Raw genomic sequence first — 133,226 nt, 5'->3', positions numbered from 1 at the left:
CTCATAATGTATCTGACAGTGCTTGATGGATCTATGGGTTTCGTGTTAGGGCAATGTGATGATTTTGGAAGGAAAGAACATGCTATATACTATTTTAGCAAGAATTTCACTGGTTGTGAGACCAGATATTCATTTTTAGAGCAAACTTATTATGCTTTAACACGGGCAAGTCATCGCTTAAGGCGGTATATGCTGAGTCACACAACTTGGTTGGTGTCTAAAATGGATCCAATCAAGTATAGTTTTTAAAAGCCTGCTCTTACAGGAATGATCGCTCATTGGCAAGTCCAGTTTTCAGAATATGACATTGTATATGTGACACAAAAAGCAATTAAAGGTAGTGCTCTGACAAATTATTTGGCACACCAACCTGTTGAAGATTATCAGTCAATGCAATGTGAATTCCCCGATGAAGGCATAATGGCATTGTTTAACAATAAATATTCGTCAAAAGAAAGAAGATGGATCATGTGGTTTGATGGTGCTTCCAACATCATGGGTCATGGGGTAGGAGTTGTATTACTCTCCCTAGAGAAGCAGTAAATCCCAATCACAGCTAGGCTATGCTTTAATAGTATCAACAATATTGCAGAGTATAAGGCATGCACCTTGGGGTTACAGGTGGTTATGGAATAAAAAATAAAAAAACTTGAGGTTTATGGTGACTCAGCACTGTTGATCCATTAGTTAAAGGTGAATGGGAAACTCGAGATGCAAAGCTAATTCCTTACCAAACCCACATCAAGGAATTGGTGAAACAATTTGATGAAGTCACGTTCGACCACATTCCTCATGAAGATAACCAATTGGCAGATGCACTAGCCACTTATAAGGATCCAACATCAAGATTTGCCAACATATTGTCACTTGGTAAAAGAGGAATTTGATGGGAAATCATGGTACTTTGACATCAAAGAGTATATCAAGAGTATCCTCCAAATGCCTTAGAGAATGACAAAAGAACATTGAGAACACTAGCAATGAGCTTTTTCCTAAACAATGATGTGTTGTATAAGAAAAATCATGAAATGGTGTTGCTCAGATGCATAGATGTCATTGAAGCACAAAAGATCATCAAAGAAGTTCATGAAGGGTCCTTTGACACTCATACCAATGGGCACACCATGGTAAGAAAGATCTTGAGGGCTGGATATTACTGGTTAACCATGGATACAGACTGTTATAATCATGTGAGGAAATATCACAAGTGTTAGACATATGTTGATAACATCAATGCACCACCAATGTCGTTGAATGTACTATCATCTCCTTGGCCTTTTTCTATGTGGGGAATGGATGTCATTGAGCCCATAGAACCCAAAACATCAAATGGACATTGCTTCATTCTAGTAGCAATTGATTATTTCACTAAATGGGTCAAAGCCGCTTCATATGCCAACGTAACTCAAAATATGATAGTGAAATTCATCAAGAGAGAATTGATTTGTCACTATGGCATACCAAGCAAACTCATCACCGACAATGCAACTAATTTGAACAATAAGATGATGATAGAGTTGTGTGCTGACTTAAAGATTCAACATCATAATTCTATCCCATATCATCCAAAGATGAATGGGGCAATTGAAGCGTCTAATAAGAACATCAAAAAGATCATTTAGAAGATGGTGGTGGCATACAAAGATTGGCACAACATGCTCCCATTTGCCTTACATGGATATCGTACATCTGTCTGTACCTCAACTAGTGCAACCACATTTTCCTTGGTGTATGATATGGAGGTAGTCCTTCCAATTGAGGTCGAAATCCTTTCCTTGAAAGTATTAATAGAGGCCGAGTTACAAGAAGCATAATGGGCTCAAATGCGATTCGATCAGTTGAATCTCCTTGAGGAGAAAAGGTTGATTGTGATATGCCACAGTCAATTGTATCAGAGGAGACTAAAGAAATCATTTGAAAAGAAAGTACGCCCCAGAGAATTTCAAGAAGGAGAATTGGTACTAAAAAAGATCTTGCCATCTTAAAAAAGTTGTATGGGAAAGTGGACCCCAAATTATGAAGGACCTTATGTGGTTAAGAAAGCATTCTTTGGAGGAGCTTTGATCCTCACAAACATGGATGGCAAGGACTTACCATACCCTGTGAACTCTGACGTAGTGAAGAAATACTATGCTTAAAAAAAAGCTCACTAGGTTGAAAACCTGAAAGGGCAATCTAGGCAAAAATTAGACCGACTCGCTAAGTTGAAAACTCGAAAGAGCGGCTTAGGCAAAAATTAGGGTCAAAATGGAGGCAGATGATGTCTTGAGGTTCTCAACTGGGGCAGCATGTGCGTTTAGTCTAAAGTGGGGCAAAAGGCATGACGGTTTACATGGAGCATGCTTCATCAAAGGGCAATCAAGATCACCGATGTGCGATGCTAGCATTGTTTATCTGAAAAGCGTCATTTTTTCTATCCTTTGGTTTCAAGTTCATTGTATATACCTTTCTCTTTGTTATGCAATGACAATCTCTGTAAATACATTCTCTCTTTCTTGAATAAAATTGCCTTTTTTCTTTCTTTGTTTGTTCAACGTGCTTTTAATAATGATATACTGAAAGGAAATAGTATTTTAAATTTCAAAGCACTACATTTACTTTAATAAGTTTTTGAAAGCTACAATGGGTTTGATGAATCCTGACAACGCGACTAGCAAAATAACCTCACTAACGGCTCACAAACTTTAGCAGTAGCTTGAGAACAACCTAAGGAAGTACTTCAATGTTGTTTGACCAAAGGCAAGACAACTCACAATTCCTCCATCATCCATGAGTCTTAGGGCATGTAATGTCTCATTTGCATTGCATTGCATTTCATGTGCTTCATTCCCATTTGAACTTTTTAGTCTGTGAAGCCTCTAATTTTTTCTTAGACCTTCAAGGGTTTAGCATAGGTTCCTTTAGTTATAGAGTTACCTAGCCACTTGCCCTTTCTCTTTAAGCCAATACTTACCTGGCACCTTTGAAGCATAGTACTTACCTGGCACAAGTTATAGTGTTTTTCTTGAAGCCCAGTATCGCCTAGCACAACTTATGATCATTTCAGTTTCAATGACCAAACAGTCTAACATCAACATTCCATCTTTAAACCCTGGAACCGACCCAGCACCAACAGCCAAGCCTAGAACCAACTTGGCACCAGTAGTCAAAATCGGAACCAACCCGACACTAGCAGCCAAGGCTTGGAATTGACCTGGCACCAATAATCAAGCCTAGAACCGACCCGACTCCAACAGTCAAGTCCGACACAAGCATTCAATCCCGAAAACAGCCCAACACCAACATTTAAGCCCATAATCGACGCGACACTTGCTACAAGCCCATAATTTACTTGGAAAATGTATTCAACACCTGAACTCAAGCTTGATGTCTGCTCAACAACTTCAAAAAGCCTTTACTTGCTTATCACAACATATTGGGTTCTCAGATAAAATTTATTCACTTATTGACTTGTATCTTACCATAATAATGTAAAAAAACATCATTATTTAGATTATTTGACAAGACACCAATAAAGAGGGGCAATTGTGAATAACCAATTTTATCTGGAAGAATATTTTAATATTTTTAAAATATTAAATAAATATAAGAATAAGAGGTGGTTACCAGAAAAGATCAGGTCATCAAAAAATATCTTCAGTTACAAAAGGAAGATTTTATAGAAGATAATGGTTAGTTAAATAAGAGAAGATTGAGTCAAAAGAGATAAGTTGGTTGCGTAACTGACAGATACTGGAGAGAAATAGGTGGATGAGGGGGATTAAGTGGTTACAACAAAAACCTAGAAGAGGTCTCTAAAAACCACACTTACATAATGGAAAGAAGAAGAAAAAAAGACTCGGACAATGGAGCAAAAGTTTCTTTTTGTGCAAACCTGTTGCACATTGGCATAATTTCGTACGCTATAGACAAGTGAAAAGTCATCTTTAGAGGTTTTACATCATTTGATTTATTTTATCCTTTTTCTTTTGTAATTCATAGAAATAGAAATGTGTATAACATTTGCTAATGAATGTAAGATACACAATTCTCTCACTCTCTCTTTGTGTTTTCCTTATTTTTATTAAGTCTGCTTTTCCACAATCAAAGTTTTGTGTCCAACATTCATTTTTTTCTTATATGTAACGTGATGTGGGTTACTGGGTGTAATGTGACACTATTTGTTTGTGTACATAGGAGTAGCAAATAGGATATTAGGAAGGCTAGTTTTGGTTTTAAGTTTTTTTTTCTCTTTTATTTTTTTTAATATTTGTTTCATTTTGTGCTTTAATATGTGCATGACGTGTTTCTTATCGAGTATCTCAATGTTTAGGAGTTCTGCTTTGGTTTCTAGCTTGTTTATTTATGAAATAATAATAAAAATATCAAAATTGTACATTGTTTTATTTGGATTTGTGTGTGTAATATTGTACATAAGGTTTGGATCAAGGATGTAGTCATTATGTTTCATTAGTTCAATGCAAAATAAAAAAATTCTGATTTTCTACCTTTTGATTAATTCATATTGTTTATAATATTTGCAATATCAAATAAAAAATAATCTCTTTTTACTTCATGCAATAGTTTGATAATATTAATTGATAGCAATTCTACCTTTAATGTTTTCAAATCATCTGAGTTTATAGAATAGTCATTTGATGTCACAAACTCTTCAGCTAGAGTAAATTTTAAAATAAAAATTTTCAAAAACAATTTTATTAAAATAAATAATTTATGACATTAATTGAATAGCAATTTTATCTTTAACGTTGTGAATTGTGAGGCTTTGATGACTAGTCATTTGCTAGCTTAAATCCTTGTGCTAAGTTTTAATAGAGTATAAGAAAAAAAATGGCTTTTTTATAATAAGATTCAAGAATATGCTTTTTGGGTTGAAGTAAATATTTATAAAAATAATGATGTTGCACAATTAATTAGAAGTACCGTTTTCTACTGGTAGAGTGTTAATACCTTCTCTAAATGTAATCGATTCTTGAACTCATTTCTAGTTCCAAAGATTTTTTTAAGGATTTTTTAATATTTTTTCTCAATTTAACATGTTAGTGACAACTTCATTTTAAATAAAATTTTATGTCATCCCCGATGATTCCGGTTGCGACATCAAATAACATTGATTTAAATGAACAAAGTACAACGAGAGTTAATTTAGGTAATAAAATTATACCTTAGTCCAGTGTTGTAAAAAATACCCGGTCATCAACTTAATTTTTACCTTAATCTCTGACTTTCAAATGAGAAATGTCATAAATTCACCAAAAAAAATAAGTATTTTGCAATTGCAAACTTCGATTGGTAATACTAATTGCCAGTCTTTTACAATGTAAAAGAAAGGTGCATTCAAGTGTAAACTCGAGAAAGTCTAAAATAGCATATTCTGGATATCAAAAAAACCGAAAGTGGCATATTGTGAATGATATTGGTAGTTTTGATTCCTTTGGCAAGTTGTTTTCAAATTGGAACAGTATCAATTATCATTATCATTTTCTTTAAACCAATGCCTCTAACCAGCGCGTATCAAGGAAAAAAAAGAAGGAAATGTAACATAAAAAATGGTGAACCTAACCTAACATACGCAGCTTTGTCAGAAGAACTGTGAAGTGAAGTGGTCCTTCTTTTATCACATCTTTCTCAGACTCAGACACACTCACTTAAAAATATAAAATAGAGCAATAGCAACATCTCGACTCTACTCTGAAGATGTTAACATTAATTAGTAAAAAACGACACATATTTGCTCAAATTAACATTATATAGTATGTTATTTTCTCAATAATACTCAAATTATCTTATCTTGTTCCATTATTAAATAATGGTGACGGTGGGAATGATATGAATGGAAGTAAAAATGTCGACAATGATAATGGTAATGATAATAAAATTGTGATGATAATAATGATAATAATAGAATGATGACGACTGTAAGAACTATAGTGTAATAAAACCGTAATGACGACGATAATAATAGTGATAATAACGACAACGACGATAGTGAAAATGGAATAATAGTGATGACTACTATGATGAAATAGTGATGAAGGCAGCATAACAGCAAGATGTGACGGTGGAATGGTAATAACGAGGTGACAGTGATGATGACGATGATGCTAGTGAGAATGTGTTTTTTAAAATTATAGATTAAATTTACAAAAGGAAAATCTTTATTTTCAAAATGAATATAAAATTGTTTTAAATTGAGTTTAAAATCTTTTATTAATATTTCTATCAAGTATTGTTTCTTCTTTTTTTACAAATGAAGCTATTAAAGAATTAATAAAAGATTTGAGTAAATATAAAAAATTATAATTTGAATCTTGTCAGGAAAAAAATATTTAAAATTCTATTTTTTTTCTCCTTTATAGATTAATTGTTGTCACCATAGATGACCAGGTTCATCATTTATTAATTGGCACAACAAAATCCAGCTATTTAGATCACACCTCTCTCCTCGAATAAATGTTTCTTGATTTTTACTTCTTCCATCCACTGGAATAATACGTGCTCGATAGTAGTACATATCAGTAATCACGTACCATGGTCAGACTTATATCCTACGAAAACAAAATATATCTGAGATAAAAACGAACTGGCTCATCATTTTAAGAGTGTATTTGGTTGATAAAATAATAGGTGAGAAAGGAAGGAGGAAAGAGAGGGAAAATGTGTTATTTATACAGTGGTTTGATTGAGTAAAAAGAGATAAGGGTTTTTAAAATTTTCCTCTGTGAAGTAAAGTGAGAGAATTTGGCACTATTGCTGGCTGCTGCTCTGATTCCTCTTTCGTTATTTCGTGTGCATGCCGATAGATTTATTTTTCTTAAATATATTTTAATTTAGTGGTCTATTTGAAGTTGTTTTTTTAGTCTTTTTAATCTTTTTCATAGTGTGAATCAAATACAGAATAAAAAAATTGTAATTTTTTATCCTTTACAGTCAAAATTTATTTTTATTTTATATTTTAAAAGACAACTTTTTGACAGCTTAAAGGGGTAAGAATTAAGTCAATCAAAAAATCAAGTAATCATAAAAATGATTAATGGATTTTTAAATTTTTTTACTTAAAATTACAATAAAAATTGATAATTTTACCATAATTTATATTATTAATGTTTTCATAAAAATAAATCATATTTATATATACTATAAACTATCAATATTAACATATATAAAAATAATTTTAAAATGAAAAATAAATATTGCAAAAGCAAATAAAAAATTACCCGTGCATCACACAGCAAATCTAGTACTTTTGAAAATGAAATATGGTATTTAAAGCAAACAAACACATCTTGGAAATGGTGTTTTTATTATCTGGATTGTGTAAATAAGAAATGCTAATAGGTATGAATTAGTGGACGAACCTTCATGAATCCCACTCCATAAACATGACTGTATCGAAGTTAATTGGGACGCGCCACGTGTACTTTCTAAGTCACTCGTGTATTTTTAAATTTTCCCCTTAAATCAAAGGATTAATTAACTCAGATATCTGTATTAATCTTACATCAACTCATCTATTATACTCATATAAATTCGAACAAGTTCATTTTATTCATTGAAACAATCGATCGATCAGAATGCCATGAATTTTTATTTTATTGGCTTGCCCACCATTAATCATGCTTGTTAAATGTTTGATGCCGTACGTCTAGCACAAAGAATGAATGAATGATATAGCCTCAGTTATGCAATCCAATTCTTCATTATTTCATTCATTCAGCGTTTTCCATTACCAATATAACTATTATAGAATATAGAATGTGTTGGAAAGGATCAAGATTCTTGGTGGTTATTGGAAAAGGATTAAGCAACCCTATTGCAGGAATTTGCACATGTTATTTATATACTACTAAATAAGACTTAACAATTAGTTAACAATCAACTATTATGACTAACCTTTTGAATTACACTACTTTTAACAGAATGTATATAATAATAACGTCAGAATTTTATATATTACTATTTAATTGTAAACTATACAAATTATTAATTCAGGTAATATTTGAATTTTGTCACTTTAAAGAGGTCCTATATTCAAATCTTATAATGAAAGAAGAATTTTTCTAGCAAAAATTAATTATCAGTAAAAATATGAATATTATGTACTAACATGGCAGTGACCTAAAAGAAACAATTATAAACTATTATATCTGATTTATCTTAATAATGATTTTATTCAAAGTACATTAATAATGATTTATAATTAATATTATGAAAACTTTTATACTAATACTACATATTTATTAAACTCGTAGATACCTATACTAAATTATAAGAATCTCATAGGGTTTGTTAAACAGATCTTATCTAATATAAGCTGGAAAAAATAGATTTGAAAGTAAAAAAAAATAAAAAAATCAAACAACTTAAATAAATAAAAATAAAATATTATTACATTCTACACACATGCATCAAAATAAAATTGAATCTAACTTTAAAAGTTAGTCTAATTTAATTTAAGACAAACCAATATACACATGCATAATTTTATTTATAAAATTGTTATATAACTCTTAGCTATATAATTATATATTTCTGAAATTACTATAATAGTTAATTTTCTTTACAGCCTCTTTATCTAAAGTACGCTTTAGTATTCCTTATTTTTTAAGAATAAGTTAGAATTGATTTAAAATTTATTTTTTTATTTCTCGTTATGTTTGATATATAATCTCAAAATATTAATTTTCAACATGCTAAAATAGTTAAATTTAATTTGCGCGTGATAATAAATTTATTCAAATTTGCAAATTTTCTTCAAAATTAAATAAATAATTCTTCTTTCAAACTTTTGTTTTATTAGAATTATAACTTCATCAATAATAGAATAGTATCGTAAATATCAGTAATTAATAAAATAATAGTTTTCTTTCTTTTTGTAATAAGAAAACTACAAAAGGAGAGGATATTACATGTAACTTATGGGTTTTAATTGAAAAATATTTTTTAGTAGAAAATGGCTAGAAGTAATAAAATAAGTAAAATATATTTAATAAGTCACAATATAATTTTAGACTTTTACAAAAAAAATTTAAGGAATTTTAGACTTTTACTTGAAATACTAGAATTTGTATTGTGCTTACGACATTAACAATATATCGATTATATTTTTAAAATTGTTGATGTATTAATATAATATTTTACATAACATTAGTAAAATAAAATTGAATAAAAAGAAAAAAAAATCAACCATTTAATCAAATCCAAATTGCTTTTAATTGGACTATAGTCGATCACGTATGTTATATTGTATTGAAGCAATTTTGAAACAAATCATAAATGCCCTAGTTAAGAATAAATTGCAAATATATGATTTTCTATTTAAAATTTAAACTAAATATCAAGTAATCCTAAATAGGAATAAAAATGAATAGGATCTCATAGTACACTACACCTTCTCATACCCTCGTTTAAAAATAAAAATAATATTCGTATCAAATCCTAGACCCACTTGGATAGTAATTTTAATCCATATTCCTATGTCCACTGGATACCTATATACTCATATATGCATATGTGACCCACACTTTATGTATGTATAAAGTTAATAATAATAAATCAATTAAAATAATTTAATTTAGACAAGCAAACATAATATTGATTCGTTCAAACTCAAATCATAAATAAATAAAATTATAAAGATAATCATCTAATTAGGTGATTGTTAAAATTAATATTCTAATCAGTTAACAAAAACTCTAATTAAAGGTTTAATGTTTTACATTTTTGGATAGAAATTAAAAACTTAGAATATTATCATAAAAAATATAATTATTTTTTACAACAAAATTATATATATATATATACCCAATCCCAATACACTTTGTCATCCTTAATTATAAATCTGTTATTATTTTTAAATCATTTTTTTAGAATTATATTTTAGAATGGGTAAAATTTTATTCTCGACCCTCAAGGTTTAATGAAGTTTTTACGTCTCTCTCTTTGTTTATATTACTTTGACCTCTCTCAATTTATATATCTGCATAAGAAATTAGGAGAGGTATGCGTTAACGAGAAAGACATATTGTTCTATAAGCTAAGTTGATATATAAATTAAGAGAAATTTGAGTAAGATAAAAAAAAGGGAAAATTATATATTTAATAAAAAAATTGTTAAACCTTAGAGGATTTAAGTGTAATTTTGAGCAAAACTAGGAACCGATTGATCTGTTGCTTTGTCCTTTCCCCTCTAACAATTCAAAAAATGTAGACACAATATGAAACAGGCTACTAATTAAGGATTCCAGCTTACATAGTCAAACACGTAAAATGCTGAGTTCAAACTAATGATTTATGCTATAGGCATAGTTTTCCCATTTGCCGGCGGCATGCTTCATGTGCAATCGGGTAAATCTTTAAAAGGAGCTTGAAAAGTGACTCCATCCATTATATCCTCCTCCACTTCACTTGGATGAAAATTGTACATGTAGGTCAGCACTGTAGTATAGTGGTAGTAGTAGTGGTCCAACCAATTAAAAGAACTACTACTATAAATTAAGTAAGATGCACTAAGGTTTAGGTCAAAGTAGGATATATCATACTATCATATATGATAATGGCTGAAAAATATACTTTGGGTGAGTGAACAATCATATAAACACACACATATGTGAGGCATGAGAAGAGATCTACAAATTCCTTAGGAAAGAAATTAATTTTTGGAGTTCAATAAATCACCATGTAATGTATACCCATGAAAAGGGCTTAGCTTTGAGAAAAGTTCCTATGTAATGTATACAAAGTTTTAATGTGATGAAGAGGGAGGCATTGAAAGTACAAAAGATGATGCATTTGTGTGAAAGGGAGTAGGGACATGCATGTGCGCGCATGTACACCACCAAAACGAACGGTCCTTTCAGACAGTACTTTCGAAGATTAATTAAATAAATGAAAGGGAAATACAATGATAGAGATAAAGACTTGCATTGCTCTATGCTTACTAGTTAAAAAGCTACGTGTAGAAAACCTTCAATGAAGCAAAACCAATATAATTCAATGTGCCTATTGATTAAGAAATGAATTGTTATGGAAACTTAGCTGAGAAGAATAGTAAAACCTTATAGGTAACCACTTTTACTTAATTTGTTTAAGAAAACAACTAGGCCAGATCAGATTCAGATGTAGAAGAAATATCAACAAGGGTTGCGAGAAGGATGTAGACAGTTAACCAAATGAATGTTACCTACATGCATGCATTACTGTGGACTGAGTGTTACATTTAAACTCATAATTCATAAATAATAAATGATTTCATATTCGGAAAGATGCAGAGTCCACAAGACTTGTATAGGATGGGATGCTGAATGTAGCTAGCTGGCCCATATGTCTGTGAATCCTTTTGACTACGACCAAACTCTTCAATCTCCACATTACCTGACTCTGACTTACAATAATGAATAAAATTAATTATGATTCTTCTCAGATAAATTTTTGAAGAAGAAAAAAAAACTAAATGAATGAAACTTTTTTTAATAAATTAATTTTAACTTACAAGAGAAATTTAATTCAGAATCTACATCAGATTCCTTTTTTCCTTGCCAGCATCTTACTCTAAAAGATGGAAACAAACAACGGACATGGGAATAATTGATGATCAACTCCCCAGCATGTTTTTAACATTACTTCATAAGGTGTGTATGTCTTGGTTAGTTGCAGCAGTAGCAAAAGCTATTTTCAACTAAATGCAACACACCATCCATCTGTTTACAGATTGACAAAACAGAAACTGCAACAAAGACAAGTCTATTGCCATATTTATCATATTGCAATTCTCAATTAAATACTTTCTGGATCGCCCATATCTCTTTTTGCTGCTCCTTCTCCGAGACTAGTTATTTTTCACTCACCACCCTTACTAGTCAGGCAAAAGTTACTTTCAAATTTCATTTCTGGCTTCATTATTTTAATCATAAGTAGGAAAAGACAGATTGGCGAGCACTTAAAATAGAAAAGACTAACCATATTAAAAATCTAAAGGATTAATCATTTCTTATGATAAAGAGTAATCTATATATCTTATAACAAGACATGTAATAATTAAAAAAAAATAAACTCCCAAATTGATTATCTAAATATATTGTTTACACGCAACAAAAGAACTAGATTGAATGATGTTTTGCAAAGTCGAGATCATACGATAATTTTTGGACTAATCTGAGATAAAACTTCATCCAAATTGGCACGCAGAGTCTGCTAAGAACAAAAAAATCTTGGGAATGTCAACATCAACTAAAAGTTATACCACAGCCGAATTGGACGTAAACTTTAACAGCATAACTTGGATTATAAATTTAACAATTGCGCCCAAGGCAGCAATTCACAAAATTGACAATATAATCAAGAACCGACAATGTAACAGCTACGTTATGCTGAGAAATGCGACACCATACTGTACAATGATATTTTAGACGTAAATCAATATCCACACTGTAATAAGTCCCGCAAGACCCTTATTTATCCTTAGTAACACACACCATCTATGGTATTTAGGTGTCTGAGCTCTACAAGAAACTCCACTGTCAACAGAAGACCGAAGACACGAACCTGAAACATCATCCATGGAATGTTGCTTCAAAGTAGTGAGCAAAGATTGTCCAAAAACTTTCCAGGATCATTTCAAGCGCCCAATTGTATTTGGCAGACAGCTAAATGATATAGGAACTAAGGAAAAAGGCACACAATACCTCGAATAGGGGATTGCATATACAGGAACTAAGGAAACGGATACAGAATACCCTGGATTTATATTGACACTAAAACCACTCACAAGATTAACTCTATAAACCCAGACTATGCTCATACTAGGTCAACTTGCCAAGGTATGCAAATCTATCCATAATTCTTCAAACAAGCAACAACTCGTAACTGGGACACCAGGCAATTGTGATACCACTGTTTTCGTTTCTCTTTTTACTAGGGAGCCATCTTCAATGAAGTTATGTCTCTGAATATTTTAGGCCAAATCAATTGCATCATGATACTTTCCTCTCTTGTATTGTAAAAGAATTTTTTTTAACCACACACTCATTTACTTGTAAGAATCTGTCAACCAAAAAGAGACAGAATCCAGCAGCTAGCAAATGGATGCTCCAAAACTGTAAGTCAGCAAGCTTACCACTGCAAGGGAAAATCATCAACCTTGACACAAGTAAATACAAGAAAAATTTCTTCAACTAACATCAGCACTTGAACATATTACATGTTGGGTTAGTAAACAACATATTCCGATCATTTCACTACAGTTTATGAAGCTACATCATGAAATCACATATTAAAGAAAGTCAAACCAAAAATACACCACCTAAATTTATATTAAAAGCACATAAAATCACTATTTACAGTTCAAACAAAATTTCACAAAAATGACAATAATGTAAAGAACTAAATATTATAGGGAAAATTGTTTCGGATAGTAAAAATCTCAGAAAATCAATGATGACTAGCTCTACAGTAATATGAACTCATTAATAGTATTCTATAATGCCAATGCCAGACCAAGAGAAATTTCAAAAACTCGTAAAAAATACCAATAAGGGGACTTTTAAGACTGGCTAATCAACAAGCATTTTTCTAAGCTATACAACTACAGCCTCGATAAAGGGAATGTGTCTCACCAATCAAAATACTCTAGCTACCAGAACTTGCTTTTTGAACCCAAACTTGTTTCTGCAATTTAAAGAAGAGATCTTAATCAATTATTGAACCAGAAAAGAATATGCCGTGTATTGCCAAGGAGAAATCAAATTTAGGGACCTCGTTGGAACCATAAGCAGATGTACTAGATCTTCTAGGATGCTTCCCTTCACTTGAAACTGAATAGCCATCAACATCCTTTACCCCATATGATGGTCCACGACGACCAAAATGCTTATTGAAACCTAAATAGACACAAGAAGTAAAATTTAAGTAGAAATCAACCTGAATGTAAGCATAAAAATGTTTTAAGATTCTGCTTTTCAGAGCCAGAAACTAACCATTTTCTGATGAATGACTGGTACGGACACTTCCAAAAGATTTTACCTCCACACTTCTTGCATTTGGCATGTCATGTTTCAAATCTGCTTGACTTCCTGTTTCGTATACATATGAAAAATTCAACTTGTGAAGATGTAAGCAATTTCCCAGACAGCAGTTATATTTTGTGCATCATATGTCAGCTGTATAGCTAGTCAAAATGTTTTTGTCAGTTTTCCCCCTTTTTACAACATAAAGGATAATCTGCAATGGCCAAAATCAAAATCATTGGTATAGAATAAAACATGTACCTTCCAAAGGATCTACTTGTGAGGAAGCAGGAGATGAGAAAGACACGTCAGCTCCATTGAAACGACTTGTCCAGACACCACGATCAGGTCTATCTTTATGTCTAACATGTCTCTCTTGCCTCTCACTAGAAACATGTGAATCATGCACACCAATCTTATTCTCTGGTGTCCCATTAGAGCCCTTCAAAATTAGTTGGACATGTAAGGGGCGAGGGGGCTGTTTTTCTTTCTCTAGATTGGATGTCAGGATTTTCTGCTCAGAGAGGGCCCTGGAAGACTGGCTTTGATGCAACTCCTTTTTTGAGAGTATGCTTCTGATAATCCTTCCACTACCTTCATGCCGCTGACTCTGTTTCAAAACTGTTGAACCAACAACTGTTTTAGCTGAAGATGTTACATTGTGATGCTGTGACATGCTATCTAAATCAGATACCTGCACAATAAAAACAACCAAAAGAAAATAGACTCTTAGCAGAACGGTAGTTATAACATGATCCTACAGATGAATCAACCAATGATACTGGCAATGAACTAAATACAATCCATATTCAAAATGATACTGTATTATTGACTCATCATATTCCACATACATGCAACAATAAGACAGCATATTACAGAAAAAAAAATCCTGGGAGTCAGCCACTTTGGCAAGTAGTATCACTATACCTATTAAAGCAATTGCATAATTAACATTCACTTCCTTCCTAGTAGTTTTCTAAAGCACATTGGCCTTCACATTTATTCTGAGGTTTGTAATGTCAAACTGATAGTCAATATCAAATTAACCTTTGATCTCTTTGGTCACTAACAGGACAATTTAAGTATAACATCACCAGACAATTCACACATTGATCAAAGAATGAATTAATCAAAATGCAGCTCAAGCTAATTTAAAGTGAAAATTTCACAAAATCAATTGATGCTAACAGGATGGGATCAACAGCAACTCATCAACATTGAAAACAAACAATATAAAGAAACAAGATGTTCAAGAAAAAATGACAAGAGAGGAGGGTGGACTGCTTCTAAGAAAGTGATAAATGATCAATCCAAGCAGATTAATGAGAACATTTTAACAACTATACATTCAGCTTAAGTCAGCGCTGTTCATCGGCACATGTTAACCATCAAAAGGAAACAAGGAGAAAATGCGAAATACAGTAATTTCTAGCACACCATTTATTTAGTCAACTAAACTAAGATTCCATATCAATCTTTTTCACAACATGTACAATAAACAAATTACAAATAAAATTGAATTATGATGATATAAATCATAAGCTTACAGTAATTATTTCTCTTTCCTTCCCTTTAAGAAGTAGTACTTTTTTCTTCCCAGCATCATGATTTCCAGAAACTCCTGATAAAATTGACAAAGTGGAAGTGGTAAGTAAACTCCTATAGAAAGCAATAGTAATTCAAGAATAAAGAAAACCAAATGTATATTTTAAAATGGCAGTCCAAATCATAAAATAAAAACCCAAAGAAAAAAAAATTATCACGTGAAGTTTTGAACAAAAACATCAACCTTACCATTCTCATCAAGAGTTTGATTTCCATCTGAAGAAGCCATGTTTGAAGCTTTATTTGGAAGATGCTGATCATCTTGCTTAGGAACCAAAGTATAAGATGATTTGTCTTTGATAGTAGAACTTTTCCCTGGGTCCCTTGCAACATACTGTCCATCACGAAAGCAAGAGTTACAAATGTTAAAAACACATAAGAGTAAGAATCAGGTGTTACAGCCAGATGAGTATCAAATACTATGCTATTTTCTGGTATTCCAAAAGTTGATGAAAAACCATTGTACTAATAATCAATGTTTTGAAAACCGGACCAGTCATTGGAGGAGTAAGGGTACTGGTTCAAGATTTAATGGTCTAACCGTCATTGAACCAATAATAATTAAATAATTTTTTTTAATTTAAGTATATCATTAACAATGTTATACCAAAATACTTTGTCCTGAAAACATGCTAATAATTAGCCATATTTAACTTTCCTCTCCAAAAAATGCATAATACCATTGTAGCAGAAACCCTCTTCTTTCCAGAACCACGTCTTGATGTGGCGGAACTAGGGCCCCCATTTGATGAAGTGCCAGCTCTTCTACTCACTTTTCCATTTGACAGTGGCCTCTGCACACACATGATGTGCATTGGGTAAGCAACATACCAGCAGTGCTAATAGATAAAACAGAATAAGGATATTTATGGGGAACTTGCTCAGAACAAATGCACTCAATCTCATCTTCACACATGCATGGATGGACACACATGCTCAGAAACACAGACATAATGGCAAAGGACAATCAAATAAGCTTATTTGAAATTTCTAAAGTTGATCATATGCAAATAATACCCTAGGTCCCTTGGCAGCTCTTTTCTGGCGCACAAAGTCCATCAGTGGTGTAATTATAGGAATATCTTTTGCAGCACCTGTTAAAGGAGGTAAACCCATTAAGTAAAGAATGGAAAAAAATAGTATTTTGTGCCCATTCTGCGAACGCGTGGTGTTAAGTCTCAAAATTTCCAAACTTAAAATTTACAGCATATTTTCTGTATTAGTTGACTAACCAGATCGTTCTGCTTCCCTCTTCTCCAATTGTATCTCGGCACTGGGAAGATTCTCAACAGGCTTGGCAAGTAGTTCAAGAAACTCCAGATACTCAGAATCTAGATGTTCACCATGTAAATGCTTATATTTATCAAGAGGGAAAGACTCTATACATACATATAACTCCCAATGAGATAAATATATCCATTGTATTTACTTAAACTTTTGTCCAAATGATACCTTTATATATGGTTCCATCACGAAGATCCTTTTTAGACCACTGTCTTGGAACACGTTGTGAAGGAGCATATTCAACAATGACTTTGAACTGAGATCCTAGTAAGCAACAATGGTGAAACAGAGAATGAGATTCAGTATTTAATATTCAGTTATCGTACAAAATATGTAACATGAATAAAAAAAATACTTGAGAAATACAGACTTTAAATTCCAAATAGAGTCAAAACATAGATTGCTTGCCACAGAAAAACCCTCGGACCCAAACGGAACCCATGGCACCGGCCAGATTCCAATAATGATGACAACAATGGCAATGCTAAGAGCTTTAGCAAGATCTTAAAGATGCAGTTCATTAATTACCCTTTACATTCACAAAGACGTGTCCGTTAAAGAACTCGGCAAACAATATAACGTCCTCTGGCCTCTTGAAGTCAATGTAGGCTCTAGAAAATGACATATGCTTCTGGCTGAAAACCCATAAAGTCAAAAGGAATGTCCTTAGCATATAATAAAAACAGACAATGCAAACTGTAATTCACAATACAGACATTCAGTTAAAAAAATTAAAATAATAAGCAGAAGCCAAGGAAGATTCGGTTGAAACAGAGAATGCAAAAGGAATGTCCTTAGCATATAATAAAAACAGAGAATGCAAACTGTAATTCACAATTCAGACATTCAGTTAAAAAATTTAAAATAATAAGCAGAAGCCAAGGAAGATTCGGTTGAAACATAATTTATGCCATGGTAATCTACCAATTACAATTACAAATACATAGGCAACAAACACCCTAGCCTAGCCTAGCCTACTTATGGTCACTTGACTAATAATAATAAAAAGAAGCATGCAATGAATGAAGTAATAATATTGCAATGGAAATGAAAAATGAAAACCTGATCTTGCCGGGACGGAAAGAGAGCCAGTTGTAGCGGCCAGCGAAGGCCGCATCAATTTGGGACAAAAGGGCGGCCTCAGAAATAGAAGGCGGCAAGTGGCGCAGCACCACCTTCGTCCGATCCAACGCACCCTTCATACCACAAACCCTTACACAAACACACACACACACACACACACACGCACACACACACACACACACACTTGCACTTGCACTTCCACTTACCACTTACCACTTATCAATCAATCAACCAATAATCTCGGTGGGATTACATCTTCCCCACTGTTTATGATTGCGAGGATCAATCAACCAAAATCATGTGCGTGTGCCCTAATTCCAAAGAAAAGCCCCAAATTGCCATGCACTCAAAAGAAAGAAAGAAAGAGGGGTTTTGTTTGTTTGTTTGGTTTGTTTCCAAAGGAAGTTGCGACTTTGTGCTGTGTTGTGTTGTCAGTGATATTAAAAAGAATATACGGTCGCGTTTTGCGCTTCCCCCTTACCTTTGTACTTTTGACTTTTTTTATTTTATTTTACTCTCATTCTTTATTGATATAAAATTCAATTAACTAATTCACACAAATAATTTTATAATTTAAGTAAATTCTTCTAGATGTTTCCTTGATAAAATAAATAATAAATAAGGAAGATAAAAATTATTCAATTTTTAAAGAAATCATAATTGTAAACTCAATTTATAATTTTAATTTTTATATTTATATTTAATAGAATTAAGAATTGTGATGCAAATTTTCAATAAATAATATTTTCTTAAATTATATATTTTTTGGATTCGTTGGGGTAAATAGCTTAGTTAAGGTTTTCTTGAATAAGAACGATTTTGGATAAACTTTTTGATAAATACTTATAATAAGAAAATATGAAAATAAACCAAGAAACTAAAAAAAAAGTTATAGATGGACTAATTCAATTAACTTCTTCAAAAGATATTTTTAACTTATGCGTGAGAGTTTTAACTTATACGAGAAGCTCAAGGACTCCTTTAGATAAACAATTTAATTGAGATCTTATTAGATAGGTGCCCATCTAAAAAAATAGATTAATCAAAATTATTTTTTAATATGTTCTTATTATAAAAGAATTTATGTTATATTCTCAACATGTTTTCTCTTATTGGATTCACTCCTTGATAGGTGTATTTCATATACTTTTTTCGCAACTAACCAGAAAATTTTTCTCTTCATTTTCCTAAACTATCTTCCATTTATCTTTATTTATATACTTAGGTGGCATCATGGTTTGCCCGTTATCTGCTTTCATTTTCCAACAAAAATACAAGAGTGAAAATATGTTTGTTTTTTAAAACTTCTTATTCATTTTAGTTTAAAATTTATCACAGTTTAAATTATTAATTTGTTATAAATCCAAATTATAATTTATATATGTAATTATTTATCTATCATTAATTATAATCATATGAAAATATATATTTATAGGCTAAAAGTTGACTTGTATATATTGAAAGTAAGCATACACTGATAGATGATGATTTGGGTGTGGGAAAAAACAAATGAAACAAAATAGTGCGGGACTTCACAAATTAATAAAAGAAAGCAATGACGTGAAAAGGTAGAAATTTATGCAAAGAGTAATGTGAAGAGACGCGATAAACATGTATGTAGAGTTAGCAAGAAAGAGAAAGAGCACACCATTTGTTTTCTTCCCTTGCAAGATTGCACTCCCGGATCCGCTTTTCATTGACTTACTCAATAACTGTAAAGCTTTTCTTTCCTTTATCCTAGGGTTTTTCTTCATCAATCTATGTATGACATGAGTTTTGAATACCACTCATTAACTAACAGGTCTTGGTTTGGTTGCAGAGAAAGAGAGACGTGAGAGAAAGGATATCTAACCTCGATCTAAGAGTTATTTTCCATTCTATCCTTCTCCTGTTTGTTGTCCATCCCCTCCCACTCCTATTTGTCACTCACCCCTTACTCCTTCACCTCTCGAAAGATTGATCATTACACTACGTAAGGTCATTCGTTACCCACCCATAATAAAATATACCAAAAACAATATAAAATTTCAAAGTTATAATAGTTTAAAAATACTAAAAATACCTCATGTGAAATAAAATAAATCAAATAAACGAATTTTTACAAAAACAAAATATTATCCTCAAAAAACATGAGTATCTAAACTAAATTAATGCTAAGAATATAACAAAAGTAGCGTATTCAATGTTTTATTATGAATTACTAATCAAGTTAAAATAAATGTAATCAAGAATTTTTCTCTATCAAGTGTGACGAAAGAATTTTCTTGTTTTCTTTCTCTGTCTCAATTCTTGAGCAGTCCACTAATAGCGAGAGACCGTGATTCTAAGAGAATGAATTGTTTATATCCTTATATAAAATAGTACGTAATCTAAAATTTGTTTAACTAATCTTTTTTATCTATTATTTTTATTATCTTTAATTATAATTAACTTTAACCAATCTAATATGTTATTATACTAACATCTTTTCAAAATAACAATCTAATATTTTAAAACAATGTAATCTATCTTTTCCTTGACAAAAAGATATATTTAGATATCTCTATCTAAATAATTATTGAATTATTTTTGGGATGTTACACATTACATTATTCAACTTTAAGCATTATTTCTCTTTTGCATTTCCAAATAATCATGATGCATGCCCTTTTTTTCTCTACTTCAAGTTACACCCACCTTCTTGATCACTCATTAGTATCATAAAGATTGAGTTTGATAATGTTTGTGAAGGTCTCGTATCACGATATAGGGTTAATTGTTCAATTTTTGTATACTTTTTTATGTCAATATTTGTTTCTTATTCAACATCCATTCATGCTATTTTTTTTTGTTTGCTCACTTTTAAGAAGTTGTCTACTACAATATCACCTTTTTTCACTCTAGACATGTTGATGCCTTCTTATATTTGTATCTCTCTCATGCCTAGCTTTCGTTGTTTTGAGCAAATATAGTATAGTGGCACTTGTTACTTTTTTTTTCATAGCTTTAACCTTTGAACTCTTATATGTTATACTTGATCAAGATGTTTGTGTGATACTACTATTTAAACATTACAATTTGTCAAGCATTTTTTAACTATAATTTACTTTTGCTTTGTGTTTCAAGCATTTCATAATGAATTTTGAATAATTTACTAGATATTTGGCTGAATTACTAGTTGAGAGACAAATGTTAGAACCATTTATGCAAATTCTACCATTGTGTACTAGACTCTTATATCAAGGTTTTGTAAATCATTTATTTTTTAATTTTAAAAATATTTTATTTGATATCTAATTTATTTAATATATTTATATTTTGACCTTTTAATGATTTTTTTAAATAATACAACTCCATTTTTTATATTCTTGACATTGTGAAAATCAACTTCATTCAATTTTAGTTTAAATTGTTACTTTGCTATTTGTAGGATACTTGTTTCATGTTTTTGTTCAATATATATACTCACTACTAGTCCCAAATGATAATAATTATAAAAAATGTCAACAATGTTTTGATAATTATATGAACATGCATGATTGAAACAATTTAAATATTGGTTTGTCATGCTTGTTAATCCTGATTCTCCATGTCTTTATGGTTTTTACTATCATGTAAATATTTATTCTTTAATCTATCTTTGTTGTGCATACCATTCATTATTTGAGACTTGATCACAAGTACCTTACAATAAATGCCTACACCATTTTTGTTGTTATATTATTTTGAGTTATGTCATTTTTCTCAACTTATATGGTGGCACAACATAAAACACACATAACAACTATTAATCAAATTATATTAGATCATCAAAGACTTGAGTGGGATAGACAACTTAGGTCCTTAGGTCAACATCCAATGAATTTGAAAAGATGTTGTGCTTTACCACTAAAGGTAACATGACTTTAAAGCAGACAATAATGTTAGTTTAATAATTTGAATTCTTAATTCTTTCATATTCATTGATTATTTGCATCTACTTTAGTGTCCGTTATCTTTTCTTAGTTTTTTAAACTTAACTTTTTAATGGTTAAAAAATTGCGTTTTAACAATTTTAACTATGTGCATGAACTTTAGAATTCATAGACTTTTCTATTTATTTACCAAATCCACCTAACATTTAGCAATTAGGGTAGTTTATATTTGTTTGGGTCATTACCTTGTTGATTTTGAAGTTGCGTAAACATATGTTTTTTATATCACATTGCATGATTTGTTCCTTTTGTTTTTCATTTCTCATGGGTAGAAATATCATAGGAAGGGAGATTGCATCTTTATCACTTTCAACTTAAATCCTTTCATGTAAAAATAAACCCATTGAAAACATATAATTATCAAATGAATGTTTATTGGATTGATTTATTCATAATTGAAAATTTGTCAATAATGGGAACTCAAACACTAATGTCTGCAATACTTCCTTTCTAAAACTTACTGCATATCATTGCAAGAGAGAAAATATTTCCATATTTCAATCCAATCAATAGCGAATAAGTGATACATATTATGATGCCAACAAGCACATATTTGTAGTTGCATGAGCCACAGTAGATATGAATAAGAAGAGTAACTATATATGGTTTCTGACCTTGTTGAATGAAAAGTTAGGGGATTACAAGCAAAATGTTTGGAACTTTATGTTTGATATACAAAAAGTATTATGCATTTAATACATGTAGGAACTATATTAGTTTACAATTAACTAAATTTAAGGTGAAGTTGCAGACCTTGAGAAGGTAGTATGAACTTCTACAAATGAGTGATCAAGAAAGCACTGGTGAGTTCTTTTCTCAAATCTAGGCAATTACAAATCAAATGAATGCTTATGGTGACAAGCAATCAGACTTGGGGATCATTGACAAGGTACTAAGAACCTTGACACCAACATTCGATCATATAGTGGTGGAAATTGAGCAAGGTCAGGATCTTGAAGAAATGAAGATTGAAGAACTGCATAGGAATACTGGAAGCTCAAGAGATGAGGCTCAATGAAAGAAACTCACAAAGATTAGCTGAGCAAGCTATGCAAGCCCAAACAACCAAAGGGAACAACTATGATGGTGTCAAGAATAAGAAGGGAAAGTGAAGAACAATAAGTGGAAGGGGTCAGGTGAGGGCTCCAGCAGTTCTGGAAATCATAACCAGAATGAAGAAACTGACAAGAAAAGTGGAGGGAATCACAAAGTAGGCAAGAAAAAATTCAACAACGGATTCAGTGTTATAATTGTCAGAAATGAAGACATTTTGCAGATGAGTGCATAAATAAAAGGGTTTCAAGAAATGCAGATGATGTTCAATTGGCACAAGATGAGGATTTTGACTCTGATAAAGTGTTATTAATGGCAACTACAAACTCAGAAGAAGACAATGTTAATTTGTGATTCCTTGACACAGGTTGTTCTAATCACATGACTGGACATAAAGAGTGGTTTGTAAACATTGATGATAAGGTGAAGAGCAAGATCAAGTTTGCAGATAATAGTTCTGTAACTGCAGAAGGAATTGGAAAGGTGATGATTTAGAGGAAGGATGGACAACACTCATTTATCAATGATGTGCTATATGTTCCCAATATGAAGAATAATTTGCTGAGTTTGGGACAGTTGCTAGAAAAGGGCTACTCAATGCAGATGAATGATAGTCAACTGAAGATATTTGATAGCAATATGAGGTTAATTCTAAAGGTCCCTTTGTCAAGAAACAGAACATTCAAGATTGGAATTCAGATTGTAGAATTTCAATGCTTGGTTGCTTCTATAAGTGATGAAAGTTGGATGTAGCATCACAGGTTTGGTCATCTAAATTTCAAGAGTTTAAGTGAATTGAAAAGTAAGAAAATGGTTCATGGTCTCTCTCAAATTGAGATACCAAAACAGTTGTGTGTCAAAGCAACCAAGGAATTTTTTCAAGTCAAAAATTCCAATCAAATCCAAAAGAAATCTTGAAGTGATCTATTATGATGTGTGTGGTCTTTTTGAAGTGAAATCCCTAGGAGGTAACAATTACTTTGTGTCATTCATTGATGAATTTACTAGAAAAATGTGGATCTATCTCATTAAGCAGAAAAGTGAAGTGTTTAACATCTTCAAGAAGTTTAAGTTGTTGAGTGAAAAGCAAAGTGATAAGGTAATCAAAGTTCTTAGAACAGATGGAGGGGGTGAGTATAACTCACATGAATTTCAAGTATTTTGTGATGAAGAGGGAATAATTCATGAAGTGACGTCTCCTTATACACCTCAGCATAATGGTGTTGCTGAGAGGAGAAACATAACCATTCTGAACATGGCTAGGAGCATGATGAAAGGGAAGGGAATGCCTCATTACTTTTGGGGAGAGGCAACTTCTACTGTTGTGTATATTTTGAACAGATGTCACTAAGAGATTGTAGGGATACACACTTGAAGAAGCATGGTCAGAAAAGAAGCCTAGTGTGAGTCATTTCAGAATATTTGGTTCACTGTGTTTTAAGCATGTGTTTGAGAAAATTAGAAAGAAACTTGATGACAAGGCTGAACCAATTATATTCATTGGATATCATCCAATCGATGCCTACAAGTTGTATGATCCTAGAATGAGGAAGGTTGTGATTAGCAAACATGTCTTGATAGATGAAACTAAGGGCTGGAATTGGGAAATAAATGTAGCTGACAATGGTGAAAGAAAGGTGATTGTGAACCTTGAAGACAAAAAGTGAAGATGATGTACCATCAGGTGGAGAACAACTAAGAAGGTCACAAAAAGGGAGACAAGTACCACAAACACTTAGAGAGTATGAATTGTATCTTGATACAACAATCACTACAAAAGGGGATTTTATGCACTTTACTCTACTTATTGAATCAGAACCAATGAGTCATGATGAAGCCTCACAAAGTTCACATTGGAGAGCAGCTATGGAAGAAGAATTGAGATTAATTGAGAAGAACCAGACTTGGGAGTTAGTCCACTTACTTAAGGAAAAAGACCAATTGATGTGAAGTGGGTCTATAAGACTAAAGTAAAGCCTGGAGATGTATCCAAGTATAAGGCAAGATTAGTAGCAAGTGGATTTCTACAGAAACATGGCTTGGACTACAATTAGTTGCAAGACTTGAAACCGTTAGGCTCATTGTGGTAGCTGCTAGCAACAGAAACTGGTCTCTATATCAAATTGATGTGACATCAACATTTTTGAATGAGCCACTTCAAGAAGAAGTCTACATAACTCAACCACCTGGTTATGTAGTGGCAAGTCAAGAGGATAAAATTTACAATTTGAATAAGACACTATATGGCTTTAAGCAGGCTTCTAGAGCCTAGAATATGAGAATTGATAGCTTCCTAGTCCAGTAGAATTTCACCAAGTGCACTACTGAGCATGAAGTTTATGTTAGAAACACAAATTCTGGTGAGTTTTTTTATAATATGTCTTTACGTAGATGATTTGCTAGTGACTAGCAGTAATAAAGAAGATATGAGAGTGTACAAAGGAAGAATAATGGAAGAATTTGAGATGTATGATCTTGGTGAACTATCCTACTTCCTGGGTATTGAATTTGTTTCTACTAGTAAAGGGATTTTCATGCATTAAATGAAGTATGCAGAAGACATTGTGAAGAGGTTCAATATGATGGAGTGTAATTCTATGATCACACCAACTGAAACTGGAATTAAGCTGCAAATAGATGAGAATGAGAAAGAAGTTGATCCTACCTTGTACAAGCAAATTGTAGGTTCATTGAGGTACCTATGTAACATCAGACCTGACATTGCCTATTGTGTTGGGTTGATAAGCAAGTTTATGGAGAAACCAAAGACACCTCACTTCCGAGGTATATGAAAAGAACATTGGATCTTGGCATTTTATATCCTTACGGTCAAAAGAATATAAAAGAAGTGTTTGGTTATAGCGATTCAGATTGGTATGGTGATAAGGATGATAGGAAAAGCACTGCTGGGTATGTTTTCAAATTTGGAACAACACTAATCTCTTGGTGCTCAAAGAAGCAGAGTGTAGTTTCTTTGTCAGTATGTGAAGCAGAATATATTATTGATGTTATGGCAGCTTGTCAAGCTCTATGGCTGGAAGCTTTAATGAAAGAACTGAACTTGAGGGATTACAGTCCTCTGAGGTTGTTGATCGATAACAAATCAGCGATTGATTTAGTCAAGTATCCCATGACACATGGGAGGAGTAAACTGTAGAAGCAAACTTCATGATGATGAATCAAGTATGATTCAAGTAGTTTTGATGATGACAAAAAGCCCAAAAGAATAATGTCAAGATTGAGTCAACAAGTTCAAGATCAAGATTAAAGAAAAGACATCAAGAAGAATCAAGATTCAAGTGAAGAAACCAAAAAGCAACAAGTCAAGACTTCACAAGGGAAGTATTGAAAAAGATTTTTCAAAAACCAAACATAGCACAATTTTGTTTTACAAGAAAAGTTTTTCCAAATTTTTTTAAGTTACCAGAGTATTTACTCTCTGGTAATTGATTACCAATTACCTATAATCGATTACCAGTGGTAAAGTTTGATTTCAAAAGCTTTTAACTGAATTTGCAATGTTCCAAATGTTTTTTAAATGGTGTAATCGATTACAATATATTGGTAATCGATTACCAGTGTATCTGAACGTTGAAATTCAAATTCAATTGTGAAGAATTACATTTTTTCATAAAATGCTTTGTGTAATCGATTACATGGTTATGGTAATTGATTACCAATGACAAGTTCTGAATAAAAAGTCAAGAGATGTAACTCTTCCAATGGTTTTCTCAAGTTATAACTCTTCTAATGGTTTTCTTGACCAGACATGAAGAGTCTATAATAGAAAGACCTTGACTTGCATTTCAATAACTCTTACAACTTTTAGAATTTCTTGAACAACTTTTGAGAAATCTTGAAACCTTTGCTTCTCACCTTTCTTCTTCTTCCTTTGCTAAAAAGCTTTCCAAGTTTTCTGTTTTCCAAACCTTGTTCTTTTGCAGAAAACAAAAGTGTGCTATATCTTTTCATTCTCTTCTCTCTTTGCCAAAAAGAATTCAACAAGAACTAATCGCTTGAATTCTTTTTGTGTCTCTCTTCTCCCTTTTCCAAAAGAACAAAGGACTAACCGCTTGAATTCTTTTATGTCTCCCTTCTCCCTTTTCAAAGAATTCAAAAGGACACAGTCTGAGAATTCTTTTGATTCTTCCCTTCCCCTTAAACAAAAGATTTCAAAGGACTAATCGCCTAAAATATCTGTTGTTCCCCCTTACAAAGATTCAAAGGACTAACCGCCTGAGAATTCTTTGTTTTAACACATTGGAGGGTACATCCTTTGTGGTACAAGTAGAGGGTACATCTACTTAGGTTGTTGTAACTGAGAACAAGAGAGGGTACATCTCTTGTGGATCAGTTCAAGTGGAGGGTACATCCACTTGGTTGTTCAAAGAGAACAAGGGAGGGTACATCCCTTGTGGATCTTTGCTTGTAAAGGATTTTACAAGGTTGAAAGAAATCTCAAGAACTGGTGGTTGCTTGGGGATTGGATGTATGCACGGGTTGTTGTTGAACCAGTATAAAATTCTTATGTTTGTCTTCTTTTCTACACTCTTTAATTTCCGTTGTGCACTTTAATTATCGTTTTTACTTTTGGTTAAGTTTCTATTTTTATTCTCTATTTTCTTAACATTATAGTAAAAGCCTAATTGAATCTAGTAACATTAAGAAGGATAGATTTTTAATTAGTAAAGGTTCATTTATAATTAATTCAACCCCCCTTCTTAATTATTTCGAGGCCACTTGATCCAACATAAACATATTGAAACCGAGTTTCATTTCTTGCGTGATCAAGTGAGTAAGGAGAAGCTTGAATTGGAGTTTTGTAGGTCTGAAGATCAAGTTGCAAACATACTAACTAAGCCATTGAAGTCTATCAAGTTCAAGGAATTGAGAAACAAGTTAGGAGTGACATCCTTGACAAATCTGAATTAAGGAGGGATGTTGATGTATATTGTAATTCAGTTAGTTAGTTAGTTAGGAATTAGTTAGTGATTCATTTTGAAGTTAGTTTGACAACTATGAAGTTTGTTATAACTACATGTGCAGTGTGTATAAATATAATAGTGATCATCAATGAGAAGAAGTGTGTGCAGAAGTGTGCATGATAGTGCAGAAGTTTTTTTTCCAGAAATCTAAGTCCTCTCTATTTTCTCTCAATCAATTCCTTCATCATCTTCTCTTATTCTCTAACCTAGAGTGACAGTGAGTGCATAGTGTGAGTGCGTGTGAAAACTTTATTGTTCCAACCATTGTAGTATGGTAGTCCCCAAAACATTTGTATGTCATATGAAATTTTATACTCAATGAACAAAAAAATTAGTCATCAACCTCGATTTTGCCACACTTGTGCTTTTATTTTACAAGTTAATTTCCTTCAAATTAATTAAGTGTTTTTCATTTTGGTTCCTCAAAGACTTTATTTTTCTATAAATGGGATTCTTTAATTATAGTATAACTTAGTTAGGAACCAAAATCAAAATCATTTGTTCATAGGAAGTGATATAGTCTCAAATTTAACATAACCACATAACTGGGCGCATCACATTAGGTTAAATGAAAGATGACATAATTAGTGCAGTAACTTATTGAAATTTCCAAAAATTGGCAGGGGTTGGTAGTTGAAACTGAAAACTTTGGTTACACCAATGGGAATAGTTTTTGGCAAAGTTGAGGCTTATGATTGTGATCTTGACCCGCCAATGCTATTTATAACTTTGTTTCACATACCAGTGAACACGAATGGGGCAATGTGATGTGAACACCTGATCATTGGAGCTGGTGGTTTGTCTGCGATAGTTGCAACACCGAAGTCTTATTAGAACTGAAAATTTGAAACAAAGAGTTTGAAACATAACTAATAAAAATAATGAAAAGAATTTAATCTAAACTAGAGAAATAGAGAAGCAAAAAAGTGAAGGTGGGAAGAATGAATTACTTGAGACAATTTAGAGAAGCAAAAAAGTGAAGGTGGGAATAATGAATTACTTGAGACAATTCGGTCCTAGTAGCCCTTGGCTGCATATGGGGCAAGGAACAATGGTACTATTATAGAATGCAGACAAGGAAACACAACATTTTGGAGCAGGTGATGCTACAAACTGGGAGTAAATACACGTCACTGCAATGAAGCCATGCACAATGTTAACATGTATTATATCAGAAATAATTAATGATATATATCTCCTTAATTAATTAATTAACTGACCCAAGACTTGTTAGCATTGGTGGTAAACTTGGAATGGTTTCCCACAGCTATAGCCAGGAATGATGAATGATGAATGGTGTCATGGATGTTTACAGTAATTTGCAGACTGCATGTTGTACGGGGTTCCAGGCATAACATCAATAATAAATGCCTCCTCTCACAACATTGAGGTCTCTAAATATTGTGCAATTTCCTTGCTCTTTGCCTCCATGTGTCAAAATAATTGCTAGTTGTATATTGATACCCTCACCTATGTGCGTGTCATCAAGTGAGCTATGACCGTGTTGAACACAACCGTAACAAATAAACAGGTATGTGTGCATCTCATCGTTTCCTTAAGAATATCGAAAATCCCCATGCATTCTCAAAACTTTCTAATAATATATAGGGTAAATAGTCATTATATGGTAAGTTCAATTCATTGGCATCAATGAAAAAGTCTACATAGTACAAAGGGACGAAAATATCAACAAAAAGATTGTCAACATAAATGTTGAATAAATTGAACCAAAATAGTTTTCATTGAACTAATTTGTCATATCCCAAATTTCGTTTCATTTAAAAGTAAAATATAATTTAATTTTCATATTTCTTTTTTTTTTATAGTTACAAGCATAGCATTACAATAAACACTAAAAAAATATGAAAGAATAATAAGTTAGAACAAATACAATAATAAGTATAATTTATCTATTGTTCTACCCAAAATATGAGACTCAAACAAAATACACAATCATTAAGTTAATCCTTAAAAAAATGAGAATCAACTTGATTTTGTCACACTACCTAATGTTGTTACAATAAAAATTTTAGAACAACAAATATATTATACTTGTTAATTAATATTATGTTTATTATTATGTTTGTTCTAATTTATGTTTTTTCCCTAATTTTTTAAGTGTTTATTGTGATGTTATACATGTTACAATGAAAAAAATGGAAAAAAAGATTAAATTATATTTTACCTTTAAATGATACGAAATATGAGGTAATATAGATTAGTCCAATGGAAACTTGACATTTTGGTCTAATGAAATCTTAGTGACATTTTGGTCCATTGAAAACTTACTCACATTTTGGTTCAATCTATTTCGTAGTCATGTTGATAATTATTTTTGTGACATTTTCATTCTTATGTGTCACATAAACTTTTTCATTAACTGTAATGGACAAAAGTTAAAATAGATGGATCTCTCACATTTTTTTTATATTTTCAGAAACTAAAATTTGAATTATCATCTTTCTAAAACGAATTTGTCAATACTCTACACATTCAAAGACAAAAATAATTATTTATCAAAATATTTATTTCATCTTATAATCATTACTAACAGAGTCACTTCCATACCTTTCCAGAAAAACGATAACTCGGAACAGAATTTGTTTTAAAAAAATCATAAATCAGAATTAGCTAGAAATGCCTTACATCAATTGTATCCCCGTTATCGGACAAAAAATCCCATGTGATGGTGATGTTGCCAAAAGGATCCAACGAATCGTATCCATCTGCATTCCCAGTTAGTCATATAAATAAAAGAAAGGAGAAGAGTATCACTATAAATTAAGGGAAAGCTTTGAAGACAAGGTGGTGATTTGGAGATGGTGACGAAGAAGAATATCAAAATCAAAAGCAAAAGGCCGTATTTGACAGATCCTCGTTCACAAACAAAATTTAAGATCGATCTATTAAAAATTGATTTGGCTTTGGAATTTGGATTAGAGAAACTGAAAAAATGGGGTGGCCACTTATAAGTCTTGCCTTGGAATGCAGCATATATGAAGTTTTGATGAATAATAGTTTTTAAAAAAAAAAGTTGAACTTTCAAATAAAATTAACACCACCACCTTTGTTCCTTTTTGGTGTTATTTAAGATTTTTTTACAACAAGTATAAAAAAAGTAATAAATTTTCTTCTTTCTCATAAAGTTTTCTATTTTATCCTCTCTTTTTTTCATTTATACTACTAGTGCTATACAATAAATTCATTTTAGTTGTTTTCACTTTCGTGATAAATGTATAAATTAATTAAAACTTAGATGAAAAGTAAGAGTCTAATTCAGAAAAAATAATTAACTTTATCTTGAACTTTGAAAATAATAAATTAATTAAAAACATTTTTTTCAAAATCTGACGCTTAAAAAAGGAAGGATAAGAATTTTAAATAATGCTACTAATTTCTTAATTAGTGTAAACTCATTTTTTCTACTTATATTAAAGACAAAAAGAATATAATTTTTTCTTATTTATGATATTGCGTAAAATATTTAAGAATTGATAATAACTATTAATATTAACTTTAACTTTAAGAAGACAAATATATAAATAAATAAAAACATATCTCATACTAAAAGTAGAAATAAAAATAAATAGCAAAAGTCAAATTAAAAAATCATTATTAAAAAGAATGCATTTATTACATAACAATAAAAATATCATATTTTAATACTATTTTTAAAATAAAAGTCCAACTACGAGTATTTTAAGGACATTAATGAAAGGGTATTATAAATACCATATTACTTTTATTTTAAAAATAATTGTTTATTAAATGGATTTAATATTTTTAATATAATATTATATTTTTTAATTAAGAGTTACTAAAATTTATGTTTCCTAAACCAATATTCTTGAGATATTTTAATATCTAGCAACTCTATATTACAAAAATATAGTATTATATAAAAAAAATTAAATTCATTCAATGGACACTTACTTTTTAAAATAATAATAATATGGTATTTATAATACTCTTTAATTAATGTCCATAAAATAGTCTGTAGTTGGACTCTTATTTTAAAAATATTAAAATATGATATTTTTATTATTAATATTTTTAATAATGATTTTCTAATTTTACTTTTTTATTTTTTTTTTATCTAGGGAACAATGATTAACATGTGGTAGTAAATTATATTTATTAACTAATTGGTTTAGGATTTAAATCCTGATTTATCAAATATTATTTTTAAGAAGGTATATTTAATGTTAATTAATACTCTATCCGTTCACATTATACTTGTTGGTTATTTTATATACATCTAGAAAAATTAATAAATGGATGAAAGATGATAATAATTTTACAAAATTAACTTGATGGTGATCAATTAATTTTTACTTTTTTAGTTCATATCATTATTATTAATATAAGGTATATAAGTGGAAAAAATAATTAATATTACATTAAAAAATTAAAATAATAATTATTGTAGGATAACTTTTTTTACAAAGATGATTAGTATGGGACGGAGGAAATATTTGTGAGCGAAATATGTAAAAAAAAAATACTGGTGAGCGAAAGAACTGTAAAAAATATAGTGACGAATATAAATTTTTTAAATTTGTCTTTAAATTATAATTTTCCAACGTATTTTCTGCAAAATATTAAACGGACTTAATATTTTTAATTATATATATAATTATATTAGAAATATTAAATTCATTTAGTTACAGCTTATCATTACTTATTCCCTGGATATTTTACACACTATAATATTTTCAGACATATTTTTCTGCAAAATATTTTAAAAAATGAAAATTTTAATAAATAAATTTGTAAGAAAATTCATAGAAGTATATATGAATTTTATTGTAATTTTTATTCTTAAAATATAAATAATTTTATAAGAAAATTTATAGAAAAACTATATATAAAAATATTCCTGCAAATTTTGAAAATAAAAAAAAATTGTGAGCAAATAAATCTAGAGACAAAATTTGCAGGACAATTAGCAACAAGCGTAAAAGTTTTCCTACATAATTATTTTCTAACGTTATTTAAATATGCAGGAAAAATATATAATAGATAACTGTGATAAATGTTGCAGAAGTTGTTGAAAAAGGTTTACATCTTGTTGATTATTTCTTTGTCATTTACCGTGCATTTTTTATTTATTAAGTATGATATAAGATGCGGAATATTTACTTCACTTTGTTAAATACCAATTAATGAGCGTTGATACGTGGGGGACATCTAACGATAATTTGTGTTTGGTTTTTTATGTGTACAAAATATTTTTAGAATCCCAGTTATACGGTGTAAACGAAATTAATATCTAAATAAGTGAATTAAAAAATATTTGTGATCTTTAACATAAGATAACAAAAAAATACCAATGACTAATTAATTTCTTTCAAAAAAATAATTAATTAATTTTAATAAATCTCTTATTTTAATCACTTTTTTTTATTTACAATATTACTTAGACTTATGTGGAGTTTATTTAAGCTAATAAAATAATTTATGACTTTTGTAAGCTTTTTCCATTTTATTTCAATAAACTTTTGGGCGTAATAGTTTATGAAATTACTTTTAATTTATTTATTTTATAGTCAATTTTAATACGCTTAAATTTGACTACCGCTTAATTCAAATTAGATAAATCAATTGTAATTTGTAATTGGGCGTAGTATAACATAACTTCTTATGATAATTAAAAACTTATATGTCCCAAAAACTTATTGAATAAGTATTTAATTCTTATATTCCAGCACATCTTTACTAATAGAGTTTATTATTGTAATCTAATTATAAATGATTGTTGATAGAATTTTTTAATAATTTTTATAAAAATCATTTAATTATCATGATGATTTATAACTAAATTATTGTGTAAAATTTGTTCCGTGCTTACTTTTTTCTCTTACTAGTATAAATATTTTTTTCCAAGGTAGAAATAAAAAATAATCAGATACGAGTACAATAGTTATGAACCTCAAATATGCGTGTGTAAAAAATGAGTTACAACGGCACACAAAGATACAATCAATTTGAAGAAAGAGTCATAAAGAGGCAATAAATGATCATATTTAATGTAATAAAAAAATTCATTAATATGTAAATTAAATGAATGACTATAAATTAAATATCATAACCGTCAATTCAACCTTCAATTTTGACTTTTCAATTCCATTAATTAGTTGGACATTATTATAGGAGATACGATAAGACAAAAAACACCATATAATTTAATGTTTTTTTTACATCAGGTAATCATTAATGATCACCTTAATAAAAAAAATTTGAAAATATTTTTTTATTATTATGTAAATAATAAATTATTATTATTATTATTATTATAATTTGTAAAAAAATCAATAATAATCAAACACGAGTAACAAGTCTTATAAAATATACAATAACTAATGCATTTAAAAAATATTATTATGAAGTTAAAAAATCTAAAACTAATAACATTTATAGAAGAAAAAGGAGAAAATCTTGGATTGAAATTCTCTCACTAACACAAATTGATAATTAAAAACTAATATTTATCAATAAAAAAAATATTACACATTATTCAACTAACTAGATTATACTCTTTTATATTATACTTTGTAATTTAAGTTTTATAAAATAAATAAATAAATAATATTAATCATTCAAAAAAATTGATAATTAATATTTTGATTAAGAAACATATAGCTAATTGCCAAATCGTTGTGCCAACAAGTTTTATTATTTAGTTTTTTTTCCAAAATAAATTGTTTACTTTAGAAAAACCAAATTCATTTAGTCTTAATCGTGCATATATAATTATTATATGATTGTGATTAATTCTTTTTATTCTTTATTTATAGTACACCTCCTAGGTATATATATTTCGGTGAATAAAATTCTACACCCTTAAATTCATTGTGAACCTCAGAATTTATTAAGATCTTGAGACTCAAGTACGACCTTTATCCTTATATATGTGACTATTTAAAAAAAAATATTTTGTTTTTTATAAGATTTTTTTCAAATTATTTCTTGCATTAATTTTTTTAATCAAAATATTATAATTATTTTATAATTTTTTTTATAAATCATAAATGGTATAAAATATTAAGAAAAATTCATTCTCTCACTTGCGAAGGTTAGAAAAGATAATTAACACACATTAATTAATTAATCAGGTAGAAATAGTGAAAAGATGAATCCTTCAATTCTTAAATATAATTTATAAAAATATAAATATAAATTATTAATAAATAAAATAATAATAAATATACTAATCAACTTTGTTAGTTCTTATGAATTAATTTTAAAAAATTATATAAAAAATATAGTATAAGAAATAAATTATAATACTAATTAAAAGAAATTAGTTAACATTGCTAACTTTACCAATCTCATATAAAAAATAAACTTTCTTTCTAGATTTATTTTTCCTCAAACTTGATATTAAAAATAAAACAAAAAGTCATTAAAAGTAAATTTTCAATTAAATGAAAAATATTTTTAAGATAATATCATTAAATAAAATAAAAGTAATTAATATTTATTTATTGAAGCACTATTTTTTTATTTCCTTGATTCATAAATAAGCACATGAAGAATCCATTATATAATAGTAATATGGTGTAACAAGACACGTTTTAGGATGGAGATGAGACCCGTCACAAGATGCATCAAAACCATATTAGAAGTGGACACGTACACTCATGCTCCTCCATCACCATTCTATTTAAGCCTCTCCCCCTCGATGCGAATGCACACACATCCTTCCATATCAATTAACCTGCTCCTTAATTTCACCATGTCTAATATAAACATCAATCATCCACTACCAATAGATGAGGTGGTGACCTACAAGGAGTGTTTGCATAACCATTCAGCAGCACTTGGTCATGTCACCTATGATGGTTGTGTCAAATATATCGCCGGTGAGGATGCTCTCTTGTGTGCTTGTTGTGGCTGCCACCGAAACTTTCACCACAAGAACACCATTTTTACCGCTGAGCCCCAAACTCAAACACCGGATCAAGTGCAAGAGATGAGGTCCAAGAGGAAAAAGAGGACTACCTTCTCGTCAGAGCATAAGAACAAGCTGATTAGGTTTGCTGAGAGTGTGGGGTGGAAACCTCGAAAGGAAAAGAAGGACGAAATTGAAAGCTTCTGCTCTGAGATGGGAATCACCCGTAGGATGTTCATTGTATGGCTCATCAACAACCGTCACCGGGCAATCAATAATGCTTAGAAGTTGTTCATTTCATCGTCATGGTTGAATTAGTCTTGGCACTTGGCATTAATAAGATCACTCTGATCAAGCTCAAACTAAGTTTGTTCAGGAAGTTGGGTTTCTTTGTCAGTTTTAACTTCTTTTTTTTTCACCATCTTTTAGCTCTGTTTTGTTCTCTTAATGTAACTGTACTGCCTTGGCTTTTAGTGATCATTCAGTCCATGTACCTTAATTTCTTATATGCGTTGTTTTGGAATGCGTTTTTCATTTCCTTCTCTCTTTCTTTAAACTACCTTCAAAATATACAATTTTTATGTTTGGCTTGATTGTTTATTTACTAAGCCATAATGGGGTTTATAAGAATTATTGCTATTTTTTTATTAATTGAGCTAATGAAGATCTAAAAAGAAACCAGAAGACAAACTGCAAACGAAATTCACTTGTTTCTAATCTTGCCTCTCATCCCTTTTCCTCACAATTAGAAAGCATCATGCCAATTAATAAAAATTTCATTGATCAATTTTATATTAGGTTTGGACAAGATTAACAAATTTTGTATCTCATCTCTATTTCATTTTAAATCCAACCAATCTAACACTTTTTCCAACCTCTTTGTCGCTTCTTGTTTTCCTTGGTGATGGTGTTTGTGTTTCATGTTGTTTCCCATTGATGAGTGTGTACTATTGCTAAAGGTAAAAAGAAAATGAGTAGACTACAATTGAAAGGATGCATGCCCACACTTGTATTCATATCAATAGGTAAATATAGAAACCAATTCAAAAGTCAGACCAAATAATAGAATTCATACAATAAAAAATAGTAAAATGAAAGTTTAAAATTTAATTTATTTTGAAAAAAGGCAAAAATCTAAGGCCTAGAGGGTAAGAAAGGGTTGTGATCTAGTTAGCGGTGGGCACGAATTAAGGGGAATGGTTACGCTTCTAAGAATTAAGAATTGTTAAGATTCTAAGATTAGAGACACATTGATTTGAGTAAATCGAAGTGAAGCAGAGACAATACACAAATGACAACGTGACTTTTCTCTAAATGTAATGTAAAATATGGTGGCATTATTGACATGGCGCTCTCTAACAGGAGGTGATAGGTGATTTTTGTCTACAACTGCAATAGGATTCAATCAATCTACCATTTATATCATTGACTATTTTTGTATATTTGTATTTATTGCTACAATATTAAAATGAAAATTTTATTCTATAAAATTAATATATATTACTAATTCAATGACATTGATAAATGTCACTATCAAAGTAGGGTAATGAGCTAGGTTAGAAAATAATTAGATAAGGAAACAAAATTCGTTTCCCTTCCAACTATCATCTTTGCCACAATAGTTAGTCTATCACACTAACCCTCACCCTTTTAGAGCTTATTACCCTACTTCTTGCTTTTAATTGAATGTTTAAAAATGATTTGTTTTGATAAAAAAAAGGAAAAAATCCAAGGTTAAGAGAGGAAGAAAGGGTTGTGATCCATTTAATAGTGGGAATGAATTAATGAAAATGGTAAAACTTCTTAGAATTGGTCAGTTGCTGAAATGAAATATGTGTTGGATTGAAGTAAAGTGAAGACAAGACACAAAAAACATTAATTTTCTCCAATGTAGAATTGAGGTGACAATATGTGGCACTCTCTAGTTGGAGGAGACAGGTAATTTTCGTCCACAAATTATAATAAAATTCAATTAATCTAGCTACCATTAATATCATTGATTATTTTTGTATATTTTAATTTATAGCTACACAATATTAAAATGAAAAATGTATTTTATGAAATTAATATATATTACTAATTAAATGACATTAATAAATGTTACTATCAAAATCAATATTTTTTTTTGCATGCTGAGGGAGTTAGGTTATAAAATAATTAGATAAGAAATAAATTCATTTCCCTTCTAACTTTCATCGCTGCCCCAATAGTCCATCACCCTAACCTTCACCCTTTTAGAGCTCATTGCCCTATTTCATGTCTGTGATTAAAAGTTTAAAATAATTTATTTTGAAAAAAGGAAAAAATCCAAGGCCAAGAGAGAAAGAAAATGGTGGTGATCCATTTAGTATTGGGCACGGATCAAGGGAAATGGTAAAACTTCTAAGAATTGGTTAGACTCTGAAATGAAAGATGTGTTGATCACAAAAACACAAAAAAAACATTAATTTTCTCTAATGTAGAATTGAGGTGACATTATGTGGCACTCTCTAATTGGAGGAGATAGGTGATTTTCATCTACAAACTATAATAGGATTCAATTAATATACCATTTATATCATCGATTATTTTTGTATATTTTTATTTACCGCTACAATATTAAAATGAAAAACGCATTCCATAACAATAAATATATATTACTAATTAAATGACATTAATAAATGTTGCTATTAAAGTCAACATGTTTTTTAGATTGAAGGTTGCAAACAATCAGATAAGAAAAAAAAATTTCCTCATCCAACTATCATTATTGTCGCAAGAGTTCATCACTCCAACCTTCACCCTTTTAGAGGTTTTACCCCTACTTCATTCTTGTAGTTGTCGAAACCAAAAAGGCTCCTCTACATCTACCTCCTATTTCTCTCCTTTTTTCATTCATTGTCCTTGCTTACCTCTGTCTTTGAATCCCTTCACATTTAGGTCCTAACTTTATCTTCTTCTCTAGTCTCAAAATCCATGACATCGAACTTGTCTCATATGCCATGGTTTCTAGGTAAATTGTTTTATCACATTTGATTTATTCTCTTTGTGTTGTGGTGCGCCTGAACGTGCGTGAGCAAGTTTTATGTTGTAGACATGAGGAAGGATAACATCAAGGTGTTTATGATGCATTCTCTAATTGGTTGAGTTGTGAACCCCCAATCATTTTAATTTGGTAATTGAATGATAACTTGGTTGTTTTATTGTTCTTGGTGCTTTACCCATTTTTTGTCTTTTGATTTGAGTAGTGAGAAATTGTGTGTGGATACATTTAAATGATGTTTCCTATGATTTGTGGGGTTTGTTATGATTGGTATGGTTGACTTTTGAGTCTTATATACTTAGAGCGTATTTTTAAGTTTTTGGAACCTTTGGGGAAATATTATGCAGAAAAATGCAGATTTGGGACTCTTTGTCAGTCAATTTTTGTTGAGAAAACACAATAATTTGTTTGCCAAAATCGAGATAAAAACAAGTTGAGCTATAAGTAATTTTCCTAGGGGGAATGCAAATTTTTCCAAGAGAGGGGAATTTTGCTGGGCAAATTTAATGATAGAATTAGGAAAAAATGATTTGTATGAAAGTTGTAGCCCTATATATTAAATAACTAACCAATTTAGTTTCACTAAAAAATAATGTCTAAAACTCAATATATGATCAAATTAGTGAGCAAAGGTCGATATGTCAAGATTATGTGATGAGTGTCTATTCTTCCTAATTTTAGGCATAGTAGATGATAAAACTTGATTTTGAGGTCAACATAGAAGTGATAATTACTTTATGGAGGTCATAGTAGCATAGGAGAAAAAGTGACTATATATTGTGTTAGGCAACTATATGTTTGTAAGGGGTTCTGGGCATAACATCAATAATAACTGCCTCCTCTCACAACATTGAGGTCTTTGAATCTTGTGCAATTTCCTTGCTTTGTTGCCTCTGTGTCAAAATAATTGCTAGTTGTATATTGATACCCTCACCTACATACGAGTCATCAAGTGAGCTATGACTATGTTGAACATAACCGTAACAAACAAAAAGCTATGCATGCATCTCATCTTTTCATTAAGAATTTCAAAAATCCCTATGCCTTCTCAAAACTTTCTAATAATATATAGGGTAAATAGTAATTATATGGTAAGTTCAGTTCGTTAGCATCAATGAAATAGTCAACATAACACAAAGGGACAAAAATGTCAAAAAAATGATTGCCAACATGACTGTTGAATAAATTGGACCAAAATAGTTTCCATTGGACTAATTTGTCATATCCCAAATTTTGTTTCATTTAGGAGTAAAATATAGTTTAATTTTCATCTTTCTTCCTTTTTTATAGTTACAAGCATAACATTACAATAAACGCTTAAAAAATACAAAAGCAATCGTAAGTTAGAACAAATATAATGATAAGTATAATATTAATTAATAAGCATAACTTCTCAGTTGTTCTACTGATAGGCCCACTAACAAGCAATAGGATGGCACGAGTGAAAGGCCCAAAAGAAGAATTGTCACTCCAAGACACTTAACAAATTATGTCTAAATTCAGGGTAATATGCTAGTTTGATCTTTTACAAATGCTTGTCAGTTAGTTAGTGCTTGCTGTAGTGGAGTAGTGCCAGTTGTCCTTTCTATTAGTAATGGATTTCCTTTTCTGTTAGTATTGTATTAGTGGAGCATTTCTTAGTTTGTTATTCTATTTTCGCTCTCTCTATATATGTAACCTTTGGTTGAACAATAAAACAAGCAGAAACTTGACAAACTTCCTCTTCCGATTCTAATATTTCTTCTCCCTGTATGCATCATCTTGGTGCTTTCATTGAATATGGCAGAATCAACACGCTCAAGACTAACATCGATCGCATTGAGGATGTTATCCCCCGTGTATCCCACAAGTTGGAGGACCTATGTCAAAAGGTGACCCACCTAAAGGCAACCTCTCATTCACCAACATCATCCACAACCCATCATAATCCACATCACTCATCCCCTTCTTCTCTTCGTATGAAGCTGGAAGTACCGCGATTTGACGGTTCCAATCCCTTTGGTTGGATTTTCAAGATCAACCAATTTTTTGCTTACCACGACACACCGAAATGTGACTGTCTTACGATTGCTTCTTTTTATATGGAAGGACCAGCGCTAGCATGGTTCCAATGGATGTCGAGGAACAACCAACTTTTGTCATGGACCGCTTTCTTGTAGGCATTAGAGACCTGATTTGCTCATTCTCAATAAAAGGATCCTACTGGCACCCTATTGAAGCTAACACAAAAGGGCACCATCACTGAGTATCTCTCTGAATTCGAATCCCTTGCCAATCGAATCATTGGTCTTCCGCCAACCTTCTTATTGAGCTGTTTTGTTTCTGGTTTAGCACTGGGAATTTGGTAGGAGGTCCAAGCCTCACAACCTTTGACTATGGTGCAGGCTTCAACCTTGGTCCGTCTCCAGGAAGAAAAGATTGAAGACTCTCATCAGCCCTTTCGATGATGATCACTGATGCTTCTTACTTCAGGTCCGCCCCCTCCTCGGGTACCCCCTTTGTCACCCACACCTGGTCTCTTGCTGACACCACCAAAACATACATCTATCCCATTCAAACGACTGTCATTAGAAGACCTCGCCCTGTTCCAGGAGAAGGGTTTGTGCTTTAACTATGACGAGAAATTTAGCCGTGGTCACAAGTGCACCTCCAAACTCTTCCTCCTCATTGCCGACGACAATGACAATTCTCATCATGATTTGCTCATCTATGTAGATGGTTGCGCTGAAGAGTAGGGTGCTTGTTAACCGATTGGCAAGTGCACCAATTCGTCTAAGTAGTAATTAAAATGGTAAGACCGAGTGTCGAGTTCATAGGGACTTTGACTGTACTCAGAGTTTGTATATGTCCAATTTTAAGCAATCAATGAACTAAAATTGATATTGGTCAAATGATGATACAAAATATAAAATTTGACATAAATGAAGATAATTAAGTAGAGAACATTAAAGAGATAGAATACAAACACTCAGGGGGTGAGTTGCCGGTTGAAGTAGAATTACGGAGCGTGTTGAGACTCAACCTACCAAAACTACTCTTGATGCAACATTAATGGTTTTCCACTATTTAACGTTATTTCGATTATTACCTTCATCCACTAACATACCCTAACCATGATTCCTCATGTGAAAGAGCCTAAATTACCTAATTTCACTCCTAATCCCTTAAGAGCTATATCAAATAATTTGCTTTAAGAATAAAGATGCATAGAAAAGGCTAAATAATACTATTCTATCCCTAGACATGGATTACCTAGATGCTCTTTTCAAGTTCTTAGGAGATAAACATTTTCCAATGAATAAACCCTATAACACTACATGAGCATGGGTGATCAAGCCATAAACATGATATTAAGCACAGAAAAGAGACAATAATATCAAAATAACATTAAATAGATAGTTAGAATCATTACATCAAGAGTGTTTGGTAGTTGAGCTCCCAATAATGGGTGGTTTAGTCTCTCATTGTCATGAGAGACTTACTAATACAAAAAGAAAGCAAGAGGCATGGAAGAAAATGAAGGAAAGGGTCCCCAAGTGAATGGATTTTCTCTCTTCTCTCGTGCCCTAGCTTCTCATTTTTTGGTCCCCCAAAAGAATTGCTTGATTTTCCCCTTCTTTCTCCTTTAAAACATAGCACAATCGTGTTTTGCGATATTGATCATGCGCTAAGCTGGCATGTGCTCGCTAAGCGCACATGCAAAGTCCAGCTGGCATAAGTGACTATGCGCTAAGTCGCAAGTTGCAGGCTAAGTCGCAGATGCGCGCTAAGCCTAACCTCCAAGTAGGCTCCTCACGCTGAGCGGTTGTTGACACACTGAGCGAGCTGCCCCAATTCTTCAACCATCTTCCAGGCCTCCTACTATGTAATTCTACAAAAAAATACACTCCAAAACATTGTAAATTAGATAACTTAAGCATTTATTGGACAAAAACTCAAAAGAAGCTAAATTCCTAATGTTCTAACATAAAAGAAGCAATAAAAGAGAGGAAAATTAGAAATTGCTATGTGATTTAAATATTTAAATTACATAAGCATATCAATTATCAGTACCGAGCCCTTCCCAGCCCAAATTAGCCTACACGTGCTTTCAAGCCATATGGCTCCTGAGACTCTACGCTTATTTGCCTCTTAAAGGGTCAGCAAGTGTGGATATTAATTGATGGCAGTAATACCCACAATTTTATCCAAGAACGGTTAGTTCTAGCACTAGGCCTATCCACCCAATCCACTCAGCCACTGAAGGTCATGGTGGGCAATGGACACCAGCTCGAGTGCCATTAGTGGTGCAGGGATATCGCTCTTCAGGTTCAAGACCAACAATTCTTGGTCAACTTCCATGTCCTTCCGCTATATGGTGTCGATCTTGTACTCGGAGTCGAGTGGTTGAAGTCATTGGGTCCAGTCCTCACATACTACAATGACCTCACCATGAAATTCCTTCTCGATGGCAAAGTTGTTGAATTAAAAGGGGAACACGAAGGCACTGCAAAATCAATTACAACTCACTAGCTACGTTGACTTGTCCAAACCCATGGAGCTAGCGAGTTCTTTCATCTCCGCATTGAGCCCCCTTCAACCCAAACTTCCAAGCTGCCATATCCAGTACCCGAAATAGAGACCTTAATTCAACAATTCCAACATTTGTTTCAGGTCCCAACATCATTACCTTTATCCCGTAACACGAATCATGCAATTAATCTTCGACCCAACTCCGAACCAATGAATGTTAGGCCGTATCGCTACCCTTATTTCTAGAAATAGGAAATTGAACTTCAGGTGGACTCTATGTTGAAGAATGGAGTCATCAGACCAAGCACGAGCCCCTTTTCATCTCTGGTTTTGCTGGTGAAGAAGCGTGACGAGTCTTGGCGTTTCTGCGTTGATTATCGAGCTCTTAATGCCATCACCATTAAGGATAGGTTCCTTATTCCCACGGTGGATAAATTATTGGACGAATTAGGAAGAGCACAATGGTTCTCGAAGCTTGACTTGCTTCAAGGGTACCATCAAATTTTGATGAAGGAGGAAGACATCAACAAAATGGCATTTCACACTCATCACGGGCATTACAAGTTTCTCGTAATGCTCTTTAGACTGTGCAATGCCCCATCATCGTTCCAAGCTACCATGAACGACACTTTCAGGCCCTATTTGCATAAGTTCATCATTGTGTTTTTTAACGATATCCTTATCTATAGGAAGACATTGGTTGACTATCTCCAGCATCTGCAACAAACATTTCGTGTTCTGGAATAGGGCCGGTTTTTCCTCAAAATGTCCAAATGTTCGTTCACGCAATCCTATATTGAGTACTTGGGCCACTTAGTATCGACGCACGAAGTTGAACCTGTTCAAGATAAAATACAGGCGATTCAGTAATGGCCAGCCCCATGGACATTCAAGGCCCTATGGGGATTTTTGGGCCTCACTGGGTTTTATCGTTGCTTTATCAAAGGGTATGCATCACTAGCGGCCCCTTTGACTCATCTGTTGACAACTCCTCAATTGGTTTGGTCAACTAAAGCTCAGACAGCCTTTTACAAGCTGAAAGATACCGTGAGTTCGGTGCCAACTCTGCAACTTCTGAATTTCTCGAAGCCGTTCATGGTGGAGACCGATGCGTCGGGAACATGGATAGGAGATGTCCTTTCTCAGTCAGGTCATCCTATTGCATTTTTTAGCAAGCAATTTTTCTCAAGGCTACGTTTAGCATCTGTGTATGTTCATGAATTGGTAGCAATTACGATCGCTGTCAAGAAATAGCAGAAGTATCTTTTGGGTCATCCTTTCATAATTTTGACTAATCATCATAGTCTGAAGGAGCTTATGAGTCAGACCATCCAAACCCCAGAGTAACAATTGTATCTCGTTCATCTTCTTGGGTACGATTACACCATCCAGTATAGATCAGGCAAATCGAATAAGGGGGCGGATGCCCTATCTCGAGCTTCTAAAGATTCACAGGGTTTATTATTTGTTCTTTTTGTACCTCACTTCGCCTTTCTGGATCAACTCAAACACGAGTTGGCTATTCACCCTGAGTTCATTGCCCTGCAATAGAAAATCAAAGATAACCCGACAAGCATGCCTGATTATACTGTTATTCGGGATTTGATTTTATGCAGGAATCGCATTTGGTTGCCCAATGGCCTCAACCTTATCCCATCATTATTGACGGAGTTCCATACTTCACCAATGGGAGGGCACATGGGAATCAAGAAAACTCTGGCACGTTTGGGGGAAAACTTTGTTTGGGCCGCTATGCACAACGACTTTCAATAGTTCATTGTTTCTTGCCTTGACTGTCAACATACCAAATATGAAGCACGAAAACCAGTGGGACTACTATGTCCTTTACCAACCCCGACGAGACCATGGGAAGACCTTTCATTGGACTTTATTATGGGTCTTCCCCCTTATCATGTTGGTGGTGGTTGACAGGTTTTGGAAAGGCATTCACTTAGGCATGCTAACTTTGAACTTTATGGCGTAGATTGTTGCCTTGTTGTTCATGGATATGGTGGGTAAAATTCATGGTATGCCTCGAAGTCTCATGTATGATAGAGACCCATTATTTGTGAGTAAGTTCTAGCAAGAGCTCTTTCGATTAAGTGGAATGAAATTGCGAATGAGTTCTGACTATCACCCTCAATCAAATGGACAGATCGAGGTCATCAACAGAATTTTTGAACAATACTTGCGGGCGTTTGTTCACCATAAACCTGCAACTTGGGGCAAATTTATGATATGGGCCGAATGGTCCTAGAACACATTAGTCCACTCAGCAACTGGAGTTTCACCCTTCGAAGTAACCTTTGGCAGAAAATCACCCAGTATTCCCCAATATCTTATGGGATCTTCAACAGTGGCAGCAGTGGATGTGATGCTAACTGATAGGGAAGCGATTTTTGTTAAATTATGAAAGAAGCTCTTAAAAGCACAAGCTCGAAGGACTTTTTTTTTAATAATGTAGGGACTACATTAGTTCATATTAGTTTGAATGTCAGTTTGGTACATACTTATTAAAGGGTTTTTCATTTGGGTTGTGATTCGTATTTCACTAGAAAAATCATACATATTATATTTTGTTTGAATAACTTTAAAATTGTCGTTAGAAAAAAAAGTAATTTATGATGCAATTTTTGTGTTTGTTTCCATTTGGTATCAATTTAGCACCCTAACACATGATATTCAACCTTTTTTTTCAATCTACATGTGACCTTTTAGACTTATTCGCAAATATCCAAAGTATCAATCTACTTATCCTTCACTGCAATCTCATAAGATACCCATATTTATATGGTTTATATCGATATTCCATGGTTTGAATTTTGCATAAATTGATATAGTTTACACTTACTGGTATAGATTGCACTTGACAAAGCACATAGTCACGTCATAAACCATGTATAGTTATTGGCATACACATGATTTATTCAAAATATTTAAGTAAGCAATTAATAATTATATTTTTTTTAAGAAATCAAACACATTTATGCATATTGCATTGACACAACACTCAACAATTACATCAAATACAAGAAATGCTAAAATATTATTTCGATCATTCACCTTATTTTTTTGTTTTAACTTAGTCTATTAAGTTGAAAAAGTTATACTTTGGTCCTTTAAAGTGTCCCTATTACATCAAATAAGTCATTTCATCAAATTACCATTTTAACGATGTCAACTTTGGTTCACATGTCATTGATGTGACATCTCTCATAGTTTGTCAGGTGTAACCTAATTAACCAAGTTAGTATGATAAATTTTCAAAAGGACCAATTTAGTCTAACACATACCAAAGTAAAATTTGTTAAACTTATGTAAGCAAACTGTAACTAGAAAATAAAAATAAGGATCAAAATTATATCTAAGCATGTTATGATGAGGACACAACTAAGGGCAAGGACCATGAAGCACTTGAAGGGCCTATGACCAGAGGCAGACTTAAACAGGCCCAACACAGTGATGAAGATACAACAAAGGGCAAGGACCATGAAGCACTTGAAGGGCCCATGACCAGAGGCAGACTTAAACAGGCCCAACACAGTGATGAAGATACAACAAAGGGCAAGGACCATGAAGCACTTGAAGGGCCCATGACCAGAGACAGATTTAAACAGGCCCAACATGTCATAGAGACAAGGCTAGTCATTTGTATAGCTGCCATTGATGATGATTGAAGGCCCAAGTGGAGAAAGATGAAGGCCTAGAGGAAGAGGCACTACCAAGACTATTAATTGTTTCTGAAGGCCCAAACTAATTTAAAGGCCCAAGTTAAATATGTTTTTAGTTATAATTTTTATTTATTGTAATTTTGGCCCAAACTGTTTAGAAGGCCCATGTCTATTTTTATCTTTTTGTTCAGATACACTATAAGTATTGGTTTTTGTTTTCAATAAAAAAACTTTTGGCATTTCATAAAATTTGGTGAGAGTTTCTCTCTTGGTTCCTTGTTGAACCAATTTCAGACTTATCAAGGTAATCCTTGTGGCGTCTACCTTGACTTATCTTCCTTCACTGGAAGTGGCGTCATCCAAATCTCCGTAGCCTGTATCAAGCGATCCGCTCCTAGTCAGGTTCAGATCATCTAGTATCAGAGCTTTGGCTCTTGATACAGGTTATATCCTATCCTATTATTTTTTTCTGTGATTTTTCCAGGTTCGTGTTTTGTCCTTGTTTTGTTATTTGTTTTCTTGTTTGTGTCTTTGTTTCGTTCTTGTTCTTGTTCTTGTCACGTTTTTTTGTTCTTGTTCTTGTTTTTTGTTCTTGTTTCTTGTGTCTTTCAAACTTTGTGTCCAAAAAAAAAATCTGTTTGAGTTCTGTTTGTGCTTGTCGTATTGTATTTTGTCTTCTGTTCATAACTTTTGTTTTAGCCTACTCGAATTCTGTTTGGGTAAAAATTGCCTAATTGCCGAATTGCTAAATTGTCAAATTTGCCTAATTATGATTTCCTATTGAACGAATTCTAATCGCTGGACGTCTGAAAAAAAAAAAAAAGAGAAACAGAAAATAGTTGCAAAAAAAAAAAAAAAAGAAACAGAAAGCAGTTGCAAAAGAAAAAAGTTTGGAAGAGATTTGAGTGTTTGATCTTTGAACACAAAATTAAGGCAGTTAGAGGCGCTTTTTGGGAAAATTGTGGGGCCCCCAAGGATTCTCCTCTGAATTCTTAGCGTTTTGACAGATAGTGGGTCTCAAACGGACAATCGTAGCAAAAGTTATGAGCATTTAAAGTTTGCTTGTCATATCTGTTATCTTATCTGTTATCCAACCTAATATCTTATTTGTTATCATATCTGTTACCAAAATTAAAGCTAATCTGTTATCCAAATCCAATCTAATATATTATTCAAATCCAATCTAATATATTATCCAAATCAAATCTAGTCTTTTATCCAAATCCAATCCAATATATTATCCAAATCAAATCTAGTCTTTTATCCAAATCAAATCCAATCTGCTATCCAAATCAAGTCCAAATTGTTATCCCAAATCAAATCTGTCTGTGATCATTATATTGTCTTTCCTTTTATTTTATATTACCTTGTGTGTCTAATTTGGTCCATCCAGGAACTTAAGAGGGAACACGAGTGGTAAAAGGCAAAAGGGAATATATTACACAAAAGCCTATTGAGAGCATCAAACACGAGTGTACTACCATCTAAGAGTTAAACACGTGAGTAGAGTGTGGTGAGGTCCTGAAACCTTAATAATTTTTATTGCAAACTTTTTTTTTCTGTTGAATTATGGCTGGAAAAGGTGGTGGTGGTGATGAGTATCATCAGTTGGACGGAGCTCAGCGTCTGTTACTGGACGCGATGAATGCACAGATGCAACGTTTGTTGGACCGTAACAATGAGGAGGTCTTTGGACGACTAGAATTTTTGGAGAACCAAGCCAATCAGAATGTTAGATGAAATATAGGTGGGAACAGAGGTAACAATGGCGGTAATGACGGACTGAGGCAGAACCGGGTTGAGGGAGTAAAGCTCAATGTTCCTCCCTTCAAAGGAAGAAGTGATCCAGATGTCTACCTGGACTGGGAAATGAAGATTGAGCATGTATTTGCCTGCAATGACTACACTGAAGAGCAGAAAGTCAAGCTAGCAGCAGCTGAATTCTCCGACTATGCCCTTGTTTGGTGGCATAAATACCAGAGAGAAATGCTGAGAGAGGAACGGCGAGAGGTAGATACATGGACTGAGATGAAAAGGGTGATGAGAAAAAGGTATGTGCCCACTAGCTATAACAAAACCATGCGACAGAAACTCCAAGGGTTGTCCCAAGGGAATTTAACTGTGGAAGAATGTTATAAAGAGATGGAAATGGTGTTAGTGAGGGCCAACATCGAAGAGGAATTCGAAGACACAATGGCTCGTTTCCTGAATGGTCTAAACCCTGAAATCAGAGATGTTGTTGAATTACAGGAGTATGTGGCGTTGGATGACTTGTTACATAGGGCACTTCGGGTTGAACAGCAAATTAAAAGAAAAAGTGCAACAAGGAGGAACTCACCCAATACTTACAACCATAACTGGGCCAACAGATCCAAGAAGGAGGGAAGTAATTCATTCCGCCTTGTAGCCACATCCCCGCATGGAAAGTCAGCAGCGTCCAGTGTAGGTTGAAGCAAACATAACACCTCCACTTCCTCATCCAATACTGGAACCAAAAACATAAAATGCTTTAAGTGCTTAGGCAGAGGACATATTGCTTCTAAATGTCCAACAGGGAGGACCATGAACATGAAGGTTGATGGAGAAATCACTAGTGAGTTTGAAATCAGTGAAGAAGAAGATGAAGAAGAAGAGTATGAGGAGGAAGCTATGCAGGGTGATATGCTGATGGTGAGAAGGTTGTTGGGAAATCAGATGCAGCCACTGGATGACAATCAAAGAGAAAAATATTTTCCACACCAAGTGTGTAATTAATGGTAAGCTATGCTCCTTAATTGTTGATGGAGGAAGTTGTACCAAATGTTGCAAGTTCCAGATTAGTGACCAAACTGAATTTTGGAAACTAAGCCCCATCCTAGACCATACAAACTTTAGTGGCTTAGTGAAGATGAAGAGGTAAAAGTGACTCAACAGGTTGAGGTGTGTCTCACCATTGGGAGATATAATGATAGGGTGTTGTGTGATGTGGTCCCAATGGAAGCGACCCATGTGCTGTTAGGAAGACCGTGGCAATATGATACCAAGGCAGTGCATGATGGCTTCACCAACAAAATCTCTTTCAAGCAAGATGACAAGAAAATTATTCTCAAACCGTTATCCCTTAGAGAGGTTTGTGAGGATCAGATAAAAATGAGAGAAAAGAAAAAGAGTGAGACACTTGAGAGAAAAAAGAGTGAGACACTTGAGAGAAAAAAAAGTGAAAGACTTGAGAAGGAAAAGAGAGGAAAGAAAAAGAGTGAAACACTTGAGAGGGAAACGAGAGAAAACAAAAAGAGTGAAACACTTGAGGGCAAACAGCTTTGTTTAGCAACAAAAAGGGTCCCGTTATCCCTTAGAGAGGTTTGTGAGGATCAGATAAAAATGAGAGAAAAGAAAAAGAGTGAGACACTTGAGAGAAAAAAGAGTGAGACACTTGAGAGAAAAAAAAGTGAAAGACTTGAGAAGGAAAAGAGAGGAAAGAAAAAGAGTGAAACACTTGAGAGGGAAACGAGAGAAAACAAAAAGAGTGAAACACTTGAGGGCAAACAGCTTTGTTTAGCAACAAAAAGGGAGGTAAGGAGGGTACTTTGTGCGAGACAATCCCTTTATTTATTGTTTTCTCAACGTCAGATGTTTCATGCTAACCCAATTGATGAATTTAAATTGCCTTCTGGTATTCAGTCTCTTCTACAGGATTTTGATGATGTGTTTCCAGCAAGTGTACCGGATGGTTTGCCACCATTGAGGGGAATTGAGCATCACATTGATCTCATTCTAGGAGCATCCTTGCCCAATCGGCCAGCTTGTAGGAGCAACCCACAAGAAACTAAGGAGATCGAAAGGCAAGTGTCTGAACTCCTGCGCAAAGGTTGGATGAGAGATAGTATGAGTCCGTGCGTTGTACCTGTCATTCTAGTACCCAAGAAGGATGGCTCATGGAGGATGTGTTCTGATTGTAGAGCCATAAACAACATCACCATCAAGTATAGGCATCCAATCCCCAGGTTAGATGGTATTCTTGATGAACTGTATGGTGCATGTGTGTTTTCTAAAATTGATTTGAAAAGTGGCTATAATCAGATTAGAATCAGAGAGGGAGATGAATGGAAAATTGCCTTTAAAACAAAATATGGTTTGTATGATTGGATGGTTATGCCATTTGGTTTGACTAATGCACCTAGTACTTTCATGAGATTGATGAACCATGTTTTAAGGGAATTTATTGGGAAATTTATGGTGGTGTACTTTGATGATATTCTTATCTATAACACTAGTCTTGATTTGCATGCTAAACATTTGCAATCTGCTTTAAGTGTGCTTAGGAAAGAAAAATTGTATGCCAACCTAGAAAAGTGCTCCTTTTGTACTGATCATGTGGTGTTTTTGGGTTTTTTTGTTAGTGCTGAGGGAGTATGGGTGGATGTGGAAAAGGTTAAGGCCATCCAAGAATGGCCAACACCTAAGACCATGAGTGAGGTGAGGGGATTTCATGGTTTAGCAAGTTTCTATAGGAGATTTGTTAAGGATTTTAGTACATTGGCTGCACCTCTAACTGAAGTTGTTAAGAAGAATGTGGGTTTCAAATGGGGTAAGAAACAAGAAGAGGCCTTTGCTGCCCTCAAACATAGGTTAACTAATGCACCCATTCTTGCTATGCCTAATTTTGAAAAATCATTTGAAATTGAGTGTGATGCGTCAAATGTGGGTATTGGGGCTATTTTGTTGCAAGAGGGACATCCGATAGCTTATTTTAGTGAAAAGTTAGGAGCCGCTGCCCTTAACTATTCAACTTATGATAAGGAATTGTATGCTTTGGTTAGAGCTTTACAAACTTGGCAGCATTACTTATTACCCAAAGAGTTTGTCATCCATAGTGATCATGAGTCCTTAAAATACTTAAAAGGCCAAGGAAAGCTTAATAAGAGGCATGCTAAGTGGGTAGAGTTTTTAGAGCAATTTCCATATGTCATCAAACATAAAAAGGGGAAAGGGAATGTAGTGGCCGATGTGTTGTCTAGGAGACATGCTTTACTTGCTATGCTTGAAACTAAACCGTTTGGTCTCGAGTCTTTGAAAGACATGTATGTGCATGATGTGGACTTTGCTGAAATTTTTGCTGCATGTGAAAAGTTTTCTGAAAATGGTTACTATAGGCATAATGGATTCTTGTTTAAAGCAAATAAATTGTGTGTGTCTAAGTGTTCCATTAGAGAGTTGCTTGTGAGTGAATCACATGAGGGGGGGTTGATGGGACACTTTGGGATTCAAAAGACCCTGGAAATTCTGCAAGAGCATTTCTTTTGGCCTCATATGAGGCGTGATGTGCATAAGTTTTGTGGTCATTGCATTGTGTGTAAACAAGTTAAATCTAAGGTTAAACCTCATGGATTGTATACTCTTTTGCCTGTTCCTGAATATCCTTGGACTGACATATCTATGGACTTTGTTTTGGGGTTGCCCAAAACCAAGAATGGAAAGGATTCTGTGTTTGTTGTTGTTGGCGGGTTTTCTAAGATGACACACTTTATCCCTTGCAAGAAAGTGGATGATGCTTGTCATGTGGCTGATTTGTTTTTCAAAGAAATAGTGCGGCTTCATGGATTACCGAGGAGCATTGTCAGTGATAGGGATGCAAAATTCCTTAGTCACTTTTGGAGGACCTTGTGGGGTAAAATTGGTACTAAATTGTTGGTTTCTACTACTTGTCACCCACAAACTGATGGTCAAACTGAGGTAGTCAATAGGACTTTAGGCACACTGCTTAGGACTGTTTTAAAGAAAAATCTTAAATCTTGGGAAGCATGTTTGTCTCATGTTGAGTTTGCTTATAATCGGGTTGTCCATAGCACAACTAATTGTTCACCATTTGAGATAATGTATGGATTTAATCCTTTGACTCCTCTTGATTTGTTGCCTATGCCTAACATTGCTATGTTTAAGCATAAGGACGCACATGCTAAAGCTAAGTATGAGAAGAAGCTGCATGAGCAAATGAAGGCTCAAATTGAAAAGAAAAATGCGAGCTATGCAAGGCAAGCCAACAAAAGCAGAAAGAAAGTCGTGCTTGAACTAGGTGATTGGGTTTGGGTACACCTGAGGAAGGAGAGGTTCCCAGAACACAGGAAGTGCAAGCTTCAACCTAGAGGAGACGGACCATTCCAAGTGTTGGAGAAGATCAACAACAATGCCTACAAGATTGACTTGCCTAGTGAGTATAATGTAAGTGCCACTTTCAATGTGTCTGATCTATCTCTTTTTTATGCAGATGGATGAGCCTTGGATTTGAGGACAAATCCTTTTCAAGAAGGAGGGAGTGATGAGGACACAACTAAGGGCAAGGACCATGAAGCACTTGAAGGGCCCATGACCAGAGGCAAACTTAAACAGGCCCAACACAGTGATGAGGACACAACAAAGGGCAAGGACCATGAAACACTTGAAGGGCCCATGACCAAAGACAGACTTAAACAGGCCCAACACGTCATAGAGACAAGGCTGGTCATTTGTATAGCTGCCATTGATGATGATTGAAGGCCCAAGTGGAGAAAGATGAAGGCCTAGAGGTAGAGGCACTACCAAGACTATTAATTGTTGCTGAAGGCCCAAACTAATTTGAAGGCCCAAGTTAAATATGTTTTTAGTTATAATTTTTATTTATTGTAATTTTGGCCCAAATTGTTTATAAGGCCCATGTCTTTTTTTATCTTTTTGTTCAGATACACTATAAGTATTGGTTTTTGTTTTCAATAAAAATTTTTTGGCATTTGATAAAATTTGGTGAGAGTTTCTCTCTGGATTCCTTGTTGAACTAATTTCAGACTTATCAAGGTAATCCTTGTGGCGTCTACCCTGACTTATCTTTCTTCATCGAAAGTGGCGTCATCCAAATCCTTGTTGTCTATATCAAGCGATCCGCTCCTAGTCAGGTTCACATCATGTTACAAACATATGCTTCGCTTTTGGAAAAAACTAATCACCACCTTTTCAAGTAAAAGACATGCAATCATTAGACACATAGTATAACAAAAATTGACTAAGGGCATTATAGTTATTGGGCTTGACAAGCATGCAATCATTGGGCATGTAGTGTATGAGTGCTAAGTCATAATTATTCAATCTATACTTATTGGTTTTGGCCAACATTGTTTCTATATGGTTTTCTATTACAAATTTATGTCTTTATTTGGATATTTGTGCTTTTGCGACTTATTGATTAATGTTTATTTTATTTTACAAATGAATCATGGTGTTTACGCAAGGCTTCACTTACCTTGCAACTACTTTTAGCCGTTTTAATTAGGCCACCAAATATTAATGAAAATATGTCATTTTATGAGTGACTCCATTCCTATTGCTACTACCTCCTTTTATAGGATATACTTAAAAAAAAAAGGTTAGTGGAATCTAGTCTCATTCCATTTCCACTGCCACTACCTCCTACTAAATGATATACTTCAACAAGCCAATGACCATGAAATCCATTCCTACTCAAAGACAACAGTAATAATTCGGGGTTTTCTAGGTATTGTATTTTAAGCTAGTTCATGATGTAAATGCACATATACAATATGTATAATTTTTTGGAATTATGTACACTAAAGTAAGTTGTTGCAAGTACACACATTAAGTGTTGGTTTGTTTATCCTTTAACTTAAATCTTGACTTCATACAAAGGTTAAATGCAGATATTAGATGCATTTTTTGGGACTATGTACACTATTAGTTGTTGTAAGTGTCCTCATTATATTTATTTATATGTTAATTTAAGTCTTTACTTCATATAGAGGTTAAATGCACATGTTAGGTACATTTTTTTTCTTTAAATTGTGTACACTAATGAAATTAAGTTGTTGCGGGTGCATTCACTACTACACACATATACAATAAAAACTTTATTATTTTTACTATTATCTATAAAATTTTGTGTGCAAATTTATTTTAAAATAGAGAAATAAAATGTATATTAAAAAATACATATTAAATTAAAATATTAAAAATTTACAATTAATTGAATCTATTCATATTTTACTCATTGTGTCTTTGTTTAACAATTAAATCAATAAAGTTAACATTTAATATAAAATTAATGTAATTTAATTTCTCTGTTTAATGTATAGATAGGTAGACAAATTATGATTTCATGCATGCTATACAAATATTTTTGCCATTAAGCGATCCAAGTGGATTATACAATACGTGTAATGTGTTATTGTTGGGATGCCCATGCATCCACAAAATTTTTATTCCTACAACTTTTTATTTATTTATAAATTCTCATAATTTATTTATTTATTCCTAGGTTTTTCCTAGATAAATTAAGAAAGTGAGTATATAACACATAATAAATACAAAACAATGGAAAGAAAATTGATATCCCATTCCTTTTTTTTTTCTTGCTGAAAATTAGCTTTCGAAAATCACTGTCTAAAAAAAAGATACTTTTGAAAAAAAAAATACAAATGAAAAGCATATTAATATAAATGGGTTTTTTTTTTCCACCAATACATTCTCCCCCCCCCCCCCCCCCCCAAATATTTTCCTAATATACACCCGTTTGTATATTATTATCCAATATACACCCCTTTTTCTCACTTTTGAGAAGTCGAGACTGGCCACTCTGGCTTTCGTACTGACACACTTTTTTTTTTAATTTTATTGTATTTCTAAATTTATGTTTTAATTTAAATTATTAAAATAATACAAATATTATATTATATAAAAATATTTTTAATTGATTTAAAATAATTTTTATTTGTTTAAGAAAATGATGTTATTAAGTATAATTATTTTTCTTATATTATTTAATTTATACAAGACTAAATTGATAATAGACTTTGATTGATAATATTTAATTTATATAAGACTTTTGAAGAAATTAAAACTCTCAAATAACAATTGAAAATAATAAAATGAATTTAAAACATAATAAACATAACAAAATAAAATGAAGATAACATAATATAATAACAATAACAATTTCAACATCAAAATGACAAAATTAATCTTAGTTTCAAAGTTGTTGTACAACAGACATGTCTTCTTGCAATAGTTGAATTATTAGTTTGTTAAAAGTAGCTAAAATTTTTATTGGACAAGAATGCTTCCAATAGTTGAATTCTATTAGCACCTTTAACACGTCTTCATTGGTTATCAACACTATTATTTACTCGATTAATTTTTCTGAATATTTTGTATGTCCTAATTGTGGAAATAACAATTGTCTGACCAATTGTAATTCATGAATTCCATAAGGGGAACCCCTATAGGCTCAACTTGCTTGATGACCTCCTTGAGTTTTTCGATGCTACATCCCGAAAGAAATTGAAATCTTATTGGGTTTGTTCGAGTGAAGGAATAACCCAAAAAAATCGCCTATGTTTCACTTGCCGTCGTAATACAACATTGCATAATGAGTAGGAGCGATAGTGGATCGAAGTAAGTTGAGTATACCATTGGGTGTTCAGTATACCAAATTTTTCCCCCAATATATATATATATATATATATATATATATATATATATATATATATAATTACCAAAATATACAACTCCTCCCATTATTTACCCCAATATACAATTTTACTATTCACAATATAAATTCGGGTTGGGGGGACGCGAAATTACACTGTGATTTTTGAAAAAAATTGTAATTTTATATTGAGAATTCGGGTCCCCAAAACTGAATTCTCAACATGGTTTTTCTTTTTTTTTTTTAATTTTCTTAGAGATATATATAGATAAAGGAAAATGATAAAATTGGAGAAAATTATAATATAATTTTTAGTTACGATGCATGTATTTTTTAGCTAAATTTATGTGTCGTTGACGGTTTTGTTTTGTTATGAACGTTAATTAAAAAATGAGAAAATTAGTTAGTAGTATTAAAAAAAATTAAAAAATACAATGAATAAATAATTGATACATCTTTCTTATATAATAGACATAAAATTTAAAAGTGCGATAAGTGAGATGATAGACGAGAATAACGAAACATACTAAAAGAATACAATTGCAACGCAAATATGACGAAACTAATGATAATCTGAAAGATGTTGTGGAGGAGACATGTCTTCTTCCATTTCGGTTACTGGTTTGTTAAAAATAGCTAACATTTCTATTGGGCAGAATCATGTCCAATAGTTGGATTGTACTAACATCTTTAGCACGTCTTCATCATTTTTCAATTTTGTTATTTCATATTTGATTAAATTTTTTGAATACTTAGCATGACCTGGTTGTCAAAAGAACAATTGTCTGATCACCTGTGATTCGTGAATTTCATAAGGGGGAACCCCATAGGTGCAACTTGCTTGATTAAATCTTTGAGTTTGTCCATGCTACATCCCAAAGGAATGTCAAATCTTATCGAATTTGTTCTAGTGAAGGAGTAACCCAAAAACCCATATTGGCGTGGCATGTTCCACTCCCCGTTGTAATACAAAATTGCATCATAAGTAGGAGTGATAATGGATTGAAGCAGGTTGAGTATATCATCTGGGGTTCTATTCTATTGATTGATACATAATAATTCTATAGGGCCAACACACGAATATTGCTCATTGCACATTAACATTGTGTAAACATCATCATCATTTTTCAATTGTAGAGATTGAAAAAAAAATATTGTTGACCTGCATCTATGAATGACTGTCGGGGATAGATTTCATCCACTAATTGATCGTTGGTTAGCTGAAGGGTGTTGTGCATTCTACTATTGAGTGTCTCAAAAGAACAGTCATTAGGAACTCACATTGGTGTTGGTGTATGACTTTGAAAATAAACACCAGTTTGGTTGTGAGTGATTGATCTATTTGAAAAAATGAAGGCTAATCTCGAGTTAGCAATGGTCTGACTGTTAGTTTCTCCTAAGAATGTCATAGTATTAAGATTGAATTTGGTTTATGAAGGTATGTTGTGTGAAATTATGCGATTGTATTGAGGGTGTTTGGTGTTATTTATAGTTGTATGAGCATCTTGCCCCGTTGATGTGTATTGGAATCTCATAAGGTTAGAATTGTGTTCCTGCTAAAGGCTTCTCTGGAATTCAATGTTGATTTTTTCTGGTAATTGATGCAGTAGCATCCATTATAATTTTTCAAAGTAAAAAAATAGATTTTGAGTTGTCCATTTAATGTCAATTTTGTTGGTGAGACATTTAATTTTTTAGAGACATGTACAAATTGCAGAGTGTTGTCAATTTGAACTGTAATTTTTTCCTTGTAACTGATGCATCAGATGTCCATTATAATTTTCAGAGTGAAAAAAAAGATTCTGAGTTGTCCATTTCATGTCAGTTTTGCTGGTGAGACATTTAATTTTTTTGACACGTGTGCAAATTACAGAGTATTGTCAAGTTGGATTGTGATTTTTCCCTGATAACTGATGCAACAAATGTCCATTATAATTTTCAGAGTGAAAAAAGAGATTTTGAGTTGTCCATTTTATGTCAATTTTACTGGTGAGACATTTAATTTTTTAAACAGTCTAGTGTAAATTGCAAAGTGTTGTGAACTTTGACAATTATGTTACCATGCCACCTACTACAGTAGAAGTGGGTAAACTGAAAATTGTTAACATAAATTTAAATAAACAATTTATTTTATTACGTAAAGTGATCATTGAACACGGACATAAGACACTACATGAAAACCTATAGCAGAAACAACTAAGACATGAATCATCTCCAGATTACCAATCCCGTTTGAATATTGTTTCGTGGGATGGAGACATGTTACTTCCTTCAAGCCTGGAAGAGGAGTCAGTATCACTACCATGGATTTTGACCCAATAACTCTCGTATTCATCTTATAGGTCCTCAAGGTTGGAGGTTGAGTCATGTTGGTTGCTTGGTGGGTTATTATTGTCACAGATTATGGAAAATAACTCCATAAATGGTAGTGGTTGGTTGTTGTAAAAAGTGTTGAACATTTGTCGAACATCAGCATCATCTCGCAGAATAAAAGATGTGTACATATAACGTTGTCCTGACTCAAATATGGGGTACCGAAAGTGGAGATGTTGGATATGTTGTTGTGGTTCAATGTTTAGTTTTTGGTGAACAAGTTCAAACAATTGTGTAAAGGTTATGACCTTGTTGACCATGAAAGTTTTTGTGTTGTTACTAATGAAGGTGGTGCCTTCATTAGTGTTGCAGATTTGGCCGTTGTACGATTTCATCACAATATTTTATGTCACCCTCACAACAACCACAAACAAAAACATCCAACCAAAATGAACATCCCATCGCTAACGAAGATCTCATTATATGATTTCATGAGGAAAACATGAATGATTTTAGTGAGGATAAGGATCAACAGTTCTGTGATCACATCAATCACCAAAGTGATGACGAGGGTGTTGCCGGACCAACGTTACCTCTATTGCAATATCACCAACCTAGGTGTCTAGTGGACCTGAACCTTGACCACCTAGCACACTATATTGATCGACACCATTTCATTCAGCAACAAGATAATGTACAACCACCAACCAGTGCACTCGAGGTTGGCATGACCTTCGATGAAAAAGCACAATGTATTCGAGTAGTAAAAAAATGCAACATCAGATATCATTTTAATTGCACAACAATATATTTTGACCAGAGAAGGTTAAACTTCGTGTTTAAATCACATGAAAATGGTTGTACGTGTAGCTTAGGCGCATGCAAGTCAAAGAGGCATAAAAAATGAATTATCAAGAGAGTATCAGAGGTCATCACACTTGTCTCGCATCAATGCTTAATAGGCACCCCTCGATTATAAGTGCCTACAATAACCCAACTAACTTATGGGTTTAGGGCACATCCCATTTCTTCTGCCTGCGTCACATTGCACAAAATTTTCTTCGCGGTAACTCAATTTGCAAACATTTGAAGAAACCACTCATGCTGACTAGTGAGAATCTATTTTATTTCTTTGTTAAACTTCTTTACTTTGAATCAAATTTCATAACGTAATAGATTGATTGAATATTTACAGGTTATGCATACACGGAGAAAATGCACGGGTGACATCTTAGGAATATCTGTGCGAATAAGCAAGTGCAGCTGAATGGCTTAATCAGTTATCCAATTTTTTTTTTGGTACAATGCTTTGATGAGGGGAAAACGTTGGAGACATATGACTACAAATTTGTCTGAGTCGATTAATTCCATGTTAAAAAAACACAAGACATTTATCGGTGTCATCGTTGGTTGGTTGAGTAGACATCTCCGAGACAATGAATAACGGTCAACAAGAATCAAATACACACCTTGTAAACGAATTCGACAGACACAACCACACATTTATTGTAACAGAGACCCAATCCCCACTTCATGAATTAATGTGAAAAGAATATGAAGGAGATCAGTGGGGTCTTGATCCAAGAGAAAGAGGGCTACAAAGGGTGGTCCGATTTTAACTCGCATTACTACTGAGATTGACGAAGAAGAAAATAAACTGAAAAGTAAAAAAAAATGTGGAATTTACTGACAATAGAACCATAACAGAAACGGTTGTCCCAACATACCTTCATCTTCAGTCTTTCCTTAGACAAATGTGATTGTTTAAGTATTTTATTTATAATGTAATATAATGTTCTTCTATAAATAAATTGTTAAACAAAAAGTATTATCATTAAAAAGAAAATCTAATGACATAAACAAATAAATTATATTTAGTAAAATAATAATATTAAAAGTTTTAATTTTTTTATTAAAGCAAAAATATTATTAGACAAAATTCAGATTTAAAAAAATAAAATGTTAACCTAAAAATAGTCTTGTATAAATTAAATAATATAAGAAAAATAATTATACTTAATAACATCATTTTCTTAAACAAATAAAAATTATTTTAATAAAAAATTATTTTTAAAATCAATTAAATTTCTTTTATATAATATAATATTTTTATTATTTTAATAATTTAAATTAAAACATAAATTTAAAAATAAAATAAAAATTAAATTAAAAAAGGAGCGTCGTATTTTAGGTAATAACATACAAACCTGTGTATATTAGGAAAGTATGGGAGAGAAAAAGTGTATTGATGAAAAAAAAAACCTTAATAAATGTTAAGGGGTGTAAATAACAATTTCCTTCCATCAATAGGTCCATCCACTTTTTGTATAAGCATCGTGACAAAAAAGCTTTTAAAGTGAGGTTAAACCTCAAAAAATGCAATCAGTAATAGAGTAATAGGTTACACTCAAACTTTATTTTTTAGGAAGGTCAAACTTAGGTTGTGTTTGATTTCAGATAAGATGAAATAAATAGAAGATAATTTTTGTACTTTTCATATGAAAGTCATACATTTTACACTCTAATTTGATTAAAAAAAATTATTTTATTTTGATCTTCTAAACCAAAAAGACCTTAGGCATGTATAGGAGAAAACAAGTATTGTATAAAGTTTTAAAATATTTTGTATTGAATTATAGCATAATAGGATTAGGAGTGGTGTGAGAAATTAAGAAGTAGGGAGGCACGTGTTGTTTAGGGAAGGGTGAAAAAGAGAAAGGAATAGGAATGCGGTGAAAGATAGAATTTGCCAATTGTATGAAGAGAAGAGTGAGACGCAGTGAATATATATAGAAAGAGAGAGGCTGGTGGGTGTGGTGTGGCTGGCTGTAGTAGTGCTTTGCTGTCCGAGAGTAAAGAGTAAGCCTCTTTCTCACTCTCTAATCTATTTGTGAACTAGGTTTTGGTTGCAGAGACATGGGAGAAAGGATTCCGTGTGGGAGTGGCATGTATTTCCCCTTCCCTCCTCCGCCATCTCCCATTCGCCCTTCTTCTTCTTCTTCAGATCGCGATAGGTATTTGGCCGAACTACTCGCTGAGAGGCAAAAGTTGGTACCCTTTCTCCAAGTTCTTCCACAATCTACCAAACTCCTAACCCAAGGTATGCTCCTCCACCTGATTGCTTAATTGCTTTAGGGTTACATCATCATCATCATCATAATCTCTTTAATTAACAGAAATCAGACGCATGTCCGTTGGTGGCGGCGGCGGCGGCTTTAATCATGAGCCTGCAGCAGACACTCCTCCTCCATATTTTAGGCCTATGGATCTCGAGGGATGGGCAATTGAGGTGCAGCAGGACAAACCAAATCCCCAAAGGATGATGGCTTGGCCTGCTCCTGTAGTCAAGAGAGTTATCAGGCTTGATGTCCCTGTAGACAAATTTCCAAATGTATGTATGTCAATACCGCTTCAAAATTGTCTTTTTTCAACTCTAATCTCATGTAATAATAGCTTTTACACTCCTTCAAATCTCAGCAGTATAATTTTGTTGGCCGAATTCTCGGACCTCGTGGGAACTCCTTGAAAAGAGTCGAAGCCATGACTGAATGTAGGGTTTACATTCGGGGCTGTGGCTCTGTCAAGGATTCTATTAAGGTATGCTTACTTGCTATCTAATTATACCCCACCCCACCTTTACAACTTTTTTCTCAACTGCTTCTTCTTTATAGGAAGAAAAGCTTAAAGAGAAACCCGGATATGAGCACCTTAAAGAACCATTGCATGTGTTGGTGGAGGCAGAGTTTCCAGAGGATATAATCAATGCTCGCTTGGATCATGCAGTGGCAATACTAGAGAATCTTTTGAAGCCTGTGGTATATGTTGTTATAGTGTGTGTGTGTGTGTGTGTGTGTGTGTTATTGCATAATAAATAAATTGTGCCATGGGCTATCATGCTAATCTTCGTTAACCTGCCACTGCCAGGATGAATCCCTTGATCACTATAAGAAGCAGCAATTGAGGGAACTGGCTATGCTCAATGGTACTTTGAGGGAGGAAAGTCCAAGCATGAGCCCAAGTATGAGTCCAAGCATGTCACCTTTTAACAGTACTGGAATGAAACGAGCCAAGACAGGAAGATGACCCTGAAATGATAGCAAACATGATCTCTTAGACTTTTCACACCCTTGGGCTCAATCTCCACAGGATGACACATGGTTTACGCTTGACGCCTATTCTTTTGGCCACTAGAACCTGACTGTCGCTTTGCTTAGTTATAGTATTAACTATTTTGCAGGTGCTACTTGGTTATGGTAGCGTACTCCTAGTTCAATACCTTTTTTCCTTTCTTCTTTTTTATTTATTATTTTGCATTTATCAAATTATTAAATTATATACATGCATATGCATGGTATTGACTCAAACTAAATAAGCAGCAAATGGAGAGTCTTTCATTATTGTGATATGAATATTTTTGGCATCACTGTTCAATGATCCTCGATTCAATTTGTAATTTTAACAATGGTTAATTGAGTTTTTAGTCTCTAAATTTTTTTAAAATTTGATTTTTAGTTTCTAAACTTTTGCTTAACTAGGTTCCTCAACTTTTTTCATTAAGATTTTTAATCCTAAACTTTTGTTTTGATTGGTCAATGTTTTTCAATAAGGTTTTTAGTTTTTGAAATCTTATTAAATAAAATAAAATAATATAATGAATTCAAACTTTTGTTAAGAGACTAAAAAGTTATTAGAAATTAAAAATCATAATTATTAGAAACTAAAAATTGAATTTAGAAAAAGTTTAGAAATTAAAAACTTAGTTAATCCTTTTAATTATTTACTGGAATTTGAATGTGAACTATGAAAGTCACACTGCTAATAGCCCAAAGTATTGTGTTTAGATTTAATTTTTATAAATCAAGTTACAGTTTTCAATTGAAAAAAATATTAGAATGGTGGTAATGATTTTATAGTTGATTATGTGTGATTATTTTTTTAAAAGGCATTATACGGATAGCTGTTTTAGAGGATGGAAATTCTATTCATCCTATTTTCTTTACTAATGTTGCAGGAGAGCACTTTGTTAGTCATTACCAGAAGGATAAATTAAAGTACAATTTCGAACGAGTTGCGTGGTTACAAATGCGTTGAAAATTTGCATTTTCAATTTCTTTGACAAGTAATTTGATTTTTATTGATAGAAATATAACAGTTGGCTGAAATAAATTGTAGCATCTGCATTACTGCTGCTGCTCATTATGCAGGAGGACGAGTCTAGAAAGTACTAGATAATTTGGGTGCCTAGTATTGCGGAATTAAAGACACTAGATTATACTAATTTACGAACAGAAACCATGAGTACGAGCCTCTTTTACCCACCAAATATATAGATAAATCACTAGTAAATTAAATTGACAACACAGTGAGATAGAGAGCTAAGCTCGTGCCATGTTTTTTGCCTCTACACCACATAGAAGCCCGGAGTTAGCTTTATTTGTACGCTCAGTTGTACACAGCATATAAATTTCTTCTCAACTTATGGAATAAAGTCTCCGGGCCAAATGTATAATAATGGGAAAATTGCGAATGTAACATAACAAAAAAAGGTTCAACCTAAGACAGCTAAATTTATATCTAGCATTTTGTACATTTGTTGAAGGTTGTGACCTATTACGTAAATCCCCATTATCATCACGTCATTTACAACAAGTACTCGAGTACTATCGAAAAAAATTGACTTTTATAAAGCCACAGGCATATATAAATTGTTAAAATCAATCAGTTAGTTTTGTAATAAAATACTCTATAGTTATACTCTTTGCTAGTGCCAAAATTTACGTAAGGACTTCAAGTATAAAAGAAATGGTCAAATGCCCCTTGCTTTATTTCATATTCAAGGATGAAAACGAACTTGGCCGTCTTATGGATGCATTGAACATCTTTCCACAAGAAAAATATAACTGCCGACAATATTACTACAATAAAAAAAAGCCTAGATGATTTTTGAAAGCAAATGTCCTCGAAATATAACAAGCCATTCATTCATGTACATCATATATTACCTAAAACATGTCAAGACTACAAAATCATACATATCAACAAATTTCAGGTGTATCATACTCTTGATGACACCATCCAATCACTGCAAAATAGCCTTCTCTTTTTCTACTTTGTAGATAAACAAATATCCATGAAAAGAAAAATAAATGAATAGCATTACAAACAATAAATTGATTCTTGTCTCCAAAAAAGTCTTAACCTCAGTCCAACGTCGTATCCGTCTTGGGCAAGCAGCAAAAATTTTAAAAGGCAAATGCTAACAAGGGCTACAAGGACACTTATTAAGGATCTAAAATTGAAAGTACTGTAATATTGTGTGCATTTTATCATATATTTTCGATTTTTTAATTTTAACAAGTGTCCTTGCACTTGTTAGCATAACCCATTTCAAAATAATAAAACTCGCAGAAACCTACAATCAAAAGATTCAAGGGTATTATGACATAATTACCATAAATGTGTGCTTATAAAAATAGACCACTCCCCTTCAAAATATAAAACCTAAAAAAATTCAGGTGACACAGTCTGTGACCCCACCGAATGGGGTGTGGAGAGGGTAGATGTACGAAACATTACCCATACAAGTGGGATAGGTTATTTCCAATATTTGAACCTAAAAAGAGGTCACAAGTAAAGAACCTTACCGTTGTGCCAGGATTCACCCTATAACCCTAATAGTAATAATTGAACAACAAATGACGAGAAAGACATCATCACAAGATTATTTCTGAACAACCAATTATATCCCATTAGTCACTTCCAATTCTTACATCTATAAAAAAAAACGGAGGAAATTACTCTTTCAGTCCCTTATGTTAATGTCTTTATTCAATTTGGTCCCTTATGTTCTTTTACCAAATCCATCCTAATGTTTACAAGTGTTAACATTTGCCAAAACATATGTCCATTAACTCCTTAATTAGACTGATTATGTTGCTTGGTTGTGAATGTTAAGAAGCTTGGCCTAATGGTTGGATAGAGGCACACAGCAGCATCCAAGTCCTCAAGGCCATGAAGGCACCAGAAAGCAAGCCTATTTAGCACCACTGCCAATACCAATGTGTATGGGGCCACCTAGAACATCTACACACACTGTCCCAGCTTTAGAGTGTTGGTTGTGCTGGTGGCTTGAAATGGTGCTTGTGTGTGAAGAGTTGTGAGCTGTATGTGTCTATCTGAGAGGATCAACACCTTGAATCTGTGAACCTAAGAGGATAAATCAAGGCAGTGCCTATGTATGTGAGACTAGGTGAGGTAGAGACAAAAAATGCTCAAAAGGTCACATAGAAAAGGAGAATGTAATAGAAAGACAATCTGGTAGTCAGGTACAAACACACATCACCAGCCAAATAATCAGTCCAATTAGGAGTTAACAGATACGTGTGCATATTAGTAACAGCGTTGGATGAAGAGTGATATTTTGGCATATGTTGTTAATGTTTGTAAACAAAAAGAACTGATTTGAATAAAAGAGCACAAGGGGCCATTAGGATCCAATTGCAAGGTATAAGATTCTAGTGTTGGGTTTATAGGGCTTTGGGCTCTCCAACCACAACAACTAGCTTTTGTGGTGTGACTCTCCCAAGATTCTTATCAATTCGTATTAGAGACTTCCACCATGGCTCTCAGATGCAAATGAGCAGTGTGGGAGGTGATGTTGGCATTGCAGTGTTTGCCTGAGACTAGTCAAAGGAGGCTAGTGCATAGCCAGTCAGCATAGGCACTGGGACTGCAAAGCATGGTGGCACATTAGGATGCATTTTCAAGGTATGGGACTTGAGTCCTTCATTGGAAGTATGGGATTTTAGTGTGGGGTTTACAAGGCTTTAGGCTCTCCAACTACACAGCTAGCTTTTTTGGTGTGGCTCTCCCAAGGTTCTCATCAAGGGTAAAATTGAATAAAGAATTTAACATAAGGGGCCAAAGAGTAATTTCGCCTTTTTTTTTTTTGCAAAAAGATTACTATATTTCACAAATAAGGATGTTTAAATTAATTGAAGTATAAATCTAAATCTTCATAACCAATTTTGTTAATGATTATGTTAGGGGCAATTGATAAGGAGTCAATATGTAAAATGACTAATAGGAAATCATAGTAGAGATAAAAAGGTAGTATTAAATGTTATACGTTCCAATAAAAAAAAAAACTACTTTTAGATGTTCAAATATTATACTTTAGGACAATGGTTAGCAAAACCATTTTTCTAATATTCCTCAGAATTACTAAGAATAGAAGGATATTAAATATTAAAAAGATGTTTCAAGACTATAGAACAAAAGGACAAAACTAAGTAGAATACCTTAATTGCTTTTGATATTGTTCTTAAATCAAAAATAAAGTTTCACCTAAGTAACTTGCATATTAGAGGACGGTAGAAACTATAATTTTGATTAGAATACAACATGAAAAGCATCTAAGGTATTGCAGCTAAGTTTTGTTCATAACATTGCAGCTAAGTTTTGTTCATAACAAAAAGGCAAAACGTAGGTACATTACCTCACATTCTTTTAATACTGTTCTCCAATCAAAATTTTGGCTCCGTAACTCACATAATAAAGGTTGCCAATTACCAAAGTGAAACTCGAATTTTGATTGGAGTATAACACCAAAAGCCCACAAGGGATTACACCTAAAGTTTAAATTCTTTATTGAAAGGTAGTATATGGACAGCAGCAGCAGGAGCATTAAAAAACTCGGCATGTAAATAGGAAGGTTGACAGATTTCAATAAGTGATCAAAGGAAGATGGAATAGGAAGGAACCTTGAAGATGTTGAATTCCAAAGGTGAGTCTCAGTCCCTTAGGCCAAGCTCAAGCTCTAACTCATCATCCTCTTCAAATAATTTCAAAAGACGAGCATATTGCTCCTCCCTTTTCTTCTTCCGCCACAGCTTAAAAAGTACAAAGGAGAACAAAGAAAAGAACACAAGCACAATTAATACAATGATAACTATAGCACTAGTGCTTCTTCCGGCATGAGGTTCTGTCTTTGTAGCATCTTTTGAAGCAGGTGATGAGTCGTCGGAAAAACCTAGAAAGGAAATTAAAATTGGATGAGACACGCTTTGAAACCACTTTCAACCTAAGCGGGGAAATATTATACAACGTTTATTTGGGTGCAGTCATGTTTATCGCAAAAAATAAAATGCAAATTTAGGGTTTCCTAGAGCATAGATTGAATCGCAAAAAAAAAAAAGGTTAGGTTGAGGACAGAACGAACCAAGAATGAAGTGCAAAGAGAAGAAAACAACGAGGATGATACTAAGCGATCCGCTTCTTGTAATTGAATTCATCTCTGTGCGATGCGATGCAAAACCTCTTCTCTTCTCTGAATGACAATAATGTTGAATGGACCTTTCCCTTCTTCCCCTTCTTCATTTCATACATTATTACATTCTTTTGAATTCGTCGCTTTCCAATTTTTTTTTTAATGTTTAAAATAAATACATTTCAGGTACAGGTCAATTTATTCTTTGATCAATATTGACCTTAAAAGTTTAGTTAAATACTTAAATAACTCCATCAAAAGTTTTTTTTCTCATTATTTCTTTCTTTTCTGAATTTAACTAAATATTTTTATTTAATAACACACCATATGATAAGTTTGTTTAAAAATTATTCTAATTTTTTAAATATTTAATAACACACCATATGATAAGTTTGTTAAAAATTATTCTAATTTTTAAAATGGTTTTTAATTTATTAACACTTAAATAAATAAATAGAAATCACACTTCCAACTCAACAATTAAACTCTCTTTGTTTTCGCTTTGTATTTTTTAATTCATATATTTGTATTTTGTGTAATAATATAAATTGAGAGTTACAATAAAAAACATCATCATGTCGTACTCGAAGTCGAAAAGAAGAGGAATATAATTATAGATATAAGAACTTTATTGGTATTGTGATGAATTCTCAAAATTCAACTAACTAAATTTTTATCCAGAAAAAAATACTCGAAATTTAGCGTAAAAGGGTCATTTATTTACCATTGATAGGATCGTACTTTTCACAAGGCAAAATGAAGTATAGTTAGCCTTATCATTAACTGAAAGATCACAATTTATTTAAAAATTCACTTTTTATTTAAAAATTTTCACTCATTGTATTATCATTTTTTGTTTTTTAAATAATGCTTAACGCCGGCGCTTTCAAATATGCTCTCTCAAACATTAAGGATGTGTTTGGTTTATATTTTTATTTTTTAAAATATTAGAATTCTGAAAACATGTTAAATTTAGTTTTTTATTTTCTGTTTTTAGATAATAAAAATATTAAAAATTGATGATATATTAATTTTTTGTCTTTTTATATTTACTTAAAATTATATTCTTATCATCGTATTTTTATTTTACCCAAAATAAAATTTATGTTTTAAATTGAAAATACTAAAAACAAAATTTTATTGTTTTCATTTTCTGATTGTTTCCACTCTCTGATTGTTTCCACTCTCTTATTTTCATTGAAAATATTTTTAAAAATCCAATTAAACATATTTTCATCTCCATTTTCTGTTTTCACTAAAAATAAAAACTGAAAACAATCAAACCAAATACCCCTAAAGTACCCCACCCACCCAAGACCGAAGCCCCGTGACATAATATTCGTAGGAATTTATTAAAATAAACAATCAATTATATCTTAAAGCATTTTTTTTTCTTAAATAGTCCCTCAAATAATAATCTCTTAAATATTAAAAAAATTATATTACATGTCCACCAAATATTTAAAAAATCCTTCAAAACAGTCCTCAAATATACTACCTCACAAGGACTAAAATGACACAATATTCAATATTTTTAAAACTATTTACATAATCTCATTATTTTGAAAATGCTACTTCAAATATATTTTTTTAATTTTTGATCCCCGCGAAACGCGTATCGTGAGGATATTGAAATTCATACACACATCCACAGATAAATAAATTTGTATACTGGTCTTGCTATAGTCATAAAAGATAATGTGTAACAAAATCAAGCATTAAGTTTCAGTGTTGAAGATCCCAACCAAAACAGCTATAACAGAAATAGGATAGAAACCAAAGACATAAGAAAAAGACACACGACAAAAATCAGCATTTTGACTAGGGACTAAAATTTTGTTTCTCACTTGAAGCACTTAGCATCCAAAAGAGGTTCTCCCTCAAATGGTTCATAATCCTCGATCATCTGATTGACGCGCTCTTTCTGAGTTTCATCAGAGATATCAACCTTGGTCCAGTCATAGAGCTCCATATCATAGCATTCATCAATCACAAATTGTGGAATCTCTTGGCCGCGGAAGAGCCACAACCCCTTCACCTTAAATGGTGCCTGTGATCCAATCACCAGCATCTTTCCAAACGCATACTTGCGAGCCAGGTCCATCCTCTGAAGAAATCCACCAACCTTGTTTAATGTAACAAAGGAAACTGAGTTCTCATCATTGTATTTGTAATCACAGAACCACAGAGAATATCCCTCTGGATCGTACATGTCCCAAAATCCTGCAAAATTAAAATTTAAAAGGAGGATTAAAATGACATGCATCTCATATCCATGCCATCATAATAGAATGAATAGCTATACCTTTGATTGCAACCTCCCGGAAGTTGGTCTTGGTGTTTGAGTAGAGTCTTTTCCACTCATCCAAGATCATCTTGCTTGGAGGAAGAAGATCAAGAGGATTCTTGGGCTTGGGCTTGGGTGCCTCCTCCTCTGGTTCTGCTACTTCTTTGGGCTCTGGTTTAGCCACTTTCTTTGGTTCATCCTTAGGCTTGGGCTTAGATTCCTTAGACTGGGAAGGCTTCTTTGCCGATGGAATAGGTGGAACAGCCTCAGTTTGCTTAACCTGACCTAGAATCTTTCTGAAGTTAGGCTGGTTGACCAAGGTCCAAAAGTATCGTTCAACGTGAGGGAACTCAGAGGTGAAGCTCTTAACTAAGAGCTGGCTGAATCCTAAATACAAGTTGCATGTTGTTATGATGTCAGCAAGGGTAACAGAATGGCCAACAAGGTAAGTATTGGAGGCAAGATGAGTGTTCAAGGCCTCAAATGCTCTCTTCAACGCAGAATTTGCACCCTCCTCAACCTTCATGCAGACGTATTATTTCAGAATTGGACATACATGATGCAACATATGGATACTCAAGACTAGAATGTACAAAGCAATAGCTTACTGGAGGAAGGTATGGGGCAAATCCAAGTCTTGGTAGGAGCAATTTCATGAGATTAGCATCGATCTCCAAGGATGAAAAATCAATCCACTGGTCAATGTGGGCCTGAAAAATCAAATCAAATTAAATCAAGTTGGGAGACAGAAACGATGCGTGGAAATGAGAATGGAAGAGTATAGTTTACATTATCAATGGCAGAAGATGAGAACAAAGCGTTGTCACCCTTTAGTCGAGCAACTGAAAAGAGAAAATCACAAAAATGAAGATAAAATTAAAAAAGGAAAAGCGTGAAATGGAAAGAAAGAAAGAAACATACCGTAACGAGCGATTGCATTGCTCTCAAAGACTGGACCATCGGGCGTTTCCAAAACAGGAACCTGAAAGGAGAAGCAGTAAATTTTGATTTTGATTGATTAAGAAGATGGGAACAAGCAAAGCATAGCCATATTACACAGTACCTTTCCAATAGGATTCATCTTGAGAAATTCAGGAGTTTTGTTAGAGACACCCATCTCGAAATTAGGGGCCAATTCCACTTGGACGCCACTGTACTCTGCCGCAATCAGAGTCTTGAAGGCATTCTTGTTTGTTTTGGTAGCATGCAGGATCTACACCAATTTCCATTCAGATTCATATAAAAATTTGTTATTTGCCGAAAAACAAAAAGAATAGAAAGGAAACTCACCAGAGCCATGTCTTGGACCAAACAAGTTAGTGGGTGGCTTGGTTTTGCTGCGACACGACCACGACGACGATGAAGAAGAAAGCGGCACAGAGGAAATGAATTAGGTATTTTATAACTCTGACGAAACCCTAAAAGGGCTGGACCCAACCTTTGTTTTCATAAGCCCAAATACAAACCATCAAACTCAGTATTTCAACCTGTTTTGGCATATACCTCTGGTTATTTGTTGCCACCTTCACCGCCCTTGGTTTTAGTAAAATTAAAAATTAAAAAAAATAATGTTTTATTCTCTGCATAAAGGTTTATTTTATATATAAATAAATATTTATCATTATATAAATGATATTATAATAGATAATTTTTTAACATATAAATTATATTTTAGATTAATAATAAATCATTTATATCTCATGTATTGTCATTTTTAATCATTAATATTTAAAAAAATGAATTTAACTAAAGAGATTGAGAATGACAGATAGAAAGAGATAAGAAATTTAATTAAATCATTTAGTTGATATTAAAATATTAGATGATATATATCATATTCATGTTTCTTATTATTGTAACAAGCATCTTGATTGTTTAACAAACCCTTAATTTATGGTGGTTGGTTTAACTAATAATATCCAATAAATATCTAATTGCATTAACTATTAAAAGTAAAATTTTATTATTTATAGTGATTATACCTGACTTGGATATAATTGTCTTTAATGAATTATATATGTAATTTCAATCAAAAAGATAACAAAGATAAAAAAATTATAATTATAAAATTGAAAATGTAAAATATGTGTGCTAAAAGAAATAACACAAACTGTACTAAAAGGATAATTAAATGTTGGTTAAAATATGTAAAATAAATGTAAAAAAATAAAATAACACCAATCATATTAAAAGGGTAATTAAATATAGACTAAAATATATTTTTTTATCTTTATAAATATTAAAATATTTGAAATAAATTGTTCATGCGAACTTTTAAGTATGTTTTTAGTAGTACTGTAACATCTAAATATATGATATTTTGGGTTGAAACTAGATTTAAAAGATTCGATCCAATGTGTTCTGCAATCGAATTGTCTGAATTTAACCTCAAATAAAAAAATTACATATTTACATCTTATAAAAATAAAAAATATACTCAAAATTTCATATAAACAAATGTTGAAAATTTTAATATTTACATGAAAGGAAACATAATTTAACCCTGAATGCTAAATAGGGATGATAAAAGAAAGGAAAGTGAGTGGAAGGCAAGGGGCAATCCGGTAGAAAAGGGTTTTATTTCTTTTTCCTTTCAATTATTTTCTCTGTCTTGTCTTTGTTATTCAGTTCGGTTGTTGTGTTGTATTGTGTGCTGCAACACATCCAGAAACACAATCGGTGTCGTGTTGGGTTGGGTTTTTTTGTTATTAAAAGAAAAGAAAAGGGGGGATGGCTCGGAGAGCAGAGGAAGAGTACGATTATCTGTTCAAGGTTGTACTGATCGGTGATTCTGGTGTTGGAAAATCCAATCTCCTGTCCCGATTCACTCGCAACGAGTTTTGCCTCGAATCCAAGTCCACCATTGGAGTCGAATTCGCTACTCGCACTCTTCAGGTCTTTCTTTTCTTCCAGATCTGATCAAGAGATGTCTGGAATTCTACTTTGATTTCCTACCCCTCGCTCGCATCATTGTGCTTACCTAGCTATTACCTTTGCTTGTCTTCACTCGCCATATTTTTATTTTTCAGATGTTGGTGTCTATTTTAATTTAATCGCATGCATTTATTTTTTATGATGGAAATGAAGTGGCTATGCCTATGCCTAATCATTTTTTTTTTAATCAGCAATTTATATATATATATAGAAGTGCACAATGGGTGCTCACCTCCCGAATACAAAGGATAGATGTCCAACTTAGCATCAGCAATGGTTACCGCATATTAATATACCATAACCAAAGTACTTTACATCAACCTTCTCAAAACAAAATTCCCACCCCACTAAACAACACAAAATCCAAAAAGCTATTGTATCCAATGGCATTACATGCATCAGTGCACAACAACAATAGCAATTACTTATCCTCTGCCTATGCCTAGTCATAAGTATGGTTCTGGTGGTATTTGTAAGCATACTGATATAATAATATATGTGTGTGTATATATATATATATATGCTTTGTGGCAGGTGGAGGGAAGAACTGTGAAAGCTCAAATATGGGATACTGCCGGACAGGAACGATACAGAGCAATTACGAGTGCCTACTACCGGGGTGCCCTTGGAGCTCTTCTTGTCTACGATGTCACTAAACCAACCACATTCGAAAATGTTAGCCGATGGCTCAAGGAGCTAAGGGATCACGCCGATGCTAACATTGTCATCATGTTGATCGGGAACAAGACTGATCTCAAGCATCTCAGAGCTGTTGCCACCGAGGATGCTCAGGGTTATGCCGAGAAGGAAGGCCTTTCTTTCATCGAGACTTCCGCTCTTGAAGCAACTAATGTTGAGAATGCTTTCCAGACTATTCTTGCAGAGATATACCGCATTATCAGTAAGAAATCACTCTCTTCCAATGACCCTGCTGCCAATATTATTAAAGAAGGCAAGACTATCACAGTTGGGGGGGCACCCGAACCCAACACAAACAAGCCTTCTTGCTGTACATCATCTTGAACCCATTCCTACTTGCTCAGTATCATTGTTTTGCCTGTTTTCTTTTCTTTACCATTCTTTTTTATTAACTTATCTGGATTTCTTATGCTTGTGCGTGCTGATTAATGAGTATTATCCCAGTTTTTAATTGATATTTTTTGGCTCCTGGCCTGCAGACCTGATATTCATGTTGTTTTTTGGTTTGGTTCACTTCACTACTAGATTACTCCTCACCTTGTCACAGTTGTTGTAGCTATCATCTATGTTGTCAAATCTAAATCATCTTCATCACTCTGTCATCTTCTACTTGGAGCTTCGACCACTGCCTGCGAACCGCAAAGTGTACAAAGCCACTGAAACATTTGAATCACCACTGAATTGGAGGCATTGATGTCATCTCCAAGTACTAAAACTGTTTTCAATATGATTCAAAAACATTTTTCAATATGATTCAAAAAAGCACTAAAACTGACTATTTTGTTTTCAATTTTGGACTTGTTTTTAAAAACATTTTTTAAAATTCAAGCAAACATTTTTAGCACTGTTTTTAACATATTTATTCATTTTCTATCTCTGTTACCCATGTCTCTAGTTACATTGATTACGATGCTACTACATCCCAAATCATGATTCCTTCAAGGTTATGAAGATATGTTCTCCTCTTCCTAATTTGGAATTTTTATTCAACTAATGTTATCATCCTCCCAACTTGTAGCTCATATATCTATATTTTCTATATTTGAATTTTTTTTACTGCATATTTTGTCTCCTATTTTCTGTTCACCGCTTTGGCTCTGAGGGATGCCAAAAAGGAACAATAGGATTCAAAAGGCGGCTGTGAACATGAAATTAGAATATAGTCATTTGGAGGTGTGTTTCGGTGAAGTTTCCTTCAATTTCAGGAAAAAGTGTCACAAGGAGTTGAGGACCGAATTGCAATTTTAAAATTTTCTGAATAAACATTAAATCAGTAATGTTATTACAATAGGTGAACACGTGAGGATCACGAATTGTCCTAGACCAGGAAAAGACCACTTTCGATGTTTGTATCTAACATCATGTCAATTTGGAGAATTTAACGTAGGAAGTTGTAATTGTATCGGTAGTGTGTTCGGAAGTTCAATAGAAATTATTGAATATCGATCTCCAAGTAACATTTGATTCCTTTTTATACCAGCAAATTATACTCTATCATTTTGAGGCTGAGTCCTGTGAATGGAAAACATGTTTTAAAAAATCTCAATAAAGATGGTTAATGAAGATTTCTGATTAGTGATTAATAAAATTGATTAATACTTAGTGATTATGCTATGGATAAAAAAAATAACAATGATTCCTTTTTTTATAATAAATGACACGGTGACTAGTAGGTTGCTGGACTAAAAAAAAAAAAAAAGGTTACTGGACTTGGTACGAATTAAGCAATGGAGTCAGCGTGAACCAACCCGAAATGAGTTGAACCAGCTTTAATATCAGACTTGGATGAACCATTACCTATTTAATAACTTGACGTGAACCACAATTTTGCAAAATGTGAAAAATAATTTTCACAGGTTTAGATTTAAAGATCTAATAATACGCACAGTTTAGATTTAAAGATCTAATAAGACGCACAGTTTATACCAATTCAACTAATGACCTAATATTCCAAATCGAATCAATGACCAGACCTAGTATAATAATACTGCACAAAGTCTTCGTAAGAACTGTTAAATTCTACATCAAATTTTCCTCTGTCGATTTGTTTTTAATTTCTTAATATATTTAGGCTTCCAGCATGAACCAATAGAAAAGAAAATTTCATTTAAATTATAAGTTTGTAATTTTAGTTTTTACATTAAATTTTATACTACCCTAGAAAAAGCAGTTTTCCGAGAGAAACTTAGGGGGAGGAGGGTGACTAAATCATGCTTATTAATGATTAACATACAATGTAAAATACTATTAAATATTGACGATTTCTCTGGAAAGTATATATTTATAGCATACACGTGCTTGTTAAGATATGATAATGTGGAGTATATGTGGACTCAAATCGTTTAATTTTCTTCAGAGATTTGGAATGAATCCAGTGGCTAAACACGAGATCCAAATCCCTGTAGTCAGAAAAGTAACTCCACAGAATCTCCGCAGTTAATTTTATTTTTTCATACATTACAATATAAATCAGCTAAAAAACTTTAAGCCCTTGGTTTATGAGTTTAGGAGACTACAATTACTTTTCCGACTGCAGGAATTGGCTACCTCCTTCTGTAACTGTAATGGATTAAAACAGTGATATTACGGCCACGAAGAATGTTACTAATGTGGCCAACAATTCCCCCCTATGTACAGTTGAAAGTTGTTGATGATGGACATTATGATATCCTTTTTGGTCTGAACATTCCTTTTCATAATGTCAGGCTAAAGCGCGCAGGTTTCTAATATAAGATGCATGTGAAAAATTGCATCCCTTTCATTTTAAACATGGGAAGCCATCAGGGGATTCAGAATAATATTATCCAAGGATTTAAATAGATGATAGGTGATATTTCAAGAGTTACTGAAACATCCATATCATAACAGAGTCTCCCTATTTTGATATAACAGAAAGTAGAACTAGAATAGAACCTAACCACAGCAGTTGCTCTTCTGTGGGATTGGTTGCCCCTTCATTTGAACACTTTCTGCCGACTTACCAGCAGTTGTTTGGCTTCCCATCCTGCACACAAGTTCAAAACATCTCTAAGTGACTTACTTGTCTTATGCATGAATCAAGTAATGGATTATAAAACTAACACTCCACAAAATAAATCTAAACTTCTTAAAGAATAAATATTGGCACATTATCTGTAAATCATCAAAATCTTAATTATGAAAATTTAGCTCAAGATGTATATTCTGTTTCTTTTTCTTTTTTATCAAAAGCCATTATTCCTCAGATCATCCGATTGCAGACAATAACATTGTCATATAAAAAAGAAAAGAATATGGCACAAAATTGTCATGACCTACTGTTAGTATTTCAATTTTAAACAAGCTGAAAAACTCGATATAGAAAAAGAAAATTCATGACACTGATTAATATTTGTGATTAAATAATGATTCTAAATGAGAACAGGGGAAGCTAGAATTATTAGATACTTCTTCTTAATCTCTGCTGCCATGGTCAAGAAAGCCTGCTCCACATTGATTGAGTCTTTAGCACTTGTCTCAAGGAAAGGGATACCAAGCTCATCTGCAAATGCCTGTGATTCATGGTCATAGAGTATATGTTAGACGAACAAAGTGTGATTATCCAACTCTTTATTTTCCCTTTAACATGCATATTAACTGATATTTGAGGCACATGGTTCTTTAACAAAACAATTCTATATTATAAATAATATCACAACATTGAACAACTAACATTAAATGCAAATCTGACCAATCCAAAGTATTATTATACATAACATATGCAGCCAATAATGAAAATAGCAATTCATGAATTCAAAAGATCTTTAATTCTAATTTATTTAAGAGAAACTGAATTCCAAGTTATAGAAAATTCTATCAAGATAGTGCACATCTTCTGTAATGGCTCTTGATTTGGTGATAGAATGAAAGTGAAAAGAATTAAAGTTGGCTTTAGTAATTTACCTTGGCTGTTAGCGAGTCAACAACCTTGTTATCAACTAGATCGGATTTATTCCCCACAAGAAGCTTGCATACAGTGTCATTTGCATATCTATCAATCTCATTCAACCACTGCTTGACATTGTTAAAGCTTTCCATCTCAGTAACATCATAGACAATCTGTTGCAATGGAGAAATTTATTAGTTCCTGGCACTGGGCAAGTATGTGTATGCAGAAGATGATAGGATGAAGCTAACTTACAATAATTCCATGTGCTCCTCTATAGTAACTGCTTGTTATAGTCCTGAATCGCTCCTGTCCAGCTGTATCCCACTAAACAAAACACAACAAATGAATCCAAGCTTGGCATGCATGTGGCAATAATCATGAATATGATCAAGTGAAATGATGATTTCGCTTTGATTCTCATTACCCAACACCGACAGAGGTGAATGCAGAAATTAGGGTAAATTACACCAAACAAACTAAAAACACAATAATATAGATCGGGGGCATTATAAATGAAGTAGTCGGTAAAAGACATTGATTCGTGTCAGTGAAGTGTGAATACTCACAATCTGCAGCTTGACGGTTTTTCCTTCCAGCTCCACGGTTCTGATTTTCTGAAAATAAAATAAAAATGAGTGTTGGGCCATAAATAGAAATAGCAAAAGAGAAGAAGAGTGATAATTACGAAATCAACTCCAATGGTACTTATGTAGCTGTCGACGTAGGAGTCATCCTGAAACGAAACGAAGAAACAAAGGAAGTGAACAAAAAGAGAGATTAGGAGAAGCAAATAAAGTGATGACTCACAGCGAATCTGAGAAGCAAGCAGGATTTTCCAACGGAAGAGTCGCCGATTAGGAGAAGCTTGAACAGATAATCGCTGAAACAAAACCAAACCCCAAATTAAATTACTAACACTTCCTCGCACTCTCAATCAAGCTCAAACAAGACACTTACTATTCGTTACTCATTACAACTCTCTCAACTGCAATCAACTCTGCCCCTGCCCCGCCGCTCGAAGTGTTTTACCTCGCTTATTATTATTATTAATAAACAAAGCTTTTCTATCATCATTTGAGTATTTTTTATTTTATAATCAATTTTTTTTATCCCCAACGACTTTAGTTAAAATCCAATAGACAAGAGAATTTATAATTAATGATAGTATTTTTAAATGAGTAAATATATTTATCATAAAAAAATCATGACTTAAGCATGTTTTTTCATTTTCTGTTTATTATTTTTATTTTAAAAAAGTTAGAATTCTGACAACATGTTTCGTTTTATTTCTTGTTATCTGATTTTAAGAAATAAAAATACTAAAAATGTGTTTTCAGACAAATGTATATTTAGATTTGCTTAAAATTATATCCCTTGCCACCGTATTTTCATTTTACCCAAAACAAAATTCCTAGTTTCTGTTTTTAATTTTTGGTTTGTGTGGGAGAATATTTTCACTGAAGATGAAAATACAAATTCAACTAAACACATTTTCATCATCATTTTCTATTTTCAGGAAAAATGAAAACAAAAAACAACAAAACCAAACACCCACTTAACATTTTAAATTTATTTTTTATTAATTTAAAAATAAATTATATTTTAACATAATACTTATCATTAGTCTTGTTCTAATGATCTAACAGACATTATCATGTCATCAAGCCTCACATAACACGTAACCAAATTATATAGATGGCGGCATTATAGAAATGAGAATTTGTATGCACGAAGTAGCTAGGGAGGGCAAAAGGGCCTGTCCTCATGGGAGAATTTATCTTCAACCACTCTCGTCTCATACATAGGCAAACCTTTGGGGTCTCCCACTGCCCTGCACTGCCAACTTCTTGTTGCAACTCTTCACTGGATGAAACAATAATGCCTCTGGTTGCTTCACACCGTTCAAGTTTGATGATCATCTAATTAGCACAATGAGGAGGCCACCGGCCTCATGCTTGATCTTCATCTTCATCTATGCATGTATGGATGCCTATTGCCTGGGAATGGATAACAACTTATAAATTAAGAGAGTTGAAGGAATCATTGACGTTTGATGCTTGCTTGGACACCAAGGGAAGGGATCAGAGGCATGCAGTGGATGGAGACAAAAGAGCTGCCTGAATTCTGAATCTGTACAGTGGTTGTTGTTGCATCTGCAAATTTGCTATACCTCCCCTTCGATTATCTCATCTCATGTCTACTCTTACCAACATCAACATCAATTCATAGCAAGCCAGCCCAAAATCAGATACAAGGGACACAAATAAGAAACCATACAACAGTAGGTGGTTTCATTGATTAAGACAGGAACCTCAATGACATTTCTTTTCTTTTCTTTTCTTTTCTTGGTATTAATATAAATGAATTCAGATCAAATCAAAGGAAGTGGCCTTAAAACTCACGTTAAAAGAGGGGTGGAAGCATAATATAACCATGTATTCTACTTAGTAATCATGTACTAATGCTCATAACATATTTTTTATTGCAAGTATTATTTAGCATATTTGCCATACCAAAATTGAATTATATAACCATATAATTCGGTCTTTTTTTTCAATTTTGTAGCATGGAGAAAGGTTAATTATCCTAGTGACTAGAAATTTGATTCCTTAGTATATTTTTAAAAATGAAAAAATAATTATTTGCATTTTAAGAAATAAATTTCCTTATTCTCATGAGAATAATCCATCTTCATGGGAATAAAAGTGTAAAAGAAAAAAGGTGAAAATGGAAGTTATAACATTCCTAGAATCACTAATATCCGGGAATGATTTTTCGAAACTTGTAACAAACATGGGAATATAACATTCCAAGAAATCAACTTTTAATGTACTGCTAGAGATTAACAAATTAAGGTACCACATGCAAATTAGAAGTAAGTGTTTTGTTTTAGTATTATTTCTCCTGCATGCCCATGTTGATGGGAATACTATGTTTCGAAAGGCAAGCCTTTCTTCAGCCTTCCGAATTCTAGCTCTGAACAAAAGCCTATGCATTAAATGAAAAAATTTAATTCGGCAAAATCAGTTTCAAATATACAAAGTAATGCCATGGAAATGACTTCGCCATCTGGCAATGGAACAACTCGCTGGTGTGTTAATAAACCATAAACTATTATGCAGTCAATCACCATGGATTTCATTTGCTCTGTAAAGTATAAACTATCCACCTTCATGAAACATGGAAGTTTGTCGGTTAGAACTCTGTACAAGACCTTCTACGGTAGTTATAAATATCTGATGTGAAGAAGTATGTTGAAGCCCCACGAGCATTAGTAATTTATCGGCATCAAGAGTTGATGAATTTCCAAAAGAAGTATTTATCTTGGCAATGAATTATGATAGCCACAATCTTGTTGTGTTCAAGTGTTCCCATCCCATATTAAATTGCATCAAAACTCTCTTGAAAGTCACTATTGATTTCTCACATGGTGAAATAGTGATTCAGTTAGGCCACTCTCACTGTCAGCCTTTTTTGTCTTGTCCTTACCTAAACGAGCTTTGCGGACAGCCTGTTGGATTTGCCTTTCATGTTCCTTAAGCATTTCTTCAAGATTATCCTCTGGAGCCAGCAAAGGTCCAGAATGGTGCATGCGGGCATTTTTGTTAGCATAGCCCTGCAGTCACAAACAAAAGCAAGTAATTACTTGACAGCTCCATAGTCATTAAGCATAAAACACTAATCACCTAAAAAGAACCATTATCCTGAAAGTTTCATACAGGTTCCAGTATTATACTAATTGTGAGTACATACATATACACACATACATTAACCACATTGCAAGGAAATCCTTATATCAAGACCAGTCTTAATACCCTGCAAACTAATCTTTTCCCCATTCTCTGAGAGGACCATGTAATGCTGGCTTCAAAATACTTGTAAAATTGCACAAATTAATGTTTATCAGTACTTGATTTACCTTAGCACGATCCTTCCCAATAGGATGAAAGTCATTCTTCTGTGAAGATTTGAGTCCATCCAACAATTGTTTGGAATCACCATCAGCCTGATGGCTACATCTCATGCCAAACTGATCTTCTGGCCACTGCGAATTCGCACTAGAGTCACCACTCATATCAAGCAGTGGATCACCTTGAACTGCAACTGAATTAGAAAATCTTGACAATTTTGCAGTGCTACCTTGCCAATAGGATTTTTGTTTTCTCAACTCAGACTTTCTTGATCTAAAGCCATGATCTGGGCTAGTGAGATCTTCCTCTTTCAGATTCATATTGCGTGAGGATCCATATACACTTGGATGCACTGACTGGCCAGAATGAGATAATACATCGAGTGCTCTTGACTTTGCAGGTTCGCGGTGGAAGCCGTAATCACCATCCTCTTCAGGATTGTACTTCTTAGTAATGCACTTAGAATTACACTGTCCTTGTCTCTGGGGGAAAAAATCACATGGAAAAATGTGTATCAGGCAAACCCAAATATCTCAAATGACAAGAAGGCCCATTAACATTATGTTTATGATTTAAAGTACCCCCACAGTTGCCTGAAACTCAGCATTAGCATCAGGTATTGGCACAGCTTTGGACTCTCTAAAATTTCTCCCAACTGATTCATGTTCATATCCTTTATTTACTGCTCTTTGTCTGCTTAAAAATAGACAAATGGGTGACCGGAGTTAGACACAAACAAATAAGAAGGATCAATATAGAAACAAATCAAGCCAAAGCCACTATCTCAAAAAGAAGGAAAAAGAAAACAAAAACAGAAACAAAAATCAGATACTCATTACACTAGTTGAAGGTTCTGGAAATGAAAATAAGGAGAGAACAAAAAAGAAGAAAAAAATGAAGAACTTTTCTATTGTTCTTGTCACTGCACAGTAGATTTTGAAAATTATAATGTCATTCTGCTTGAGACTTTAGTTTACCATATCAATAGAAAAAACAAATGATCATTAAAACACACACTTGAAGTGTGTCCAAAACAATGTGCTATTGTTGCAGATAATGCAAAAATCAGATATGACAAAATCCCATGAGAATCTCAGATATAAAAAGATTCAAAGAAGAAATACCTTCTAGTTTCCTCTTCGCGAAGTTTGGCATCAAACTCCTTACTTGGTGGGTACTTTGGTAACGTTGATGGATCACAAGGAAGTGGCATTGCTGTGAAGAACTAGAAATGATAAATGTCAGTGGCTAAGAAAAAAGAGTCCAAAAAAAATCTTTTGAGAACCCAGCACGACTAAAATTCTAGAATGTGTAACACACGCATTCTGTTCAGACATTCCATGTGAACTGCACTCAAATAGAACTTATAATTACCTCATGCTGAAGGGCTAAAGAAGCAGTTCCTCGATCTTTCGGTTCTACAGAAAGAAGGACCTCCAATAGGCTCAGTGCAGATGATGGAATATCCTTGAATGTCTGAGAAATAACACATTTGTAAGGTTGTTGAGGTTTAAAAACTGTTGCATGTGGTGGCTTTGACTTCTTCCAGTATTCTTCAGATGGAGATCCACAAAGTTTGAAGATTTTATGTAGTTGCTCCACCTAGAATGGTAGATTACCTGATATTAGCGCCCAATTAAACCATTGAAAGCTGTGACAAATTTAAAAATTAAGTACTTCAAATGAGACCATCAGAAATGCTAGACCAAAAAGGATACTAACATCCGTCCTTCATTCACAATTTGTAAGACCCTGTCCTAACTTGTAAACTCATTTTTCATCCATAACATTATTACATTTACAGATAACTCAAGTGGCTAAAAAACTATCATGTTGGAAATTAGGTTAGAAATGTGATGATCATTTTGGTTTCTTCTTCTAGTTTTATATTACCTAGTCAATCTATAAATCTCTCTCTTCTAATAATATGCATAGGAGAAAGAAGAGGACCTATTTGTTTAGACTTATATCATCAAGCTAGGCTGCTCAAGGTATCACATGTAAAAGCTTCAGTGTGTCCAAGAAAATGTACAATGCACATATATCCAGGACAAAAGAGGAATACTACCTCTGTTCGTCCAGGCATTATAGGCTTCCCAACAAACAACTCTGCCAGAATACATCCAGCACTCCACAAATCCACAGTAACTCCATAATCTGTAGCTCCAAGCAAAAGTTCAGGTGGTCGGTACCACAAGGTTACGACACGACTAGTTAAAGGCTGCCCATGAGATGGCTGAAACAAAGCTGCAAGCCCAAAATCACCAATCTTCAGATTGCCATTACTGTCAAGCAGAAGATTTGAGCCCTTGATGTCACGGTGCATAACACCACGACTGTGACAATGCTCAAGACCACGAAGAAGCTGTTGCATGTAACACTTGATCTGCAGTAAAACAAAAAATATTGTCCCATTGTGGAAACAAGAACCAGAGGTCAATTAATGAGGAAAGTAAACAAGAGAAGACATCTGACATGAAACTTTCAAGCTGTAAATACAACTGGATGCAAAGAATATACAGCCTTTTGGTAAAAGATTAATATTGGTTTTGGCTTTTGCTTTGGGGTCCGACTAACAAGTGTAAGGAATCAATAAATAGAAGGGTTTTATTGGAAACCATGGTGGGGTCTATTGGTCACGTTAGATGTTACACTTTACTATGAAAACTTTCGATTTTTTATTCCTTAACCAGTAGCTCCCTAACTGGTTAGCAACCTCCTTTGCTTTAAAGATATTTCTAGTCTATTTCTAATTATAAGTTAATTGGCTGCATGATGGTGAGAAAAGCAATTCATAAAACATAAAAGTGTCATGGTCATGGTAATCCTGGTGAAACCCTTCATTTTAAAAATGCTAAAAAGTTGCCACTAGGACTCCAGCAGATACGGTGCTTTTGACTCATCAAATTCCATCAAAGAGAAAGTGATGCTTTTGTTGCAATCTACTCCATGTCTGGCTTCAAAATTTGATTGATGCTTCTATTAACTATACAAATACTAGACATTTTCTAGATCTCACAAGGTTCTTTACGAAAAGAATCTGACTCACTATGCCAGTTTATATACACAAAAATAACATAAAGTGAAAAGTAAATGTTTCGAAGACAAATTTTACAGTTGTAAATGACAGAAAGGTTGTCATCTAAGACTGTGTGATTATTAGAATGTTGGGTGAGGTACCTGTGCTTCAGTAAACTTGATGTTGGGTATTGCTGCAAGGCCTGCAAGATCATGGTCCATATATTCAAAAATAAGGTACAAGCTACCAGAAAACCTTGAAGTAATCATGCCTTCAAGCTTCATGACATTTGGATGATCAAGCCTTCGCAGCACAATGATTTCCCTTGACATAAAACGGACACTTTCTGGATCCATATTAGCAAATCGAACCTTCTTGAGTGCAACAATTTTATTTGTTTCGAGATCACGAGCTCTATAAACACTGCTGTAAGTTCCTTGGCCAATCTGCAGCATGATAGGAAAGTTAGTTCATTAAGAAAAAGCTATTGGGAGGGTTTGAAAAATGTAAGGTTGGTGATGGAGATAATAATAATAAATAAGAAAGCAATGGTGGAGGCTGTAAGGAGGATTTGCCTTATCCAACTTCTCAAAGGAATCAGCCCTGCGAGGTATCCAACCACTAATGGCTTCACCAGCAACTGCAGTGAGCCAAGAGGGCCAGCCAGTAAGAACCTGTCCTCCTCTTTCCCCTCCAGTTACACTAAATATCCTACACACCTTAGGTTGTGGTGATTGTTCGGTTGCATTGGCATTGACATTCTTGTCCCCTTGATGATGTTCATCCGAGGAGGTGGAGGCTTCTTCTGTTCCATTTCCATGTCCAATTGCATTTGCATTGGATATGAGGTGAGCCGTAGCATCATTCTCTGTTAGTTCTCTTCCCCCCAATCTCAAATGCTTGGTGTTGGAGGATCTATCTTTGGCATGGTTTTCAGCAACATATTGGTCTGCAGATTTTCCTTTGGAGCATATACAACCCATCCAATCAATTTTATTAATTCCACCCAATCTCTAATGAAATGAATTCATTCTATTCTATTAAATATACAGACAGAAAGATTGCGCCCAGATCCCCCAAATGAGAAGAAACTACGAAATGCGGGTGGGTGAGGTGTATCTCCAGAAGAGATGTTCTGGAAAGAGAAACAAATCGGATCTACAAAGCCTCGTACCCCATCAAATTTGTAATGTGGGTTACAACAAACACAAACAAAATTGCATTTGCATATGATGCAGTGTTGTTTTGTTAGGTCACAGGATGTCAATGCAAGGCATCAATTCAAATGCATTGCCACTCCCAACCGGATCTATTCCCTGCATCCAACCAAATCACCTATTCACCTACTCACTCAAATTTCACTCGTTAGATCAATATTTCCTTCTCCATGAATTACACAATAAAACATGCCTTGGTCGTTAAAATTTATTTCCCTCCCTTGCTACAATTATATTTCACTTAATTGGACAAAACTTATGTACAATTTTATTATGGGTAATGGTATTATTACTCTATGTCATATTGCTCGGTTTTTTTTTTTTAAATACACCTTTTTTTTCTAATTTATTGTAATTTAATTTCCAATATACTTGAGACTTTTTCTCTCCTTTTTGTTTTTTTTACTTTAAAATATTATCAAATATAAATATTATATTATATAATTTTTTTAATTGGTTTTAAAATTACTTATTTATCAAATTAAATTTTATAATTATGTTTTTTAATTTTTTTTACTAAGATGGACTAAGAAAAAAATAAACAAGATAACCAAATATAATTGTTTAAGTATTGTATTGATAATGCAATATAATGTTCTTGTTCCATAAATAGGTTGTTAAACAAAAAGTCTTCTCATTTTTAATTAAATCTGATAACATAAACAAACTAATTATATTTAGTAATATAATTATATTAGAAAATTCAGATTTAAAATAAAAATATTCGCCTAAAAAATATTTTAAGTAAATTAAATAATAAAATAAAAATAATTATATTTAATAATACCATTTTCTTTAAAAAAAATAAAAAAACAAAATTATAAAATTTAATTTAATAAATAAGTAATTTTAAAACCAATTAAAAAATTATATAATATAATATTTATATTTTATAATATTTTAAATTAAAAAAAAACAAAAAGGAGAGAGAAAGTCCAAAGTAATATATATTGAGAATTAATTTACAAAATAGTGTAGATTGAAAAAAAAACAGGAGACAGAAGGTGTATTTACAGGAAAAAAAAAACAAGTTGTAATTAGTTTTTTATACTGCAATTAGAGTTTTATCTCGATAATATGAGTAATCTTTTATATAAGCCTTTTTTTTAGCGTACAACGAAAATAAAACTCCAATTATAATTTCCTCCAACTTTGTAATAAACTAATATTTGAGTCACGGCAAAATATAAGATAAATATAATTTTATGTAAATAAAAATATAATAAACAAATAAATATTTTAATATATAGTTTATTAAAATTAGAACCCCTAAAACTCTCTCTATATAAATTATGATAGTGATTTTTAACGTGAGTGTTTCTTAGAGCTATTCTTTCAAAAAAAAAAATCTTAAATTTCTAGTGTTTTTAGAAATTGTTATCACTCTCGTCAAAATACACGTCTAATAGTAATTTCATATATTAAACATTTAATTTCATTTTTAACATTTTTATTCATTCTAAATTTTTTTATTCCTTTTAGATATACTTCTTCATTTTATTTTTATTTAACAATTAGCTCAAAAATATATACCTACAAACACTCTAGTGAAAGAAACGCAACTGAAAACACCATCATTGAATAATAAAAATTAAAAATGCTCATGTTCAATATAGTTATTCTAATTTATATATAAAGAGGGATTACAGTATCCGATTTCAAACTCATTTTCCTTTTTTCTTCTAATTAGACTTTTTAATATTATTTCTCTTTTTTATTTGAAGACACATGTCACAAAATATTGATCATCTTCACAAAAAAAAATCTCTAAATCATTCACTTATTCTCTTTCAATTTATTTTCTTTTTATGTATTAAGTGGGGTAAGTGCACTTTCGAAGGTAAATTCTAATAATAATTACTAATTAAAACAGTTGGGATGTATTTATTTTTATATTTTATTATGTATGTATTGGATTGATTTGAATTATATATAGTAATGGATAAGAAACTATAATATCTATTTTCATACTTTTTAAAAAAAATTATAATTAGATTGAAAATTTATTCTTAAATCATTCAAACATAAATCTTTCATCCTTCATATGTCAATTATCTAATTTTCACAATAATTCAACATACAACTATAATATAATCTATTACTACCTCCTGAGTCTCAACTTTAAACTTTTCAGCTTGCATGAGAACATATCTTCACATGTTTATTGATATTAATAATAGTTGTACATAAAATTTATTTAATATGAAAATTACACTTATATTTCTTATTTCATATATTATTCTTATATTTTAACAACTTTTAGAAAAAAGACACATTTTTTATATACAATAATCCTTATTTTACTCATTATTGTTTTGTTTTTTTATTTATATATTTCCACCTATTGATCTAATTCATTTCTTACACATTCATTGTACACATAAAATATATTTCTTAAAATATTATTTTATTAACAATACGAGATATTAATTCAAACATAAAAGATACAAACAAATAGTTTGAAAAATAAATACAATTTAATTATTAGAGTATTATTCTAATAATTTGACATTGTGAAATGAGTTTAAAAATAGTTATTGTTCTAAATGCATAATTTTTCTAATTTTACTGTTTGAGTTGGTCAATTGATAGATCCATAATTTTTGCCATGTACTAAAGTCGCGTGTTGTATAATTGATAATTGTATTTTGCACAATTTTTTTTCTTTATATTGATACTTAATAAAAATGAATCTTTATTCCAAGGAAAGTATTCCACGTATCATCACCTCATGAATTGGGCTATTGGCCTTCTTTCTAAATTTGGAAATTTATAGGTGTGATAAGCAAATTAATATAAGCACATGAATTTTGCTATGGGCCCATCCGAAATTTGAAATACAGACAATTGGATGATGCATCGTTATAAATGCTAATTGCAATGTGCATTGCATGCCGCATGGATTATTGGAATAGATGTTTCGTTTACTACAGAACATTGAATGACGCATTTATTGCTTCGTTTTTTTATGAAACATGCAATGGAATGATTGTTCAATCGCCATGCTATGCTAAAATACTTCATTTTCCAAAAAAACATTAGATGAAGTTATTGATCCAAGTTATTCATATCTTACTACACTAGTCTGGAACTGGGGCATAATTCCAGTTGTGTTATCCATCTTCGCAATTGAAATATGCTTCTAACATAAATTTGATATAATATCAACTAGTTTAACTTAACTTTTTATCCCTTTAGTTTGTCATTTTAAAAATCTTTAGCTCTAATCTTATTTAAAAAAAATATCAATACTTAACGATAACCATATATCACATTATAATCTATTTATCATAAATCTAAAATATAATTTTTATGTTGAAAAATATTAATTTATTAAAAAAATAATTATATATAATGTATATTTAGAAATATTTATTTGTTATAAATTATAAATTAAAAATTAATATTGTATAAAATAAACATTTATTATTTACCATGCACATGCTAAAATTCTATATATTACATATGTATTTTAACATAAACATCTGCATTCATCGTGTGCATACAATTCTATTTATTATATTTTGGTAAATTTACATTCAATTTTATTGAACTTTAATATTCTTAATAAACATGATTGGACTTGAAAAAACAACATTGGACAATCCATCAAAGTTGATATCGCAAATAAAATTAATATCATACCCAATAAAAATGGTTTCATATACACTCATTTAATTATACAATTTTAGCATGTATAATGTCTAAAAATTTGGCCATATCAAAATTTAGGATTGGGTAAAGGATGAATCTATGTTTATTAATGAGTGCCAAAGCCTCCCCATAAGTATTAAAATTGTCAAAAATTGTCAAGTGCTTCTCTAGTTCTCTTTAGGGTTTTAAATGATATATATATGCATTTAAAACTCCTTCCTCTGACAATGTACAAAGTCCTTACATCTCTCACTCAAAATCTATTGCGTAATTATCTCTCACCCATTCATGTGTTGCATTTTGTCACCCAACCAATATATGCATAATAATACCATTAAAGCATCATAAACCTCCTACTTTGCAACCTATTGAGTTAGGGGCATCTTCATTTAGAAAATTTAAACATCATTGGTTATAAACACCAAATCCTTATTTCGTATCGAAAATCTTGAAATTGTTTAATATTGACTATTTTAAAATCTTCACATCAATGAACTAGACACCAAATTCAAGGAAAAGATCATGAACTTTATTCGGGTTTCTTCTAATGATAGTTTGGGCATGAAAAGATAAGGTGTTACAAGTTCCCCAACTGAATCCATTAAGTCTCTGATGGAAAAAGAATATCTTCATAAACTTTAAGTAGGTTATTTTGAAGTGTGAGGCCATTCAATCAACCTTTTATAAAGCTCTTTTGATATATTTTAGTCTAGCCTCAAGTTCATTAGATTTTAGCAAAGATGTTGCTGAATATTCTTGTTAAAAATAATTAAATCTTGCATTACATTTTGGAGGGCCTAAACAACATTGTCAACACTTTTCTTCCAAGCTTCCTAAACAAAAGAGGAAAATCATGATGCACACACCAAGATACTTAAAGCAAAATGGGCTATATTTCTCATTAAGTATAATATAAGAGCAATGAAGAAATATGGAGTTATGATCAAAGTGTCTTTTAGTGAGATGTTCAACAGTCAAAGTGTCTTTTAGTGAGATGTTCAACGTTGGTTTTAGGAAAAACATCTTCTGTCACTAATCACTATCTCCTATATCCAATGTCACTAATCACTATCTCCTTTATCCAACCTTTCAGAGACTAGGCAACCATCGTGAAATTTCCTTTAAAAAAAACAAAGTCTAATAAATGACAAATTTCCAATCCAATAAAGAACGAGTTGGGCTTTACTTGGAAAAAATAAATCTTATTGCTCAAAGGGAGACCCGATATCGTTAAAATTGATTTTCATGTGAGAACTTATGGCAATATTTGTAAAAAAAATTATCAAGACATTCTTTCTTTTTGCACTTCCAATCAACACCACTGTCCATGTGTAGACTCGAAGCAATTACCACCATTAATTGTTTCCTTTTCAACTACAACTATTATATTTTATTCCAGTCTTGAACAAAAGGAGAAAAATCATGACACATTCACCAAATTGCCTAGAATGGGGATGTGTTATCTTTGCCATCAACTATAACAAAAGAGCAACTAGGAAGGATGGAGTTATGATCATAATGTCTTTTAGTGAGATGCTCAAATGTGGATTCAAGAAAGAAAATCCTATGATGCTTATTATTAACTCCTCAAACCAACATTTTAAAGACTAAGAAAATGCAATAACATTTTCCTAGGCAAGTGAAATTACCCTTGGAAAAATCACTTCTAATAAATGACAAAATTTTAGTATACTAAGGAACTAGTTGGCTCTAACCTGGGGAACTTACCTACTTATTTCTTAGAGGGAGTTGTAATATCATTAAAATCGTCAATCGAAGCCTAAGGAAGATTGATCTTCATGTGAGAACTTGGGACAATACTTGAATTTTTTAATCAAGTCAACTTTTTTTTTCTTGTACTCCTAAACTATACCACCCTCCGCATGTGGACTTAGATAAACCATCACCACTAGTTGCTTTCTTTTCAACCACCAACATTAAATTTTCGTTCAAGCTTCCTAAACAATGAAAATAATCATGATGCACTCACCAATATACTTGAAAGCATAACAAACTATCTTTTCCATCAAGTGTCACATAAGAGCAAAGAATGATAGAGTTATGATGCTAATTGCTAACTACTCTGTAAAACCTTTTAGAGACTAAGGGCCACCACGACATTTCCTTCACCAAGTTACTCTTGAAAAATCCAAGTAAAATAAATGATAGTTTTTTAGTCCATAAGGATCTGTTAAGGCTTGACTTTAGTAAAATAACCTCCTCAATGCTTATAGGGAGATGTAGTATCATTAAATTTATGAATCAATGTCACGGCCCACTCTTGGGACATGACCGGCGCACAGACTATGACTTCCTTAGTCTGGCCAGCCTATCCTATACAACATAACCTGTAAAAGAACACAATATATATATATATATATATATATATATATATATATATAGACAAGTCCATATACTGGTATCTCATCTCATCCATTTAACAACATAGTTGCTTATAATTACTAATCATCAAGTGTCTCAAACATCATAAGTTCATCATCATCATAGCTACAAGAGAGAATCATTTACATTTTCAAAATAAAAGGATTCTCTCTAAGCTTATTACTACCCTGGCCCCTATAACTGCATTATACTGGAGTTACAACCAAAAAGATCCGTCAGACGCAAAAGGGGGAACCTACCAAAAAGACAATCAAGTTCCTGGGTGTATCAACAAATCCCAGGAAATCGGTTACTTCACTACTGAGTATCTGAGAAAAGAAGTAAAATAAGGGGTAAGTCACAAGGACTTAGTGAGAGCATAATATACTAAGCAAACATGAAAGTGAGCACCATTTAACATGAATCTTTCCATTCCAAAAGATATTAAAATGACATTTAAATAAATAATGAACGTAAATACACTTGCTTTTAGAAATCCATGTACACAAAGAATATACATTTCAAAACTTCTCATAATATGGTATCCCAAAATAATTACTTTAAAATCAAGTATTTATTTTACTATGTGCACATAGACCACATTATCTCTTCGTTGTGGTGAACGATAATTATATAACTACGACATTTAGCTCGTAGGCTGCATTATCTCTTCGTTGCAGCGAACGGAACATATAAATATACTATGAGAATTTAACTCATAGGCTACATTATCTCTTCGTTGTAGCAAACGACATATATCATTATACTATGAGAAATCAACTCATAGGCTACATTATCTCTTCGTTGTAGCAAATGGAAATATAATTATACTATGAGATTTCAACTCATAGGCTACATTATCTCTTCGTTGTAGCAAACGACATATATCATTATACTATGATAAATTATCTCATAGGCTACATTATCTCTTCGTTGTAGCAAACATGATATATCATTATACTATGAGAAATTATCTCATAGGCTACATTATCTCTTCATTGTAGCAAACAACATATATCATTATACTATGAGAAATTATCTCATAGGCTACATTATCTTTTCGTTGTAGCAAAAGACATATATCATTCATGAACTCAACATAAATAAAATTAAACAAACAGTTCAACATTCATCCTTATATATTATCAAGATCTCAAAATAAATTTCAAAGCTTACCAAAAACATATATGTTCAAAAGTATACTTGCTTCTCCATAAATGAACTTTAAGAAAATCGCCAAGTATATTAGCTACTCACCTAAATAACGCAATCACTGACTTCTACCGATGTTAGGAAGGTCAACCACTGTATTTTCCACAGAACCTAAGCATTTAAATAATGGAACAAGGGATTAGACAAAATCCCCAATTTTAGCAAGCCTAGGGTTTTGAGAAAATCATAATAATCTCTAATACTTAGTTTCCAACTCTTTTTCTCACAGCCCATGACTAATCAATGTTATAACATACTCATCTAACATAATGGGTCATAAACATTTACCTTAAAGTGATCAAATAGAAAAACCTAGGAAATGCGTAGTGTTTTCCCCTTTTCTTCCCGTCACCTTCTCGTGCTTAGAACAACCCAAAGATGTAAAAAGCTTGCAATTTTTGGAACCATGGGAGGAGATGAGCGAAAGGTTGAAGGATTAAGTCTTTGGGGAAGAAGGGATAGGGTTAGAGAGGGGGTGGGCTGCTGCACAAAAAAAAATAAAAAATGAAAGTTTCGGGAAAGGGGGAGAAAGGTCTTGGGATTTTTAAAACTGCAGGGGAGTGGCTTGTGTTATTTTAACTTTTGTTATTTAATATTATATTATTATTTAAGTGAAACAGTGCGTTTCAATCAATCGCTAAGGAAGATTAATCTTCACTTGGGAACTTATGGTTATATTTTTTTTATCAGGTCAACTTTTCTTTTGGCTCTTCCAAATAATACCACCTTCCATGCATGGAATCAGATCAACCACCATCATTAATTACTTCCATCACAACACCTTGTGTTATTAGTCATATTATTGTTATTTAAGACATGCAATCTATTATGCACCAAATCATCCTTTATTGAATTTCACTTTACATGACTAGGCCCTTGATTTCCTTATAGATTTTTCAATATTGATTTGTTTCCTTTCCCCCCTTTATTAATCACCAGCCATTCACCATACAAATTAGTGGAGTTATGATTAATGATCATTAATTACTTAGGGTTAGGGTTTACACTTGCTATTGAGCCATAACCATTGTAGTCTTTAGTATAATCGTCATCAACACTGGTTGCTTTGATCTACTCATGCCCTCCTACTTTACATAGGACAAAGATATACCACAAATGCCTACATGAAAGATAAAGCCTTTCATATTCTACATTGAACCAATGCTCACAAAACCAAACTTTACTAACAACAAATTGATGAACACTATGCCATATACACCCTAGTAAATTTATCCCAAGCAACATTCGTAATTGCTATGTACATTTTCATGGCCCCAAAACAATTCTCTCAAGAGTCAAAAGAACACTCTTGTTTTAATACTTCATTCCTAAAGATGGAAACTATTCCCAAACACGTGTTTGTCAATGTCTACCTTAAAGGGCACAAAATCTTATGACCAAGGATGTATTGTCAAGTAACAATCAAATTAAAAGACATCCATAGGTTGTCACCCATAACCTTTTTTTTGTCTACTCACAAGTCAAATTTGATCATGAAGAAATCATAATCTATATCAACAACATCCATACCACTTATAGATTTCAAAATCGTATGCAGTGGATTACCTATAGTAAAGAAACCAATCTTCTTTCCTAGAGATTGACAATAACTGCACCATTCTAACGTTGTCATAACTCATGAGACAAGATATTATTAACACTTAGGTTTTAACATATCTCCATATTCAAACTTGATCTTAAACAAAGTATTCCATATCAAATTTGTGCACTCGTTTCATAGCAGCAATTGTTGGAAACCTGAAAACTAGTTATAAAAAAAACTTTGGATACCCTTTACCACCTTTTTTGTGAGGTGATTTTGGTGGCAATGAACGCTGTTATAAACTTTTATGCTCATTCTAGGAAACCTTCGTACCTTTGTAATCAATGAAATGGATTTGATAAACACATTTGTAAATATATTAAGGAAATATTAGTTTGTTGCATCAAATCAATGAAAGTCATATAAAATTTATAATTTATATAATATGAACAATTTATGCTTTCTTGAAAAAAATAAAATAATGAAAAGCAACAACAGGCAGACAGATAGGTTTGTTTTTTTTGTTTATTGTTGTTACAGACAACATGTATTTGAAAGAAAGAAAAAAAGGATGTAAATAAGGCCAAGGCTATGGTGGACAAGCTTTGTAATTGGTTCATGGTGAACCAATTTTATCAACGGTTAGATTCATCCGATTTATATGGTTGCAATTTACACTACCCACACTAGATGTACTCCTCCTCCCTCCCAGCAACCTTCCGACCACCATTTGCCGTCGTCGGAGGCAATTTCTCACGGCTGGCATTTTTTTTTTCTTTCCTTACCACCATTGTTTCCTCAACAACCCCTCGTTGTTGATCACCGTCTCTTTCATAAAATACATGTACCCCTAAAATGCCAAATTGAAGTTATTCCAAAGATTGAGAAGTGAAATGCAACATAAACATCAAAAGTGACAAATATGACAGAAAGAACATTTAAATTACTAATCATCAACACAACAACAACCAAATGGAAATGTAAAAAAACTCAAAAGTTGGAGAATTCATTAGTAGCTTGATTGATTAAAAAATACAGTACTTTCGTCGCTTGCTTGCTCATCTTCTTGTTATCTACTGCACAAATGCATGTTTAGACCTATAGCAGCCAAAACCAAGGCATAAAAACCAAACCCAGAAACAAATCTACATAAAGGAATAAACTTAACCAAATTTTACAGTGGCAATGAAGCAGTTGAAAACCTCTTCACCGACAATACCACTGTTGCCGTCATCAGTTCTCATTCGTGCCGTTAGAAGCCACCGAGGAGGTCCTCCTCCGTATCATTGGTAGAGCGACAATGCCGTTACCGTGTAAACATGCAACACTGACGAGATCCAATAGCCGCTGGAGAGGGTTTCGATCTCACCGAGGAAGTGAGACACCCTTGCCGTAAAGGATGACATAGGTGAGGACAATGGTGGTCGCGGAAACAAGGCCGTTGACGACGATGCTGATGAGAATAGCGAAGTGGGAGAAGGAGAGAGTAAACAGTGACGGTGGAGGATTGAGAGAGAAAGGGACGGGAAGAAAGATCCAGTGTGGAGAGTGTAGAGTGCAACCATAAAAGTCAGATGAATCCAACGGTTAATAAAATTTGTTCACTATGGGTCACCTAAGAAGCTTGTCTACCTTAGCCTTTGCGTTAACAGAGGATGCATAACTAAGATATAGGGTGTAATGACACGTAGGGACAAAGCCGAAGCAAGTCCTTTTATCCACGAAGCGGAAGGTTCGGAGGACACAGCTGGAGACAGGCTGTCACCAACAAAGTCCCACTCACCAATTCCTTCCCTTCCTTCCCCCCTCTCCTCTCTCTCTCTCTCTCTTTCTCCCAATCAAATCAATTACAATTAGGGTTTGCTGATCCCCTTCCTCTTCTTCCCCTCACCGCATCGTCTTCCTCTTCACTGGATCAATATTCCTCCCGCTGTAAGCTCTCTCCTCATCTCCTTTTCTTTTCTCTTCGCTTTTTCCTTTCTTTCTTCAATCTTTGCGTCGATTTCTCCTATATTATTTGCTTCTTTTCTTGCCTGAAACCATCTATTTATCTTTTAATTTCGATTATCGAAGGACGCCTTCTGATTTTCTTCCATTGGCTTTACTAGTTAATGTGCCTTCTCAAATACCCTGCTCTCTACGGACCAACTCTGTTATTACTCACTGTTCATTCTTTTGTTGCACAACGTCATATATTTTGTTTCGCCTTCTTTAGTTATCAGAAAATAACACAACCTTTTTTTCTTGTTCTTGTTGTTGTAATTGCAATCAAGTCTTTTTTACTGTTTTCAACTTAATGTTTCTGTTGCTGAGGACAAATCCCCAGTTTGAAGCAATGGTGGACGGCCAAAATTCTTCCATATAAACATGCCATTGAGGCCTATGGTGCCGTCATAGCGGGCCTCCCTTCTCAAATTGCCTTTTGTTAAGCTTTTTGATGATTCAAAAGATTTTCCCTTGAGTTTGGTTAGAATATTTCAAGTTCTGAACTGTGATAATTATAAGCAAAGTTGTTCCAGTTTTCCATTTAAGTATTCAACTTCCGTTGTTGCTTATTATTTCTTTCTTCTCTATTTTAGGTGCTTGAATTGGATAATCAACCTTAAAGCTATATGTTCTGAGGTTGATGTGTTACGTATAATCTTGTTACTGTTCTGAGCGTATGGAGGGGTGATACCTGATTGATCTGGGATGTTGCGTAGTAATCTATTCTGATTGATTATGCATATCTGGAATGAGTTCAATGGTCATATTCTTTTATTAATACTGTGAACTGTGCTTTATACTTTAGTACTGGAAAGAAGGTACAACCACCAGAGGATTTCCTGTATCCATGCTGTCAGAGAGCATGCGTGGAATCTGTACATCGGGTAATGCCCCTGTCGAGATTTTCTGCCGAGGCATTCGGTGTGGTGACGATATGTTTAGTAGCCATCTTGATTCTTCTTGGGTTGATGTGCATTGCTTACTCATTTTACTTCCGCTCTCGTATTCATAGTCAAGGTTTGGTTCAGCTCAATTATTTTAGTGGTCCTTGGATCATCAGAATCACATTCATCCTATTTTCAATCTGGTGGGGCATTGGTGAAATTTTGCGATTATCTTTGTTAAGGAGTACCTTTCACTTAAAATGGCCGGACACTGTCTGCAAGTGCTATATTGTATCAAATATGGGATTTGCAGAACCGTGCCTCTTCCTCACACTTGTATTTCTCCTTCGTGCACCTTTACAGAATTTGGAGACTGGAATTATGAGCAGAAAATGGAATGTGAAAACATCGGGATATATTCTTCTTTACTGCCTTCCAATGTTTGTTCTTCAGCTTTTTGTTATTTTGGTTGGACCTCAGTTAGACAAGAATAAGGGTTCTGGAAAAATGTTGCCTCATTATTTTTCAAGTGCAGTGGTTGCCCCTGGGGAGAATGATACCATCCTCTGTACTTACCCTTTACTCAGCACTATTCTCCTTGGCCTTTTTGCCATTATCCTGACTTCCTACCTTTTTTGGCTTGGTAGTCGGATTTTGAAATTAGTTATTAACAAGGGTTTGCAGAAGAGGGTTTACACATTGCTATTCTCAGTTTCATGTTTCCTTCCATTAAGGGTTCTTTTTCTTGGTTTATCTGTTTTATCAGGACCTGGGCATTTTATGTTTGAAGCCTTTGTTTTCTTGGCTTTTCTTGCACTAGTATGTTGTGCTGGCTTGTGCATGTGCACACTTGTTTACCGTCCAGTTGCAGATTGCTTAGCGCTGGGAAATCTACAAGACTTGGAAGCCTGGAGGCTTAATGATGATCATAATGATACTGTGTCTCTCATTGCTAATCAGAGTCTTCTGGAAGAAAATGCTCGGTCTAGTCCTGGTAGATATTCTGATGCATCGACAAAGCGTGGATCAATTTCATTTCGGACATTGGAGAAGGGGGTTTCATCAACTGGAACATTTGTAGAACTAAGCCTCTTCTCTCCCAGCCGCAGTGCAACCCCTCCAGGATCGCCTCCTCTTCTAGGTTGGCCTATGCGATCCCCAACACAAGTTATTGGACCATAGAGGCAGGCGGGAAACTGAATATGTTGGGTGAATATCAATTTTGTGGAAAAAGGGAAAAAAACTGATTGTAAAGGATTTAGCTTCAATAAGGCGTATTTTTTTCTTAATTTTTGTTATGTTTGCTAATTCTAGGTATAATGTTTTTGCCCTGGAATTATTGTGAGTACCTTTTTACATTTCTGTACCAACTTGATAACGTTTTACCTGTTTCTAATTTTGTACTTGAAATGTTGGAATACTCTTACTTGAAGTCATTGAGTTACGACTAAGGCTATGTTTTGTTCTTTTGTTTGGGTTATTCCAAACTCAATTTGGAGAGAAAAAATAGTTTCTGTTTGCACATCAAAATTTTGTTTAGAAATTCAGTTTTGTAGAAGCAGGTCTTAGGTTGTTTTTGTAAATCCAAGTTTATAATTTTTATTCAGGCTTGCACTTTATGGTTGATCTGAGTTTTTTTGTGGCAATATTACTTTGCTTGGTCTGATTACGTGAGCACGAGTATTGAAGTTCAGAACTATTGACTCAATGTCCAGCTTCGTTGGACTATTAATATCTAGTAGCTACGTCTTACTGGATGCTTTAAAGAAATGGAATAATGTCATCAAATCAATCCTGAAATTTCCATCGATGGCCAGATCATTCAGTCAAAATTTTGTGACAGATTGACACCATACAATAAACTCGATGGGTCCTTTTTTTGATAAAAAAAAAAGGCTGGAAAAGTGAAACTCGACGTGTCCTAAGTTCTTAACCGTTTGTATTTTTTTTCGAAAGGCTTTTTGTAGCCACAATTTATTAATTTTTTTAAAAAAAGCTGCAAAAGCCGACAATGATAATCAACTAGGAAACAATTTTAAACCTAGAAGATTCGAATATCCTAATAAAATCTTCTGTATAAATGAATTTTTTCCTCAATTACACGCTTAAGTTATATAAGAATTAATACGAACAATTTACATATGACAATGTCACCGTTATGCTGTGAAAAAAGAACGGAGAAAGTTAAATGCTTATTATTTTGTTTTCTCAAAATAATAATATTTTCTTAATTTGAAAAATTGCTAAATATGAACATCTCCATTTGATTCGTTCAACCCATCTCCATCGGCCTATGAACACTTGCTACATTTGCAATCAGTCGTAAGATAGAATGCGAATTGAAGCAAGGCTAGTTGAGTACCTTGCACCCTTATATGCGTATTAGTAACTACTATTTTTTTTTTAATTCTGGTATTAGTAAGTACTATATGACCTACCAAATATACATGTATTGTGTATTATTTTGAAACACAAATAGCGAAAAAAAGAGACAGTTGCAAAAAATAAGGATAGCCAACCGTTAACTGACAACGGGCAAAACCAGAGGGTTTTTTTAAGTTGGAATTGGTTCGGTTGGATTGTTTGTTTGTGTCGCCTTCTCTTCCCTTCTTCAACCAAAGCCAAAGTCTCAATTTGTTTAAGCACTACTGCTACCAAACCAAAAGGGTTTCGTTCCTTAGGGCGGTTTTCCGATTTCTCGGAAACCGCTCTATATACCCTGCACTGCAACCACATTCGTTATAGTGTTCCTAATTTGAAAGAAAGAGAGAAAGAAAAAATTAATGTCCTTGGATTTGTAGAAATTAATAAATAATTTTGGACGCCCTCTCCCCTCACTCGCGACTATGGGTGCAAAACGGCAACAACCCAGTGAATGGGTGAAAGGTAAACTTGTAGGGTGTGGATCTTTTGGCAATGTCCATTTGGCAATGAACAAAACCACCGGTGGGCTTTTTGTTGTGAAATCACCACATTCCAGGGCTGAACGCCATGCTTTGGATAAAGAGGTGAAAATCCTAAACACTTTAAATTCATCACCATACATTGTCCAATGTTTGGGTACCGAGGAGGAGGAGGAAGACCAAGGCAAGCTCAATGTTTTTATGGAGTACATGGCCGGGGGTAATTTGGCAGACATGGTGCACAAGTTTGGTGGCTCATTAGATGAAGAGGTGGTTCGGGTGTATACCAGGGAAATTCTTCATGGGTTAGAGCATCTTCATCAACATGGAATTGTGCACTGCGACCTCAAGTGCAAGAACGTGCTTTTGGGATCATCTGGCAACATCAAGTTGGCGGATTTTGGATGTGCAAAAAGGGTAAAGGAGGACTCAGCAAATTGTGGTGGGACTCCTCTGTGGATGGCTCCTGAAGTATTGAGGAACGAGTCTGTGGATTTTGCTGCGGATATATGGTCCTTGGGATGTACAGTTATTGAGATGGCTACTGGCACACCCCCTTGGGCTCATCAGCTTTCAAATCCAATAACTGCTGTGCTCATGATTGCCCACGGCGATGGGATACCTCACTTTCCACCCCATTTCTCCAAGGAGGGTTTCGATTTCTTGAGCAGGTGCTTCCAGAGACAACCCAATAAGAGGTCTACGGTTCAGGACTTACTTACCCATCCTTTTGTTTCAACACCATCTTCTCAACAACAATATGCACCTTCCTCCTCTCCGTCCACAGTCAAAGAAACTTCAAAGGAGAATCGTTCTTCAATCACAAACACATTTGCATCTCATCATGATGACCCCAAAGGAATACCGGTATGTAAACCCCAAGACATTGCATTGGGCTCATCAGGGAATTGGATTACTGTTAGATCAGGCTGAACACATACCAAGTGTTACTGTAGATAGACAATTCAAATGTACAGCTTTGAGTAGGAGACGAATAGGTTGTCAATGGCTTTTCCTTTCCTTCTTTCACATAACTTGTATCCAAAGGAGTAGTATTATTTGTCGTTTAATGGAATTAATGAACATAGGCCTGCTTTCAGTTTTCTAAAAATGCCATTTTTATTTGCCTTGCCATTTTCAGCTTACAAAAAGCGAGCTGGTGGCTCCTTCTAGTTCTTAATGAGTACATTAAGAGGTAAAATAGGCCTCTTAAAACCAGTTATAATGCGCATTAATCCATTTCAATAGATTTGAATTTTGAGATGAAGATCAAAAGAGGAATGAAAAATTACAGAGAGGAAAACACAGGAAGAAAGTTGAATTGTGTTTTAAGAAATAGTATTTACAAATCTTTTCGCAAAGGATGCATCGTCTTGTTAAACAATGTAAGGACTTTTAAAAACAATATTCTATCCATTTTAAAAATAAATATGTATTAAGACATTTTTTTTAATAAAAAAATGTTGTTTAAAAGTAGTCTTAAAACACAATATAATAGATATATGTAAGAGATAATGATTATAATTTTTATACCAGTCTCAAACCTAAAACTATGTTTAGTCTTTAACTACATCACCAAATATTTCACTCAGAGAACCACTACAAGTATTTTTTACACCAAGCCTGTTTAGCTCCAACAATGAGTATTGTTTATCTTATTTCTTTAATATAATATAATAGCGTTATGTTATCTCTATAATATTACACACACACATATATATAATACTATAATGTATTATTATTATTATTATATATAATAATTATAAAAAAGTATGAGATTTATGTATAATAAATATAATATATAGTAATATATTAATTTATATGAATCACACAAAAATATAGATATTCTCTCTTAAAATAAACAATATAGATATACATATTATATTTTTTTTAATCAGCATGTTAACTTTTATAATAATAATAATAATAATAATAATAATAATAATAATAATAATAAATTTTGCATATATTTTGTAATTATATTACTAATTAAAGTATTAAAAAATATTATTATTTATGTATTTTTTAAAGAAAATATTTGAATAATAATTATAATCTTTAAAATTTATATAATTTGTTTATAATTTTAAGAAAAGTTATATGTAATTTTGATAAAACAATAATCTTGTTATTTGAACATAATATATATATATATATATATATATATATATATATATATATATATATATATATATATATAATCATTATCTATTTGGTGCGCACTAAATATGATTAAAGTTTATATAATTATATTGTTCCTATCTCATCATGTTTTAATCTATTTTCATATTTTATTCTATCATATTTTGATAACCAAATGAACCCTTATAGTTAGTCTAATTTGCTTTAATAGGAGGTGAAACATCTTTATTCTTTAGACAAAACTTGTGAGTGAGTTTGTGTAGTTTGTAGATTCAAATTTAGATTAACTAACTTGTGCATGTCTTTTTCTTATGTCATGAACTTGAGACTTTTTTTTAATCATATCTTACATGTATGAATGAGATTATATTGTTTTATCATGAACATTTGTGATATTATTTGATGAATATCTTGAATGTCTTAAGCTACTACTTGTCAGGCGTGAGAGATATTAATCATCTCAATTATTTCAAGAAATTTTCATAATAATGTAAATCTTGAATTAATGAATTGTGATGTTGTTGGGTCATTGACAAACATACCAAATCACACAATAGTATTTCATCGAGTAAGATTATTGTTTTCCTAAGGGAGATCTTCCTAGCCAACATCCAAATTCCTACATAACTCATCCCACCAATTGGTTTGAATCCCTTCTCAATTAGGTCTTTATTCTCTTTGTTATAATCTCATTAAAGCCAAACTAACATTCCCACACTTAGCCTAGGCTTTTCTCACACTTAACTTGACAATGTGACATCAAGGGAGACATTTTCATGTTTTGAGGATAAGCCTTATAGTTATTCAGCCTAAACCGAATATTCATTATACCCTATTAAAACCTTTGGGACACTAAAGCATACCCTGTGATGAGGCCTTACATTCAAATCTACCGAATACCCGACACCATCCATAGTAACAAGTACTTAACTTGACCAAACATCATTCATAATATCATGTACTCAGACTAGTCTAACACATGACACCTTTGTATAGCATCAAGTACTTGGCCTAGCCGAGTACCAAGCATCATCCACAGTATCAGGTACTCAACCTGGCCGAATACCTGATACCCTTTGTAGTATTAGGTATTCAACCTAACCGAATACCTGATACACCTATTAAGTACTCAGTCTGATTGAATATCGAACATGCCTCATCCAATATTTGATGACTTATTTAAAGAAAGATTACCTAGATTAATTGATAAAGAATCATTAAGGGAGAGATCAATTCCTTAATGATAATTATAGGGACATTACCTAAAAAGACAACCTTGGGAAATGACCTATAGATCCAAGGCCCACTATGGTACATATAAATAGTTACATGAATATCAAGGTAATGACATTGTTTTTTTTTTTTTCATTTATTGCTCTCGATCGAAACCTTTCTTGAGCGTTGGAGTGCCTTTTGTAGGTACCCCACCCCTCTGATTGGCCAAGTACTATTTGAAGAAGAAGAAAGACTATCGAGAGGATGTTAATAAGGAAGAAAGCAACCTGTCTATCCCTGTGCAGGTACATTTGGTGCCCACTATGGGGCTCGGGTAAAATTTCCCTACAACCCCAAGGAGAGTATGGTAACTACTACCTGTTCTATGGTAGAAACACAACCATCACGACAGCCGATAGCCAGACAATCCCAATCTGTTGAAGTTTTCTCCCCCGATTTGAGAGAAGATCATGGGGAAGCCATTCAAGCTCTAAGAGAAGAAATTATGAATATGCAACAAAGACATGCCAAAGACATAGCAAAATTGCAATAAGAAAATGCAAAACTAAGATGACAACATCAATCATAGCTCCCACCCAAGACATATATCCCTCAACCATCCTAAGTGAAAGTATCCAGCATACTGCAAGCCAACCACTTGCAGAAAGTAACTTGCCTATCCAACCTCGTTAGTACTTCGTTCACCCCTAGGCTCAAGAATCCATTTGTATAAGGAATCATTGATACTTCACTACTCTTATGTGGAAAGGAGTTACTTTGGGCCCAACAGTGGCTATGCGTCACCTGGTTATGACATTACGACCAGGACCCTTTGTTAATAGTCTCTGTAAGAAGCCGACATCGGATTTTGATGATCTCCGGTGTCGGGCAGCTAAATTCATGCAGTTAGAAGAACTCACAAGTACAACCAACAACTGCGAAATGAAGCATTTAGATCAAAGAAGGGCCTAAAAAGGGATGTCCAAAAAGAAAAAGAACGCACATTGAAATCTACAAACTTTGCTACAATAATTACACTTAGTGCTAGCCGGTAAAGGATCTTGGAATAAGTCATTGCCACTAAAGTATTGGTGATGCCAAAGCGGGCTAACACCCTTCCAAAGAGTCGATCCCTCAAAACATTGCCGATTTGGAGTCATTCCGTAGAAGAACACACAACACTTAAAGACAATATAGATGACCTTATTAAGAAAGGGTGACTAAAGGACTTCGTGTATAAACTGCCTTCCCAGTATTAAAGTTCTAGGCATTGAGATCATGACAAGAATCGCTTTATGGGCTGAGAGGGGCGTAAAAAAGAAGAACGACTGAGGAGTTGCTTTAGTGAGATGGAAGAAAAAATAGATCAATCTAGGAGGGTCATAAACACCATAGATGGTGGTTTTGCAGGAGGAGGATGTACCTACTCAACAAGGAAAAGGCACTTGTGCAATATTTGATCCATAAATATGGTTGCAAAGAGAAACAAAGTCAAAATGCTTGACATAACCTTCACCAGTGCTGACTTTAAAGGTATGGATCTTGAGTAAGATGACTCCATGGTCATTTCAATTAAAGTGGTTGACTGCCTAGTAAGAAAGACGTTAGTAGACCAATGGAGCTCGACTGACATCCTATTTTGGAATACCTTTAAACAATTGGACATAACAGAATCATTGCTACAACCACATGATGATCCACTCTTTGGATTTGTCAGTGAAAGAGTGAGCATGAAAGGGCCCATAGAGCTGTTGATGAGATTCGACACCAAGAAGGATGAGTATATAGATGTCATAGTCAAGTACATGGTGATCCATGTCAGCACCTCTTATAACATTTTGCTTGGCCAACTATCGATTAATGCCATAGGAGCTATTGTGTTTGCTCCACATCTCACCATGAAGTTGCCAATGGATGATGGATCAATTGTTATGGTCCAAGAAGAATAAGGGAACCAAGCAATCAATATGGTAAATTGGGTAGGAATGGACATGACAAAAGCTTTTGACCTAGATCCTATGAAGAAAGACAAGTAACCTTCCTAGGAACTCAATTGGAGGAGGTTGCACGATCAGTGATAACTCAAGTGTTGGATGCCAACGCCGACCTTTTTGCATGGTTGATAGTCAATATGCCTAGCATGGATCCAAACTATCATTGCCATCGGTTGTCAATCTGCCGAGATGCTAAACCGGTAACATAAAAGAATAGAAAGGTAGAAGAAGAGAGGCATATGGCCATTCAAGAAGAAATTGGAAAGTTGATTGTGGCAAAATTCATTCGAGAAGTCCGCTACACAACATGGCTAGCAAATGTCGTTATGGTCAAGAAATCTAACAACAAATGGTAAATGTGCACGGACTACACGAAGTTGAACAAAGCCTGCTCCAAGGATGCTTATCCCTTGCCAACTATAGACTGACTAGTGGATGGGGCAACAAGGAATCACTTACTTAGCTTCTTAGACGCGTACTCGGGGTACAATCAGATTTGGATGCATCCATGAGACGAAGAAAAAACAACCTTCATCACCGAATCAACAAACTATTGCTATCAGGTCATGCCATTCGGCATAAAAAATGCTAATGCTACTTACCAATGTTTGATCGATAAGATATTCAAAGAGCAAATTGGAAATAACATGGAAGTGTATGTCGATGATATGGTAGTCAAGTCTAATGATGCTGAACCACACGCTTGTGATCTAGAAGAGATATTTGCACAGATTCGTAAGTATAACATGCGACTCGATCCAGAAAAAATTGTATTCAGAGTAGGAGGTGAAATTTTTTTAGGGTTTATGCTTTCTCATAGGGGAATCCAAGAAAACTCGGATAAGTGTCAGGTTGTTATTGACATAAGGAGTCCAAAGAATATAAAGGAGATACAAAGGATAATTGGTCAGATTGCTTCACTAACAAGTTTCCTACCCAATATAGCCGAAAAAGCTAAACACATCATGAACTTGTTGAAAAGAGCAAAAGATTCAAATGGGATCAGGGGTGCGAGGATGCCTTTCAAGCACTAAAGATAACATTAGCCACACCATCACTATTAGTCAAATTGGACCATCGGGAGAAGTTGATCATATACCTATCGATATCATATGAAATCGTGTGACTATCGTTCGGGAGCATGGAGGAACCTAGCAACCAATTTATTTTGTAAGTTGAGTCTTGCATGATGCTGAGACCCAATATCAATTGATAGAGAAGGTGGCGCTAGCTTTGATTCATACAACAAGGCAACTCCGACAATACTTCCAAAGTCGTTGAGTGGTTGTTAGAATTGACTGCCCGATATCAAAGGTATTAAGGAAGCCTGAGCTAGTTGGAAGAATGATGGCATGGTCTATTGAGTTGTCTGAATTCGAATTAAATTTGAACCTAGAGGAACTATAAAAGTGCAACACTTGGCAAACTTCATTAATGAATTGCATCCAGTTGGACAATTCAAAGACGAATGGTGGATGACACATGTGGATGACTCTTCTAATTGAAAGGAATGCAGAGTCGAGGTCTTATTAGAAGGACCCAATTAAGTGAAGTTGGAGCAATCCCTCGGATTCGAATTCAAAGCTTCCAATAATCAACCAGAGTATGAAGCCCTCCTAATCGGGCTCCGACTGGCTAAGGAAGTGGAAGCAAAAAAGATAAAATGTTGGAGTGACTCTGAGGTAGCAACTGAATAGATCAAGGAGGAATACCAAGTTAAAGAACCCTAGCTTTTAAAGTACTATCATGCTTTTATGAAATTGAGAGATGAGTTCGAGGAGGTACCGGTCAAGCACATAGATCAAGATCATAATGAAGGATCAGATGAGTTGGCTAGAATAGCAAGTGACAAAAAGTCTAGTCAACTATGAACCCTAATACAAGAGACATTGTTGAAACCAAGTATCCATTAAGAGGAATTCATGAACGCCCCTTCGGAAGGCAAGGATTAGAGGGACGACATAGTGGATTACCTTACTAAAGGAAAACTCCTAGAGAACGCCATAAAAGCTAAATTGTTGCAAACCCAAGCAACAAGATATGCAATGATATTCAAGAACCTTTACCAGAGGGGTTTCTTGGCATTGTTACTCAAATTTCTCACTTAGGAACAAGCCAAGTATATAATTAGAGAACTGCACGAAGGAATTTGTGGAGTACATTCTGGAGGTCAAACAATGGCAACTTGTGTACTCAGAGCCAAATATTACTGGTTGACTTTAAGAACCAATTGCCCTGAATATGTTAAAAGATGCATTCAGTGTCAAAAGCACAATAACCTCATTTAGAAACCTGCCAACAAGCTGCACACTCTTGCTTCCCCATGGCCTTTCTCCATATAGGGTACGAATTTACTAGGACTGTTTCCTCCAGCCAAAGGACAGTGCAAATACCTATTAGTCGCGATTGATTATTTCACAAAGTTGATGGATGCAAAACCTTTAGCTACCATCTTGACCTCTAACGTATAAAAGTTCTTATGGAAAAACATAATCACGAGGTTCAACATCCCGCACACAATCATAACCAATAATGACCTTCAATTTACAGATAAAAAGTTGAATGATTTTATGAAGTTGTTGGGGATTAACCATCAAGTCACATCAGTAGAACACCATCAAACCAACAGACAAGTCGAAGCAGTAAACAAAGTCATTTTAGCAAAGCTAAAAAGGAAACTCGATCTAGCTAAGGGAAAATGGGTTGAATAGTTTCTCAAAGTCTTATGGGGGATTCAGTGTACACCACAACAATCCACAACCAATAAAACTCCATTTTGACTAATCTATGGCACAAATGTATTGATTTTGGTAGAGATCGGAGAGCCTTCATTCCGGAGACTACATTATGATAGCACTGCAAATGTGGAAGCTTTAAAAGACAAACTTGACCTCGTTGACGACCTTTGTAGTTGGACAAGGATAATAGTAGAAGCATGCAAACAAAGGATGGCCAGAAGATTCAATTCAAAGATGAAATATAGATAGCTCTCAGGAGGAGACCTAGTATGGAGAGTGCAAAGTGATGCAAGAAAAAGACTTTAGGGAAGGCAAATTCGCAGCCAATTGGGTCGATCCCTTTAGGATTCGACAAAACCTAAAAAATGGAGCTTAAAAGTTAGAGGAGTTATCCAACAAGCTCATACCACAGACTTGGGATTCTACTCATCTTAAGTTTTATTATAGTTAAGAACAATGTATTCAAAGGTGTACCTTTTTTCGTTGCTCGACTTTTTTTCCAATAAGAATGTGAAAAGGGGTTTTGCCGAGAAGGTTTTAACAAGGCATCACTTCAATTAATGAATATGAATCCTATTTCCACATCTACATTATTAATTTATTACAAAAGTTTCCCTCCCGAATACTCTTATTCGGCTAAGGATGCACATTTAATCGTTGAGAGGTGTCCCTCTCGAATACCCCTATTTGACTAAGGAAAAACCTTTAATCGTTGTGAGGATTCCCTTCCAAATACCCTTATTCGGATAAGGACGCACCTTAATCGTTGCAAGGTTTCCTTTTTGAATACCCCTATTCAGATAAAGGACACAACTTTAAACATGGCAATGTATCTCTTCCAAATACCTCTATTCGGCTAAGGACACATTGTTAATCATTACTAAGTACCCCTCCCGAACACACCAATTTGGCTAAAGGTGTACCTTCATAATTTAAAATTTGAACCTGAGTACCTCTTTTTAATTAAGGAATCACCTTTCCCTCGGGTGCACATAGTTGGCCCAAAAGATACCCTTACAATTGAATCAACTCCAAACATGTCCACTCGGCAAAAAATGTAAATAGTCATTCACAAGTTACCCATATCACAACAAAATTCAAGGTACTTGGTTAAGCAAAGATAACAGAAGTATAACAATAAAAAGACAAACAAATTACTTTTATCAATAAGCAGATAACACAAGACAACTATATCGACTAAACAATGAGCACTATCAATCATACATTACAAAAGAAATAAAAACACAAGACCATTAGTTATTAGTCACTTCATCTTCATTATGCCCCCTAACGTCGCCTTGACCCGTGTCGACATTGGTTACTTGGGTTTCCTTAAGCGGAGTCAATGGTTAGCTGGTTCGAGGAGTATTTCTTGGAATGTTTTGAATGGACATCAATGTCCCTTCATGAATATCCATGAGGATGTCAAACTCAGCATCATGAGGGATCATGAACTTATGATCAACTTGCCTCAAAGCTTTGTTAAAGCTGACATTGTGCTCCATGATCACCTTCTCCCGAGAACCACGCATTAGGAACTGGTATTGCTCTTTCCCTTGTTTAATCTCCTCTTGAGCTTTAATCAGTGATTCCTTCAAGGCATCCACCTCACATTTTAAGGCAACCATCAAATCCTTTTCCCTCTTGAGCTTCTGGTCCCAAAAAGTTTCTTGGTCTTCATATTTCCTTAAGTCCTCCTTTAAGTGTTAGTTTTCGACAACCAACTCTATATTTGCATGAAGGGCTTGATTTGTTTCCTTGTTCATCCCCTCCAACTCCTTCTTCAACTTCATTACTTCTCGATCGGCTGAGGAGTTAGACAGAATCATTTGTTAAGCAATGGTCGCAGATCTCGCCTGGAGATGACAATACATTGCCAATGCAAATGAAGCATCGACACCTTGCAGAATGTCTCTGCCAAAGTCCAACCTGCACCACTCTACATGTGGATGATAGGACAAAATAAAGAACTCATTGCTCAATATCATGGGCAAAGCATCCAAGGATTTGAGAGGAGAAAGGGAAATAAGTTATTGCAACCTCTTTGGGGGCCGAACCTCCTTCTCTGTCTCTCTATGATCCTTTTTCTTCTTATTCTTTTTGGCAAAAGGACGCAGTGGCAGAAGAGGATCGGTAGGCTAAACCACTGAGGCATTCCCGACAATAACGCCAAGCTCTCGAATGACAGGAGTATAACTGCAAAAAAGGAAACCAAATAAACAATGATGATATCTTAAATTAGTATGATAAAGGAAAATAAAATATACCTCTCATATCCTTAAAAAGAGCCGAGGACTTGAAAAGCAAAACGAAGGGCTTAGTCGGCAACCTTCAAGGTAGCTTATCTAGAAGGATCAGGTTGTGTTGTTCTTGAATAGATTAATACTCCTCCAGGTAGTCATCATACCTCCTCGGCACCCGTTGCTAGTAAAAGGGAAACAATAGTTTTTTTATTTACATCATAAAAGTGACAGTCACCTGTTAATAGATTGGCAAGTGTACCAATTTTATCACAAGTAGTAAAGATTAAAATGGAAGTTCAAGTATCGAATCCACAAAGACTTTGGTTGTACTTAAGTGATGCAAACCCAATTATTAAGCAATGAGAATAAATAGAAGAAGAAAAGATAAGGAATTAGAAGTGTGAAATTTAGAGTAAGACAAAGAAAAAGATAACAGGAAAAATAAAGAACAATTTAATGCAAAAAGATGAAATCAGAATGTGATGATGTTGGGGCATAGCATGTCAAAACTACTTATAATGTAATGTAGTATATTTTCTCTAATTAATGAAATCCTTGTTTCCATCCGCATCTGCTGAATTATTCTATCTTTGGTTTCCCGCACGAAGTGCCTAGTTTATTTATCATTTTCTCCTAAATTTCTTTGCAGAGATAAAATAACAAACCACATTAAAATAAGAGATGCAAAAATTCTTGGGCAAAATAAATGTCAATCTATTTCTAGCAATGAATTTATTTAGATACCCTTTCCCAATTCTTTAGAAAATAATCATTTTCAATGCATTACCCTCTAAACATTATATGGGTGATCATACCATAATGATATAAAAACACAGAGAAGAATAATAGAAACAAAATTGCATTAAATAGATAATAGGGAAAAATTACATTATAAGAGTTTGACCTCCAGGCTCCCAACAAAAGGGGTTTAACCTGTCATAGTCATGAAAGGCTTTATACTTCAGGGGTTAATAGAAGAAGGGGCTGGATGACTAATAGCAAGAAAATGGGAAATGACTAAAAGAAGAAAGGGGTTTCCCCTAAGGGATAGACCCAGGCTTTGGGTAGCTCTAAGACTCGGTGTGTTTCCCTTCTATTTCCTACTTCTTTCTCGCGCTAAGCCTGGGTTGCGCGTTGAGCGAGATTGAGCGCTAAGCCTGAACTTGTCTGCTAAGCGAGAGTGCACGCTGAACCTGGATTGCACGTCGAGCAAGCTGTCCAATCCTTCTTCAATGCTTTTTCTTCCATATTTTTCATCAATTTCCTCTAAAGTGCTTGAAATCTTCTTCTTTTGACTTCTACTAATCAAACATTGCAAAGATGTTAATTTCTTCGTTATTTCATTAAAATCAATAATAAATTGAAGAAATTATTATCATTATTAGCCAAAATTGACTATCAAATTAGCTCAAATTTCGCAATTATCATCACCCAAGCCAGGAAGGATAATCACCTTACAAAACCTAACCTTGAAATTCTTATACGAAGAACTATATGACCTAAACAACGATCGATATTGGTGTCAGATCAAAGACATATTGTTCCTTATTCGTCGGCTTGGTCATAAAATGGTGAAGGAATAGCCCGCCGTTGGTTCCATACGGAAGAATTTGCATAAGGCATGAAACACTTGCTTAGCCGCTCACCCGTTCGAATGCAACTGCGAAATAGCCATGTTCAATATATAGAGGATGCTCATAGTGAAGTCATCAAAAGGGAGCTCTATGTTAAGATTGCGGAAAATGCAATCATAAACATAGAAAAAATCCCTAGTAGTTGGCATGTTGATAGACGACTCATTCTCTAAGAACACCCAATCCGACCTCTCATAAGCGTCCATTCGATAGCAACAAAGATGGATAGGCTTGTTGTCTTTGTCCATCAATGAAAACACGTTGATGTGATTAATGAAATGGAGAAGGTTGGCCTTGTCATTGTAATTAGAATAATAAGAGCCCACCTCACCGTCTACCCAAGAATACCCTTAGGAGAGTAATTGACGGACACTTCTTTGAAATCGCCAATCGTTATTTTGGCAATAATACTTGCGTTGTCACTACAAGAGGCCTCGACACTCGACCTCACATAAGAGGATACCTCTATAGCCTTGTTAGGGTTACCTTTGTCGGCAACTGACCATTCGCACAACTGACCCTTCAGAGTCACCAGAGTTGCTGACCTCAAAACTCAAATACATAACAAACAAAGAAAAGCATACTTGAACAAGAGTACTCAACGCAAAGCAAGAATAATAATTTGAAGCAATGTGTCAAATGAACCAAAACTGCCTTCTTTATAGAGGGTCCATAATGGTTCACAAGGCCCCAAAACCCCTTAAGTCCATGAAATACCAAGCGACACCCCACTTCACGTGTTATAACAACTATTTTTAATGACGGAATCCAAAAAGACATAGGCACAAGACTCAAGGCAAAATGTTTTGACTCCCCTAGGACATTCATCAAAGCCCTTCTTGTTCACCACTTTCCAAAAGGCTTAGGGGGCTTATACATTAGATAGGTATTAGACCTAAGCCGAATACCCATTATAACCACCCCACTAAAACCTTTAGGACACTGAAGCATACCCCGCGATGAGGCCTAACTTTGGTGGACCTGCTAAATACCCGACACCATCCATAGTAACAGGTACTCGACTTAACCAAACATCATTCATAATATCGTGTACTCTACCTAATCTAACACATGACATCCTCATATAGTATCATGTACTTAGCCTAGCCAAGTACCGGGCATTATCCATAGTATTAGGTACTTGGCCTAACTGAATACCTGACACCCCTTGTAGTATTAGGTACTCGGCCTAGTCGAATACCTAATACTTTTATTAAGTACTCGGTTTGACTGTATACTGAATATGCCTCATCCAATCTTTGATGACTTATTTAAAGAAAGATTACCTAGATTAATTAACAAATAACCATTAAGGGAGATATCTCTTCCTTAATGATAACTATATAGACATTACCTAAAAAGGCAACCTTGGGAAAAAGTCTATAGTTCCAAGGCCCACTAAGGTATGTATAAATAGTTGCATAAATATCGAGATAAAAACACTGCTTGTTCTTATTATTGCTCTTAATTGAAACCTTACTTGAGCATTGAAGTACCTTTTGTAGGTATTCCACCCCTCTGATTGGTCGAGTACTATTTGAAAACAAAGGAATACTATCTAGAGGATGTCAATAAAGAAGAAGGTTAGATGTCTATTCCTATGCCATTACAAGCCTCAATTTTCACACACTTAACCTCAAACTCACATAAACAAAAGAACTTTCTTAATGACTTCATGCAAAGCCTAAACTTTTTCCACGCTTACTCTCAAAATGACAACAAACAAATGATTTTTCTTCTCACTTAGGCCAACAAAAGATCACAATAAAAAGTATATACTTATATTTTTTCAAAGTCAGGAAATACATTTGCACCCCTCAATTATATTTGGGTCTGTCATTGACTCCACGCTTAAAAATTATAAATATGTATTTACATATTATAAAAATTATGAAGTTTTTTGTTGATCCATTTAAACTAACTTAAACATGTATAAGAACTTGGTGCTAAACTAATAAAGAAAAGTGACGTGAAACTTTAAAAACACAATTTTATTTTGTTTTATAAGGGAAATTACAGCGAAAATGTGTTGTTCTTGGAACGCGGGGGGGAAGCGGAACATGTTATATGACTAATGACTATTATTGACTCAAGGCACACACAGCACGTGGGATTTTTTGGCAACATGCTGCGTGTAACACGCGGGCGTTTACAAACTAGGAAAATGACATTCTCAACTCTTCAAACAGAGTTACAATTTTTTTTTATTGAAAAACATGTGTGTATATTATGATGATTTTTACAGTTAATTTTCTATTTTTTATAGCAGTTATTTAAATCGTTTTAATAAAAAAAATATAATAAAGCTGTCCTAAATGATTTTCCAAACGTGCTTGCAAGCTGTAACTTAAAAGTTAAAACTCAACGCTGGATATTAAAAGACATTTAGATATTCAACGTCGCTCTTATCCATTATTATTCTCTTTCTCTTTCTCTTTCATTAAGAAATGTAATGTAACTCTTGCCTAAAGTCTGCCACCAATAATGGATATTGGACCCATGAAACATTTTAATTTCAATTATTTTATTAGTAGGTTACATTATATTTATTTTTTGCTTGTAATTGAAAGTCTTTAATAAAATAATTGAAATTAAAATGTTTTAGTTTTATCTATGTTAACCCTGAGTGAAACGTTGCTTTCAAAAGGCAGTGTTTCTTACATGACACTGATTCTTTGTTTGTTTGTTTCGTAATTCGTATTCGTATTCGGTCTTCCTTTCTTTCTCCAACCAACTTTCTCTTCTCCTATTCCTTCCTTTCCAATTGTTCCTTTTTCTTTTTCTTTCATAAAAGTTACTATTATATCCTCCCTTTCTGCTTTCTTTCGCTCACAAGACAAAGTTGAACGAAATGAAGTCTTTCGGTTCTGTAACTGTAAGCTTCCTCTCTTACCACTCATGTCATGTCATCAAACATGCTTGCTAGAATGAATCCGTCAACTTTAAACTTCTTTTTCATTTCCGACAAGTTATTGCCTTTCTCTTCTTCGTTTTTCTTTATGCTGATTTTCACCCAGATACCTACTCTTTTTTCGATTTCCAGTTGATAATTATGTTGAGAACTGAGAACTGAGATTCATCTTTGCTTTGCTTTACTTTTTATTCTTCTTATGTTGCTTGCAGCATGACCAAAATTAACTAAACTTTAATTAAATTTTGTGATTTCTTTGCTCTGTTGACCGAGTAATTATAGAGTGACTACACAGGATGGGATTATCTGATAATAACCATTCTTAGAAGTCGTTTTTAGTTTATTGAACTGTAATGATTTCCCCATTTGTCTTTGCAAACCAGGGTTTTGTCTTGCCAGACCCAAAGAATAGGTTGCTCCTTTGGAGTGTCCTCATCTTGGTTTCATTGATTTCTGGTGCTTATTTCGTTGGTAATGCATTCTTTGCAAAGGAATACAAACAAGTATGTATTTAGTATTTTTATCCCCATCAACTTTTAGTTTAAATTACTACTTAGAAAATTAGGAATTTTGTTATCATGTTGCTACTACAATGTTTACTTCTTTAAAAGAAATATATCTCTGGGAATTTAGAAAGGTATAATGTTTCAAACTGTTGCCCGCATTCACACTTTATGACTACTATTTCTGACATAAAAATTGCCCAACAGAGAGCTTGTGGGAAAGAGCTTGCAAAGAGTGTTGGTAGCACTCATCTTTTAGGCTTTGATAGTTTTTACCTTTTGTTAAATTTTAGTTAATCATTTTCTTTTCTGCATTTGAAATTTGAGTTTTGATTACTTGAAAATATACTTTTGGGTATTAATTATATATGCAGAGATTAGCACGATGGGGGCTAATTCATACAATGCCACATTCAAAATTTAATGCGTGCAAGGTTTGTTATTTTGGGGAAATTTTATTTTTTATATAGCTTGTATATTATACCACTTTGGATCTATGTCTAATTCTCTTCCTCTTTCTATTTCCCTAGAGACAATGCTTGCCTTTTGGAAGTGAGGCATTGCCTGAAGGAATTATTGCTAGAACATCTAACTTGGAAATGCGGCCCTTATGGGACTCTGGTAAAGATAATGTATGTGAAATGTGTGCTTAATTCTACCCATTCATTTATTGTATAGAAATCACTTAAGATTCTTATAGTGTTAATCTTAAGCTTCACAAAATAAAGTGTTGCTAATCAACTGTGCAATTCTACCCATCTGTGAAATAATTTGTTTCTACTAAAGATGGTTAGTTGGAGTTTGATCTTGAACCAGCAAACTGATATGTTCAATTAATATTTTAACCTCATATTTTGACTTCTATTGTATTTATATTAATAATATAAAAATTGGTGTATGGTCATGTCGGAATATGATTAATAAATAGCTTCATAAGTTGATTTTGGCACTTGATTTTGCATTAAGTAAAGGATATTAAAGCTGGAGGTTCATATGTTTTTATGCCAACTTACTTCTTGGTGCTTCTTTATTTTCTAGAATGTGTTACTTATAATGGTGAATATTACACTCATTTAATTACTTTGTTTTATAAAAAAATGCGCATTCCCTTTCAGGGAGAATGGAAGTCTGCACGATCATGAGGTTGCTGAAAAAATGATGATTTGTGTTAGATTACATATTATTCTCTTATTTATGATTAGATAATAATTAGGGATTTAGTTCTTATTACCCTCATTATTAGTCTAATCGTAATCAATACTGATTCTATTTGCTCATCTAAATAAAGGCTTAGTGTGGTCATCCAAGACATACAAAGTTCTGTACAAATCCTATAACTTGCACGTTGTGAACAATTATATTTGTTTTGTAAATTGGCAGATTGTGCAGATCAGACTACTGGATAACAATGACTTGCTACATTAGGTGGAATAGTTTGTTATTTGCTAATGCTATAAAAAATATATATCTTGCTCTCAGAAAATGTTTATGTATAAGATTATGAGTAGCATGATGAAGTCAAAAGAAAGGAACATTGTACTGAAGCTATATTACTGGTATCTATATGGTATGAGTACTAGTTTATGGGTCCTTCTTTCACTTAAATGGTGCTCAATCTTCCTATTTTTATCCGATGTGAGACTTTATCAAACACTTGTAGTCCAACACAACGAATGAACAATAAAGACTCAAACGAAAAAGACAACACATTGTTGTATTCGAGAGACCCTGCACTCTGTCATTGTCCTCTGCTTATTCCCTGCCTCTCTCTTCTCTTGATCCCGTCTATAGGCATACAAGTCAAGTTTCCCTCTTGATTCCCTTGATTGCCTTTCATGCAATCAGCTACATTAAGCATTTGATTCTCTTTGATTGCCTCTCTTTGTTCTTTCCTAATATAAATAAACTTCAGTAATATGTGGTTGCCTAACAAAGACCCACTGATTAAAAGGGTCTGGCTTTGGAAATAAGAGGAATACTAGGGGATTAGGACCCGATTCTGTTAATGACATAATAACTTCTTGTATTCATTATTCAGTAATTAAAGGGAATAAGGGGAGTTAGTTGGAATCAGTTGAGGGTTGTGAGAAGGAAGTTGGCCTTGGAAGGGAGAGAATCAGGTCTCTTGAATACCTGGGCGTTAGAGAGGGAGAGAGTCCCCATTGTATCATTCAGGATCTCTGGTTTTGCATCACACTGATACTGATCAGAGTGATTTCTGTCATAAATATCTGTTGTTCTACCTATTTCTGATCTAGATCTATCACTATATATTAGTTAAAATCCTGCTAATTTTATAGGTTGGTTATATCTACTTTATTAATTTTCTTTCTATGCTTCACTTTTCATTTTTTTTTTGGTACAGAGAATTTTAAAACGCCCATTGAACTTGTTGGCTATGGCAGTAGGACTTAAGCAGAAAGAAATAGTCAACAAAATTGTTGAAAAGGTGATTATTGCTTCACTTATACAATTTGGCTTTGATCTAAAACTCATTATACCTGCTGACTCATATTGCTGATGGCAGTTCTTGTCAAGTGGTTTTGTTGTGATGCTTTTTCATTATGATGGTTTTGTGGATGGATGGAAGAGTTTAGCCTGGAGCAGTTGTGCCATACATGTATCTGCTATCAATCAAACAAAATGGTATAATCAGCTCAAGTGAATTTGTTTTCCCTAATTTTAGTAACCTATTCTGAAGATTAAACTCATGGATAATTATAATTGAGTGAAATAGTGCTATATGATGGCATAGGTGGTTTGCAAAGCGGTTTTTGCATCCAGACATAGTTGTTGAATACAATTATATATTTCTTTGGGATGAGGATCTTCTTGTTGATAATTTTGACCCAAAAAGGTAAGCCTTCTATGGGAGACTAGGATGATACTAAATTTAGAGGTCTTAGTTGACTATATTAGATGAAAAGGGGTATATTCTTTTTTTGTTTATGGGTGATTAATTTATGCCTCATGTATGACTTGTTGAATATTTGGTAGGTATTTATCTATTGTTAAAGAAGAAGGACTTGAGATATCACAGCCAGCTCTGGATCCTACCAAATCTGAAGTACATCATCCACTGACAGTCCATAAAGCAGTATCAAAAGTGCACAGGTTGACCTTATTTCCCCAACCTTTTTCAATAAACAGTGTTCCAGTGGTAAATTTATACCTTTATTAAAATACAGCCAACATGGTACTCTATTAATGAACTAGAATATTGCATAGTTTCTTGTCATTTTGTGGCTTATATTTCAGATGTATGTGCATACTCAGAAACACAGCATCTCTGTAAAGTGTACTTCTGTGGAAAAAATTTACCTAACAAAAACTTACCCTTGTTATTTATGTTGCCGATATTGATGGACAAATTTGTCCTTATATAGGGGACCTTTGGAAGAACTTATTTTCTTATGACCTTCCTATAATCCCCCCCAAAGCTTATTTCAACTAAATTCATAAAAAAACTCAAAATAAACTTTTTAAAGCTTATTTCAGTAAATTTCATAATTGAGCTTGTGAATAAGTTCTCATTTCAAAAACTTATTGGATATATACTTAATTGAGTTGTTTACATATACACACTCCTAATTGAGTTCGTACCTTCAATTATTACAATATAACCAACATGATACTCTGCAGGTTATATTTCACAATATAGTGTGGAAAAAGTTACTGCACAAAATTTAGCCTTATATATATTGTCAATTTATGTGTACTAAAATTGTCTGTATTTAATTGAATACACACCGGTAATGTGCTTGTCTCATAAATTCAATTGATTTACAGTTCCCTTAAATAATATTTCACCCGAGGTTGTATTCCCATGCCTAGATGCTAGTGGAGATTTTCTATTAAATAGTTTTTTTCCTCAAAAAATTGCTAATATTATTTTTGCTTTTTATACAGAAGGTATTATAAATTAAAAGGTAGTGGAAGGTGTGATGACAAAAGCACTGCTCCTCCTTGCATTGGGTAAAAACAGTTGAACACCGTGTGTTTTGTATTATTTTCTTTCCAGCTGTTAATTTGTGCTGATTATTTGTGCTATTAAATGGGATTCATAATTTTAATATGGAAAGAGTTTGTTTTGCAGTTGGGTGGAAATGATGGCACCAGTGTTTTCTAAGAAGTCTTGGCAATGTGTATGGCATTTGATCCAGGTATGGATACTAAAACTATGTAAATTTGGTATTGAATCATATTGTGAAAATTATGAAGACCTATTTCTGCTTGGGAACATTATATGACATCATTGCAGATTTTTTTTATTATTTATGAAAATCATGAATAACTATTTCTGCTTGAGAACATTATGTAACATGATATCACAGATTTTTTAATTATTTTTAGAAATTTCCAACTTTTTATGATTGAATCATGTGGGAAAATAGCTGACCAAGTCTCTCAAGTAGAGCTGTTAAAATTATGTATTTTAGAAAAAAAAAACATTCTTTGGTAGATTAGGATAAATGAATGTTTTTTTTTTCTCTGCATAAAAAAAATGAATGGTTTTTTCTAAGGTAAAACTTGTCATGCTAGGTTTGTAACCGCCTAAGGTTCTAATTCCTGTTATTCATCTTCTTCCTGACTCAGTTTCTGGTATGATCTGGACCTGAGAATTGTATTCATAAATTTAAGTTTGACATTACTCTCAGTTTATTGATCGGAAAAATATATAGTTACAGAGAAATTTCTATTGTTCATACAACATTACTAGTATTGTCAAATGTCAACCATATGGTGTGATGCAGTTTCACTTTCATATATAGTTGGAACTTGGATATTCATTGCTATTATTTTGTTTGGTATGGTTTGTTCAATTTTTGAATTCAGCATGGTTTCTTTTGTGGTCATATGTTCATATTCATGTAATCATCTTTCTATCTACAGAATGACTTAATCCATGCATGGGGCCTGGATAGGCAGCTTGGCTATTGTGCACAGGTAACTTGCATGCACCACAACAGCCTATTCATTTTTTTACCAAATCCTTCCAATGTGGTTGTTATTCATCTCTTGACAATATTTCAGGGAGATCGAATGAGAAATGTTGGTGTGGTTGATTCTGAGTACATAGTTCATCTGGGTCTGCCTACTCTTGGGGGCTCAAATGGCAATGAGGCAAGTGATTTTCATTTCTACATGCAGTGAAACTAGTGGATAATAGTTGCATAAAGATTTGTTATGTTTGTAGTAATCCACTGCTACCAACTTTAAAATGCTTGAATTAAACCTAATTGTTTTGCAGGTTCAGGTAAATATAACTATGTTTTGATTATACTATAGTCTAAGTATTAATAAGGGTTTTGTGATTTGTCCTTTGCGTTGCAGGCGCCATCAGACTCCCCAGGAGATAATAGAGCTAAAGTAAGTAAACATAGGATAATGTAGATTTATGCACCTTTAGTTCCAATTCTCGCCCTTATTTGACAAAGGAATATACTACACGCAGGTTAGGATGCAGTCATACATTGAAATGCAGGTTTTTGGTAAAAGGTGGAAAGATGCAGCAGAGAAAGACAAATGTTGGATTGATCCGTATGAACAGGCAAACAAGACAAGCCATTAGTGTATTTTGTGAGGCTTTAAGTGATCAAAATCCAAGTACAGTGTCCATGTTCATAATCAGCTTTTGTTTTCTAGTCTTCGTTAGAGCTTTTGATTTGATATCTCAGGTGTGGGATCTCGTAAGAGTTTGCAGGAACATTGCTTCCTTTACCATTATTTTACTTTCGTTTTGTCATCAAGCCATTCATTTCCTTAAATATTGGTGTACATAGGGTGGTATAGAGTTGTTTATATGGCAGCAGAAAAATGTGGCATAGATTTTTTTTTTCATCCGTGAAGTCAATGTAAAGCGGTTGCTTGTATGAAATAATCTATAATTTTCTCGGATCCAATTAGCTTTACACCTTATTCTTGGTATATCCTTGTCTTCGGTTTTCGGATACAATTTTCGAATTGATCTTTACTTTTTTTTGGACAATACATTTTCTCGACTGAATATTTTTGTGCCTTGTGAATCTTGGTTGCAGCACAAGATAAAAAATTAAAATTGGCTGTTAGAGGAATGACATTGCTGTATTGAGCATTATTAACTAGTTGTTACACGGAGATATAAGGTGTGTTGAAAATTTGTGGGTTTGATTTTCTTTCTATTAACAAAATTTAACATTTATCGATTAAAAAAAAGCTATATATATATATATAATATGACACTCTTAAATAGTAAAAGGATTAAAATCCAAAACGTCTTGTTAGAATGAGGGCCTCCAGCTGAATTTTTAACTCCACTAACAGTCTTGGCATTAGTTGCTGTTTAGGACTTAGGTTAATTATTTGGTGAACTTAAAAATAATTAGAAAGAGAGATGATGCTGAAATGTGACGATGAAAGTGTTGGAAATGTAAAAGGGTTAAGTAGGGTTTAATATCGCATTGGAGTGGGAGCAGGGAAACACAACGCAATCTTCACTCTTGGGTTTAGCGGAGCAAGATGTCAGTTTACCGGCTGCTTCTCCGGCGCGTGGCCGTAGCCCGCCCCATGTTCTCTCTGACCCAAACCCGTTCCTACGCCTTCTCATCCGCCGAAGAAGCCGCGGCCGAGCGGCGGCGACGGAAGCGGCGTCTGCGCATCGAGCCTCCCCTGAACGCGATTCGACCTCCGCCGCAGCAGGGCCCTCCGCGCGACCCGAACGCCCCTCGACTCCCGGACTCGACCTCGGCGTTGGTGGGGCCTCGGCTGAGCCTCCACAACCGCGTGCAGTCCCTGATCCGCGCCGGCGACCTGGAGGCGGCGTCCGCCATCGCCCGGCACTCGGTGTTCTCAGTGACACGGCCGACCGTGTTCACCTGCAACGCCATCATCGCCGCCATGTACCGTTCAGGGCGCTACGAGGAGGCCATTGCGCTCTTCCACTTTTTCTTCAAGCAGTCGAACATCGTCCCGAACATCGTGTCCTACAACAACGTGATCAACACCCACTGCGACCAGGGCCGAGTGGACGTGGCCCTTGAGGTGTATCGGCACGTGGTCGCCAACGCCCCCTTCAGCCCCTCCCCCGTCACCTATCGCCATCTCACCAAAGGTTTGATCCATTCTGAGCGCATTTCGGAAGCCCTGGACCTCTTGCGCGAGATGCTCTCTAAGGGCCACGGTGCTGATTCCCTCGTTTACAACAATCTCATTTCTGGCTTTCTCCATTTGGACAATTTCGACAAGGCCATCGAACTCTTCGACGAGCTCAAGGAGCGTTGCCTCGTCTATGATGGCGTTGTCAATGCCACTTTTATGGAATGGTTCTTCAGCAAGGGCAGGGACAAGGATGCCATGGACTCCTACAGGTCCTTGTTGGACCGCCAGTTTCGGATGACCCCTGCCACCTGCAATGTCCTGTTGGAGGCCTTGCTTAACCATTCCAAGACCTCTGAGGCTTGGTCTCTTTTTGATAACATGTTGGACAATCACACCCCTCCCAATTTCCAGGCTGTTAACTCTGACTCCTTTAATATTATGGTCAATCACTGCTTCAAGCTTGGAAACTTTGAGCTTGCCCTTTCTACTTTTAAGAAGGTTGGATCCAAGCCTAACTCTAAGCCCTTTGCCATGGATGTTGCCGGCTACAACAATATCATTGCTAGGTTTTGTGAGAATGCGATGCTGTCCCAAGCCGAGACCTTGTTCGAAGAACTCTGCTCTAAATCTTTGAGCCCCGATGTGCCCACTCATAGGACCTTGATTGAAGCCTACTTGAGAATGGACAGGATCGATGATGCTCTCAGGATTTTCCACAGAATGGTTGATTCTGGTCTCAGGGTGGTTGCTACCTTTGGTAACACCGTGTTTCATGAATTGATTAAGAATGGTAAAGCCATTGACTGTGCTCAAATTTTGAGTAAAATGGGAGAAAAGGATCCCAAACCTGACCCCACTTGCTATGAGGTTGTAATCAAGGGACTCTGTGCTGATGGCTTGTTGGACAAAAGCCGAGAGCTGCTGGATGAGGTTATGAGGTATGGTGTTGGGGTCACTTCTTCCTTGCGGGAATTTGTGACTGGGGTTTTCAAGAAAGCCGGGAGGGGTGACGAGATTGAGAGGCTGCTAGATATGAACAGATTTGCATACACTCCTCGTCCATCCCCACCAAGACCTGCTTACTGTCCACCGCTGGTCAGGTCCCCCTCGCAAATGGCAGCAGGGGCAGCACATAGCCCACCTTCTGGGTTTCCAACACGAATGGCAGCACAGCAGCATCCAACACCTCCTCCTCAAATGACAGGAGCACGTTATCCACCTTCTCAAATGGCTGGAGCAGCACATAATCCACCTTCTGGTGCTCCACATCAAGTGTTTGAGCATCAACGCCCGCCACTGCCTTCTCAAATGACAGGAATGCATCAACCTTCATGGGGATTATCTCCTCCAATGACTGGACCTCATCCTGGATCGTCACCTAATACAGGACAGCCTTACCACCCTAATGCATCTGAACATCATCCTCACGTGAGCAGGGTAGCCCCGCAAATGACAGCGCAGCATTATACACCATCTGGACCTTCACCTCAAATGGCAGGACATCAGCCTTATGGAACACCACGTGGGCCCCAACAATGGGCAGAACGACAGTATCCGCCATCAGGGTTGTCTCCTCCAATGGCAGGACAACATCATCCACTAGCTGGACCAACTCCTCCAATGTCAGGATGGTCTATTCCTTCGAATGGAGCATCAGCTAAAATGTCACCGCCATATCATATATCTGCAGGACCATCTTCTCAGGTGACTGGACCATATCACCCATCATCATCAACCCCTCCTCACTTTGAGGAATCTCATCAACAGCAATCAGAAGTCCCTGAACAGGTAGCAGCTTAATTTTTGGGCTTCAAGTCAATTCTTAATGTTACTGGTTCTCTTTTGAATTCAGAGAAGAGTTGCTCTATGATTGCGATACCCTGAGTGTCTCGTGAACACCAATTTCTGCCGTTTGGAATCAACTAGGTATTTGTGAGTTTATAGATGAAGATGGAAGAATCTACATTGACATGTTAGTCCGTAACATGTAATGCAGGTCTTGTATGACATGTCATTTTAATTTATTTTTATAAATCAACCTCTAATATCAGTCATGGATATTTATATTTTTTGTACTGCCATTGATATTCTTCCACATATTACCTTCAAAGAAATGTTAAGTTTTTGGCCTTTAAGAGCCTATATTTAGATTATCTACTGGATATTACTTTTGAGCTGTATTTGGAAAAAAAGAGTTTGAAGGAGGTAGTGTATATTTTTTTTAGAATTTGAATTTTAAATTGACCAGCAATCGACATTTCGTAAGAATTTGGAATCATTATAACAAGGTGGAATTTTAAAATACTGTGCCCTCTCCCTCTGTTGCTCTCATTGCTTCAATCAGTGACACCTTCTGTAGGAACGATGACATTTTTTTCACAGGCTCATAAAAAATGCCGTTGATACCGCTGTTTTATTTTGTCTCATTAGACCTTGTTTTTTCTAAGTTTAGACTAATTGAACTGAATCCATTATTGTAGATAGAGAAGTTTCATTACTCAATAGAGAACTAACTATGAATTTGTGAGGCTCAAAACCCACTGTAAAGCTTTGGCGCAGATCCTATGCACATTGATTTTAAAATGCATGTAGCACATATGTTTACCCTATAGCATAAGGATATGGATGTGTATGTGTGGTAGGTATATGCCTGTATGGATATGTATAATGTCTGGGAATGGGAAAAGGCAGATTTTTTCAAAAAGTTGAAATTGTACTTAAAATGAATATTGCTTTACCTTTGGATTTGATCGTAACCCTCTATTTGATCTCATTGTTATTTTTATTTTTATAATTTTTGGCTCTGTTTGGAAGTCCTAGGCACAAGCGTTTGGTTTTGCTCATGGTACACTATATGACAACTGTCAATCCCCTGCTGCCTGCACTTGAGGAAGTGAAAATATAGTCCTTTTCCCTAATATTTATTTCGTGACTGTTGGGAAACGCAAAACCATTTTGATCTAAAGAAAATGGGGCATTTTCAACTTCAGACATGCAAGCCCAAAAGAGGAAAGCTGGATGATAGAAAGAGGAAATAGTTACCTCCATGGACTTTCAGACTATGGGGGAAATATTATAAAATTATATTAACCATCAAACTTCAATTAGTATTTCCATGACAGCACATGCACTTTGTAATTCATTTTTGGTACTTGTGGGTCTGTAGTATGTACGAAATTGGCATTACAATTATTATTTTTATCAGTTTTGTACTTGCTTTAAAGCGAGAGTTAGAACTTAAAATAGGTGTTTTTGTGACAATCCAGTGTACAGATTGGACTAGAGATTCTTTTTATGATTAAAAGATGGTCCTTGCCGAGTGTCTTTTTATCTAAGTCTACCTTAATTTATAAGCTCTTATTGTCTGTCTGTCTAATTAATTTCTTTAACTAATATTTGTTTCTCTTCTCATGTTGACATGATTGCAATTCTGCCTTTCTTGATTCTTGAAAAATGATGAATGATTTTAACCACGTGTAACTGCTAGTTAATAATGCTCAATACACCAATGTCATTTCTCTAACAGCCATTTTTTATTTTATCTTGTGATGCATCCACGATTCACAAGGCACAAAAATAATCATTCAAAGAAATGTGTTGTCCAAAAAAAGTAAAAGATCAACTGAATGTTGTATCCGATAACAGCAGACAGATATACCAAGAATAAGGTGTAGAGCTAATTGGAGCCGAGAAAATTTTAGATTGATTCATACAAGCAACCGATTTACATTGACCTTCACGGATGAAAAAAATCTATGCCTCGCATTTTTCTGCTGCCATATAAACAACTCTATACCACCCTATGTACACCAATATTTAAGGAAATGAATAGCTTGATGACAAACCGAAAGTAAAATGATGGTAAAGGAAGCAATGTTCTGCAAACACTTACGAGTTCCCACACCTGAGATATCAAATCAAAAGCACTAAGACTACAAACCAAAATCGGATGCCATGTGACATGTGTCAATCAGAAACGCTGATTATGAACATGGACACTGTACTTGGATTTTGATCAGTTAAAGCCTCACAAAATACACTAATGACTCGTCTTGTTTGCCTGTTCATGTGAATCAATCCAACATTTGTCTCCCTGCTGCATCTTTCCACCTTTTACCGAAAACCTGCATTCCAATGTATGACTGCATACTTGACTGCATGGTAGTATATTGCTTTGTCAAATAAGGTTGAGAATTGGAGCTAAAGGTGCATAAATCTACATTATCCTATGTTACTTACTTTAGCTCTATTATCTCCTGGGGAGTCTGATTGCACCTGCAACCCAAAGGACAAAACCCTTTATTAATAATTAGACTCTGTAAAATCAAAACACAGTTATATTTACCTGGACCTGCAAACAAATGAGATTTAATTCAAACATTTTAAAGTTGATAGTAGTGCATTACTACAAGCATAACAAATCTTTATGCGACCATTATCTTCAAGTTACACTGCATGTAGAAATGAAAATCACTTGCCTCGTTGCCAATTGAGTCCCCAAGAGGACCCAGATGAACTATGTACTCAGAATAAACCACACCAATATTTCTCATGCAATCACCCTGAAATATTGTCGAGAGATGAATAACAACCACATTGGAAGGATTTGGTAAAAAATGAATAGGTTCTTGTGGTGCAAGCAAGTTACCTGTGCACAATAGCCAAGCTGCCTGTCCTGTCCCAGGCATGGATTAAGTCATTTTGTAGACCGAAAGATTATTACATGAATATGAATACATAATCACAAAAGAAGAAATCATGCTGAATTCTGTTGAGATTCAAATCTGATTTATATCTTTCTGTTATTATCAAATTTGTTTATATCTTTCCGTTATTATCATTCTTGTTTAGTTACTATTTTTATTTGTATCAGTTTTGATATCAGATTATCTCATCCCTATAATCAAGGGATTGAGTAATTATTCGATTCTAACTTCATCATTATAAATAATATGGCTGCGATATCTCACTTGCCTCTTCTATAACAATAGATAAATACCTACCAAATAATCAACAGGTCATACACGAGGCATAAACTAATCGCCATAAACAAAAAAAGAAAAAGAATTTGCCACTTTTCATCTAATATAGTCAACTTAGACCTCTAAATTTATCCAAGTCTCCCTGAGAAATTTTATAAAATAAAAAAATAAAAAAGAAAAAAAGGCTTACCTTTTGGTGTCAATATTATCAACAAGAACAAGGAGGTCCTCATCCCAAAGAAATACGTAAATGTATTCAGCAACTATGTCTGGATGCAAAAACCGTTTCACAAACCACCTATGCCATCATATAGCACTATTTCACTCAATAATTATTCACGAATTTAATCTTCAGAATAGGTTATGAAATTTTTGTCTCAAAATTATCAACAAGAAGGTCCTCATCCCAAAGAAATACATAAATGTATTCAGCAACTATGTCTGGATGCAAAAACCGCTTCGCAAACCACCTATGCCATCATATAGCACTATTTCACTCGGTAGTTATCCATGAATTTAATCTTCAGAATAGGTTACTAAAATTAAGGAAAACAAATTCACTCAATAGATTATACCATTTTGTTTGATTGATAGCAGATACAAGTACGACACAACTACTCCAAGCTGAACTCTTCCATCCATCCACAAAACCATCATGGTGAAAAAGAATCACAACAAAGTCACTTGACAAGAACCACCATCAGCAATATGAGTCAGCAGATATAGTGAGTATTAGATCAAAGCCAAATTGTATCAGTGAATAAATAATCACCTTTTCAACAATTTTGTCGACAATTTCTTTCTGCTTAAGTCCTACTGTCATAGCCAACAAGTTCAATGGGCGCTTTAAAATACTCTGTAGCCCAAAAATAAAAATTGAAAAAGTGATGCATAGAAATAAAATTAATAAAGTAGACATAATCAACCTATAAAATTAGCAGGATTTTTACTAATAGATCCAGATCAGAAATAGGTAGAGCAACAGATATTTATTACAGAAACCACTCTGATCAGTATCAGTATGATGCAAAACCAGAGATCCCAAATGACATGATGTTCTAACTCCCAGGTATTCAAGAGCTCTCCCTTCCAAGGCCAACTTCCTTCTCGCAACCCTCAACTGACTCAAACGAACTCCCCTTATTCCCTTTAATTACTGATTGATTGAAGAATACAAGCAGTTCTTCTGTCATTAACAGAATTGGGTCCTAATCCCCTAGTATTCCTCTTATTTCCTAAGCTAGACCCTTTTAATCAGTGGATCTTTGTTAAGCAACCATATGTTACTAAAGTTTATTTATATTAGGAAAGAACAAAGAGAGGCAATCAAAGAGAGCCAAATGCTTAATGTAAATGATCACATGAAAGGCAATCAAGGGAATCAAGAGGGAAACTTGACTTGTATGCCTATAAGACAGGGGATTGAGTGAAGAGAGAGGCAGGGAATAAGTAGAGGACAGTGACATAGAGTGCAGGGTCTCTTGAATACCATGTGTTGTCTTTTTTCGTTTCAGTCTTTATTGTTCATTCATTGTAATTCTACCCACCAGTAGTCATACCATATAGATATTAGATACCAGTAATATAGCCACAATACTATGCTCCTTTCTTTTGAATTCATCATGCTACTCATAATCTTATACATAAACATTTTCTGAGAGCAAGATTTATGTTTTTTTAAGGCATAAGAAAATAACAAACTATTCCACCTAACGTAGCAAGTTACTGTTATCCTCTAGTCTGATCTGCACAATCTGGCAATTTACAAAACAAATACAATTGTTCACAACATGCAAGTCATCATTTTCTTTCAGCAACACCTCATCATTGTGCACACTACCATTCTCCCAGAACGGGAAAGCACATTTTAAAAATAAAAATAATTGTACAGTTGATTAGCAACATTTTATTTTGTGATGCATAAGATTAACACTATAAGAGTCTTAAGTGAATTTCTATAGAATAAGTGAAGGAGTAGAATTAAGCACACATTTCACATACATTATCTTTACCAGAGTCCCATAAGGGCTGCATTTCCAAGTTAGATATTCTAGCAATAATTCCTTCAGGCACTGCCTCACTTCCAATGCTCAAATGTACAAATACCATCCGGCAGCTTACACTTACCATCCGGCAGCTTACACTTACCACCCAGTTCAAGATTCCACTACGAATCTTCGATGAAATATGCAGACCCATGAAACCCCACTGGCAAATCTTCCATGAAACCCACCAGCAAATCTTTGACCACAACGTGTCTACACCTCTAACACATCTGACCACTTCCTTCAACGGCCCACACACCCAACATCATCACAAACACCATCAATTTCCAGTACCATCAATTCAACAAAACCCCCCCACCACCCAACAAGAAGGCAAAGAAAACATGCAATAGAGAAGTTCAGAGAAGAAGAGAGAACACTTGATAATTGACTGAATCTGAATTGAAATTTTAAAATGATTCTTCTTCGATACTCATCCTCAGTCTAGGTGAGTCTCTGCTCCATACAGCATCATGCCATTTCCAATGAATAGAAAAAGGCACAATTGAGAAACACTGAATGAATGAATAGTGACCCATAGTGTTGAAAAACATATTCAATTGTATTGTTTATTGATATTGATATGCTATTCTCTAGCAGAGAACACAAAAATCTCTAACAACATCTGTACAGATGTTACAATGCAAAATGATTTTGTAGTGAAGTTGTTAAATTCTCTACCAAAATGTAGAGACCGAAAAAATAAGTAAAAAAAATCAAGTCTCCTAGTTGTACACTAAAAAAAAAAAAAAAAAAAAGGTTCAAAAGTTCATGACTTCTGAAGAAAGGTTAAGCAAGGGCTCGAGTGCACTTGGATCAAACTTGCGAGCAAAGAGGTAGCAAATGGACGTCATCTCTGAATTATATGGACAAAGGGAACCATTGTTCCTAATAGACTGTAAAAAAGCAGCAGTTATATTAGCTCTCCCAAAGGTTGCAGGATGAGGGCCCAGCATTGACCAGTCAACCCAAGTGACAGTTCTGTTAGAATTAAGCGAACCATGGAACATGTGGAGGAAGGTAGGGATGTAATGTTCATCAGGGTAGCAAGCAGGCTTACAGTATTTGCGGAAAAGGGAGTAATATTTGGTGTCGGAGACAATATAAACAGCGAGAGAACGGTTGAGTTCAAACCACTGAGAGCCCTTGCGCCAGTGTCGAAGATGAATATGAGGAAGCATGTGGCGACTGTAGCGACCGCGGCCATAACGAGTAGGTTCATCATAAGATTCAACAAAGCTGAGGGAGGAATGAGTGAGATAACGGTAAACAGTAGGGAAGTCGTAGACAGGGATGCAAGTCTCGGAGAGGAGAAGAAAGCGTTCATTGGAGAAGTCGAGAAGGGCATTGGCTAAAAGGCGCCTCTCGGCATCGGCGAGGGTAAAGGTACCCCAAGAAACATCCTGGCTAGGGATGTTGCGGAGGTAGAAAGGGGAAGAGTGGGAGATGTTGAGAGTGTAGCGGGGAGGGGCATGGATGTAGATGCTGAAGAGAGAGGAGTGGCCGTGGAAGAAACGCTCCCAGAGGGGCAACATGGGAAGGGGACCCCTTGTGAGGAACATGAAGGCCACCTTGGGGACTCTGGCGTAAGGGTACGATTCTTTCTTCGGCATAAGAGAAGCCCTCCAGAACAGTTCCTCGTCGGAAAACCTGTGGGACAGGTTAAGGGGATGAAGGAAGCTCTCAAGCTCATCATTCTCAGATGGAGATGGAACGTTACGCACTGATATGTACTGGTACGGCTGCGATATCAAATTCTGGCTATTGATGTGAGAGCTTGTTGTCAGACCAATCACCACTCCTCCCGCAAACACCACCAGAAATGTTACGAGTTGGGCCAATCTCAGAAGCCCAGCGTGCTTCTCTCCTCCTGATCCTCGATCTTGATCTTGATCTTTCTCCCTCCGACCCATGGCATCCAATCCAACTCTCTCTCTCTTTCTGTTTTCCAACACCGCCGCAGATCAATTTCCACATTCCACAGACGCCTCTCCCGATCGCCTACATCTCTTCTCTTTTTCTTTTTCATTCCCCCTTCCTTTTCTCGCTTTTCTTCAACCGTGCGATCTGCCACCTCGACCCTAGCCCCTATTCCTCAATTTCATTTAATAATAATATTCTACACCTTTTCTTACATTTTCATTCTATTTATAATCCTTATATATTTTTAAGGAGCTAATAAACAATTTAGTTCCTGAGATTGTAACCAGTTTATATATTCGTTTCTGACTTAAATTTTAATTCAAAATAGTCTCTAACTTTACATTATTTTTGCAAAATAGTCTTTGTCGTTAAATTTTCAGGTGATCGTGTTAGTGAGGTGCATAGGTAGCAATTCAGTGTCACGTAGATGGTCCATTGTGGCATTGAGGTGGTCTGCATTTATAAATCTTCTCTCACGCAAGGTTGCTTCTTCTTCTTCCCTAAATAAAGTAGGGCTTACGAAGCTATTGGTTTCTCACGCTGAGTCGCTTCTTCTTCTCCTTTGACGCTCACTCGCTGCTGCTTATTCACTTGATTTCTCCATGTCAGCAAGTGGCAGTTGTTGTGCATTTTCTGGTAGTTTCATTCGACAATGCCACCATGAAAGACGTGCAGCTATTCGAACTGCAAGAACAAGGAGGAACCCAGAAAGGTTATTCTATACTTGTGCATTGCCCCAAACAAACTCAGATAACTGTCAATTTTTTCAATGAGTTGAAGAAGAAAACCAACTTTCTAATTCGTTTTTTGTCTCAAGAGAAGTAATGGTAGTGGCTGATTTGAGGCTACAAATTGAAGCTTTGCAAAAGAAAATGAGAAATTTAACAAATATTGTGTTGTTAGGTTTTTCATTTTTAATTGTAATGTTAGTTTTAGGGAGAATGTATTTTAGGCAAAATGTGTAATAGCATCTTTTGATATTGTAATTGTTGTTTTGCTGAAGAATTTGTAGTAGGAAGTAATTTGTTGCTACTGTCAATTACCCATTTCAATTAAATATAATTTGTTAGTGAAATTTGTTGCTGAAATTTGCATTTATTAAATATAATTTGTTGTTGTATAGCTTTTTGAAGTTATTGAAGTAGCACTAAACTAGGTGGTCCTACTCCAACTCCAAATCCAACACA

General features: G+C 33.9%; 14 protein-coding genes and 1 long non-coding RNA gene across 34 annotated transcripts; 8 read left to right on the top strand and 7 right to left on the bottom strand.

Moving 5' to 3' along the window:
• Nucleotides 1-12,190: 12,190 nt before the first annotated feature.
• Nucleotides 12,191-18,402, bottom strand: LOC114379752 (regulator of nonsense transcripts UPF3-like). 2 transcript variants are annotated; one of them, XM_028338451.1, is made up of 13 exons: nucleotides 17,955-18,402; nucleotides 17,421-17,527; nucleotides 17,061-17,156; nucleotides 16,841-16,939; nucleotides 16,626-16,702; nucleotides 16,289-16,402; nucleotides 15,798-15,942; nucleotides 15,551-15,624; nucleotides 14,265-14,697; nucleotides 13,974-14,069; nucleotides 13,753-13,877; nucleotides 13,614-13,665; nucleotides 12,191-13,137 (listed from the first exon to the last, which is right to left on the bottom strand). In XM_028338451.1, exons 1-12 carry the CDS (start codon nucleotides 18,092-18,094, stop codon nucleotides 13,627-13,629), a joined length of 1,545 nt encoding a protein of 514 aa, XP_028194252.1. In that variant the 5' UTR covers nucleotides 18,095-18,402; the 3' UTR covers nucleotides 12,191-13,137; nucleotides 13,614-13,626. The 2 variants fall into 2 exon arrangements, with proteins under 2 accessions (XP_028194252.1, XP_028194251.1); XM_028338450.1 differs by having other exon boundaries at nucleotides 12,191-13,116.
• A 17,302-nt stretch (nucleotides 18,403-35,704) lies between these two features.
• Nucleotides 35,705-36,145, top strand: LOC114378959 (zinc-finger homeodomain protein 2-like). The gene has a single exon (XM_028337539.1). It carries the CDS (start codon nucleotides 35,705-35,707, stop codon nucleotides 36,143-36,145), a length of 441 nt encoding a protein of 146 aa, XP_028193340.1.
• Nucleotides 36,146-48,634: 12,489 nt separating this feature from the next.
• LOC114378957 lies at nucleotides 48,635-49,516 on the top strand. Its single transcript, XM_028337537.1, has 2 exons — nucleotides 48,635-48,725; nucleotides 48,813-49,516. The coding sequence occupies exons 1-2, from the start codon at nucleotides 48,635-48,637 to the stop codon at nucleotides 49,514-49,516; spliced, it is 795 nt and encodes a 264-aa protein (XP_028193338.1).
• A 12,107-nt stretch (nucleotides 49,517-61,623) lies between these two features.
• Nucleotides 61,624-63,257, top strand: LOC114380570 (KH domain-containing protein At1g09660/At1g09670-like). 2 transcript variants are annotated; one of them, XM_028339688.1, is made up of 5 exons: nucleotides 61,624-61,926; nucleotides 62,003-62,217; nucleotides 62,307-62,423; nucleotides 62,498-62,641; nucleotides 62,751-63,257. In XM_028339688.1, the coding sequence occupies exons 1-5, from the start codon at nucleotides 61,743-61,745 to the stop codon at nucleotides 62,907-62,909; spliced, it is 819 nt and encodes a 272-aa protein (XP_028195489.1). In that variant the 5' UTR covers nucleotides 61,624-61,742; the 3' UTR covers nucleotides 62,910-63,257. The 2 variants fall into 2 exon arrangements, with proteins under 2 accessions (XP_028195489.1, XP_028195488.1); XM_028339687.1 differs by having other exon boundaries at nucleotides 62,304-62,423.
• Nucleotides 63,258-67,273: 4,016 nt separating this feature from the next.
• Nucleotides 67,274-68,244, bottom strand: LOC114380501. The gene is made up of 2 exons (XM_028339591.1): nucleotides 68,047-68,244; nucleotides 67,274-67,857 (listed from the first exon to the last, which is right to left on the bottom strand). Exons 1-2 carry the CDS (start codon nucleotides 68,117-68,119, stop codon nucleotides 67,619-67,621), a joined length of 312 nt encoding a protein of 103 aa, XP_028195392.1. The 5' UTR covers nucleotides 68,120-68,244; the 3' UTR covers nucleotides 67,274-67,618.
• A 1,505-nt stretch (nucleotides 68,245-69,749) lies between these two features.
• Nucleotides 69,750-71,842, bottom strand: LOC114379760 (elongation factor 1-gamma-like). Its single transcript, XM_028338460.1, has 7 exons — nucleotides 71,672-71,842; nucleotides 71,445-71,594; nucleotides 71,303-71,363; nucleotides 71,171-71,223; nucleotides 70,990-71,091; nucleotides 70,400-70,901; nucleotides 69,750-70,317 (listed from the first exon to the last, which is right to left on the bottom strand). Exons 1-7 carry the CDS (start codon nucleotides 71,678-71,680, stop codon nucleotides 69,938-69,940), a joined length of 1,257 nt encoding a protein of 418 aa, XP_028194261.1. The 5' UTR covers nucleotides 71,681-71,842; the 3' UTR covers nucleotides 69,750-69,937.
• Nucleotides 71,843-72,913: 1,071 nt separating this feature from the next.
• Nucleotides 72,914-74,499, top strand: LOC114379761 (ras-related protein RABA2a-like). Its single transcript, XM_028338461.1, has 2 exons — nucleotides 72,914-73,276; nucleotides 73,850-74,499. The coding sequence occupies exons 1-2, from the start codon at nucleotides 73,112-73,114 to the stop codon at nucleotides 74,336-74,338; spliced, it is 654 nt and encodes a 217-aa protein (XP_028194262.1). The 5' UTR covers nucleotides 72,914-73,111; the 3' UTR covers nucleotides 74,339-74,499.
• Nucleotides 74,500-76,738: 2,239 nt separating this feature from the next.
• LOC114379762 (ras-related protein RABD1-like) lies at nucleotides 76,739-78,990 on the bottom strand. Its single transcript, XM_028338462.1, has 8 exons — nucleotides 78,879-78,990; nucleotides 78,729-78,801; nucleotides 78,607-78,654; nucleotides 78,488-78,535; nucleotides 78,174-78,245; nucleotides 77,936-78,091; nucleotides 77,441-77,544; nucleotides 76,739-77,018 (listed from the first exon to the last, which is right to left on the bottom strand). Exons 1-8 carry the CDS (start codon nucleotides 78,890-78,892, stop codon nucleotides 76,928-76,930), a joined length of 606 nt encoding a protein of 201 aa, XP_028194263.1. The 5' UTR covers nucleotides 78,893-78,990; the 3' UTR covers nucleotides 76,739-76,927.
• Nucleotides 78,991-80,763: 1,773 nt separating this feature from the next.
• LOC114379126 (probable serine/threonine-protein kinase At1g09600) lies at nucleotides 80,764-86,243 on the bottom strand. Of its 2 annotated transcripts, none has more exons than XM_028337715.1 (8): nucleotides 85,427-86,243; nucleotides 85,013-85,297; nucleotides 83,901-84,218; nucleotides 83,207-83,434; nucleotides 82,957-83,057; nucleotides 82,414-82,525; nucleotides 81,841-82,314; nucleotides 80,764-81,537 (listed from the first exon to the last, which is right to left on the bottom strand). In XM_028337715.1, exons 1-8 carry the CDS (start codon nucleotides 85,832-85,834, stop codon nucleotides 81,334-81,336), a joined length of 2,130 nt encoding a protein of 709 aa, XP_028193516.1. In that variant the 5' UTR covers nucleotides 85,835-86,243; the 3' UTR covers nucleotides 80,764-81,333. The 2 variants fall into 2 exon arrangements, with proteins under 2 accessions (XP_028193516.1, XP_028193517.1); XM_028337716.1 differs by having other exon boundaries at nucleotides 85,571-86,243.
• A 9,127-nt stretch (nucleotides 86,244-95,370) lies between these two features.
• LOC114379785 lies at nucleotides 95,371-96,484 on the bottom strand. Its single transcript, XR_003659603.1, has 2 exons — nucleotides 96,062-96,484; nucleotides 95,371-95,957 (listed from the first exon to the last, which is right to left on the bottom strand). It is a non-coding gene; the product is annotated as an uncharacterized LOC114379785 (long non-coding RNA).
• Nucleotides 96,485-96,594: 110 nt separating this feature from the next.
• LOC114379784 lies at nucleotides 96,595-99,180 on the top strand. The gene is made up of 2 exons (XM_028338503.1): nucleotides 96,595-96,791; nucleotides 97,439-99,180. The coding sequence occupies exon 2, from the start codon at nucleotides 97,733-97,735 to the stop codon at nucleotides 98,909-98,911; it is 1,179 nt and encodes a 392-aa protein (XP_028194304.1). The 5' UTR covers nucleotides 96,595-96,791; nucleotides 97,439-97,732; the 3' UTR covers nucleotides 98,912-99,180.
• A 1,136-nt stretch (nucleotides 99,181-100,316) lies between these two features.
• On the top strand, nucleotides 100,317-101,743 carry LOC114378064 (mitogen-activated protein kinase kinase kinase NPK1-like). Its single transcript, XM_028336580.1, has one exon. The coding sequence runs from the start codon at nucleotides 100,576-100,578 to the stop codon at nucleotides 101,563-101,565; it is 990 nt and encodes a 329-aa protein (XP_028192381.1). The 5' UTR covers nucleotides 100,317-100,575; the 3' UTR covers nucleotides 101,566-101,743.
• A 13,565-nt stretch (nucleotides 101,744-115,308) lies between these two features.
• LOC114379588 lies at nucleotides 115,309-121,940 on the top strand. Of its 3 annotated transcripts, XM_028338273.1 has the most exons (14): nucleotides 115,312-115,473; nucleotides 115,893-116,012; nucleotides 116,387-116,446; nucleotides 116,543-116,644; nucleotides 118,378-118,461; nucleotides 118,540-118,658; nucleotides 118,768-118,869; nucleotides 119,010-119,126; nucleotides 119,922-119,987; nucleotides 120,109-120,175; nucleotides 120,906-120,959; nucleotides 121,047-121,136; nucleotides 121,347-121,382; nucleotides 121,468-121,940. In XM_028338273.1, the coding sequence occupies exons 1-14, from the start codon at nucleotides 115,450-115,452 to the stop codon at nucleotides 121,582-121,584; spliced, it is 1,158 nt and encodes a 385-aa protein (XP_028194074.1). In that variant the 5' UTR covers nucleotides 115,312-115,449; the 3' UTR covers nucleotides 121,585-121,940. The 3 variants fall into 3 exon arrangements, with proteins under 3 accessions (XP_028194075.1, XP_028194076.1, XP_028194074.1); XM_028338274.1 differs by lacking the exon at nucleotides 118,768-118,869 and having other exon boundaries at nucleotides 115,309-115,473; XM_028338275.1 differs by lacking the exon at nucleotides 115,893-116,012 and having other exon boundaries at nucleotides 115,311-115,473.
• A 342-nt stretch (nucleotides 121,941-122,282) lies between these two features.
• Nucleotides 122,283-126,419, top strand: LOC114379587 (pentatricopeptide repeat-containing protein At1g10270-like). Its single transcript, XM_028338272.1, has 2 exons — nucleotides 122,283-124,877; nucleotides 125,904-126,419. Exons 1-2 carry the CDS (start codon nucleotides 122,511-122,513, stop codon nucleotides 125,907-125,909), a joined length of 2,373 nt encoding a protein of 790 aa, XP_028194073.1. The 5' UTR covers nucleotides 122,283-122,510; the 3' UTR covers nucleotides 125,910-126,419.
• Nucleotides 126,420-126,686: 267 nt separating this feature from the next.
• LOC114379589 lies at nucleotides 126,687-132,201 on the bottom strand. 15 transcript variants are annotated; one of them, XM_028338276.1, is made up of 8 exons: nucleotides 130,073-130,832; nucleotides 128,844-128,927; nucleotides 128,647-128,702; nucleotides 128,262-128,369; nucleotides 127,738-127,759; nucleotides 127,568-127,651; nucleotides 127,329-127,364; nucleotides 126,687-127,243 (listed from the first exon to the last, which is right to left on the bottom strand). In XM_028338276.1, exons 1-8 carry the CDS (start codon nucleotides 130,268-130,270, stop codon nucleotides 127,163-127,165), a joined length of 669 nt encoding a protein of 222 aa, XP_028194077.1. In that variant the 5' UTR covers nucleotides 130,271-130,832; the 3' UTR covers nucleotides 126,687-127,162. The 15 variants fall into 15 exon arrangements, 2 of the variants coding, with proteins under 2 accessions (XP_028194077.1, XP_028194079.1); XM_028338278.1 differs by having other exon boundaries at nucleotides 126,687-127,213; XR_003659530.1 differs by having other exon boundaries at nucleotides 127,329-128,754; nucleotides 130,073-132,201.
• Nucleotides 132,202-133,226: the final 1,025 nt, after the last annotated feature.

The sequence above is a fragment of the Glycine soja genome, chromosome 12, assembly GCF_004193775.1.
Source record: "Glycine soja cultivar W05 chromosome 12, ASM419377v2, whole genome shotgun sequence".
Taxonomy (NCBI): domain Eukaryota; kingdom Viridiplantae; phylum Streptophyta; class Magnoliopsida; order Fabales; family Fabaceae; genus Glycine; species Glycine soja.
The sequence above is the reverse complement of the archived record's forward strand: the minus strand, read 5'-3'. Positions and strand labels throughout refer to the sequence as shown.

Bases quoted from the DNA above. Each gene is read 5' to 3' on its own strand.
- LOC114379588 (XM_028338273.1), top strand. From the start codon at position 115,450: ATGAAGTCTTTCGGTTCTGTAACT. The intron at 116,447-116,542 runs GTTTGTTATTTT...CTATTTCCCTAG, and splicing joins CAAAATTTAATGCGTGCAAG to AGACAATGCTTGCCTTTTGG. The intron at 119,988-120,108 runs GTAAAAACAGTT...TTTGTTTTGCAG, and splicing joins ACTGCTCCTCCTTGCATTGG to TTGGGTGGAAATGATGGCAC.
- LOC114379762 (XM_028338462.1), bottom strand. The intron at 78,246-78,487 runs GTGAGTATTCAC...TGTTTTGTTTAG, and splicing joins AAACCGTCAAGCTGCAGATT to TGGGATACAGCTGGACAGGA. The intron at 78,092-78,173 runs GTAAGTTAGCTT...CCATTGCAACAG, and splicing joins GAGGAGCACATGGAATTATT to ATTGTCTATGATGTTACTGA.
- LOC114378064 (XM_028336580.1), top strand. From the start codon at position 100,576: ATGGGTGCAAAACGGCAACAACCCAGTGAATGGGTGAAAGGTAAACTT.
- LOC114379760 (XM_028338460.1), bottom strand. The intron at 71,364-71,444 runs GTACTGTGTAAT...TTCTCCTTTCAG, and splicing joins AGATGAATCCTATTGGAAAG to GTTCCTGTTTTGGAAACGCC. The intron at 71,092-71,170 runs GTAAACTATACT...TTGATTTTTCAG, and splicing joins CATCTTCTGCCATTGATAAT to GCCCACATTGACCAGTGGAT.
- LOC114378957 (XM_028337537.1), top strand. From the start codon at position 48,635: ATGGCTGGAAAAGGTGGTGGTGGTGATGAGTATCATCAGTTGGACGGA. The intron at 48,726-48,812 runs GTTTGTTGGACC...GATGAAATATAG, and splicing joins GATGAATGCACAGATGCAAC to GTGGGAACAGAGGTAACAAT.
- LOC114378959 (XM_028337539.1), top strand. From the start codon at position 35,705: ATGTCTAATATAAACATCAATCATCCACTACCAATAGATGAGGTGGTG.
- LOC114380570 (XM_028339687.1), top strand. From the start codon at position 61,743: ATGGGAGAAAGGATTCCGTGTGGGAGTGGCATGTATTTCCCCTTCCCT. The intron at 62,218-62,303 runs GTATGTATGTCA...TTCAAATCTCAG, and splicing joins CTGTAGACAAATTTCCAAAT to CAGTATAATTTTGTTGGCCG. The intron at 62,642-62,750 runs GTATATGTTGTT...TGCCACTGCCAG, and splicing joins AGAATCTTTTGAAGCCTGTG to GATGAATCCCTTGATCACTA.
- LOC114379784 (XM_028338503.1), top strand. From the start codon at position 97,733: ATGCCCCTGTCGAGATTTTCTGCCGAGGCATTCGGTGTGGTGACGATA.
- LOC114380501 (XM_028339591.1), bottom strand. From the start codon at position 68,119: ATGAATTCAATTACAAGAAGCGGATCGCTTAGTATCATCCTCGTTGTT. The intron at 67,858-68,046 runs GTTCGTTCTGTC...TTTCCTTTCTAG, and splicing joins CTCTTTGCACTTCATTCTTG to GTTTTTCCGACGACTCATCA.
- LOC114379587 (XM_028338272.1), top strand. From the start codon at position 122,511: ATGTCAGTTTACCGGCTGCTTCTCCGGCGCGTGGCCGTAGCCCGCCCC.
- LOC114379761 (XM_028338461.1), top strand. From the start codon at position 73,112: ATGGCTCGGAGAGCAGAGGAAGAGTACGATTATCTGTTCAAGGTTGTA. The intron at 73,277-73,849 runs GTCTTTCTTTTC...GCTTTGTGGCAG, and splicing joins TCGCTACTCGCACTCTTCAG to GTGGAGGGAAGAACTGTGAA.
- LOC114379752 (XM_028338451.1), bottom strand. From the start codon at position 18,094: ATGAAGGGTGCGTTGGATCGGACGAAGGTGGTGCTGCGCCACTTGCCG. The intron at 17,528-17,954 runs GTTTTCATTTTT...ATGGGTTTTCAG, and splicing joins TTCCGTCCCGGCAAGATCAG to CCAGAAGCATATGTCATTTT. The intron at 17,157-17,420 runs GTAATTAATGAA...GTTGCTTACTAG, and splicing joins CGTCTTTGTGAATGTAAAGG to GATCTCAGTTCAAAGTCATT.
- LOC114379126 (XM_028337715.1), bottom strand. From the start codon at position 85,834: ATGGGTTGTATATGCTCCAAAGGAAAATCTGCAGACCAATATGTTGCT. The intron at 83,435-83,900 runs GTAGTATTCCTC...CTACCATTCTAG, and splicing joins TAATGCCTGGACGAACAGAG to GTGGAGCAACTACATAAAAT. The intron at 81,538-81,840 runs GTAAATCAAGTA...TTGTGACTGCAG, and splicing joins TTGGGAAGGATCGTGCTAAG to GGCTATGCTAACAAAAATGC.
- LOC114379589 (XM_028338276.1), bottom strand. From the start codon at position 130,270: ATGGGTCTGCATATTTCATCGAAGATTCGTAGTGGAATCTTGAACTGG. The intron at 128,928-130,072 runs GTATGTGAAATG...TTTGGGCTACAG, and splicing joins GGGACTCTGGTAAAGATAAT to AGTATTTTAAAGCGCCCATT. The intron at 127,760-128,261 runs GTAAGCCTTTTT...GGGACAGGACAG, and splicing joins GATAATATTGACACCAAAAG to GCAGCTTGGCTATTGTGCAC.